This window comes from Schistocerca americana, chromosome 7 (assembly GCF_021461395.2).
Source record: "Schistocerca americana isolate TAMUIC-IGC-003095 chromosome 7, iqSchAmer2.1, whole genome shotgun sequence".
In the NCBI taxonomy this organism is placed as follows: domain Eukaryota; kingdom Metazoa; phylum Arthropoda; class Insecta; order Orthoptera; family Acrididae; genus Schistocerca; species Schistocerca americana.
In genome coordinates this window covers 48,739,702-48,883,880 of record NC_060125.1, presented here as the reverse complement: position 1 = coordinate 48,883,880, position 144,179 = coordinate 48,739,702, and the positions used below count along the sequence as shown (strand labels likewise).

Genomic DNA, 144,179 nt, shown 5'->3' with positions numbered 1-144,179 from the left:
CAAACTTTCAATATTCCGATGTGTAAGAAATAAATGTGCACCGGTGGTACTGAACTATATTTATAAAAGAAAAAAATTAATCGAATCAGACTGCATTTTCTAAGAACAGTGCTGATGGTATTTATTGTTGAACAAGACTTCATTGCTGATGTATGTGGCCAAAAGTAAACTACGCACGAATCACGGAGAAAAATATTTCTGGTAGCATACGTCAGTGTTGTGTGCAGGTGGTATTCTGTGGTTCCTTTTCATGATCAATTTGCTAAGAATAATTAAATCCATCGGAGACAAAAAAAATTATAAAGCTCTGATGTACGATCTGTAATTTTAGTGATATGAACACAGCTTACAGTCAACATTATTACACTACATCAGGTGGAATTCTTGTGCAATTTGAACAAAATAATTATCCGGGAGAAGTTGTAGTTTGAATAATGCATTATACATGTGTATAATATTGTCAGTGTCATTTACAAAATCAAATTAATGTAACTGCTAGAAAAAACAAAAAAACAGAGTGAATTCAAACCGCAGAATACCATAGAGTATCGTATCATCCATATTCATTGCACTTGTCGATGTTGATGAAACACAAAGTCTGCCACAAAGCCTGACATGCTGTGATTCATTTTCTTAATGATGAAGGCATGAATGTGGCTGAAATTCATTGTCAAATCAATGAAGTGTTTGGAGAAAACATTATGAACAATGGGATGGTATGGAAATGGGGAAGAGCTTTTAAGGATGGCAATAAGAATGTGCATGATGCGCAATGAAGTGGATGACCTTCAGTCACTACTGATGGTTTGGTGCACAAAACTGATGAAAAAGTGACAGACAAAAGGCGCTTTACGATTTCAAGGTCATGTGATGACTTTCCTGAAATGTCAAGAACTGTGCTTTATGCAACAGGTGCCAAATCAGGCAGCTGTTTTCTACGAGGATGGTATTCAGGAGCTGGTTGCACAATAGGAAAACAACGTTGCTAAGAAAAGTCTAATTATTTTATCTTTATTTCAAAACATCGCTTACTTAAGAAAAACACCTCGTATTTCATTACTATGAAAGATAATGAAAGTCACCTAGCTTTCTTATGGTTTCTTTCTCAGATACAAGAGGACATGCAGGAAACTGCTGCAGGAATTTAAAAGATAAGACCATACAGAACTCAAGCAATAAAAGTAAAGCCATTTGGAATATAGCGAAACAAAAGCCGGTTACAGAAAGCCAAAGCATATACACACAAAAGTCAGAAATAAAGACTGTTTAATAGATAAAATTATGGACCTGTCCAACTTTGTTAGCAACATAATATAGCAACCATACTGCAACAAAGTTTTCCAAAAAATAACATACAGCTACAAATAACTATGTACGTTGGACAATGCTACTGCTGCCCAACACTGGGGAGAAAATCTGTGGGATCATACATAAATTTAATAGTAAAATGTCTGCAGGTCTAGACAATTTTCCAATGTTGCTGCTAATATGCTACATTATTTGCATAAAGGTGCCCCTGATACACATTACAAGTAAATCATTCTCATTATGTTGCTTCCATAATTATGCGGCGGACTCGAGTGTTAATATTTGTAAATTATATCTCTGAACTTCATTTACATTCTTATTACCATGGAGGTAAACCTACATGCTTATCACTTAGAAACAGTTATCATCTGTGATCTTGTTCACATCTACAATGTTTTGAGTGTTTCATTAAACGCATAAATACATCATTTCTTGTCTTTTATGGTCCTTCTACCGTAAACCACATTGTTCATCCCGGCGTGATTAATAAGAAGCGGAACGCATTTGTGGTTAGTGAAGTGTAAAAATGATCGGCGACAGAAACGACGCAAATCCATCGCTCGCATCAGTGCAGAACCTAGCGGATATTGCTTGTGTTTCAGTGAAGATTCCGCCCGTCTGGAAGAATAACATTAAGGTATGATTCCTTCAAGTTGAAGCACAGTTTACCACGTTGGGTATCACTATCGAAATCACGAAATTCAATCGTGATATGTTGCGTCACTGGAAGCGGATGTTGTAGAATTAATTTCCGACATTTTTACTCGATCATTATCAAGGACGATTTTTTGGAAACCACATTTATGCAGCGGCTTCCTGTCACCGCACGTTCTATACTAGCTACAAGTAAAGATGATCTTGACACCATAGCCACTATGGCTGACAAAATTGTCGAATTTTCACAAACGGGGTCGAGTATATGTGCTCACACCTTACAGGCATCATCAACTATTGCACTCAGTAAAGTAAATGATACCAGTTACGATAGAGTCTCTGAACTAGAACAGCGGATTGCTGAATTAACGCTGACAATCAATGAATTGAAAACATTGTCACGTTCAAGAGGCAGCTCACGTTCATCTCGCTCTTCACCAAGTAGATCACGAGACACGTCACGGTCAGCCCAGCATTTTCATCCTAATAGCATTATGTCGGTATCACTTTAAATATCGCCACAGGGCAATGAAATGTCAAAGCCCATGCGCGTTTCGACCATCTTCCACTCAAAATTGCAACAAACAGTCAAACTCAAACGCTCCACACTAGCGGCGGCAGGTGATCGGAGCTATGCAACATGGCGTCCGGTACAGTTGTTTATAGTGAGAAAGTGAACAAAAGTTATAGTTGTGTGGTGAAAAACGGAACATACATAAATTATAACAGTGAAATAGTGAAGCTAAATGAACGTGTATCAAGCCTGCAATTAATTGTAGATGTACTAAGGCGGGACATTGCGCATTTAGAAAATGAAAATGCCGAACTGAAAAAGGCGCGTAATATCCCGATCGCCAAAGCAAGTAAAACACGGAACTGGGAGCACAGGACTAGCATGATCACGGAAGAAAGAAGCGAAAAGGTGATAAATACAACGAATGGAACGAACCGCGGCAATAAAAGCAGTTTCAGTGTCCTACCTACAATAAACGAGTGCTCTGAAGTGGATATAGGCCTAAAGGCAGAAACAACAAGGCAACATATGTTTACTAGGCCTAAAAGGGTTGGACGTGTGAAATTCAGTGACTGTAGAATTACTGTGGTAACAAAAAACCGTTTTCATGCACTAGATTCAGATATAAATGTGGAATCCACGGAAAACTGTGACGACAACAACACGCCGAATCTATATAGTGACAAGCACATGAGCAGAAACTTCCGCAATAAACGTGAAGACAAACTCAAAGTGAAAATATTCTCTGATAGCCATGGACGTGAGATCGCAAAAATACTACGTTACAGTCATTGTATACAAGCAACTAGTATTGTCAAACCAGGTGCACCCATCCAAGAACTCGTTAGAAACATAGAAACTGAAAATGATCGTCATAATAATGTATATAAAAACGACCTCCACAGTGCAACACGAAACCTTAAAGCAATACTAAATTCAACAGGAGAGAAATCAGTTTTTGTAGTCGGAATTCCACATAGGCATGACCTTTCGGAATGGTCATGTGTGAACGTGGAAATCATAAAAGCAAACAGGCAATACTCAAAGATTTGCAGGGCCTACCAAAATGCATATTTTATAAGTATGGACTCCTTGCAAAGAGACTGTTACACGAGACATGGCATGCACCTTAATAACAGAGGCAAGAAGATTCTGTGCCAAAACATCAGCATGATACTGAAAGCATCTGACAACCAAGAAGTAATTGCTGCTCTTCCAGTTCCTTGCTTGCCGCAAGCAGAGCCTGAAGAAATGTTTACTTCTATTGCAGCAGTAGAAGTAGAGGTGGAAGCAGCAATTGTACCTACACACATAACAAATGCTGCAGCAGCAATAACTACCACACTTCAGCAACAGGATTCAACAGCAGCAGAAGATGAAGCAACATCCAAATCTCCACTGTCACCAGTTGCCACAACAATGCCTACAGCAGCAGCAGCAGTACCTATCACACTTCACCAGCAAGATTCAACAGCAGGAGAAGAAGAAGCAACCACCTTATCTCCTCAGTCACCAGGTGCCACAACAGTGCCTCCAGACACCATAACAGCAGTTACATCAACTCCTCTAGTAGCAGCTTCATCTACAATACCATCACAAGGAGGGAAGAGTAGGTATACAACAGTAGATGTGCTACCACTCCAAGTGAACAATTTTTTAGTAAAAGGCAACAAGAGGCAGAAATCCAAAAGATAAGCCCTGAAAAACGTTTGAAAACCAATCACCATAGTGTTCAGTGTGTTAGCAATAAGAGCATGGATCTTAAAATATGTTACCTTAACGTTCAAGGACTGAAAGATAAAGAACTTATCATAAATGAGTTTGGACTTGATAACCAGTTTGATATTTTTTGTCTGAGTGAACACTGGGCTAATGAGAATGAACTTGCAGTTGCCAAATTTGACAATTTTAGTATAGTAAATAGCTACTGTAGGAAAAAGCACATTAGAGGTGGTGTGGCAATTTATTCCAACCAGTCACTCAATTGTACAATAACCAAACTAGACCTAAATTCCTTGTGTGATGAACAGCACTTTGAAGTTACGGGTATAATCATTAATAGTCATAAGCTAATAGTAGTATCCATGTACAGATCACCAAAGGGAAGCATTAACATATTTTTAGAAAAATGGACATGCTATTGAGTGAATTAAGTAATATTAAATGGCTACATTATGATATTGCAATAGGAGGTGATTTGAATGCTGATTTCGATGTTACTAAACGTAAGGGTAGTGTTGCAGATCTGGAAAACTTGCTAAGACAATACAATTTACATCATGTTAATAACAGGCCCACAAGAAACAAACCATGTTTAGATAACATCTTTGTAAACTTCAAGACCACTGAAAACACATGCGAAGTTGTAGTGTTCCCATCCTCTGACCATGACTCCGTATCTCTAAATTATGCAAGTAAAATTCCCCTCAATAGGTGCAATGCAAACAGACCTGTCCCAACAGTTGTGATTACCAGACCCATAACTGAGGATAAAATTAAAATATTTCGTAATTCCCTTGCTGACAGACTGGTTTGGCCATTGTAGTGTCGATGGACATTACACATCAAGTAATGATCTGCCAGCCAAAATAATATTTGATAGATTTTTTAATGCATTCTTGACCCTATTTAACCATAGTATTCCCATAAGGAAAATAAAAATAATGGACAGCAGCCACAAATCCAGATCTCAAAACAGACAAAATATATGGTACACTAAACAGCTGACAGATCTAAAGAAACAAGTTTTGTTACTGTACAACATATACAATAGTATGAAGTCTGACTGTGCCAAATCAGCCTATGTGGAATGCAGGAATGAATACAAAAAAGCCATCCTGCAAGCCAAAAAAACCTACAATGCCAACAGCATACATAATTCCACCAATAAATGCAAAACTGCATGGAAAGTAATTAACAGTGCTGCCAGAGATACTAAAAAAGACAAAATTAATATCCCACCACAAACACTCAATGAGTTTTTTATTAATTCAGTGAAAGAAATAGGAGACGCAATTATCAAACCAGACATTAGTCCATCAGAGTTACTCTCCCAAAATTGGGGTAGACAGTCACTAAATACAAGCATGGTAACCTTCTCCGAAGTATCGCCTAGATATGTACAAGGGGTCATAAAACAACTGAAATCATCTGATAGCTTAGATATATATGGCATATCATCCAACCTGCTAAAAAAAGTGTGTGACTGCATTCTCTACCCCTTAACCCATTGTATAAACAAGTGCTTACTTGAGGGATATTTTCCTGATGAGTTAAAACTGTCTAGGATCGTCCCAGTATACAAAAAGGGAGATAAAGACTCTCCATCTAGCTACAGGCCTATTTCAATAGTACCCACATTCTCCAAGGTAATAGAATGCATCATGTACCAACAATTATCATCTCACTTTGAGAATCTAGGAATAATTAATGCTACACAATACGGGTTTAGGAAGAATCTGTCGACCATTGATGCAATCAACACGGTAGTCAGTTACATCCTCAAAGTTTTTGAGAACAAAGGCTTTGCTCAGGTCTCATTCTGTGACCTAAGCAAGGCCTTCGACTGTGTTGAGCACATGCCACTACTAGAGAAACTAGAATACTACGGCATCAAAGAAAACAGTCTCAGACTATTAAAAGCTTATCTCAACAACCGTAAACAGGTAGTTTGTGTTGGTAAGGAAATGTCAAACATAGAAAATGTTAGAGTAGGTGTGCCTCAGGGATCTGTACTGGGGCCCTTCCTGTTTCTGATAATGATCAATGACCTCCCCTCGTTTATTAGATCCACCACTGTATTCTATGCAGATGATACGACTTTTCTCCATAGCAGTAACAGTCTTAATGATGTTAAAACCTGTGCTGAAAATACACTCACTCATGCAGCATATTGGTTCAGAGCAAATAGTTTCCTGCTAAATGAAAATAAAACTCAGCAGATAATCTTCACTCTAAGAGACAAGCCACTATCTGATGACCCTAGTTCTGTTAAATTCCTGGGAGTTTATTTAGACGAAAAGTTATCCTGGGGCCAACATGTAAACTATATTAGTAGTAAACTATCTAGAGTAATTTATTTATTAAGACAACTCAGAAATTGTGTACCTGAAACATACATCAGATCATCTTATTTTGCATTTTTCCAGAGTATAATATCCTATGGAATTATCTTGTGGGGTAACTGTAGTCATATACATGACATCCTATTATTGCAGAAGAAAGCCATTAGGATAATTACAAATTCTTCACATAAGGCTCACTGCAAACCCTTATTTACTAAACAAAAAATTATGACTGTAATAAACCTCTATATATACAATGTCTTAATCTTTACGAAGAAGAACCTACAAGATGTGAAACGTAGAGAAAATGTACATTGTTACAACACAAGAAGCATCAAACACACATACACACCTTACCACAGACTATCAAAATCAATAAATAGCTATGAAGTCACAGGGCACAAGCTATTTAATAAGCTGCCACATGCCATACAGGATCTTCCTGAACATACATTCAAAGAAAGACTGCATGAATGGTTTATTGCCCACCCATTCTATGATATCAATGAATTCTTCAACTGTAAAATGCAGTAATCTAACAGATGACCCACTGTACATTGATTGTAATATAAGCTAAAATATTTCAGTAGTCAATACCTTATCACACTGTATTATAAATTGTAACTTCATTTGACGTTGTCAATTGCTGTAATGGCCTAAAGACAATAAAATCTTTATTATTATTATTATTATCTTTCACGCTGTCTATTTCTCACAGACAGAAGTAGCGGAAGTCGTTACTTAATTGACACCGGAGCTGATATTTCTGTGATTCCGCCTTCGAATAGTGATCACCAAAAGAAAACAGATCATAAACTTTATGCTGCAAATGGCAATGGTATTAATATTTACATAGAGCATTTATTATTACTCAGTTTAGGTTTATGGCGCAACTTCACTTGGAATTTCGTAATTACAAAAAAATGTTCAAATGTGTGTGAAATCTTATGGGACTTGACTGCTAAGGTCATCAGTCCCTAAGCTTACACACTACTTAACCTAAATTATCCTAAGGACAAGCGCACACACCTGTGCCCGAGGTAGGACTCGAACCTCCGCCGGGACCAGCCGCACAGTCCGTGACTGAAGGGGCTTAGACTGCTCGGCTAATCCCGCGCGGCTCGTAATTACAGATGTGCAATCGCCGATTATCGGAGCTGACTTCATTCACCATTATAATCTTTTAGTAGACCTCAAGAACAGACGACTCATTTACCTGGTAACGTCAGCAGCACATCTGGCACACTGAATAAGTTCTCATGCATAGGAACAGTTCATGTAATGCTACCAGATCAAAAATATGCTGCCATTCTAAAGAAATTTCCCAACTTGCTCCAAGAAAACATCCATTTTGACATCCCAGATGCCACTATTTTTCATATGATTGTCACAGAAGGACATCCTGTAGCAGCAAAAGCACGATGACTACTACCAGAGAAACTTAAAGCAGCTAAAGCAGAGTTCCAAAAGATAATTAATATGAAAATCTGTCAGCCATCAAAAAGCGCCTGGGCAAGCCCCCTCCACTTAGTTCCCGAGAAAGACGGATCCCGGAGGCCTTGTGGAGACTACCGTGCACTCAACAAAATCACCAAGCCTCACAGGTATCCTATGCCTAACCTTCAAGATTTTAACAGCCAACTGCATGGAAAACAAATATTTTCAAAGATATCTGGTCAGAGCTTATCATCACGCCCAGACGATATACGTAAGACTGCAGTGATAACTCCATTTGGTTTGTTTGAGTTTTTGCGACTTCCGTTTGGACTTTGAAACGTAGCACAAACTTTTCATAGGTATATCGACAATATAGTGAGAGACCTCGATTTGGTGTGCTGTTGTATAAATGATCTAGTGGAAGAAGAGCACAAGAAGCATCTTCAATTGCTTTTCGAGTGCCTCAGTAAATTCAACATCGGAATCAATCTAAACAAATGCATTTTTGGTTCAATGGAAGCACCTTTCCTGGGATATGTGGTAACTACAGAAGGAATTAGACCACTAACAGATCGAGTACAAACCACTGTTGACTGTTCTCTACCTGAAACAATAAAAAACTGCGACGATTTCTTGGTCTCATTAATTTTTTGCCGAAGAGCCCTACCAAATTCAGCCAGTAATCAAGCAGTGCTTCTGGACCTACTCCATGGGACTAAATGATAACAGGAAAATTAATTGGACAGAAAACCTTCAACAAGCCTTTAATGACCTAAAAAATAGCTTGGCCAGTTCAGCACTTATGGCTCATCCATCCTCAAATTTACCTCCAATTTTAATGGTTGACCCCTCAGATTATGCTATTGGTGCATCTTTACAACAAATCAAAGATAATAATCTGCAACCATTAGCTTTCTTCTCCAAGAAACTGACAAATGCAGAGAAGAATTATTCAACCAATGACAGAGAACTTCTCGCTGCCTACTCAGCAGAGAAGCACTTTCAGTACATACTTGAAGGTCATGATTTTCCATTTTACACTGACCACAAGCCACTCACCTTCATGTTCAAGCAATGTTTGGACAAAGGTTCTCCACGTCAGATCTGACACATTAGTTTCATCGGACAGTTCACCACAAATATACGTTACGGTATGGGGAAGGAGAACCTCGCAGCTGACGTTTGTTCACTAATTGCTTCAGTCACTATACCTCCAACTGTTAACTGTTACCATGGAACAAATTGCGGGAAGCCAACTATGTGAGGAAGAGCTTCCACACATCAAGAATACGACGTCCCTTGCACTTCAAACAGTAATGTTGCCAAATGGTAAAGAACTTGTCTTTGACATAGCTGCAGATACGATTCGCTCATATCTATCGCAACAACTATGACAAGCAATTTTCAGCTCGCTACACAATCTAGCATACCCTGGTGTTCAAGCAACCATTAATTTGGTGTGAAAGCACTTCATTTGGCCATCACTAAGAAAAGACGTGAAGGCCTGGACTTCAGCATGTATTCCTTGCAAACAAAGTAAAGGCTGGAGACACACCAACAGCACAGTGGGACATTATCCTCAAACGACAACAAGATTCAGTCACATTAAAGTGGACATAGTTGGGCCCCTATCTCCATCACAAGGATATCGCTATTTACTTACAATTATTGATCATCTTTCCTGATGGCCAGATGCAGCTCCATTAGCTGACATCACAGCAGAAGCAGTTTCACTTGCCATAGTCTCAACATGGATATCTCGTTTTGGCATGCCTCATATCATAACTACTGATTGCGGAAGGCAGTTTGAATGTCAACTTTTCAAATGTCTCACAAGCACACTGGGCATTGTCCACATTAAAACTACAGCGTATCAACCTGCAGCAAATGGAAAAATTGAACGATGGCATCATCAGTTAAAATCTGCTTTGAAAGCACAAATGTCTGATGATTGGGTTTCAAAGCTTCCTCTGGTCCTGATAGGGCATCGCTCCTACAGAATCCGACAAGTCAATACCACGCCAGTGGAAATGACTTATGGTTCAGCAATTAGCTTACCAGGAGAATTTCTCAATGAACAGAAATTAGTAACTGACATCCCAGCCTTTGTCTTCAAATTGAAGGAACAAATGAGGAGCCTAAGATCAGTTCCAACAGAACATCACCACCACAAGATGTTTATTCACCCACAACTGATGAAAACCAAGTTCGTCTTTGTTCGACATGATGCTGTCAGAACACCACTTCAGGCAACATATAATGGGCCATATTTAGTGCTATCTTGTAATGACAAGGACTTTGAGGTGGAGATGCCAACAGGAAAACAAACTATTAGCACTGACCAATGGAAACTGGCCTTCCTTCAGACAGACTATTCACTGGACATCATTTAAGACACAGCAGGAGACACCACTTTACATATTCCATCACATTCCATTCCAAAGGCTGTCAGCCTTCAGAAGACGACAGACAGCAAACAAGTCGGTGCATCTTCACCATGGATCACCAGATCAGGTGTCAACAGGTCACCTTCCCTCCAAAAAACATGGACACTGTTTCTGCGGAGGGAGTGTGTGGTGGACTCGAGTGTTAATATTTGTAAATTATATCTCTGAACTTTGTTTACATTCTTATTGCTTAGAAACTGTTATCATCTCTGATCTTATCCACATCTACAATGTTTTGAGTGTTTAATTAAATGTATAAATACATCATTTCTTGTCTTTTATGATCCTTTTACTGTAAACCATAATTACTTAAAGCATGCAGAAATTCTTCCCATCCACTAAAAAGGTGATGTAGAAAATATAGTGAATTACAGGTCTGTTTCATTAGCAACTTCTTTTCCAAAAATAATAGAAAATATTAAGAAAAATAAACTTCTGGATTATTTAAACAAATACCAACTTCTGCGCAAAGAACAGTTTGGTTTTAGGTCAGGAAAGGAGACAGAAGCTCCTGCTGCAAAGTAGTATGCTATAGTAGCAGTTTTAGACACCCCAGTCAAATGAGACCAAGTAACAAGTTTCTCTTAGGGCTCAGTAAAGCGTTTAACACAGTTGATAAAGCAATACTTCCATGTGTTTGGGCCCTATCTAGTAGACAGAGTACAGAGAGTAGAAATATCCCAAACTTCAAGTGGCTCACAATATTCGGTGAAACATCTTTCAGATCTGGAATATTTGAACATTGGAGTCCGTCAAGGGAGTGTGTTGGGCCTAACATAGTTCCTCATTTATTTAATGATTTCCTCTGTGAGTCACACAAGGAGGAACTATTAGGACTATTTGCTGATAACAGCAAAATAATAATTACAGATAAGACAAGCAGAATGTTAGAATTAAAAGTATGAGGCATTTATGCCGGTCAACAACTGGTCAACAAATGATAAAGCTGGCGCTACTTGTAATTAAAGGCTCTGAAGAAGAGTTGCCCCAAAATAGATATTTAAAAAATTTCTCAGTAACATATTACAGAATTTAAATTATCAGAATGTACCGGTATGTCACATATTTCCCATGCAGATGTAATTAATTGTGGTCAGATTTTATGGAACTGCTGACATGTGATATCAAGCGATGTTTTTCGAACAGGTACTGACTAGTCTTAAGGATGGTTGTTTGGTTGGTTTGGATAGCTACACTCTGTTCATCATACAAATAAACCTGATGTAAACTTTACGCCATGAATACTTCCACGTTTACTTGAATCTCATAGGATTTCGTTTCACATGGAGCGGAAGCCAAGCTGTGACCAGCATACAGGGCTGGCGCAAGGCACGTGCGAAACGTGCGGTCACATGGGGCGGCACTTTCCGAGGGGCGGCTAATCTGCCGCCCCCATTTTTTTCTTTTAGGACAAACTCAACATTCATGCCCAAGAGGGGATTCGAAGCCAAACCTCCGATGGAGCAGCTTCAGGAACTGTGGCATGGCTCCTCGACTACCTGCCGGCCGTCCCTGTTGGACAAGGGGAGGGAGGAGGACTAACTTCTTCCTCGCCACTGTGGCAGCACCATCGTGTTTACGCTGGAGGAACAGAGAGGGAGAAGCAGTCTGGTGTACATGCCAGCATTCTTATGAGTGGATTGCTGCCAGCCTGTTAAGGCCGGTTCCCACTACAGCACGGCGTGCAGCAACGGCAGCGGCATGTGTTTTTCGCTTTGATGCTGCAGGTCGCGGAATTGGCATTCCCATCTGGAAGTGGCAGATGCTAGTGGTAGCCAATGACAGACAGGCACCGAGGTACAGGGCGGGACCCACTGAAATGCCCGGTGCGTTTGATTAACTATATCTTACTCCTACATGAAGGAAAGACGAAGTTAGCTGGAGACATACCAATTTTTCATTTTCTGTACAATGTACTTGCAATGGTACTTTTGCGTTCTAGTCAATACGGTACCAGAACGTTAAAGTTCTGCCACTGTAAAGAAGGAAGATCCGCGATTCGAAATGTCAGAATTGTGTAGTAAGTAGCGGCAGGAACACCACTAAAAAATTATGCAGTACTAACACTCCAAACCATCGACTCTCGGAGAGAGATTTTAACCATGTTCAACCTAATGATAAAGTATCGAACTATTTTTCTCCAAATCATACAGCTTGTGGAAAAAGCAGTGAGAATAATTACTTTTGGAAACCTTTTATCAGACAAAGCCTGTTATAACAATAAACTGTTTCGGTCAATAAAACGGCCGCCGGCCCAAATCGGGTACAGTGTCTACACAAAAAGATGAAGTCAATTTTCGACACTGAATAAATAACTACTTTCACTTACTACATAATTAAAAACACAACCACTTAATTTCCATTTACTATGGTCACTTGGCAGTAAGTACTATTAATTCCACTTTCTGTTACTTATGGAATTTATCACTACACTTCAGTAATTATTTAAAGAAGACACACATATGTTTCCACAAGGATACAAAAAAAAAAAAACTTTTAGCTATCATTCATATGACTAAATTTCATTTCTTTAGGACTGTTATTTGTTAATGTTTTACTAACACCAATATTTGTCTGGCTTTCTTTGACATGGAGAAGCAACACAAACAATTACTGTTAAGATTGTTGCAGTTAAACAATTAAGTTACTTTACTTTCAGAAATGCTATTGAAAACTTATCCTCGTGGTCACCCAAAGCGGAGGCCCTTAAACTGATACGTGCAAACTTTAGTATTTAATAATGATTTTCAGAATTTGCTATCAAAACAGTACTATTGCCAGTAATTCACTATTATACAAGCTTCAATAAATATAACGATACTAGGAATAAATTCGTTTAGGTAAGGACCCTACTGAGGTAAATGAAATAGGAAAATTATGGTTAAACACTAACACTTATATTCCACTGTTGAAGATGGACAGTTCATACTATGATACACTTCTAAATAAAGTACTTTGCATGTTACTGATGTCGAGGGTGGCGTGAGGCGTTGCTGTGTAGTAACATTGCACAGGTACAGCTCTTGATATACAAATCTCTGTCTGCCTCTTGGTGGCGACAATAAAATTTCAAAATTCTGAGCTATTAATTTATTGCCGTACTGCGCCAATCATGTAGAACACGTCCGAGTCCAAAACCCAGTCTTGCAGGTAAATTCGGGGCCTCTAGTGCTTGACCAACGTAATGCGTGTTCACCACTTGCAGGGCAGCTACCGACTGTCTGAGCCACTTGTGCGCCAATTCTCACTCGTGCGCCCCACCACCTTTTCCATTCCACGACAGAATGGAGTTCGATTCTACCTATGATCCCTACACCTTTTCGATTTACACTTCTGCTTACAAAAACCCTAAGTATGAACCATCTACAATTGCATGACAGCATATACATACAAAATTGACATAATTAATTACAGTTGTACATGAAATATTACATAATTATTTACAAAATATGTTTAATACATTTATTCCACCTACATCAAAGAGGTTACTTTAAACAGATAAACTACACTTAACAAAAGCTTACTCTCGTTATAGTATTTGCTTAATTTTTCAAAATTATTACCAAACAAAAAAAATTTAAAGTATACAGATTAATGGCACTATTATATTTTCAATAGCGTTACATAATCTTTCACATATTTCATTATTCATGTTTTCTCATTTCACCATAAACAGATTTCATGACTACCATTCATGATTGTTCACTATCTCCTAACACATTGAAACAATATACGATAAAAGAGATTATTCTGATAGTTAAGCAAGACAAAAATTTAAAATGTGATACGTTAGTAAGTACAGGAAAACAGTAAGAACACAAAGGCTTGAGGGAAGGGATGAAAGTGGAAGCCACTTGATAGAATTTTGCACAGAGCATAATGTAATCATCGCCAGCACCTTGCTTAAGATCATGAAAGAATAATACATATTTGGAACAGAGTTTTCGAAACCAGATTTTGCCGGCCGCGGTGGTCTAGCGGTTCTAGACGCGCAGTCCGGAACCGCGCGGCTTATACGGTCGCAGGTTCGAATCCTGCCTCGGGCATGGATGTGTGTGATGTCCTTAGGTTAGTTCGGTTTAAGTAGTTCTAAGTTCTAGGGGACTGATGACCACAGATGTTAAGTCCCATAGTGCTCAGAGCCATTTTGAAACCAGATTTTAAATTGTAAGACATTTCCTGGTGCAGAGCCAAACCGACAATAATCTATTGGTTACGAGCTGCAATTTACAACTAAAGAGACGGTAAACGGTAGCAAATTAAGGAGATGGAACTTGAATAAGTCAAGACCCACAGCTTTTCGATAATCTTAAAGTTACCGTAATCCAACAACTGACTGAAACAGAGGAAGGAATCCGCGAGAATACGAATGGATATCTTTGAGAGAAGAAGTGGTGAATGCAGCAGAGTATGTGAACAGGAAAAAGGTGCAGTAGAAATCGTTGGATAAAAAGTGATATATTAAATTTAATTGACAAGAAGGAAAATATAAAAATGCAGCAAATAAGGTAGGGTATGGGAAATAGAAATGTCTAAACATATCAGGGAGTCCAAAATAGCAACACGATTTTGCACTTGAAAAACATAGGAGAATGAAAATGAGAAAGAAGAAAAACACTTTGCTCAAAGTAGAAGCAACTGTCAAGAACTCATTTGGCAAGCCAGAACTAAGTAAATAAGAGAAGGCTAGAAAGTGGACGGAATATGTAGAGAGGAGAGGGGAAGGGGTTATACAAACTAACATAAGCACAATGTTAGATTCCTCTGAAATGACTGAACATGCAAGGCAATACTGATCCTGCCACTTAGCTAAGTAGACAGACTGAAGAACTGCAAAACTGTGTTTATAGCATTTGCATGTTTAGAGAAAGGTTTTGACAATCTTCATTGAAAAAACATTCTTTGAAACTCTGGAGATGTCATCAACAAAACACAGGGACACAAGATTATCTACAACTTGAACAGAAAGCAAACTGTATTTCTAAGACTTCAATGGCTTGAAAGAGAAGCAGTAATTGAGAAGGCAGAAATAGAGAGGATATAAAATGAAGACTGTCAATAGCAAGAAAAGTGTACTGAAAAAGAAAATTTGATCGCATCGAATATAAATTCTAATGGTTGGGGTATTGTTTCAAAGGTATTTGTGTGGAGTGTAGCCTTGTATGTAAGTGAAACGTGGACGATGAATAATTCTGTCGAGAAGACAATGGACGCTTTCAAAACGTGGTGAAACGTAGGAATGCTAAATGCTGATGATTAGATACGAGGATCGTGTAACTGAAGAAGAGGCACTGAATTAAATAGAGGACGAAGAGTAAATTATGGCACAACTTGACTACAAGAGGGGTTATTTGATATGACATATTATGAGGCGTCAAAGAATCGTCAGTTTGGTAATGGAGGCTAAATGGTAGAGTGAGACTAAGACTTACCAACGGTAAGCAGATTACAATGGATGTAGTATGTAGAAATGAAGAGGCCTGCCGACGATAGAGTCCTGTGGAACATGTATCAACACACAGACGAATTGTATTTCTTGTTAATGCAGCCCAACAGCAAATAACATCACTTTTTATTAGGTAGGTCAGTTGCGTATTTATTGCCAGAATATTTGTTTAATGTAGCCTCTAGCACATAACATCACTTTTCATTAGGTAGGTCAGTAGCGTATTTATTGCCAGAATATTTGTTTAATGTAGCCTGTAGCACATATATTTGTTATGTACTTGCGTATATATCTCATAATATCTGCAGACAGCCTTATGTTAGGGAAAAGTTACAACTTGAATGCAGTTTTGTCATGGTGAGCCGGCCGTTGTGGCCGAGCAGTTCTAGACGCTTCAGTCTGAAACCGCGCGACCGCTACGGTCGCAGGTTCGAATCCTGCCTTGGGCATGGATGTGTGTGATGTCCTCAGGTTACTTAGGTTTAAGTAGTTCTAAGTTCTAGGGGACTGATGACCTCAGATGTTAAGTCCCATAGTGCTCAGAGCCATTTCAACCATTTTTTTCTTATGGCGACTGTCAGAAAATTATGAAGTTTAATTACTGTTATGGCCACTCTGCCATTAGTAGCATTTTCCATATGACATGTATTCCTTCATGAAACAACAACCAATGACTGGTTACGTATTCTCTATGACTTTCGAATGCACTGGCAGATCTCAAACTGTGTAGAAGTCAACAGTGCAAATGTATCGTAATGCACTTTTACATATGCTGGCATACGTTTTTTGTGCAGTGGAGGCTTTTCTGCTGACTTCAGATATCATGTGACTATTCTCAGGCATATTAAATGACGCACGAACTTCGTATGACACTACTTTTAAGTACCGTTTTTGTCTGGGAAAGCTGGTTAAACAAAAAATAAATACGGTATTTTGGCAACCAAATATGGAATCGGCAATTGGATTATAACGCCTAAAGTGGTAACCGTGAAACTAATTATTATGACTGGTCCTTCATAACTACTTGCAAGACTGTGATCAGTGAGACTTTATGGATATCGAAAATGATTCATATAATATTATATTGTGTGCTTTATGCCAAGGTGTTTGACACAAAGATTCGATCAGGGACGTAAAATCTTTCGGTAAAAGAAATCGACTTATCAAAGACTATACATCTGACTGTTTTAGCGATGCTGGAAAGAGTAATTGGCAATCAAGTGTTATGACATGTAATTATAAAGTATTCTAAACGTTACAAATAAACAAAATATTTTAAGGCAAAACGAAATAATAAATAAGAAATTTGTTTACTTGGGCATCACCTGCAGCAAGCACAGAAATATTCGTTTTGTAAATAACTAACGCCATTTTCTTCCTGTGACGTATTTTGTTTGCTCTATACGATTTTCGCCTTTTACTTTAAGGCACTTCCAATGGAATCTTTGTGTTATTTCTAGATTATGAAACAATTCACGTCTTATTTTTTTTTACGTGAATAAGTGATTACTGACAGTTAATCGAATTTTTGGCTGGCGTATGCATTTCCAGTCATTTGGTCGCAGGCTGTAGATCGCACTATAAAATCACTTACGCGACGTACGCACAGTAATTTCACATTACAAACTTTTTCCTTAACAATTTTTATGTTCTTTGTGCTAATTGGTGTCGACCACAATTATTCTTCTGTCACTTGCTGCGAATATTTGACCAAAAACTGATTTAAAGTCGTAACTACTGTGTGTTCAATTTATGTCTCTTCTTATTTGGTTTGTTTATGTACACGTTGGCAACCTAACGAAGCATATACGGAAAACTAAAGTCTGTTCATTCTGTTTTCTTTATATCTGTTTATGTGTGCATGTAGTTAGTCAGGCTGAACTGAAGAAATTGAATATGAACGTAATATATGACAGTGTGTAGTTGAAAGTCATCGTGTTCAGCTGATTCGAGTTTTGATTTAAATATCTTGTGGAGGAGTTCATGTAAGAGTGAGGAAAAAGGAGTTGGGTGCTAGTATTCTGATAATAATCAGCTGTTGAAATGTTATTCTACTATTTTATCTGTTAATGTAAGCCAAAACTGAAATCAGCTGAACACCAAACCTTTCAACCACTGTCTGCATTCACTTTCAACTTCCTATAACTATCACTGGCTAGCCACGCACATACATATATAAGGAGAACAGAAATAAACAAACATTAGTTCTCAGCATATAATTCTTTAGGTTGGCAACATGTATATAAACAAACCAAACAGGAAGGGACATGAGGTGAACACACTGTAGTTACAACTTTAAATAAGAGTTTTCGGTAAAATGTCTGCAGCTAGTGACAGAAGAAAAAGAAAACGAAAACGAAAATGTGCTTATGTTTCATGAGCTAAGTTTTTGTTCAACCTCCAGCATGTGACAAGGGGAGGGGAAATGCAGATGTCCGCCAAAAACTCGATTAACTGTAAGTAATCAGTTATTCACGTAAAAAAAAGATGTGAACTGTTTTATAATCTGCAACTATCAAGTATCAAAACAAAACTGAATCATTCTAGATTCCACCGAAGATGCCTTGAAGTAAAAGGTGAAACGTGTCTTTTTAAACAACTGTAGTTACTTTCATATCTCGGTAGATAAATAGATTTTGGATATTTATCATGCGGCGAAATACATGACTTTTTACAAGTTATCGTTTGCAAAAAAATACGTTTCGATTTCTTGAAGCATTTGCAAAATTTGCAATTGATACAACGACATGGTTGTTTCTGTCGCATCGCGAGGGACCCGTGCGCGGTCACCACACAGCTCGTCTGCCGACATATTCAATATCTCGAGAACGGTGATAGCTAACGTTCTGCTCTCAGCTTTAAAAACAATTTCGACATGTTGACTAAATTTCGTATGCAATAATGTATTACCTAAAATAAACTGTACGCAAAGCCCACGCAATGCGTTTTTACCTCTGCACACTCATTAAAATTTCCTGTAATGGTTTACATAAATGCGATACGGCAAGTAACCATGACGAGTAACGAAAAGAAATTCGGTCCTTTATCGTGAGAAGATATCAGGCTGTAACATGCACAAGAATCAAATTTTTCTGCAAAATAGTTTCCTTGAAATCAGATGATAAGTATTTCATAGCTGCCGCCGCGTCCGTGCCAGCGGTTCGGCGAAAGTTCGTGTGGCCCGGGGTTCCGTGCCTGACGTCACGCTCAGCGCGTGCTGTGATTGGCGGCACGGACCTGGAGCGTGGCACGTGGCAGCGGTCCGACATGCGCAAACCGCGACGCAGACATCGCTGTGCCGCGCCACTGACGGCGTTTCCATGGGACCACGCGGCAGCCCTAGTGGGAACCGGCCTAAACAGGCTGGCAGTGCTCCACTCATAAGAATACTGGCGTGTACGCCAGACTGCTTCCCCCTCTCTGTTCCTCCGATGTAAACACGACGGTGATGCCTCGGTGGTGAGGAAGAAGTCAGTCCTCCTCCCTCCCCGTGTCCAACAGGGGTGGCCGGCAGGTAGTCGAGGCGCCATGCCACAGTTCCTGAAGCCGATCCCTCCGAGGTTTGGTTTCAAATCCCCTCTTGGGCATGAATCTTGAGTTTGTTCTTAAAATAAAAAATGAGGGCGGCAGATTTGCTGCCCCTCAGAAAGTGCCGCCCCTTGCGGTCGCACGTTTCACCCGTGCCTTGCGCTGTCCCTGGTTCTGGCCTGGCAAAATTTCGGCTGAGCATTGTTTTTCATAGTAATATGTGCAACAAAATTGTTAGACTTGCCAAAACCTTCAGAGAAGAGTTCAGGGAATTCTTTCTGCAAGTTAGCTGCACTGTCTTTTGCATTGAATGCAGTCACTGAGAACACATTGTGCTGAATCTGAAAGTCAAACATATCAAACGAATAAAGGTCAAATATATTCTCACAATCTTGCGATTGTAGCACAGTGGAAGAGGCAGTTCGCGTATGCGAGCGATAAATGGCAGGCAAAGTACATTGTCTGAGAACAGGAATGTCTTGTCCATTATACGTCGTAAGGTGCAAGGTAGTTTCAAACAGGTGGGGGAAGCCTAACAGTTCATGTGTGTTATGATTGAGCAATGTAACAGGGGCACCCGTGTCCAACTGAAATTTGACACGTTTTCCACTAATATGCAAATGAACAAAAAGTTTGTTGGACTGGCGTGGCACTGAAGGAACTGTTTTCTTGCTAGTTTTGCTAATGCCCGCAGTAGGCTTTGAGTACACCGCATTGATTACATGGGCCTTGTGACGAGAATTTTGTGAGCTAGCAGAATTCTTATGTTGGTTCCGTTGCAAACAAATGAATTGTACGTGACCTTCATTGCCACAAGCGTAACACTGTGCTTGTCTGGATGGGCAACCTTGGCGTTTGTGCTGTGAATGTCACCGAGGGCATGACTTAATTCTGTTCGACTGTTTGGAGAACTGTTTACACGGCTTGGCACACGCGTGGTGTTGCTGCCTACTGGGGCAGTCATAAGCAAGGGACGACGCAACCCGACAAATTGGTGGCAGCTCAAATTTATTGGCCGCTACGGCACCTCAGTCATACTGATCTAGAATTTGCACTACGTGCTGGAAAGATGGATCTGACTGTTTCAAAATCTGTTCTCTAAGGTTGACATCAGTTACATTGTACATGATTGCATCACGCAACATAGCATCTGAATGTAAAGCACCAAAAGCACATTTGAACTTGCATTTCCTCATCATAGCCTGCAAATCTGTTACCCACTTGCGATAACTTTGTTCTGGTCTTATCTTGCAATTAAAGAATTGGTACCTATTTGCTACTGCATTCACTTGTTAGTCATAGTAGTTAAAGAATCTACAATCTTACTACAGGAAAGTTCACTCGGAATGGCGTTAGGAAACAATTTCTGAATGATATGAAACACTGCACTTCCTACCATCGACAAAAAGCAATGTAGTTTCACAGTACCTGATACTCTGTGAGCGATGATGAGGGTCTCATACTGTTGCAGCCACTTCAGTCATACCTCTTCTTTTTCATTAAACTAGCGAAAAGTCAGTATGTCACTAGTAGCTACAGTTGTTGCTTGTTGCGCAGCATTTGTGCGACTCGCCAGTAGCTGCTGTACTGCATTGAGAAGGGAGGGAATCTGCTGCGTCTGAAACAAACATCTGTGTTAGCTGCGTTGTATCTATCGATTGCAGCTGTGGCGCTTGCGCAGGGGGTGGGAGAGGTGGGCTGCTCATTTTGGAGTAGGCAAATGCAATAAACAGAAAATGCAAGCAATAAAAATAAGCACACAAGAAAATTTCTGCAATGCCCATCTGAAAACTCTGAATAGAGGAAACACTATAAGAGACACTGTTAATACATGTAAACACTGAGTCGTGCGTGGCTCGTGTTCGTACCATCTTCATTTAAAATCTTGTTTTTACCGTACGGCTGCCACGTCATTTTAATTTCAATCACTGCTGTTACAAAATTGCCGTCTTGTCTGCCCGTGAGCGGCAGCAGCAGCGCATATCGATAAGTGCACTGTCATACTATCTCTGGGCGATCGATAGTATTTCCGGGTCGTCGTGTGTCTGGCAGTCAGTTGGAGATCGGACCTGGAGTCGTTGAGTTGGAAAGAGGCAGAAGTGCAGTCGGGGCGTAGGAGCAGTCGGGGAAGGAGCGCTAGGGGAGGCGCGGACAGCCAGTACTCACAGACCACTTGCGGCACAGGATGAACTGTCCGACAGACGGAGATGGCAGTGGGATCGACCATTGGTCGGTCGTTCAGTTGGTCGCCTCTTTGGGCGACCTGTGTTTGGTCTTTTGACCGTTTCTGGGCCTCTTCACTGGATCATATTGCTGGACGTGGATCAGTTCCTTCTTTTGTGGAGATGTCATGGCCAATGGGCAAGAGTTACCTCTGCATGACTGGGTCCGAGCCAGTGTGCCTGGATCGCCGTGTCTCCCAGTTCCGGACGGACATCGGGTTGAGTCGAGTTGGAGCTGCAGTGAGCTCCAGATATTCAAGACACGCCTGACCATTGCTGACACACATGGTTTGAGTGGCAACAACCTTGATTGCTTGTTGGTCGGTCGTCTGGTCAGACGAAGTGTGTTTCGTCACCGAGCGTCTTTCTGTTTTGTGTATGTGTGTCTGCCTGTGAATTGTTTTAGTTGTTCGTTAGGGATTCGTTTTACGAGTGTTCGAGTTTCTTGTGGAAGTGTTTCGTGGAACACTGTGTACCCAGTGTCAGTTCGACTGAGCAATGCTTTAAATGCTTTAATTCTGTCTGTGTACTGCAGTAGCCAGTTGGTCAGTTGCGACAGAGCAGCGAGTGAGTGTTTTCTTACCATGTTGATGCTGTCCGCCATGGCGTGTAGTTCCACAGCCGTTGCGATGTTCATGTATGTCAGTAGTTACTGTGCCTTGGCTTATTAACACACCAATATTTGAGGACAAGTGTTACTGGTATCTTCACCTCGCTGGCATTTTGGTTGTAGTGCCGTTGGTCTGGTGACCGAAATCAGGTAGTTGGTTGATTCATCAGCTGTCTGCCGCTTGGGTTGCCTTCCGATTTAGAGATTGTTGGTCAGGCTACCTGTCTCGCCTAAACGGGCGTTAGTGTTACAATTCCAGGCCGACCCTTGGAAACTTCTGAGGGCCATTCCGTGTCTGTTACATAGTGACTTCCCTGTTTGAGTTTTAGTTATTTGGTTGATGTGTGGCCTATAGTCGAGTTTTTATGTCCTGAATTAATGTTCCTGTCTTGCCCTTTAGGCATAAGATTGTTATTCCTTATATGCGGCTTTCAGTCGAATATTACATCAGATCTTTTACGGTCTTAAACCATTAAATTATCGTGTTATTATGTGGCCTTCAGATGAGTTTTAATTTCTCTTAAATTGATGTTCTCGTCTTGCGCTTTGGAATGAAATATTTTAAGATAAGGCCTTCTGCCTTTTGATTTTAACTCTTCTTATTGCTTAATATGCGGCCTCCAGCCAAGTTCCATGAAAATTAAATTGCTAAGGCCTTCAGCCTTGAAAACATAAAAGGGGGAAACCTCCAGAAGAACCTTGTATTTCAATTTCTTGCTTAGGCCTTGTGTCTTGGATTTTGAGTGTGGCCTACAGCCGAGCTAAGGTTAATCAAGGGTGGTCGACTAAGGTTTTTAAGTATTTTGCATCCTTGTTGTAACATTGTGTGTTGATAAATAAAGTTTGCATGTTGAGTGCAACAGACATAAACTCATTTTGGCCCCTTTCCACAACTTAATCCGCTCTGTCCTGCTAGCGCAGGCGTTTCAGACACACCACTGCAAAAAAAAAAAAAAAAAAAAAAAAGGTAGAAATAAGGTGTCAGCAAAGCACAAAACCTATAACAAAACAAAATTTGTGGCGGGCAGGCTCTGGGTTGTCGCTATGGTATTCGTTCAACCTCGTCGCCAAATATGTAGCGTCCAGGAAGCCTGCATACTCGGTTTGCTAGACAAACAATCAGGCAAGTCGTATTAATGAGTTTTATTACAATAAGAAGAGATACAATACTTAACTTTGACAACTACACAGATGTGTTGCAAGCAACGGGCGACATACAAAATAATCAATCTTCTTCAGTATAAACAATCTCAGGTCTGTGATTCATGGAGAGTACAAGAGAAGTGGGTAGCGTTGGCGCTGCTATAGAAGTGGCTAGTCTTGAAGCTGCTACTGAACTGGGCCGCCACCAGTCTGGCGCGTCTTCACGTCTTCTACGTCTTCACGTAGGAGCCGCTACTGGAGGGATGCCGGTCAGCGTGTGATTGGCTGACCTATTGTCATAACCGTCTCTTCTGTCGTTCCCGATTGGCGTGCCGGCGCTAACTTTACGCCGTAACACACCCTGCTAAAGAGCATAATATCTTCGATATGATTTATATTCCCAATATTCGTAACGAGATTGTCTACATTCTACAGAAATAACAACCATCTAAGTCGTTCCACTACTTCTGTCACACGCTTTCGTAATATAAGATCCATGTGCTACTCTCATATCTCAAAACGAGTCACCTTTTTCGAACCTATCTGCTAAGGATTCCATACAGCAAAACTCCAGCATGGTTTTAAACAGTCCCTCTGCTTCTTTTAACTCTCCCCCGCCCTTATGGCAGCTTTGTCCATGTGATCGGTCCCATTTAAGTAGGAACTGAGTGGAAGTTGGAGAGCGATATATCTAAGACGTTCTGTATCCCATGGAGCTATTACGACCTGTCCTCATTTCCATCGAGCGGTCAAGACACTGTCCTGTGGCATTAACTCATCTCACCCCGTTTCTCCACAGGATACAGAAGGTCTTAGATATAGCGCTCTCTGACTTCCATTCAGTTCCGACTTATAATGGACCGATCAAATGGTCAAAGCTGTAGGGTGGGTGGGGCAGAGACTGAGGAAGAGTTACGAGATGGGGAGGGACTGTCTATAGCCACGCTGGGGTTTTTCTGTATGCGATCCTTAGCATATAGAATCGAAAAAGGTGGCTAGTTTCGAGGTATGAGCGTGCAATAAATATGATTCAGCAGTGGCTGCAATCATTAAAAGATGTCTCCATAGGATCCAACGCAAGTCTGTGGTTATGTGGATAGACTTGATTCCAAATTGCAGACAGCATTTCTAAGAGAAACATAGCACTACAGACCTGAAAAGCCAGTGTATTGGTCATTAGATTTTGTACATTTCTTGCGACTACAATCTAGCCTTACATTTTTTCAGTGACTCCTCAAATAGTACACCGTCTACTGTATGTGACCATTCTCAATAAACCATCTTCTCCCTCGCCTATGACCCTGAGGATATATTGTAGAACCTCTGTTACATTGTCTACATGGTATTGAGATGGAATGCGCTAGAAATATTGCTTGTTAGCGTGGGAAATACCTGTCAGCGGGAAGAGGGAGTTGAAAATATCGGCATAATACCACGTTCCTTAAGCGAATCATTTTCTAAATTCGGTGATAAGGGTGGTATTTTAAGAGCTTACACCGCTGGCGACGCGCGTCCGCACTTTTGGTGTGTTAATACACACTCCTCGATCACAGTCTACATTCAGTGTTGCGGCATTCGTGTGGAAGACCGCTTCATTCGAAAGCAATACCATACATCGATTTATAAAGCATGTATAATTGAAATTTGGAAGCCTCTCCATCTCAAACAAGTGGTGTCAGTCAATCATCACGTGATAATCAACAGCACACCAGCGGACGATTGGGATGGAAAAGACAACTTCGATGTACTGATAGTGCGATCAATTTTAGCAGTTTTACCAGGTTTTCCGTAGTTTCAACGCCGGCCAACGGCATTGAAGCATGCTTCTTAATTTCTGCATCATCGGTAAACCACCCTTCCACTACTTTGGGTGTACCATACAATAGATTCAGAATTTTGGTAGATGACTACGCATCGAGTTTTCCATCCCATCTGTCCACTGGTTCGCTGTTAATTACCCCATAACGATTGACTGACACCACTTGAGATGGAGAGAGTCTTGTTGGGAGCAACACCTCCCGTGGATGGCCAGCACCGAAACAGTGATCACGTACATGGATGCAAGATAAGGAATGAATGCTCTTGGTCTCTGAAATGGAACAGCTCCACATCTGCTACTCCGTCACTGTGAACGGGAAGAGTAAATGTGGAGATCATCCCCTTTGGGCAGCTGATTGAAGTCGTAGGAAATGTACCAAATCCTATGACCTATACACTGGCTTTTCAGATCTGTAGTGTTACGATTTCTGGTAGAAATGCTGGAAGGTGTGAGATGCGGGCTGTTGGGTGGATGAGTAGAAACACTCGAATGAAGTTTTGTGAGCTGCTCTCGTGTGAGTAGACTTGTGTGAGGCCTTGCGTTCTCATTGTGAAAGAGACGTTAGTTTGCATTTTTGTGGCGACGAACACGCTGAAGCCGTTTCTTCAATTTCCTGAGCGTGTGGACTGCCGGCCGTGACTCAAGAATCGGACAGGTTTGCGCGAACTTGCTGCGGAGATGACAGACGCCTCGCCCATGGACTCACCATAGTTTCGATCACAGCCAAGTCTCGGTAGCCATTCTGCAAGCGCCTCTGAATATTTGGGATGCTCTGTTTTTCGCTGAAAGAAACTCAATGGCAGATCTCGGCTTTGCGCGCACCCCTCATCTTTATGAAACAGTTATGGGAATATTCCAGGATGAAATTTCAGGAAGTTTCAACCGAAACTGGCAGAGGAAAAAAAAATGTGTTGCATTACTCACTAAACGCCATCGTATCCGCACAGAAGTGCCAATAGCGAAAGCATGACCTGTGTGTCTTGCTTGGAAACAAACTTATTTCAAGGTTCTAGAATGAAATTTTCACTCTACAGCGGAGTGTGCGCTGATATGAAACTTCCTGGCAGATTAAAACTGTCTGCCGGACCGAGACTCGAACTCGGGACCTTTGCCTTTCGTGGGCAAGTGCTCTACCAACCGAGCTACCCAAGCACGACTCACGCCCCCTCCTCACAGCTTTACTTCTGCCAGTACCCCGTCTCCTACCTTCCAAACTTCACAGAAGCTCTCCTGCGAACGTTGCACTTGCCCGCGAAAGGCAAAGGTCCCGAGTTCGAGTCTCGGTCCGGCACACAATTTTAATCTGCCAGGAAGTTTCATATCAGCGCACACTCCGCTGTAGAGTGAAAATTTCATTCTAGAAACATGCCCCAGGCCGTGGCTAAGTCATGTCTCCGCAATATCCTTTCTTCCAGGAGTGCTAGTTCTGCAAGGTTCACAGGAGAGCTTCTGTGAAGTTTTGAAGGTAGGACACGAGGTACTGGCGGAATTAAAGCTGCGATGACGGGGCGTGAGTAATGCTTGGGTAGCTCAGTTGGTAGAGCACTTACCCGCGAAAGGCAAACGTCCCGTGTTCGAGTCTCGGTGCGGCACAAAGTTTTAATCCGCCAGGAAGTCTTATTTCATGGTGTCACTATTTGATACTGACAAGAGAAATTACCACTTTCCTCTTTACCTTCAAGATTTTGTCTCGGGCTTGTTTCCTAGCAATGTTAGTAACGTGTTAACAGCGATATACAGCAGTGTACAGATGAAAAGCTGGTCGATATGCACCTGAATGCAGTGAAAGACCGGCACGACGACGATATGCTGCACTGTTCCGGCGGCGACGGTAACCGCATCACTTTTGCGTCCTGCACACAGGACTGGTCGTGCGAGAACACCCAACATGGGATAGAGCTCTGTGTTAACAATCGGTTGGTGACAGTCGTACCACCAGCAACTGGCGCGATGCACTTGTGTTCAGAACGCAAGCCAAACAAATGTGTTTGAGTCTTAAGTGAATAACACTTGTAGCCACATCATCCACGGAATATGCAGCCACTGCAGGCAGCGGACTTTCCATGTGGAGTGGAGTTTGGAAGTTGGACTGTACAGCAGTAAGCAGAAAACAATAGTTTTCTTGATTTAGTGTCCTTACAAGAACGGGTACGGTTAATAGTAGGAATACACATGTATGGGACGGCGAAAACCCTCGGGCACTGGTCTTATCAAAGATTAAATGATTAGATCTTACGTTCTTCTCGATAAATTCAACGGAGTCGAGTATAAAACGTTCTTCCAGCACGTCCTTGCATAGTTCCGAGACGTACCTCTGAGAGTTCGTCAATTCATGTGACAACTCACATACGCCGTACTACACTGATGCGCCAAGGAAACTGGTATAGGGATGCGCATCCAAATACAGAGGTATGTCAACAGGCAGAATACGGCTATGCAGTCGGTAACGCCTACATAAGACGACACGTGTCTCGTGCAGTTGTTAGATCGATTACTGCTCCTACAATGGCAGGTAATCAAAATTTTGGACGTGGTTCAAAAATGGTTCAAATGGCTCTGAGCACTATGCGACTTAACTTCTGAGGTCATCAGTCGCCTAGAACTTAGAACTAATTAAACCTAACTAACCTAAGGACATCACACACATCCATGCCCGAGGCAGGATTCGAACCTGCGACCGTAGCGGTTGCTCGGCTCCAGACTGTAACGCCTAGAACCGCACGGCCACTCCGGCCGGCCTTGGACGTGGTGTTATAGTCGGCGCACGAGCGACGGGACACAACATCTCCGAGGTAGCGATGAAGTGGGGATTTTCCCGTACGACCATTTCACGAGTGTACCGTGAATGTCATCTCCGACATCGCTGCGGCCGGAAAAAGATCCTGCAAGAACGGGACCGACGACGACCGAGCAGAATCGCTCAACGTGACAGAAGTGCAGCCCTTCCAAAAACTGATGCAGATTTCAATGCTAGGCCATCAACAAGTGTCACCGTATGAATCATTCAACAAAACAACATCGATATGGGCTTTGGGAGCCGAAGGCCCACTCTTGTACCCGTGATGACTGCACAACACAAAGCTTTGCGCCTTACCTGGGCCAATCAGCACTGACAATGGACTATTGAAGACTGTAAACATGTTGCCTGATTGGACGAGTGTCGTTTCAAATTGTATAGAACACATAGATGTGTACGGGTACAGAGACATCCTCATGAATCCATGGACCCTGCATGTCAGCAGGGGACTGTTCAAGCTGGTGGTGGCTCTGTAATGTTGAGGGGCGTTTGCAGTTGGACCCCTGATAGACACGACTCTGACAGGTGACACCTACGTAAACATCCTGTCTGATCACCTGCACCCATTCATGTCCATTGTGCATTCCGACGGACTTGAGCAATTCCAGCAGGACAATGCGACATCTCATACTTCCAGAATTGCTACAGTGTGGCTCCAGGAACACTCTTCTGAGTTTAAGGACTGCCTCTGCCCACCATACACCCCAGACATGAACATTATTGAGCATATTTTGGATGCCTTGCAACGTGCTGTTCATAAGAGATCTCCACCCCATCGTACTCTTACGGATTTATGGACAGCCCTGCAGGATTCAATTTCCTCCAGCACTACTTCAGACATTAGTCGAGTACATGCCACATCTTGTTGCGGCACTTCTGGGTGCGTGCGGGTGCCGTACATGATATTTGGCAGGTCTACCAGTTTCTTTGGCTCTTCGGTGTATAAAAAATGCTGTTGTACTGGATGAGACTGGGGTTAGGAGAAGGGAGGGGTGACATGTAAATTTAAACTCCGGAACACTTGGAGAAATGTAAACCGGACTTAGAAATCTTTATGTAAGGAAAAATTCTGTTATTCAAGAGTGGCTTTACCTGTGAATTATTTATCCTTGCAGCTGGGTGATAAGCTAAAGATATTACATGTAATTTAACAATGGAAAATCCAAGATGGAATGTAACAACATTATGAGAAGGAAAGTTGCTACTCACCATACAGCGGAGATGCTGAGTTGCAGATAGGCGCAACAAAAAGAATCTCACAATTATAGCTTTTGGCCATTAAGGCCATCAACAATAGACATATGCACACGCGCACGCACGCGCGTGCACACACGCACACACACACACACACACACACACACACACACATGTGGGCATGCGTGTGCGTATGTGTGTGTGTGTGTGTGTGTGTGTGTGTGTGTGTGTGTGTGCGTGCATGTGTATGTCTGTCTATTGTTGAAGGCCTTAGCGCACACAATCACACACACAAACACACACACATACACACACATACACACACATACACACAAGCAAATACCACTTTCACACACAACTCCAGTCTCAGATAACTGAAACCACACTGCAAGCAACAGCAAAAGTGCATGATGAGAGTGGGTGGGGGTAAGGAGGAGGCTGGAGTGGAGGGGGGGGGGGGGGGCAGCGAAGTGCTGCAGCTTAGACTGAGGGCACCGACAAACTGTGGCCAAGAAACAAGTAGACCACCATGTTGCTGAACATGTTGCCAAACATGATACCCATTTCATTGACTGCTTCAAAGCCTGTGCCATATGGATTCTTCCCACCAAGACCAGCTTTTCTGGATTGCGCAGAAGGGAACTTTCCCTGTAATACGTCCTACAATTACGTAACCCTCTGCGCCTCAACATTCGTTAGTCACTGTCCTTACCATCCAGCCGATTCCCTGTTCCCAATCCAGCAATACTGAGCCGTCAATCCACCACCACACCCAGTGTTACCACTTCTCCCATTTTCCGGTACTCCCCCCCCCCCCTCTCCCCACCTCTCCCCTGGCCTCAGTCTTACATGCAGCATTTCCCCCCGCCATACTATCCCTCCCCCCCCCCCCCCACCACTCCAGCCTCCTCCTTATCCTCATCCAGTCGCCACTCCCATCATGCACTGGTGCTGCTGCTTGCAGTGTGGTTTCAGTTGGCTGATATTGCAGTCGTGTGTGTGAGTTGGGTTTGCATGAGAGTCTGTGTATGTGTGAGTATGTCTGTGTATTGTTGACAAAGGCCTTAACACCCGATAGCTATAGTTGTGAGAGTGTTTTTCGTTGTGCCTATCTGCGACTCAGCATCTCCGCTATATGGTGAATAACAACTTTTCTTCTCATAATATTGTTACATATAATTTAGTTTTGTGTTAAATTAATATCACAGTGAATGTGTAAAATATTTTGCTTTGCAATTTGTTTAATGTATTTATATTTTTTAAGCAAACAAATAAACTTAGACTAATGACAGATTTAATTCCTTTTCCTATGGAACTTTAACACCTTGTAATTAGTTATAATCAGATAAGTACAGGGCTATTACAAATGATTGAAGCGATTTCATAAATTCACTGTAGCTCCATTCATTGACATATGGTCACGACACACTACAGATACGTAGAAAAACTCATAAAGTTTTGTTTGGCTGAAGCCGCACTTCAGGTTTCTGCCACCAGAGCGCTCGAGAGCGCAGTGAGACAAAATGGCGACAGGAGCCGAGAAAGCGTATGTCGTGCTTGAAATGCACTCACATTAGTCAGTGGAACGACACTTCAGGACGAAGTTCAACAAAGATTCACCAACTGCTAACTCCATTCGGCGATGGTATGCGCAGTTTAAAGCTTCTGGATGCCTCTGTAAGGGGAAATCAACGGGTCGGCCTGCAGTGAGCGAAGAAACGGTTGAACGCGTGCGGGCAAGTTTCATGTGTAGCCCGCGGAAGTTGACGAATAAAGCAAGCAGGGAGCTAAACGTACCACAGCCGACGGTTTGGAAAATCTTACGGAAAAGGCTAAAGCAGAAGCATTTCTTAAACAGGAGATAGGAAAACCGATGGATCGGAAGTGGTGGAGATCATGATCAACAATTCATGTCATGGCCTCCACGCTCTCCCGACTTAACCCCATGCGATTTCTTTCTGTGGGGTTATGTGAAAGATTCAGTGTTTAAACCTCCTCTACCAAGAAACGTGCCAGAACTGCGAGCTCGCATCAACGATGCTTTCGAACTCATGCTGCGCCGAGTGTGGGAGGAACTTGATTATCGGCTTGATGTCTGCCGAATCACTAAAGGGGCACATATCGAACATTTGTGAATGCTAAAAAAACTTTTTGAGTTTTTGTATGTGTGTGCGAAGCATTGTGAAAATATCTCAAATAATAAAATTATTGTAGAGCTGTGAAATCGCTTCAATCATTTGTAATAACCCTGTACCTCCTCACCATGAGTGTCATTTTGTGTGAGGATGTCACTGACATGCCTATTACGACGACTTATTTTCACCGAGAGCAAAATGGACAACATGGAGCCGAAATTATCCTTGTTTTACCCATCTGCAGACTTTTTCACACATCTGCATACATTCTCCGCAAGACACCATACGTTACAAGTCGAATGGTTCCTTGTAATGCTGCGAGTCTTCCCCTTTCCAGTTCTGCTCGTGAGTGGAACGAGGGGAAAATGACTGACTGTTTTTCCCTCAAGGCAGTCTCATTTGAGTGCACGGAGCATTTCCGTAGTACTCATACACAACGTGGCGGGGAACCGAAACACTACAGCGGTGTTTAAGAATAAGACGCACAGTGTTCTGTTAGCAGTCTCCTTTATAGGTGTGTTAGAATTTCCTGGAATTCTCCCATTTCACGTTGCTTCGCAACGTTACGCCTAGATATTGTATAATCGGTCTGACTATGTAAAACAGCATACCACTAATACTGTATTCGAACATAACTCGTTTTTCTTACTCATCTACATAACTTACATTTTCCAACATTTACAGCTAGCCGTCGTTAATCACACCAAATAGAAACACTGTACAAGTCGTGCCGTATTCTCCCACAATCGATCAAAGACGACACTTTACCGTGTACAGCGCCAGCATCAGCAGACAGTCGCACACTGCCGCTCACGCCATCCGTTGGTTCGTTTATGTACACAGAAAACAAGAGCGCTGCCATCGCATTTCACTGGGGACGCTCCTGACGATAACTCTGTCTCTGATGAAGAAGCATCGTCCACAACAAAACATCACATATCTGAGAACATCTGAGCTACCGCCCTTCATCTGATGCTCCAGTTGGGATGCACGGGAGCTCACAGCATCGCAACACGTCTACCGCTATCAGAGTCTTCAAAATAACATAGAATTTCATTACTTCACGGGGTTAAGATTCTTTTAAAAAAATCTCTGTAATGCCTTGTAAATAAGAAGGTCAACATTAAGAACTGTGAAGTCAGAGTGTACGTGAGCGGGAGTAAATATATTGGAAAGAATGTGGTTGCAAGATGAAAATTTTATGGATGTGTGCTATGGATAATGAGGTAATTGTGTAACACGTGGCATGATCTGCTTTACAAACATAGGTGGCTACCTGCAGCCGTGGTCTAGGGATAGTGTATTTGATTAGTAATCAAAAAGTTCTGGGACCCAGGTTCGAACTTCGCCACTGCTTAAATGTTGAATAAAAATCACCAACAATGGCAGCCGAAAACTTCCCGTATAAGAAGTTCTGCCAACGGAAGTTTCACAGGAGGCGGAGGTATACTTGGAAAAGGCCGGGAGATACGGAAAGATTCCAGTTAGATTACTTGATGATCAGGCAGAGATTTCGAAAGCAGATATTGGATTGTAAGTTGTACCCAGGAGCACATATAGCTTCAGATCACAATTAAGTAATTATGAAGAGTAGACCGGAGTTTAAGAGAATCTTCCGGAAGAATGAATGTGGAAGGAAGTTGGACACTGAAGCACTAAGGAAGCTGAGATGCTTCTGAAGTTCACTGATGATGTGGATACTAAGATAAGGAATACAATAGTAGGCAGTTCAGTTGAAGGGGAATGCACATCTGTAAGAAGGGCAATCATGTATGTTCGGCAGACAAACACAGTTACAGGGAAGATAACTGCGAAGAAATCACAGGTAACAGCAGAAATACTTCAGTTGAAAGAGGGAAGTACCAAAATGATCAGGGAAATTCAGGGATACAGAAATACAGAGAAGAGCATATAAAAGTGGCCTTGACGAATGGATACGATTGGGTGTGAATGTATGCATATAACTACATCCCATGAAGTGCATGTGTGATCCGGCCACGTGATCCACACCGGTTCAGAGCGTTGTGTGGATTCTGCCAGTGAGTGGAGCAGTGCAAAGAGACGATGGTACTTGCTGTGGAGCAGCGGGTTTTCGTTGTGGAATATTACGCGACTATAAACTCGTGGAAACTGTGTGGGCAGATGTTTACTGAGAAGTTTAATGGTTCAAAGTGACAGCAAGGAGTGCCATGCAGCGCGTAGTCCGAAAATGGCATGAGACAGGATTCATTATGAGAAAGTAAAAAAACATTCCGAAATGTGCCCGCACACGACAAAATGTAGCTACTGTTCACTAGAAAATGCTTCAGAGTCCTACCAACTCAATCCAACGCCTGTCGCAAGAGACTAGCATATTACGTCCAGGCCGGCCGCGGTGGTCTAGCGGTTCTAGGCGCGCAGTCCGCAGGTTCGAATCCTGGCTCGGGCATGGATGTGTGTGATGTCCTTAGGTTAGTTAGGTTTAAGTAGTTCTAAGTTCTAGGGGACTGATGACCACAGATGTTAAGTCCCATAGTGCTCAGAGCCATTTTTTTATTACGTCCAGCATGCGGATGTATACTCCGCTTGTACATGCGTCCCAGCCGAGTGTCCGATGTTCATACATTAAAACCAGCAGATTTTCCTCAGCGCCTCCAGTTTTGTGAGTCGCTGTTCATTGAGGTAAGAATGAATGGCTTGGACATGGGTCTCTTCTTTATGTCTGATGAATTCTAATTTCACCTGAGTCGCTACGTCAGCTCACAGAATCAGAGGTTCTGGGCAGCGTAGAATCCGCATAACCTTCACGAAACACCATTGCATGTTCAGAAGGTTGAGGTTTGGAGTGCAGTGTGTGCACGCCACATTGTTGGTCCCAAGTTGTTTCATCAGACGCTTAATTCAGCACGTTACATTGAGAACATTTTGAAAGCATTTGTGGCAGCGTTAACGGAGGAGGAAAAGACCTACAGAAAAATCGATCTGAAGCAGTTTAATGAATATAAATTTAGGGGGAATATTCTCTTTACATCCAAAATTTTTTAATCTTATGACTCGTCAAGCTTTCCCGACGGGTATGTTCAATACTGAACCTCTTCGAGACGAAGCCTGCATCCATCAGCACTTGCTTCTCGCCAGAGGTAACCACAGACGTCAGCTGACAATGTCGGGCAATTGCCACCGGGAAATATTGTAGGATACGCGAAACCTGAGCCAGCGACAAGTCCGAGAACTATGTACTTTCAAGTCTCTATTGATCCATCATGGACAGGGGACATCAGGTGGCCAAATGATTATCAATGAAATTCGCCAACAGACGTGTGGTATCAACAGCGTCAGTAATGCAGAGATGCTGCAACGCCGGCCGGTGTGGCCGTGCGGTTCTAGGCGCTTCAGTCTGGAACCGCGTGACCGCTACGGTCGCAGGTTCGAATGCTGCCTCGGGCATGGATGTGTGTGATGTCCTTAGGTTAGTTAGGTTTAAGTAGTTCTAAGTTCTAGGGGACTGATGACCACAGATGTTAAGTCCCATAGTGCTCAGAGCCATTTGAACCATTTTTTGAGATATTTTATTTTATTTTGACTTCCAGTTTCGGCATTTCACCATGCCATCTCTAAAAAATAAACGATACTGTCATACAGTCGTGAATTCAAAACTGGAATGTCATGTGCTTTATTCGAAGACTGTCCATTTATACCGTGTGTGCCGCGTGTACGCGATACTGTCTCCATCTGTATACATGCATACCTCTATCTCATAACTCTTTTCACTTCAGTGTATATTGAGCACACAGTGGAACTTAAAAGATTTACGGAGAGCCTTGCAAGCTATGATGGTTAGCCTCGAACCTGCAGCTGCAACTACCCGACGTTCCTTGCCGGGTGTTTTGTGAGTGTGATGGAGAATATTCTGAACACAGCGCCGGAGAAGTGCTTTTCGTAGTTCATAGGGAGCACACAGGTAGCTTGTAGTGCTTACTTACCACACCATAATGAAGTACACCTGATAATAACGATATTTGCACAATTCATTTTAATAGCCAAAATTAATTAGACCTTACTCAAAATAGAATTTCTCAACACAGAAATTGCTAAAATAATGTTTTTTCTTGAAATTACGTCTCCTCATTTACTAAATGAATAGAAAAACGTTTATTCAGTCCATTTGTTAAAAAATATTTGTGAAAATAAGCAATGAAGATCTTGGAATGATGGGTTCAATTAATTAAATAACTCTTACCTCTGCACAATTAAAGTATAATGCCGATAATGCTTGAGTAAAACAGACTGGTCTCTGAAGTAATTAAGTTCAGAGGCGTCGACATGAATGTTAAACCGGGCAACATGATCATACGTTGCTTCTTTACAAGGCAATTGGAGCCTTGGAATAGCAATAACAATTTTTACATTCATCAGATCTCTAACGGGGAGAGAGAAACAAATAAACACAGCAGTTAGATACTTAAGATACCAATTTAGATAACTAATAACATTTGGTTACAAAATAGCGCGGGAGATGCCCGTTATGCAGTACTTGATTAAACAACACTAGGCTTAAAATGCCAGATATACTTTGAAAACATTTGAACGCTAAAACCATGTTCAGCTTTGGCAGTCTCTGAATTATCACAATAAATTAAGGAAAAAAAGACTGTGAGGTAATGAGTTAGAAACGTTGAACGCGGTGCTCAACCGTTAGCAACCGACCCAGAGGAAGATAAAATACCGGTAAAACGTCATCACTCAAAGCAATACTTAATATTATTGATTAAGGCACAGGTAAGATGTTAACCATGGGAAGCAGAAGAGTTAAATTACAGTAGTTGAAAAGAAAGTTAAACGTTCAGTGCCAGTGTCTGGGCGAGATCCGAAGCGACGAGAGTTACAAGTTTTCACTGAATAATTTTCCTCCGTGATCGTTCTGAAGTAACGGATTCATAGGCTTCGATGCCGTTTCCCAAACTAAATCCACTCAGGCTAACTTCCTTCTCAAGGTGCTTCACAAAGTTAACAGCGGGGTCTCGACTGCGGGCATCGCACAGGAAACAGAACTGTCTCACTCACCCACAACACAGAATAATATGGGAATGTAGCAATGTATCAGTGATAAGATTCAGTAATGACATTGCTGTCCTGTGAAAGTGAAGAAGAATTACAGGACGTGCTGAATGGAATGAACATTCAAGTGAGTATAGCATATGGGCCGAGAGTAAATCGAAGAACGACAAAAGTACTGAGAACGATCAGAAATGAGAACAGTGAGAAATTTAACATCTTAATTGGTATTCAAGAAGTAGATAAAGTTAAGGAATTCTGCTAAGTAGGCAGAAAAATAAGCCATGACGGACGGAATTAGGAGCAGACTATCTCTAGTAAAAAGCGCACTCCTGGTCAAGAGAAGTCTAATGTCAAACGTAGGTCTTAAAATGAAGAAATTTCTGATAATCTACGACTGGAGCACAGCATTGTGTGACAGTGAAACACGGACTGGGGGAAAACTGGAACAGAAGAGAATAGAAGCATTTGAGATGTGCTACAGAAGAATGTTGAAAATTAGATGGACTGATAAGGCAAAAAACACACACACATTCACAAAACAGTTGAAGGCAGAAAACTGAGAATGTTGGTAAAACTTAGAAAAACAAATGAAAGTCTGTATTAAAAAGATGGTAGTTACAGTGATGTGTAACGTAAACAGTGAACTGAAAGTGAACTGCAAGATGTCCATCTGGTTGCCAGATGAGAAAAAGCAGTTTGCTTAGCTGCAATGAATTAGAAGTTACCTGAAAGTACCTCTCCATTTCATAAGAAAACGTTAAAGAACTGTTTTTAAATTAATAACCTCGATGTGAAATCATAACCTATGTGTAAAAATGGACAAATCATGTAATATTTCGGACACTCACTGAAGATGCCTCGTAAAAAAGGCGAAAAGCGTCTGGGTGCATAAATAAAAATAAAAATTTCGATGTGCAGCACGCAAAAAAGCCATTTTCTTTGAAACAACTGCAATTTAAAAAAAATGAAGAGGTTCTCCGCAGAATCGGCGAGAGAAGGAAAGGAAATAGACAGAATAACAGGGCATTTGTTAAGACAACCGGGAATAACTTCCATGGTACTAGAGCGAACTGTAGAGAGAGAAACTGTAGAGGAAGACAGATTGGAATACATCCAGCAAATAATGGTGGACGTAGGTTGCAAGAGCTACTCTGATATGAAGAGGTTGGCACCGAACAGGAATTCGTGGCGGGCCGCATCGAACCAGTCAAAAAATTGATAAAAAAGAAGAATCACGCCTAGCCCATCTTGGGTGATAATATCACAGCTCTCTCTCTCCAGAACACGACTGACTCGGAGAGGTCGGCCTATTGGCTTAAGTCGGTGTTGCGCCAGCTGCCCTCTTGGTGCGGGAATAGTAAACACGATCTCGCCACTTTAACGATAAACTGGTAAGTACTGTTGATAATGCGGATTCGCACCGGTCAATATTTATACGTGCTTCAGTGAGATAGGGTTAGAAAGGACTCTTATCGAGGTGGATTGTGGAGGACTGCTTTTCGATGTCAGAATGGACAATCTGCAAACATCACTCCTCCGGATGGTGTAGAAAAGCCACGGAATTCCCCAAGAATTGTCGATGACAATAATTCATCAAGACAAGGTTTCAGGAGGATCGAGAGCCTCCCACGTAACCACCGGAAACGGCAGACGGCTCTCCACACCATTGCGGTCCAGGCAAACACTCAGACGTGGTACGGCCTTGATAACGCGGGCGGCGCCAGAACATCGAAGCACCGTGGGCGGCGAATGTCTGCAGACAAGGTGGCTGCCTCACGTTTCGTCAACCGTGTTGAATGAAACTCGGTCAGCTAGCTCACTTGCACTGTCTGCAGATGAGTTTAAGCCACACGATGGAGGAACATAAGCCAACAAGATTCCGTGTCATCAAAACAATTTTCGTCAGTCATAGATGTTGTTTTCAGATTCGCCAGGTGGGGAGTCTCAGAAGTAGAATGGGAGTACCTTCGTTTCGCTGATGGTACTATAGTGCTCTTCAACATTGAATTGAAGAATTTAATGGAAGGTATTTGAAATTTGGAAACAGGCCTTGTAACGAAACAGGATACCCCATTAATTTTCCTACCACTCATGATTGTGTTCGTGCAAAAATCTAACAACAATTAATTAATCTGTTAAATAAAATTGAAATCTGGTGCAAAAACAGAAGAAATCTGATTGTTCACTAATAAAACGAGTAAAAGTCCATCAAATGTAATCTAGGAATAACAAAAATGTTTGCAAGTAATACGTTTGATTGCATGGCCATCTTCCGCAGCAGCTGTTAAAATCTGTTACTATACGTTATCCGTCTTGAGCTGACTGCAATTTAACTAAAAAGAATTACACCAGACGCGTTCCACTTTTATTTATAAAGCATCTTCCGTGCTTATTCTGCAAATTGGATCCATACGCTACTTACGGCGTTTCTTTACATATTCTACTTCTTCCCTCCATGCTAAGAGCAGTTATCGTTTAAATGGCAATAACTGCCGTGTGCAAATGTGAAACGAAGCCTTTCAGCGCCAGCCGCTGCTAGCAGGGAGGGAAGGAGCAGAATATTTGAAAACACCATAATTAACTTGCAAACCAACTTTATGAACAAAACACTGTTTTTAGCCTAAAACAATAAAAAATGTACAAATGTATATATGCAATTTTCAGAATAACCACGGAATATGCTTTATAAATAAAAGCGAGACGCGTCTGGTGTAGTTCTTTTTAATTAAACTGCCGTCAGCTGAAGACGAATAACTTACAGTAAAAATAGTTTATAAAGTTTGACCGTTGCGCGGAATTTATCGAATACCACGTATAGTAGAATAGTGAATACTATTCATCAATACAACATACAAGTTCCCTAAGTGACTTTGGAATATAACAATACTGTATGATGTTTTATAAGTATATCTAGTTCAAAGCTTTCCCGCTGAGTAACCGCTCTACCAATGAAAATCAAGCTACTCTGATGTTATTGGTCGAAGGTCTCTGGCTTAATGGCGGCCACTTGCCTATATCGCTAACACTTTCAATAAAATATTGCACAAACAGCTGCAAAATCTCGCTAAAGATACCAACGAAAGACCAACAAGCTACATATAATAATGCAAAACTAAAGTACAATATTTATTATTACTGCAGGAAGCCAAGAATTTGTAATAATTGCAAGTGCTAAAAGAATTTAACGAAAACAGGTATTTTCTGTATTTAACATTTTACTGTGAAAAGCATTACACAGTGAATTCAGTTTCAGTTCAGCGCTCGGAGCTACTGAAAGGTTTATTTAAATGATTCTGTCACAAAGTTGCGTGAGACATAACAGTGAGAAAAATTGCAGATAAACTTATCCAAGCGAAGTTTTATTTAATATATTATTTAAAAAGGTATACAATCAAGACAGGGGAGTTGCCTAACCATTACCATGGTCCAAGAAAGAAACTTAGCTGTGGGAAACGCCGACTAATTGACCACGTTTGCGACACGCTAACACATTCCAGTTATTGTAATCCTTCTAAAGTAATGTCGCTCCAGCTTTCCTCTTGAAAATGATAGTGAATGCAAAGATGCAATAAAAGATGCGTATCCTGTTCTTGTTGGTAGAAGCGTTGGTGTCAACGATTCAAAACAAATGTAATCCGTAATGAGCAAAGTAATGTTGCCAACGTCGCTGCATGTAATAAGCCTATCTAACCACTGTTCGAATGTAATAGTTTCTGTATATGTACCCAATTCGGAGTATGTGTTCAATATTGAAAATAGTTCACTCGATAAACGTATTCTTTTACTATCACTGCTTTCATATTTCTACACGATATGCTACTTCACGATAAGAAGCACTTCGTTACTGGTACGCGGTTCATACTGCAGTACGATAAGGAGAACGTTGTCAGTCGTACACAGTTCGTAGTACTGCACGTGTTCTGTCGCTCAACAGTCACTACTCTCCTACCACTCCACGACACGTTAGGTTATCACAAAAGGCACACTGACACATTGGAATTTTAACTCGGCAGTCGGCGTTGTGCACCGTAAATCGTCCCGATAATAAACGTGTATCTGCACTGTTCCTGTGTGGAAGATTAATCCAAGACTTGTACATTTCAAATACACTTCGCCGGCCGCGGTGGTCTAGCGGTTCTGGCGCTGCAGTCCTGACCCGCAGGACTGCTACGGTCGCAGGTTCGAATCCTGCCTCGGGCATGGGTGTGTGTGATGTCCTTAGGTTAGTTAGGTTTAAGTAGTTCTAAGTTCTAGGGGACTTATGACCTAAGATGTTGAGTCCCATAGTGCTCAGAGCCATTTGAACCATTTGAATCAAATACACTTCGTTCTCTGTTTCTTCAGTCCACGGTGCAACGGTAAACAGGTCGTATGCTCGCGGTTATAAGCAGGCCCTAGACGGTCAATAAAATCTATAATATTTCCAGGATGCACAATATTCCTGACCGCAAAGGGGTGTGACAATATCTTTGACAGTCTCTCGCGAAAAGAGTTGTTCTTATGGGGCAGCTGCCACTGTACAAGTCCATTTTGAAAAAAATGAAGAAACCGCAGGACAGTTGCTTAATTCACTATATTTTAGTGTGTGTACGGCCGGTTTCGGAATTCTTGAAATTCCATTATGTGGCGAAAAAAATAAAATCAATCATCTGACGTCATCCTCATCCCAATGTTGTCGTGGAACCAAAGATTCAGTGTCAAAAGGGAAAAGCAACAAATTTCCGTAACAGCCGTTCCCCCGTGCTGTGCAACTGGGAAGAGAAAGAGGAAAAACTGTGCAGTCGTAAATACCAGCCGCGAGTAGTCAGATAATGGAACTGTAACTGTACACAATAAAAGATTGTGGATTAAGCAACAGTCCGGCGGTTCCTTCATTTTTCAAAATAGTCTCACGTGCTACACGGACTACGGAGGTTTTTGTTAGGTTAGGTTTCTTCTTGTTCTGTGAAAAGTAAGTTCAAAACAAGACTAAAGTGTGTATTGAAATGTATAAATCATCGCCCGTATTGTGGGATATTAAGGGAGATCAGTGCAAAAACAGAAGTGTGAAGAATGATAATAGTACGATTTGTCGTTCAGAAAATAGAGGGAATAACTACGCAGGAAGATGTTTTAAAAAATTTAAGGAATACAAAGTTAGGGTCTAGTGTAGCAGTGGATACAACCCATCGGCTTTGAACAATGACGTCACAGGTCGCCAGAGAGCATGTATTACAAAGATGAAAGAGCTGAGGAGAATGTTGAGAAACAAAGGAATGCGAGAGAATAGACTTTATTTCACATATGTAAGAGCCAGTAGAATTTTCACGTTAACGATATCGCGTGTTTGTATCTTAGTATTTCTCCGCAAAATACAATGGAAAGAAATGAATGAAGTTACTAGAAAGAATACATCACGTTACATGTACGTCAGTTGTATCTCGAAAGTCTTTCGAACTGTATTGCTTAAGTGCAGTACGGGATACAAGTTCAGCGTAGTCGATTTCTTAGTTTCAACTAGCATTGCTGTCCTGTTGTTCACTTGAACTATGTATCCCCTGCTTCACTAAATCGCAAATGAAACCCGATACAAATTAAAAGCTCATTCGAAGTGTGTTGCTTAAGCACAGTCCGGAATACGAGTTTGTCGTAAGGCGATTTCTTCGTTTTCACTAGCATTACTGTCCTGTTCTTCACTTGAACGATGTATCCTCCGCTTCAGTAAACCCTAAGTGGAACACGGGATACAAATTGTAGATGTGCTGTTTATTTCGTCTCTGCTATTACTATCATAAAGTAGTATCAGTTTATTCTATCTCGTGGGATTTATTTTTTTTAAAGCCAAAAAACACTTATCAGCTACTGAAGCATCTGTATCTTAGGATCAGTTTTTCTATCTCGTGAGATTTTTTTTTTAAAGCCAAAAAACACTTATCAGCTACGGAAGCATCTGTGTCTTCTAATGAGTGCGGGAGTTTCGACTCCTGGGGAGGTGGGTGGGTGTGAGTCGGAACTCCCGCACCCATTAGAAGATACAGATGCTTCCGTAGCTGATTAGTGTTTTTTGGCTTTAAAAAAAATCTCACGAGATAGAATAAACTGATCCTAAGATACAGATGCTTCAGTAGCTGATAAGTGTTTTTTGGCTTTAAAAAAAAAATCTCACGAGGTAGAATAAACTGATCCTACTTACGAATAGGTGGAAATACACGTACGTTACATTGGCAACCTGTTTCATTTTATATGTTTTGATTGTTTATTTAACCTTTGTGTTTCACTTGTCTTTCGCTGTTATGTTTTAGTTTAGTTTTTTTATTGATTGCTTAATAAAGTAGGATCAGTTTATTTTATCTCGTGAGATTTTTTTTAAAAAAGTCAAAAAACATTTATCAGCTACTGAAGCACCTGTATCTAATATCAAGCGATCGCTTTTAGATTCACATTCAATTATTTTAATGATAGCGCTTATTAGAACACAGAACTGCTTTATTATCTATGCCTCGAAGTGAAGACATTACTATCTATGACTAAGGAATGACGTCACTGTTCAAAGCCGACGGGTTGTATCCCCTGCTACACTAGACCCCAAAGTTATAAACAAAAATATATCTAGATATTTGTTTCAGTGTATTCATTACCCATATATAATCCTTTAGCGTACGCATTATTGCGTGGCACGTTCCCATAACTGCGTTTCAAATCCTGTGAAGTAAAACTGCACCTGTAAATTTCAAGACTTCGAAACAATTGATAGTAGCAAGGTATAGCAGCGTAAAAGATTAGCGCTGACTTGGTGGAACTGCGTCTGTTATTGTGTTATTTTGATTTTCGATGATGGGGATGGAGTCGCCAGTGTATGGGAAGAACTATTTCCACTAATGTGTTAAATGTAGGACCATTAAAAGTTATGAGGAATTTGTTTTTCGTTCAGCCTCACTTTTCTCAACAAATTTTCGTGAGTTTAACTTCAGCACTTAACATTAAAACGTCCCATCACATAGCCCAGTGTAACAGTACCAATTAAATTTCTCTTCTAAAAGTGGCCACCTGTCGGGATGTTCGAATCAATGCCTTCTCTAAGAATTCGTATAAAAAGTAGTTTCTAAATCGTACATACCTAAGTTAACGTTACTGATTTTACAGGAATTTTAAGAGTTTATTTGAAAGTGTGGTGTATTTGTAATGGATACAATTATCAGACCATTAGCTCGTATCCTGAAGTGATTCCAGAATGGAGAAATATTACAGGTAATCAGGGTTCAAACCAATAACACCAGGCCTTTTATGTGTTCAAGACTATTTATGAACGTTCGCCAGCCTAATGTAACCTAAAGTTGTCTTATTTTATTACAGATAAGTGTAATTGTGATTTGCTATTTTGTATATATCTTAGTGTACTTAGGAGAGCAGGACCAGTTTCTCATGCATAGCGCAACAGCTAGCTTTTATTCTTATATTGTCAACTCCAGAAGAATTATACTGTAGTACTCATCTACATTCTTTGTGTTGATAATATTATTCAAATAGAGGCAAAGGAAAAAAAGTGTTCTAATGGGTTCAGGTATAGTAGATGAAATTTCTAATACATTCCCTCTATGCATGTAATTGTTTACTGTAAAGCTTATGTTCACGATACATTAAACTAGGTAGATGGTGACACAAATGATATTAACAAATGAAATTAACAACATACTCGATTCACGTAATAAACAAGATAGAAATTTAATGTTTACTGTTGAAATGAGAACAATGGTAGCATCAACGCCCTAGACCTGAACATCAGGAAAGAAAACAATGAGCAGGCATTCGAAGTCCACAGCAAAACCACGACAACCGACAGCACCAGACACAGCTCACCTTGTTATCCTACAACACACAAACATGTTGCACACAGAGCGTAAGTTGACAGAGCCTGTACCGCACCATTAGATAAATGTGAATATGACCAAACAAGTAGCTGAAGCAGATGTCTACAATCATCCATTTTCAACTTCAGACAGAAAAGGAAAACACTAACAAACTAATGAAACGCAGAAAAGGAAAGAGAATCCCATTGCTTGCGTATCATTCAAAAGCAAACCCTGCCACAAAATAGCAAATATTTTAAGACCACGCAATACTGCCATCGCTTTCACAACACACAAACTACAACACACACTGAGACAAAATAAAAACACAGATAAATACACACAATAAGGCATTTTACAAACTAGTGTGCAGTACATACAAAGACGAAACTTCCAAAAAAAGAGACAAAGAATGCATAAATGCCAATCACACAAACAATTATACTAATTGAACAACAGCCACCCACATGAAGGACACTGGCCACTCATTCCACGCCATTGTGAATGATCATATATTACATAAAATGGACTAGGAACACCAAATGAAATTGTACGAAGAGCCAGAAATTTTCTTTCATGACACATTACATAGTTCCAACTTATTGAACGATAAGTTAGATAGTAACAACTTAAATTTCTTGAATGTGAAAAGCATATTTTATTAAGGCATATACAGGGTGGCGCACGAAATGTGTTACCAAATGGTTTCTTTCACAATTTACGACGCACATTAGATATCCCGCTGGGATCTCTACAGCAGTACCAGCAGAGCTTGGAAAAACAAATGAGTTACGAAATGACGTGTAATTCACGATACTGCCGCTAGGAGACTAGTAATCAGCATTGGCTAACACTGGAAGACTGACGACACAGCAACGATCAGCAGTTGTGTTACTTTTTCATGAAACGAAAAGCCTTGTTGTGATTCAGAGACGTTTTCGACAACAGTTTAACACACGTGGGTCCCTTGCAAAAAGACCATCCGCAGGTTGTACGATACATTTGTACAGGAAGGAACAGAATTGGAAGCGAAGCGACCTCGGCCTAAGCCTGTTTGTTCGCCGGAGAATATTGAAGCGATACGAGTTGCTGTACAGAGAAGTCCCGGGAAATCGTGTAGAAAGGCAGCAGTGCAACTGGGAATATCCAGACGCTCCGTTCAATGCATTCTTAAAAGTGCCCTCCATATGTACCCATACAAGATGACCTGACACACAACTTTATTTTTCCAAGAACCACTCATTTACACATTGTTTTAAAATATCACAATTGAGCAATTCAGCTGAAGGCCTAGTTAAAGAACTTGAGATGCGCTCTGGGCTGAAGGCCCAAAGCCAACCCAAAAAAAGAATGGATGAAGGCCTGGCTTAGAAATCAAAGGCAATTAAAAATAAAAGGTAAATTTTTTTTCGTTAAAAAAAAAACATGCAATTGAAAACGATTAGCGGCTGAAGGCCTACACTCCACGTCTGAAGGACAATTATAATTAAAACACATTAATAAACAATTTTTCCAACCAAGAAATTTCTTTTTAAACTTACAACAGAACGGTCAAAAGCCTAATTAAAGAAATATTAACTTATTGCACGGCCGAAGGCCACAAACAAATTTGAAACAAAGGCTGAAGGCCTGAACAAGTCATACAAACAATTTAAAATAAACCCCTTCCTTCTTATAAAAAATTATCCTTTAAGGGATACACATATCTGAAGGCCTTGTTAAAAGGGGTTCCGCAAATGGTTCAAATGGCTTTGAGCACTATGGGACTCAACTGCTGAGGTCATCAGTCCCCTAGAACTTAGAACTAGTTAAACCTAACGAACCTAAGGACATCACAAACATCCATGCCCGAGGCAGGATTCGAACCTGCGACCGTAGCGGTCACGCGGCTCCAGACTGCAGCGGGTTCACGTAAATCCTCAGCTGAAGGCAACACATAACACACCGAACAAATAACGGCTTAGGGCCTGGATTACAAACAATTTCAGATAGAACCAATTTTAAGGAAAAAAAATTTCCTTTTTTAAAATAAAATCAGTATTCAAAATTTTAATTTACACTGCTGAAGGGCTTTATGTAAACTTTAAAAGAACCGAATTAATACACGGCTGAAGGCCTTGCACAATACTTCAAACTAAAATGAAAATCACAATCTAAAACAAACAGAACAAGTGGTGCTCAGAAGTGTTTCTAAGGGTCGGCCTGAGAAGGTAGCTCAAATGTAATGGAGGTGAAAAAAAATTGTTCAAATGGCTCTGAGCACTAAGGGATTCAACTTCTGAGGTCATTACTCCCCTAGAACTTAGAACTAGTTAAACCTAACTAACCTAAGGACATCACAAACATCCATGCCCGAGGCAGGATTCGAACCTGCGACCGTAGCGGTCTTGCGGTTCCAGACTGCAGCGCTTTTAACCGCACGGCCACTTCGGCCGGCTAATGGAGGTGAGACAGGCAGCCAAAAGTTGAAGTTAAATAATCGGATGTCAACCCAAACTAGGGATGGCCCAAAGGATCGACCAACAAATTAACCAATTCCCTTCTGTCCGACCAACAGCACAATGATGGAAAATATCGGCCAAGTATGAGGATACTACCAGCACTATGTCTTCAGAAATTGGCGTCTAAAAACAGCCGAGGGAACAATAACCACTCTTAGTAAAATATGAACCAAACAACTTAAAAGGCTGTCAAACTACACCCTATATCGGACAGCATCAATCCGATGAGGAAAGGCACACTACCAGATAATTATGCTAACGACCAGGGCAGGTAACCGGGGTGTTAACGACCACAGGACAGAAAATACCGTTGGTAGACTTCACTTGCAAGTAACAGTCAATTTAATAATTAATCACAATGTAGTAAGACGGCTGCAAGATTTCGCCAACCCCAACACATCATACGTTGCTGCTAGCCGGAACAGCCGAGGAAGCAACAACTGGCAATGAAAAAAGAGATGTTACAGAAACTGAGGTTTCATAACACGTTAACTGATCACTCAGCTTCAGTGTCCAGGTTAGGTGGGAAATGAACTTTGTAGCTCTCGCAGCTAGCGCCTCACGATCCGACTGCGTGTGCACGCCGCCAGCGTTCCAAGTCTGACAACACGCTGCGGAGAGTTCCTCGCTGCTCTCTCCCAACCGACCGACTGCCACACGCACGACTACACGGAAACACATTGGTCACACCAAAGATGGTACAGCAATACTAGTATCGATAAGCGCTGCTGCTGCCACTGGCAGAGGCAAGTCAGCAACTCGTTATGGTAGTAACACAGGGAGAAATAAGACGCCACTCGATTGCGACAAAATGCCAAAGAACAAACGGCATCAACAAGAACTGGTCACGGCTCAATGTTTTCTAACGCGACAAAGTATTGCAAAGAAACTTACGATATAAGGGGAATAATTTTATAAATTATAGAACGCAGCAATCATTCGTCCTTTTCCTTTTGTTACACAAATCCAGATTTCGGCTAGTGCCTGGCCATTATCAATGCAATGAGTAGCATTCAAGGAACTGTGACGTACGCCTGAACAACAGGGAACTGACATGCATAGAGACTAGAAAATAGTGCATCGATAATGGCTAGGCACTAGCCGAAATCTTGATTTGCGTAATAAAACCTGCAAAAAAAGGACAACTGATTGCTGCGCTCTATAATTTATAAATCACTTGTCGTTCAGTCCATCCACTTACCTAATGGAAGGTAACCTGATATAGGGGCGTATTCAACTTGTCCAACAATAGATAAGGTCTCAAAAGCACACCTCCCCCCAATTCCAGCCCACAGGTTTATGCCCAAAGCGTTCCTGAAAGCCACGTTCACCGGTGACATGTGGGTTGTGTTCCGATCAATAATGGCTGATGTGGAGGTTGATAGTCAGTCCACATCGTGTTATGTATAACATTTTCGTTTGTCGAATGCGGCCTTCTGGCCGCTGGTGTTGAGTTAACGTGTAATGATATGGATGTAGTTCTTCATCGCGCAACGCTTCAACAACCAGTCTTAGACATATCTGGAGCTGCCTTGCAGTATCGTGGGTACTTTACCGAGGCGAATGGTGAATGGTTTGAAAAATTGCGTCCGCTATTTGTTGAGCACGTCTATTCCTTGGACGATCTCTGTCTATTGCCTGTGGATGAAGATTACCGGTTTCCCAAAGGCGTTGCTCCAGGCGACGAGAAACATACACATGTACAGCAGCAGTTTGGTTATCAGATGCACACGGCAAGGCGCATCGACTTATTCATCGTGTGCGTACCCTGCTCGGAAGCCGCCCTGCATGAACTTCACAGGACAAGCTATGGTCGAGCACTGCACAGCTATTAGACACATGATGCAGTTTAATTGTTCCCACTGTCATACGATAGGCTACTGTCATGTGACAAAATGATATACTACTTATAAGCGACGAGAAATAGGGAGATGACGTCTAAAAACAAGAAAAAGAGCCTGGCGAATATTCGAACCATAGCGCCAGGGAGGATGTAGGTTTGGTATCCCAGCAGTCTATGATGGTTTTTACGGTAGAACAGTGTGGTACACTTTCCTCTGTACATTCCGATGTGCTGAACGGTGTGACAGTATTGACATCTCCTCGTTTTCGTACATGTGCACGCTATCTGATTTTACTAAATAAACTTTTCTTTGAATGTATTCACAACTGCGATTAATGGCAACCATCAGCAGTAGAATGGACTGACGACAATGAAAATCTGTGCTGGACGGGAACTCGATCGCTGGTTTCCGGCTTATGGCGAGCGGTCGCCTAACCATCTGGCTATCCGTGCACGACTCACGGCCACATTCAAACTTCCATATGTCGTCAACCGAATGGTAAGGTGAGCGCTCGCTATAAGCGGGAAATGCGGGCTCTAGTTCCTGTCCGGCACAGATTTTCACTGTCGTCATTCCGTTCTACAGCTGGTAGTTGCCACTATTCCCAATTACGAATAAATTTAATGTATTTCATAACGGCTGTAGTCGCCGGAATGCCTGTTCCTTTGGACATGCATTCACGTCCAAAGGAATTCTGCATCGTAATCAGAATAACCCATGCACTGCAATATCGACTATCGTAAATAAACTTTTGTCTTGAATGTGGATGAGGAATTTTCTTCACCCTGTGTAGCCTAGTGGCGGTTCTTTTGAATTTCAATGCGAGCTATCCATAATCTGGGCCAAGAAAAATAGCAGCTACTTACATTTGTCACTGACATATAAGAACGACTGGTTTTTTTGTCAGGACATATGTACTCACCATGTAAGTCTGTACTAATGCTGTTTACGACATGAACGAATCTCATGAACCTAATACAAGGTGGCAGACTGAAGTGGTACAAACACAGTTGTTGCATGTGACCTGTTCTGTATTAGTAGGTAAGTTGTTAAGGGGAGGTTTACTATCTTTTCATTCAAAAAATGGATTTTTTTTAACTTGCATTTTTGGATCCATAAAAGTGTTCAGAATCCAGCCCTGAAACGGTTTTTCCGAATACGGAACGGAAATGTTTGATATTCGAGGTTGAACAAAAAAATATACCTGCCTGAAATCGGCCTTTTCACGCACCAGTTTTTTTTCTTTCGGAGGACGAGTCATCGTACCGGTGCTTGGGAGGAAACACGCAAAATTCAAATGAAGATTTGAACGCGTGTGTTTGGAAGTTCGCCCCGAAGCATTTGCATTCTGGTGCGAAGACTGTGAAGATTGCAATTTTCCTGGCAGTGAGCAGCTTCAGCGAAGGGTATTCAGCAATTCTGAAGAGCATGACAACGATGGACGTCACCCTGGGACTCTATTCGACGCAATTCACCAAGCATTCGGACGACCACCGGATTCAAGCTGCCGAAAACCGCTTGTCACCGGCCGTACGAGCGGCTCTGGAGCAGCGCAGGATGGCCCAGATCGAGCAGAACGCCCTCTATGAAGAAGAAGAAGGACTAGTTTATGGATCCGGAATAGCAGATTGAACGTAAGTTGCATAATATTGCATTTACATGTAGTCAAAACTTCAAAAGTTTTTCTCGAAATGACTTTTTTTTATCGCGCGGTATGGTAACTTCAAATCTGCAGAACCGATTGGCGACGAAGATAACTAAATTGTCTAGGAGCTCTACCACTTTTATTACGATCCATCAACTACAAATTTTTTTACTTGGTCGACGAAGTCGAAAAATCGATGAAAAAATCATTTTTTTTCAAATGGCCGCCATTTTGTTTCCTATGTTTCAAATAACTTAAGTGAGGTACAACTCCTAAAGACTCTGATATACTTCGCTAACGTCAACTCAATTTTGACTTCAGACTAGCCGACTGCTCTGTGACATGCCGCGCGTGGAGCTCTTCATCGAAATTTTATTTCGTTCCGATGACACTTCCATCTTTGCTCTTAGACATTTTCGGAAACGAAAAAATTCCAGTTTGTAGAGGAAACATCAACAAACATTTTCACCAAATTCGACATTGATATCTATAACACGTCCCGAGAAAAAAATTCTCAAAGAACATGCTTTTTTCGGGCGAAAGATAGTAAACTTCCAGTTAATGATTTATGTAAATGGTTTTGCAGGTATCGTATGTTGTCTTTGATATTATTCCTACAGCTTAGATAAGTTTGTTTCAACCGCATTGTTCGGTATTTTATGTAGGTTTACGATCTGTTTGGCGTGTTAAGGAAGTTTATGGCAGCTAAGTGATCTGGACATACAAACCAGAAATTTTTAACATGCAAATGCTAGTCTCTAACTAGACACCGAATAATAATTTTCAACGAAACAAGTCAATTAATGTCAATCACTGACCTACGTGTAAAGACTGAGGCGTCGTCAGCATATATGCAAAACGGCTTGCTGCAGCAACCTATTGTTGTAACGCGTTGTGCAGAATTTGAGTTGAAAGCTATGAAATGTGAACTCACTGTATGTTTTCGTTCGTTCACACACTGCATTGAATTTGAACGACAATATTAATCTGACAATGAGACATGCATTACTGGCACACCAGGTATGCGAGAATGGTGTGAAAATGTCGACTCTTTGCAACCCGGATGACATTGTTGACATAAATTAAGTTAATGATGTGACGAAAGAGAGGAGCGAAAAATGAATGTTAGCATATGAAATGCTCGAATACAAATATATGTAGCCACATATTGACTATTTTACTTTCCTTTCCGGCTAGATAAACGTGCATTGTCAATAACATACAAGAATTTTGTTTATACTTGTATAATAATGTATTTTTGTAATAAAACAGAAACAGCAGTGCATGCACTGATCATGTAAACAGACCTGTCACAGCAAAAATCCTTTCCTTTTCAGAAAGGCAAAGTAAAATGTGGAACATTGATACACGCTTGATTAAATTTTTCATGTATTCTAGAGCCACCGCAAAACGTATGATTACATGATACAAGAGGTCCCATTTGTAGACTACCACAGTCACATTACCACCTATATAAGGACGATATTCGGCATTGTAATCATTGTATCTCATCTACTCGGTCGCAGTGACCGCCCGCCATAGGTCTCAGCTCGTTTTACTGTGGCTAAAAGAAGAATCTAGCGATGAGAATGTCGTGGGGCCAAATACTAACCAGCTGATTTCCTCTTGATGACGGTCTGAGAACATTATTCCCACTCAGCTTTCTTAAGGACATGTCACCATCATCATTAGACAATACAGGCGACGCGTCGTTGTTGTAGCCATTTGGTTGTAGTTGCCGCAGTTCAGTCCACTGATAACACTTCGTAAAATGGATGTTCTCGGCCTGCTCTTGGTTTTTTTCCCAGGAATTTTTCTTCCTAGATGATTTATACAGAGCTGTGATGTTGAATTAGGAACCTAATCAATGTAGTTTTTTTATGTATCATGCTAATCTCTCCCATAAGAAGCATGGACCTTGTTGCTGTTGGATACAGGTAGCTGTACCGAGGGGCAGCAGCCTTTTCAGTAATTCCAGCGACAGCAGTCTTCATGATTTACTGATCTGGGCTTGTAGCATCAAACAAAATAGGCTTCCTGTGCTGGTGCCGCGAACATCTGAAAGCAAGGGGAAACTACAGCCTAATTTTTCCCAAGGGCATGCAGCTGTATTATATGGATAAAATATTTCAGAGGCAAAATAGTCTCCCATTTGGATCATCGGGCGACGACTACTCAGGAGGATGTCGTCGTCAGGAGAAACAAAACTGGCGTTCTATGTACCAGAGCGTCGAATGTCAGATACCTTAATCGGGCAGGTAGGATAGGAAATTTAAAAATGGAACTGGATAGATTAAAGACAGATATAGTGGGAATTAGTGAGGTTCGGTGCAGGAGGAACAGAACTCCTGGTTAGGTGAATACAGCGTTATAAATACAAAATCAAACAGAGGTAATGCAGGAGTGGGTTTAATAATGAATTAAAAAAATAGGAACGCAAATAAGGTACTATGAACAGCACAGTGAATGTGAGCCATGGTTAAAAATTGCTGTTTTGAAGAGCGCTCTGCACCGCGTAGTGTGAAGCAGTCGCCCTCCGTTTCTGGCGGTGGCGCTGCTGTGGCAATCGCAGCTTTGGTGTCTCCCTCTGGTGGGGAAGGGGAAAGGTTGCCTGTTCACGTGCTTCTAAGGGGCGCTATGACCCGCCAGTCGGTCAGTCTCGGTCAGTCTCTCGTCCCAAGCTTGCTAGTCTGTCTCTCGTCTGCATTTGTTTGGCAGTTAGTGTCTTTCTGTCGTTTGGAGTGCTAGTATATCTGTCGTTCGGATCAACCTTTAAAGCTGACAAAATGAGAGTCTTTCCACTCCTCCAGTAAGAGAACTCAGTGAGTGGTCGCCCGGTCGGGGCTTAGTTCCTGCATCTGAGTCTGCGCGTTAGGCCGCCGGCTGCACGAGTTTGCTCAGGCAATGGTCATTGGCGGTTGGATCGATCGGTTGGTCGGTCGCGCACTGAGACACAAGATGACTTGTCCGTCTTGAGCGTCGGCGCATGTGAGGTCGCCACGTGAGTCAAGTGGGCTGCGGCGTATAGCGAGGGGCAGTGACTTTGCGGTCGACACGAGAGCAACGGAAGTCAACCCACGACATCGGTCTGGCCGGTGCGAGCTGCGACGCCGTGAGACGGGAGATCGGCGTGCTTACCTGCGTCCGTTGAGGCGGCTGGCAGCGGACGGTTCGGGAGTGCGATGTGGGGGTGCTGCGCCAGGTCTTCTCGACAAATCGCAGTTTATTAGAAGTTAAGTGATGGTTGATATCTTGTTTGGTTTACTATTGTTAAATTCTACTTGTTTTCTTGGTGAGGTCACCAGCTGTTTTGCTTTGGGGTCGTCCCACCATTCTTCTCTGTTTGCCCACCCGCGGGAAGGTGGTTGTTTATAAATTGGGTGGTCCGTTTTTCCCTTGTGGAGAAGGGGCGGGTTAGAGCAACCTGCGGTTCGGGTTGTTCGGTAATCTCCCTATCCATCTACTGTACTTTAGTATCTGCCTCGGTCATGTTTGTCGGATTTGGTGTGTTAACAAATTTATTGCTTGGAGTGTAACGGCCTAGTACCTGAAATATGTTTTGATCTTTGGAAACTTTGATATTATTGCCTTTGATCTTGAGAGTTGGTATCTGTGTACTGTAGAGCATCTTAACTACTGTTTGGCCAACCTTGTAGAATTTTATATAAGATTGCATTTCATGGGCTTTTATTTAAATGATCATTTTAGTATATAAAGTTGCCACCCTGTCACTGTAAGACTTTTCTTAGAAGTTAAAATCAAGTTGTACCTTCGGTGGCAAGGTTAATTTTTTAATTGTTAGTGTTTTGTATCATTTCCATCCCTCCTATAGGGGGTGCATAGTTTGTGTGCTTGTCTAAATTCTTAAAACTCTTAGTTTAAAGCTATCTGGTGTGTTGTAGATTTGCACCAGCGTAGTCTTTCAGAGGCTGTTGTGAGTAGTCGTAACTACGGCCGTGTCAAAAGGTAGCAGTAAGGTTCTCTGCCTGAAAGCTCATACAGTCAAAACTTGTTTCTTTCTGCCTCTGAATAAATTCAAACTTTGATATTTAGAGGGTGCTTTCTTATTATAATTTTAAATCTGTTTTTTTTTAAAGAATGCTTTTAGGCATTATTAAAGTGAATAAAATTCCCATTTGTTAAAAGGAATTTGGTTATGATTTCATCAGTTACTCCCTGGCAACTACTTCCACGCTTACAGAGTGTGATTAAATGTGTTAATGTTCTTGATGAATCGCTAGTAAATAAAATAAATTCTTAAGAATATTCTTTGAAAATAAATCATGGTTCAGAATGGATTATTGTCGCCAAGATAGACACAAAGCCCACACCCACCACATAAGTACAAGTTTATATGCCAACTAGCTCCGCAGATGACGAACAGATTGAAGAAATGTATGATGAGGTAAAAGAAATTATTCAGATAGTCATGGGGAATGGAATTCGATTGTAGGGAAAGGAAAAGAAGTAAAAATAGAAGGTGGGAGTAAGCCGCCTAGTGGAATTTTGCACAGAGCATATTTTAATAATCGCTAACACTTGGTTTAAGAATCGTGGAGGAAGGTTGCATACGTGGAAGAGACCTACAGACACTGGAAGGCTTCAGACCGATTATATAATGGTAAGACAGAGATTTTGGATCTAGATTTGTAAGGTGTCAGGCAAATCCAACAACTTCCCTGAAAACCCTGACATGATAAGCAAATCCAGTAGTATGTCACATAGCTCCGAATAAATCGTGACATTAAATTAACCAAAGTAATACGAGTAACGAGTGAGCAAATGGAATACCACAGACTAACATAAGAACGCCTAAATGCATGTCATACCTTCCCACCATGAGACAGACGCAGTTCCGAGGGAAGAAACGGGAACAGAAGCTGAGAGCAGAAGCGTGTTAAGCTAGAAGGCCCTACGATAAGGGACGGACACCCACGTCGCCAGCTAACCACCAGGACCACCCCCAGCCCATGTTAAAAGCTAGAGCCCTCCAGAAGAACAGTATAGATCATATGATAACACTAAAAGGGCCACACCAGCCGCAAGTTTTAGCGTGAGACTTTTTCGCGTCTCTGTTACGTTGAAAAACTAAAAAACCTTGCCCCACCACGAAAAGTAACTGCTAGGACCACCCTCCCCCCAGCCCATGTTGAAAGCTAGAGCCCTCCAGAAGAACAGTATAGATCTTACGATAACACTAATAGGGCCACACCAACTGCAAGTTTTAGCGTGAGACTTTTTCGCGTCTCTGTTACGTTGCAAACTTTAAAAACATTGCCCCACCACGAAAAGTATAACGTTTCTCATTGGATAGACAGAATTTTTGTAGGCGGACCTGAAGGTTAACATTGAGACCCTGATTGGTCAGATGAAAACACAGCCAGACAGTTTTTTTTAAAAGCCAACTTCGGTAAATTGTAGTAAGGAGAAGTTAGGAAAGAGTTGCTTCCGAGATGGCGAGATGTGAGGAGCTGCGCCACCCTGACGCTGCCTAAACACCGACAAGGTAATGAACGCACGCGATGCCGCATTTTTGAGCGCATAAGGCTTCACTCAGAACTGCAGAAGTCTCATCTGTTATATCCCCGTTTCGCATAATACTAGTGTCGATCGTCAACTAAAGTTCATGGTATTCACATTTGCTACGTAAGTTAAAATCTGAAACGCGATAATTTTTCTCTTATATAATTATTGAGAAGCCATATCAGCCACTGTAATTTACGACAAGTTAGATAAGTAATTAAAGATAATTGAGGGTCACTGTAGACCATTTTGATAGTTTTCTTTTTTATGAAACTTAACTTAAATCTAGATTATAGATGTGATATGGCGTAGGTCATCCTTCGATCCATTGTAGAACTTGGAAACCCATTCAGGGACTATTCGTTCACATTTTTGTTGAACGCAGTTGGTTTTTATCATCCTGTATTAAAATATTTCCTTTTATCAATAGTGCAATTTATAAACAACGTTTTGTGAGTAGAATAAAATTTCCAGTGGTAAACTTAACTGCTTTTTCGACGTTATTTTACCAGCTAACTAAAAATAGGAAAGCCTTGAACCCCTTCCACTAAATTTAGTTAGTATTAAGATTCTTTTACAGGGAGTGCAGTGGAGCTGACGCTGAAATCATTAAGTATTTAATTATATCATCGCTAGTCTCACTGAACTCTTCTGGACTCTACATGTCATGTGTGGTCTGGCGTCTGCTTACCAGCAACAGGTCCCAGATTCAAAGTAGTCAATTCCCTAAAAAACACGCTCAGAGCGTCGTTGCGCGAAAGTGGTAGGGAGACACGACTTAGAACAAACAGACACCATGCAGAATGTTAGAGAATGGCGACCCTGCCAGGATGGTAAAATACCATGATTGAAGGGCGACCATATGCCTAACTAGGTCAAAAAAATATACTGTTGGAAAATTTTCGTAGTAAAAAATTGTTTTTCTCTAAAGTTATAAATAGTCGAAAACAGTAGCTGCAGCGATAGATAGTAGGAAAGTATTCAATAGAATGTGAGACATTCTAGCAGAGACAATAGGATGATTAAGTTATGAATTTTAATATTGTTAGAATTAAGTTTTCTCTCCAATGCAAGCTCACAGGTGGCGGATACATCGTTGACAAGTTGATTCTGACCCAACAAGTAAGTGAATGGATTGTCAAGTCGTGTGTGCAAAAAGTTTATGAAACGCGTGAGATCGTATGAGCGCATGTTGACACGAAGTAGGGCGCGTGAATTGCTTTTAAAACAGAAAATAAGGGATTCGGAAATATTAGCAATGGCAGATCGAGACCTTGACCGAACTGAGGTAGAGACCCAACATGAAGATGGACAGAGAATATAGGACAGTACAACAGACGATGCAGTATCGTGAGAAATAGGACAGATAACGCACCATAACGAGGATAATGTACGCCAAGTCACAGAAAACATAAGTCAGCATACGACAGAGGAGCATGAAAGTAGAGAGACAGCCGATGAGGATTCTGACTTGCGTCTTGAATACGTAGAACCCATAGTACAAGTAATCAGAGCTCCCCCACCACAGAGTACAAGGAATTCGAGCAGAAACGTGTGACCGCACAGTTCAATTCAATTGGTTGCAAACCAACACTTGGGCGAAAACACAGAGCGTAGGACGTAGGAAGAAAACGCAATAGGACCCACCAACCTGGCAGAATTATTACAATTAATGACGGAAACCATGACAAGACAAAATAAAGAAATTGCGAACCAAATTAAAATTCAGAATGCAGAAACGACGAAACAAATTGCAGAAATCACGAGACAAATGCGTGAGATTAAAGAACAAAACAAAAAAATTCAGTTACACCTAAGTCATATTGAAGACGAGGCAAAAGAATCTCGAGAAATGATAGGAAACTTAATAACAGGTCACAATCAATTGAGAACAGACATTGACAAGGTACAAGCGGACGTAGAAACATTGCGTAATGACACTCAGGACGAGATCAAAACATTACGTAACAACACCCAGGGAGAAGTCAAGAAACTAGAGAAACAGATAAACGTAATTACTAGACAAGCAGCAGGTACAGTGCGTGAAATTGTTGAAAACAGTGTGTTACGCAAACGTATCACAAAAGCAGCACTGAAAAGATATGATAACCGCATAGTCAAAATAGAAGCGCAAACGAAGCGACAATTTCAGAAATTGCGAACAGAGGTGTTGAAAACCATTGAAGAGCGTAGTGAACAGGATTGAACAAGCACTGAGTTTGCAACCACATCCGTATCTGTAACAGCACCGGAAAAACAAGCAATTAACGAAGATATCATGCATTTGCGATTCCAATCACAGGCGGAAAGTAACATACGCGAAATCAGACAGCCTGCACCGCGGGTACGCGAAAGTTACAGTGGACAATATCCAATGTATCTACCACAACCGGAAAGAACGACGGGAGAAATGATCAGAAACAAAAGTGGCGAAGAATCGCGAATTTCATATGGAACTATGACGAAGTACGACAACGATCATTTCCTCACAGTCAGAAAATTTCAACATTTTCGAGAAGGAAACTCATTACATCCACGAACTTTTATTGATCAATTCCGAGTAGGATTACCAGAACATTGGACGCTAGCACACAAATTAGACTTTATATGTGCACACATGTCAGGAACAGTCGCAGAAACCATGCAGAATGTTGCAGCGACATGCCGATCGTACTAAGATTTCAGAGAGAAGTTTGTCTGAGGATATTGGTCCAGTGAAGCACAGAACAGAGTGAAGTACGAATTATTACAGAACCCATATTTTGAAAATTCAGGAGAGAAGAGTCCCGTGAAATTTTTCGAATTAATGGCAAAGAAAAATCAATGCTTAGATGTACCATACATTGACGGAGAGTTCATTAAATAATGAAGTTGCCATTGAAATACCAGCAATCATTAGTAGGTCGCGGAGGCAATGACGTCGAAGCATTTAAAGGTATTCTAAGGGAACTAGAGTTCATATTTTCGGAAGATGACGCAAGAAAAAGACGAAGCGTACATGAAAACGAAAGCAAAAAGCAGTGGAATCCACAAGGCACAGTACGAAGAAACAATAGTTACGAACCATGTGATAACTTCGCACCAAGAAACGACAATAGATTTCAACAAAGAACCGGTTATGGATTTAGAAGAAAATATGGCAATAACTGTAATTCACCCAGGAACGGCAACAACTATTACAGAGGGAATAACGACAACCGGAACGGGTATTGGAGCGCCAATAGACCGACAAATCATCAACAAAGAAACCAATATCAACAGGCGGAGCAAGAAAAGAGAATACAGATAGAAGAGGTGGAGGCAAGACCACCAAACTCCGAAAAACGTTCGAATTGACAGCTAAGCGCCCATGCCAAAGAGAATGACGCACCGACCCAGGACAATTGCAGCACCTTGAACAGAGAAGTAAATACCTTATCACGAGAAGAGAAGAAGGAAGAAACAAATCCGCAGGGACCAGATGAAAACGATGAGAGGAAAATAACAATATCGTGTTGTGGCGAAATTAGTTGGGAGAATACTGACGAGGAAGATGAATTACCAGAGGCATGCACAACGAATGTAGGAGGAAAGGACGAAGTAATGAGTACTGCAGAGCTATTTGAGAGTGAAACCAGGGAAAGCGAATTCAATGAGGATAATGCGCAGTCGACAGAAGTTGAAAATAAGTTACTAGTGGGCACACAACCCAATGTATATTATGAAGGAAGTTATGAAGCGATAATTAGAGCATTTAGATGCGATTATGTGGAAGTAGCGACGAAGAAGGAGAAGATAGACGAGGATGAGGAAAAAGTACAGGATGCTGAAGAAAGCATAAATGAAGGAAGAAATAGAGAAGAGGAAATAAAAGAGAGAGAGGTAGCAGTCGAAGCTTATCCTACAGAAAGTTCGAATTCACAAGGGAAATTCCTGAAAATACTCATGTATGATTCAGTGGAGGATTCGTTGATGCAAGAAGAAGAAGAAGAAGAAGAACAGAACCAAACCTTTCAAATTCAACCAATTGTGAAGGCCATGGTAAAGCATATCCCAGTCAATATTGTAATTGATAGCCGAAGTGAACTGACTGCGATCTCAGAAAATTTATTCATGCAGTGTAATGCCAATGAGGAATTGCCAGTTCTGAAAACACGTAAGATTAAAGTAAGAGGTCCTATTAGAAACAATGCTGCGGAAGTTACGAGACAAACAAGGTTAACTCTTTCGTGTCAAGGTCAAAAGATCGAAGCCAAATTCGTGATTATACCTAAACTAACTGTAGATTTGATTATAGGTGCAGATTTTTTAAATGAGAGACGAGCGATAGTAGATATGGGGAAAGGTAGTGTAACGATCGGGAATGTCACACTTCTCTTTGAGCAAAAGCTAAAATTAGAAGAAATACCAGTTATAAACAAATAATTAAGAATGATGCGAGATAAAGAGGATGAAGAATTAGAATGGTATGCACAAAAGGGGGAATCGCCTCAACTCATGTTAGAAGTCCATAAAGAAATCAACGAAAAATTGCAGGTAGTTCAAAGTGTTTCAGAACACAGTAAAAGAGAATTAGAGGGTATTTTACGAGATAAAGCAGAGGTATTTTTACCCAAGACTGGCAGTATTAAACACTTTCAGTACAAGTTTGAAGATTACTTTTATTGATGGTAAATAATCAGCACAATATTTCAAGATTATGTTGCAGATAAGATCGTCAGGAGAAAGAAGAATGAAGAGAGAGGAAGGTGGGAAAAATGGTTCAAATGGCTCTGAGCACTATGGGACTCAACTGCTGTGGTCATCAGTCCCCTAGAACTTAGAACTACTTAAACCTAACTAACCTAAGGACATCACACACACCCATGCCCGAGGCAGGATTCGAACCTGCGACCATAGCAGCAGCGTGGCTCCAGACTGGAGCGCCTAGAACTGCACGGCCACTGTGGCCGGCCGGTGGGAAAAAGAAAGTAGTTTCAATAAAAACAAAAACAAAAATAACACCAATAGTAGCATAGATTAAGGTGAAGGGATAAAGTGTAGATAGTCTAACAGCATGAAATACTAACATGCTATACACCACGACACTACACAAAAATAAAAAACGAGTTTGAGGATTCTTGTAGAAGTTAAGACTCAAAATATCTTAGAATTGTAACACGGAAAGGGCGCCGAAATCTGTAAAGCTTTTCAAGAAGGCGTAAAACAATGTAGGTACTAGACGTATGTTAGATGATTATAAGTAAAACTTTTTGTAAGAGCCATTGTAAAAACTCCAGCAAAGACCAGATGCAACGACCCACAAGTTGCAACGTGAGAAGTATCAAGAAAGAAAAGGACATAATTAGCAAGACACGATTCCTACAAGGCAGAAATGTCGAGAGAAGGGAGATGACAGCGAGACCAACAGAGGGCCCTCCCTTGTAACCGAAGTGGGCAGTAAATCTGCCCGCTAAGCGGAACCCTGCTGGGACAGGACACGAGACCAACAGAGTAGTGGAACCCTGCTGGGACAGAACAAGGAGGGTCAAGAGGGTCTTGGAATGCCCCGACTCAGCAGAGTGAGCAAAAAACAGCCTGATGAGAAGACCGCTTGGGCAAGCCACCACTGGCAAAAAAAAAAAAAAGTGTAAAAGTCACACTACTGCAATTAAACAGCACGCTCATGCACGAAACTGAAGAAAACTACCACAAAGTAAAAAATGACACGCCCAAACAATTTATCAAACTGTTACTAAGAGGAGAACTTCAAAGTGACTAGTTATCAATAAATATTTCCATATCCTGCCCAGAGAAGAACCAAGAAGCAAGTAAGAAGCAGAGAAAAAGCAGGAAGAACAGAAGTTGAAGATTTGTAAGATTGAGACCATGAAAGAAGATGGGTGAAGAATAGACAACATACCTTCCCAAATCCCTATCCTATTGTAAACTAGTCGTCTGCAAAATATTACAACGAAAAACGACAGCTTTCAGCGACACATAATGATGACTTTCACGCATACAAAGCCAGTAAACCACGAGATTCTGCACTCACAGCTCCATTCCATTATGGGACCTCAACAATAGCAACACACACTTGCAAAGCCAACAAGGAACGATGAACGAAGCTGTACATCAAATACTTGCCCACATCCATCTCGCTCAAGTCCATCACCTTCAGGCAAAAACACTTGCCAGCCTCATGCTTAAACATTCATAGGATTGTGTGAATGTGTGAAACCAAATTATGTGATGTAGGAACTGCGAAAAAGAAACATGTGAAAAACTAAATAAGTTAAGCACACCAGACAGCTAATAAACTACAAAATAATGGACATTGACTATGGACTTAAGTAAAAAATAGGCTATCGATAAAAATAAGTCATCAGTTCTGAAATGGACAGTATATAAAGAACAAAAGTAAGGCATAATAAACACTAAAACTATATGCCACTTACTTTCTCCTCATAAAAATAAAAGAATAACTATATTTTACTTATTTTCTCCTTATAAAAACAAAGAATAAAAAATTATCTTGTTGGATGTTTTCCCTTTTTTTTACATTTGTACCATTTGATAGGATAATATCTCAATACTTGTGTATGTATATTTCTTTGTCAAAGCAATTGTTGGAAATAATTCTTATTTGTTAGTGCAACAATGTTGAAATGAGTGTCTAGAAACAAAAACATTTTTACTTGTACATGATATTTAGAAAATGTGTTAGGAATAGATTTTACTTAATTACCACATTTTAAAAAAATATTTCTAGGAAAATCGATGTGAAAGACTCCTCACTTTCGATAACAAACTTCTTAAAAAACAAACTTCACACTTAAATATAGAAAGAAAATAATTAAAAATAAATAATAATAATAATAATAGCATAAAAATACTCTTCTCTTGTCAATATAAACATATTTTTGAGAATAATGTGGAAGAATATGAAAATATAAATTAGTAATACAAACTAGCATAGAACCAGAATAACGTGACTGAACAGTAGGCAACAAAATTTAGATAAAGGAATAATTTTTGACTGACTTAGACAACGATTCAATCATTGCCTAACTTCAGTGCAAAAATTAAGTTGAAAGGTGGTGATATGTAAGGTATCAGGCAAATCCAACACCTTCCATGAAAACCCTGACATGATGAGCAAATCCAGTAGTATGTCACATAGCTCCGAAAAAATTGTGACATTAAATTAACCAAAGTAATACGAGTAACGAGTGAGCAAATGGAATTCCACAGACTAACACAAGAACGCCTAAACGCATGTCATACCTTCCCACCGTGAGACAGACGCAGTTCCGAGGGGAGAAACGAGAACAGAAGCCGAGAGCAGAACCGTGTTAAGCTAGAAGGTCCTACGATAAGAGACGGACACCCACGTAGCCAGCTAACTACCAGGACCACCCTCAGCCCATGTTAAAAGCTAGAGCCCTCCAGAAGAACAGTATAGATCTTACGATAACACTAAAAGGGCCACACCAACTGCAAGTTTTAGCGTGAGACTTTTTCGCGTCTCTGTTACGTTGCAAACTTTAAAAACATTGCCCCAACACGAAATGTATAACGTTTCTCATTGGATAGACAGAATTTTTGTAGGCGGACCTGAAGGTTAACATTGAGACCCTGATTGGTCAGATGAAAACACAGCCAGACACTTTTTTTTAAACCAACTTCGGTAAATTGTAGTAAGGAGAAGTTAGGAGACAGTTGCTTCCGAGATGTCGTGATGTGAGGAGCTGCGCCGCCCTGACGCTGCCTAGACACCGACAAGGTAATGAACGCACGCAATGCCGCATTTTTGAGCGCATAAGGCTTCACTCAGAACTGCAGAAGTCTCATCTGTTACATTCCCGTTTTGCGTAATACTAGTGTCGATCGTCAATTAAAGTTCATGGTATTCACATTTGCTACGTAAGTTAAAATCTGAAACGCGATGATTTTTCTGTTATATAATTATTGAGAAGCCACATCAGCCACTGTAATTTACGACAAGTTAGATAAGTAATTAAAGATAATTGAGGGTCACTATAGACCATTTTGATAGTTTTCTTTTTTATGAAACTTAACTTAAATCTAGATTATAGATGTGATGTGGCGTAGGTCATCCTTCGATCCATTGTAGAACTTGGAAACCCATTCAGGGACTATTCGTTCACATTTTTGTTGAACGCAGTTGGTTTTTATCATCCTGTATTAAAATATTTCCTTTTATCAATAGTGTAATTTATAAACAACGTTTTGTGAGTAGAATAAATTTTCCAATGGTAAACTTAACTGCTTTTTCGACGTTATTTTACCAGCTAACTAAAAATAGGAAAGCCTTGAACCCCTTCCACTAAATTTAGTTAGTATTAAGATTCTTTTACAGGGAGTGCAGTGGAGCTGACGCTGAAATCATTAAGTATTTAATTATATCATCGCTAGTCTCACTGAACTCTTCTGAACTCTACATGTCACGTGTGGTCTGGTGTCTCCTTACCAGCAACAGGTCCCAGATTCAAACTAGTCAATTCCCTAAAAAACACGCTCAGAGCGTCGTTGCGCGAAAGAGGTAGGGAGACACGACTTAGAACAAACAGACACCACGCAGAATGTTAGAATTTTAAATTGTAAGTTATTTCCATGGGCAGACGTGGAACCTGACCACAATTTATTGGTTACAAGCTATGGATTAAAAATGGTGCAAATGGCTCTGGGCACTGTGGGACTCAACTGCTGAGGTCATTAGTCCCCTAGAACTTAGAACTAGTTAAGCCTAACTAACCTAAGGACATCACAAACATCCATGCCCGAGGCAGGATTCGAACCTGCGACCGTAGCGGCCTTGCGGTTCCAGACTGCAGCGCCTTTAACCGCACGGCCACTTCGGCCGGCATGGAATAAAACTGAAGGATCTGTAAAAATGTAGGAATTTAAGCAGATGGGACCTGGATGAACTGAAAGAACCAGAGGTTTTTGATGGTTACAGAGGGAGCGTTAGGGATCGACTGGCAAGAACAGGGGAAAAAATACAATAGAGGAAGACTGGGTAGCTTTGAGAGATGGATTAGTGAAGGCAGCAGAGGATCAAGTGGGTGAAAAGACGAGGGATAGTTGAAACCCTTGGTCAATGCAAGCAATACTGAATTTAATTGATGAAAGGAGAAAATACAAAACTGCAGTAAATGAAACAGGTGAGACTGACAGGAAGCGCATAAAGGCTGAGCAGAAATGGCTAGAGGAAAAATGTAAGGATTTAGGAGCATATGACACTAGGAAAAAATATAGATATGCTTATAGGAAAATTAAAGAGACCTTTGGAGAAACGAGAATCACTGGTACGAATATCAAGAGCTCAGACGGGAAACCAGTCCTAAGCAATCAAGGGAAAGATGAAGGGTGGGAGGCGTACATAGAGCGTTATAACAAGGGAGATGAAATTAAAGGCAATATTATAGAAAGGTAAATGGACACAGGTAAGGATGAGATCGGAGATTCGATAGTGCGAGAAGAATTTGACAGAGTTATGAAAAATCTAAGTCTAAACAAGGCCACAGGGACAGACAATATTCCTTCTGAACCACTGATAGCCTTTGGAGAGCCAGGCATGACAAAACTACTCCATTTGGTGAGCAAGATGTATGAGACAGAAGAAATACCCTTAGGTTTCAAGAAGAATATAATAATTCCAACTCCAAAGAGAACGGGCTCTGACAGCTGCTATTATTATCGAGCTATTAGTTTAATAGGGTTATGGTTGCAATATATTAACACGAATTATTTACAAAAGAATTGAAAATGCAGTAGTTTCCGTCTTCGGGAAGATCAGATTGTATTCCGGAGAGATATAGGGACACCAGAGGCAATACTGATCCTATGACTTATCTTAGAAGAGAGGTTAAGGAAAGTCAAACCTACGTTTATAGCATTTGTAGACTTAAAGAAAGCGTTTGACATGGTTGGCTGGAATACTCTCGTTGAAATTTTGAGTGCAGCAAGAGTAAAATACAGGGAGCAAAAGGCTATTCACAGCTTGCACAGGAACCAGATGGCAGCTTTAAGATTCGAGAGGGATGAAAGTGAAGCAGTGACTGAGAATGGTGTGAGGCAGGATTTTAGTCTATCTTTGATCTTATACAATCTGTACATTGAGCAAGAGTAAGGGAAAGAAAACAAAAGTTTGGAGTGTTAGCAGACGAGGTTCTGGACACCTTACATGCCTCAGTTTTATGTCTAGTTTACAGTGTTGCAAGACACTGGTTTTGTGACGTGGGATGGGTTTGTCCCCCCATGAACCATGGACCTTGCCATTGGTGGGGAAGCTTGCGTGCCTCAGCAATACAAATAGCCGTACCGTAGGTGCAACCACAATGGGGGGGTATCTGTTGAGAGGCTAGGCAAACATGTGGTTCCTGAAGAGGGGCAGCAGCCTTTTCAGTAGTTGCAGGGGCAACAGTCTGGATGATTGACTGATCTGGCCCTGTAACACTAACCAAAACGGCCTTGCTGTGCTGGTACTGCGAACGGCTGAAAGCAAGGGGAAACTACAGCCGTAATTTTTCCCAAGGGCATGCAGCTTTACTGTATGGTTAAATGATGATGGCGTCCTCTTGGGTAAAATATTCCGGCGGTAAAATAGTCCCCCATTCGGATCTCCAGGCGGGGACTACTCAAGAGGACGTCTTTACCAGGAGAAACAAAACTGGCGTTCTACGGATCGGAGTGTGGAATTTCAGATCCCTTAATCGGGCAGGTAGGTTAGAAAATTTAAAAAGGGAAATGGATAGGTGATAGTTAGATATAGTGGGAATTAGTGAAGTTCGGTGACAGGAGGAACAAGACTTCTGGTCAGGTGACTACAGGGTTATAAACACAAAATCAAATAGGGGTAATGCAGGAGTAGGTTTAATAATGAATAGGAAAATAGGAATGCGAGTAAGCTACTACAAACAGCGTAGTGAACGCATTATTGTGGCCAAGATAGATACGAAGCCCACGCCTACCTTAGTAGTACAAGTTTATATGCCAACTAGCTCTGCAGATGACGAAGAGATTGAAGAAATGTATGATGAAATAAAAGAAATTATTCAGATAGTGAAGGGAGACGAAAATTTAATAGTCATGGGTGACTGGAATTCGGTAGTAGGAAAAGGGAGAGAAGGAAACGTAGTAGGTGAATATGGATTGGGGCTCAGAAATGAAAGAGGAAGCCGCCTGGTAGAATTTTGCACAGAGCACAACTTAATCATAGCTAACACTTGGTTCAAGAATCATAAAAGAAGGTTGTGTACATGGAAGAAGCCTGGAGATACTGACAGGTTTCAGATAGATTATATAATGGTAAGACAGAGATTTAGGAACCAGGTTTTACATTGTAAGACATTTCCAGGGGCAGATGTGGACTCTGACCACAATCTATGGGTTATGAACTGGATAAACTGACTAAACCAGAGGTTGTACAGAGTTTCAGGGAGAGCATAAGGGAACAAGTGAAAAGAATGGGGGCAAGCAATACAGTAGAAGAAGAATGGGTAGCTTTGAGGGATGAAGTAGTGAAGGCAGCAGAGGATCAAGTGGGTATAAAGACGAGGGCTAGTAGAAATCCTTGGGTAACAGAAGAAATATTGAATTTAATTGATGAAAGAAGAAAATATAAAAATGCAGTAAATTAAGCAGGCAAAAAGGAATACAAACGTCTCAAAAATGAGATCGACAAGCATTGCAAAATGGCTAAGCAGGGATGGCTAGAGGATAAATGTAAGGATGTAGAGGCTTATCTCACTAGGGGTAAGATAGATACTGCCTACAGAAAAATTAACGAGAAAAGAGAACCATTTGGATGAATATCAAGAGCTCAGATGGAAACCCAGTTCTAAGCAAAGAAGGCAAAGCAGAAAGGTGGAAGGAGTATATAGAGGGTCTATACAAGGGCGATGTACTTGCGGACAATATTATGGAAATGGAAGAGGATGTAGATGAAGATGAAATGGGAGATATGATACTGCGTGAAGAGTTTGACAGAGCACTGAAAGACCTGAGTCAAAACAAGGCCCCGGGGGTAGGCAACATTACATTAGAACTACTGACAGCCTTGGGAGAGCCAGTCCTGACAAAACTCCACCATCTGGTGAGCAAGATGTATGAGGCAGGCGAAATACCCTCAGACTTCAAGAAGAATGTAATAATCCAATCCCAAAGAAATCAGGTGTTGGCAGATGTGAAAATTACCGAAGTATCAGTTTAATACGCCACGGCTGCAAAATACTAACGCGAATTATTTACAGACGAATGGAAAAACTAGTAGAAGCCAACCTCGGGGAAGATCAGTTTGGATTCCGTAGAAATATCGGAACATGTGAGGCAATACTGACCCTACGACTTATCTTTGAAGCTAGATTAAGGAGAGGCAAACCTACATTTCTAGCATTTGTAGACTTAGAGAAAGCTTTTGACAATGTTGACTGGAATACTCTCTTTCAAATTCTGAAAATGGCAGGGGTCAAATACAGGGAGCGAAAAGCTATTTACAATTTGTACAGAAACCAGATGGCAGTTATAAGAGTCGAGGGTCATGAAATGGAGGCAGTGGTTGGGAAGGGAGTGAGACAGGGTTGTAGCCTCTCCCCGATGTTATTCAATCTGTATATTGAGCAAGCAGTGAAGGAAACAAAAGAAAAATGTGGAGTAGGTTTTAAAATCCATGGAGAAGACATAAAAACTTTGAGTTATGACAATGACATTGTAATTCTGTCAGAGACAGCAAAGGACTTTGGAAGTGCAGTTGATCGGACTGGATAGTATCTTGAAAGGAGGATATAAGATGAACATCAACAAAAGCAAAACGAGGATAATGGAATGTAGTCGAATTAAGTCAGGTGATGCTGAGGGAATTAGATTACGAAATGTGTCACTTAAAGTAGTAAAGGAGTTTTGCTATTTGGGGAGCAAAATAACTGATGATGGTCGAAGTAGAGAGGATATAAAATGTAGACTGGCGATCGCAAGGAAAGCGCTTCTGAAGAAGAGAAATTTGTTAACATCGAGTATAGATTTGAGTGTGAGGAAGTCGTTTCTGAAAGCATTTGTATGGAGTGTAGCCATGTATGGAAGTGAAACATGGACGATAAATGGTTTGGAGAAGAAGAGAATAGAAGCTTTTGAAATGTGGTGCTACAGAAGAATGCTGAAGATTAGATGGGTAAATCATATAACTAATGATGAAGTATTGAATAGAATTGGGGAGAAGAGGAGTATGTGGCACAACTTGACAAAAAGAAGGGACCGGTTAGTAGGACATGTTCTGAGGCATCAAGGGATCACAAATTTAGCATTAGAGGGCAGCGTGGAGGGTAAAAATCATAGAAGGAGACCAAGAGATTCAGAAGGATGTGAGTTGTAGTAAGTACTGGGAGATGAAGAAGGTAGCACAGGATAGAGTAGCATGGAGCGCTGCATCAAACCAGTCTCAGGACTGAAGACGACAACAACAACAACAATGTGGCATACCTCTCTACTTCTGACAGGTGATACCTTATGTGACAGAACCACCCTTCAGTTACACCACTATGCAACTGTCTGCAAAGAAGATCTTACTCTATCTAATTACTATTTTGGGCCTAGTATTGAGACAGAAGTGAATTTAACGTAATGTATTCTCAACAACTCTAATTACCTCCAACATAATTTAGTTCAAAAAGGTTTATAGGGTCTAATTTATATTGAATGAAAAGGTGTCCAGTGTGATTACACAGATTTATTGTCGAATAACGCAAAGGTGACATTCTCTAACAAGGAAGTTTACAAAAAGTGGTGCTGTGCAGTTGAGAAATTCAGGTATGGTCGGACTCCCTAACATAACAATATCTGACTACAGTTCGCTGGACTGACAGAGACAGTAAAATTCAAACTACGCGTTAGAGTTGTGTCTACGTGGAGCTATGATTGCTGCTGTTTGCAGAGGTGAACGGCGTACTGAGTGAGGAATTCACCTCCATGTAAGTTTAAAAAATGACTCTGAGCACTATGGGACTTAACTTCTGAGGTCATCAGTACCCTAGAACTTAGAAATACTTAAACCTTACTAACCTAAGGACATTACACACATCCACGCCCGAGGCTGGATTCGAACCTGCGTCCGTAGCGGTGACGCGGTTCCAGACTGTAGCGCCTAGAGCTGCTCGGCCTCCCCGGCCGGCTGTAAGTTTAAAGTTACATGCCGTCGACTACGAGGTTATTAGAAACGAAGCGTAAGGATACACAGTAGTAGAATTGGTTTTATACACATATTGAAATGTTCATTGTCTTCAACGTCACGAGACATCCGTAAGCTATGGTATACGAGAACAAAGAATTGCGCTCCCATTTTTGTTTACAATATATGTTCTAAATATCATTTCTAGAAAACTAGCATGTTATTTTTTGTATTAAAAACAAATAAATATACATAACTTACAACCTATTTTACACCCTTGTGCTACTACAAAGCAAGTTCGTCATTTGTTCTGTTCTGATAAATCAAACAATGAATGTGTAGTATTGATTCATCCAGTATGAAAAAGCGTTCTGATAATTGTTGTGACTGTGGTAATTAACATTAGATCGTTCTTGTTGAAGTGTAAATAATTGTTGCCAGGTCCTCCGAATTGTCCGAAGATCTGAGCTTGGTCCTCTGCATTTTCTAAACTGCCAGCAATGAAGTGGCTGATCTATACGCCGGTGGCGGTCTCCTCACCCAACAGCAGCCTTAGTTCTCCATGAGCCTTCACCGCAAAATACTCCATGCAAAATTACATTACAGCCAACACCATGCCTAACTAGTGCCAGTCCTCTATGCTGTTCATTGAACTGGTCACTATGCCTCCTCAATGCAACGTTAGTGGCCTAACTGAATACAGTCCATAATTGTTATCAGTTAAATGAAAGAGAGAGACAAGCCCAAAGGACTAGCCACCTAGCGAGATTTCTACACTCCTAAACATCCCTAGGTCCACTGTTTCCGACGTATAGTGAAGTGGAAACTTGAAGGGACACATACAGCACAAAAGCGCACAGGCCGGCCTCGTCTGACAGAGACCGCCGACAGTTGAAGACGGTCGTAATGTCTAATAGGGAGACATCTATCCAGACCATCACACAGGAATTCCAAACTGCATCAGGATCCACTGCAAATACTATGACAGTTAAGCGGTAGGTGAGAAAACTTGGATTTCCTGGTCGAGTAGCTGCTCATAAGCCACACATCACGCCGGTAAATGCCAAACGACGCCTCGCTTGGTGCAAGGAGCGTAAACACTGGACGATTGAACAGTGGAATAAAGTTGTGTGGAGTGACGAATCACGGTACACAATATGGCGATCCGATGGCAGGGTGTGGGGGTATGGCGAATGCTCGGTGAACGTCATCTGCAAGCGTGTGTAGTGACAACAGTAAAATTCGGAGGCGGTGGTGTGGTGTAGTCGTGTTTTTCATGGAGGGGGCTTGCACCCCCTGTTGTTTTTCGTGGCACTATCGCAGCACAGGCCTACATTGATGTTTTAAACACCGTCTTGCTTCCCACTGTTAAAGAACAATTTGGGGATGGTGATTGCATCTTTCAACACGATCGAGCACCTGTTCATAATGCACGGCCTGTGGCGGAATGGATACACGGCAATAACATTCCTGTAATGGAATGGTCTGCACAGAGTCCTGACCTGAATCCTATAGAACACCTTTGGGGTGTTTTGAAACGTCGACTTCGTGCCAGGTCTCACCGACCGACATTGATACCTCTCCTCAACGCAGCACTCCGTGAAGAATGGGCTGCCATTCCCCAAGAAACCTTCCAGCACCTGACTGAACGTATGCATCCGAGAGTGGAAGCTGTCATCAAGGCTAGGGGTGGGCCAACACCATATTGAATTCCAGCATTACCAATGGAGGGCGCCGCGAACTTGAAAGTCATTTTCAGCCAGGTGTTTGGATACTTTTGATCACATACTGTATGTGCAATTAAATAGAAGAACTGCCAGGAATAACAAATAAAAACAACAACGTTATCATAATGGGAACCTTTGACATTTGTGGAGCAACCACCACAATTCGAAGTCGTCTGGCGGATCTGGATCGGAAACATGAATAGTAGAGATGAAAGGCTACAAGAATTCTGTGAACACTATGAAATGGTCGTAACGAACACACGTTTCAAAGTTCCTGACAATATAATGAATACGTGGAAAGCACCAGGTTATAGTGATAAATACCAAGTAGAGCATATTCCAGTCAAACAAAAATACAGAAACCAAATAAAACGTAGTTGACGAAACACTGATACTGACATCAAAATTGAACACATATATCTATACGTGAGTGTAATATTTCATTTAGAAACAGTGCGGTATACAGAAAGAGTAAAGAACGACGATACAGCTGAAAAATTTAAAAATAAGATGGAAAAGACATATACGGAACCTGTAAACTGGAAGAAAATCACATGTGTCACTGAAGGAGCGCTGATTCTCGCGATAAGAGGAAGGGCTGTATGTTACCAGCGGTTCCTCGTGAGGCAAAAATGAGTAACCATAAATAATTATTTTTAAAATACTTGTAGAGGATGTTAATGGCTAAAAGTTTTGCAATGTATTTCTTTCATTGTATTCTTCCTGCATAAAAATTTCGGAATGGGTTTCGACATGTCGGACTGGACTGTTCTCTTGTGAGACCTGCAGCGCTTCGGTGCTGCAAACATTAAAACTAAACAAAAAGTAAAATTCCAATTCAAATGCCCTCACCATACCAGTTAGGTGTTAATATAACAAACAGCAATATAACAAACATTTGAGAGAATATTATATTACTTTTACTCAACAATATAGGCTTCCTCTTCTTTCTCCCCACCATCCTTATAAATGTCATTAGTCATCAGATGTAGAAATTCCGCGCCAATACGAAAATCGCATTCCTTTTGGAATGTAAAAGTCGGTTATCGTTCAAGCACACTGTCTGTTTCTTACTTTGGTTTTCATTCCGTTTATTGCTTAAATATTCTTCCCACATTAGGGGACGAATGGGAGAACCACAACAGCGACATCGTGACTGATAACTTGGGGAACACAGATGTCCCACCTCCCCGTTTCAGCTTACGGACAGCACCCCAGAATTCAGCCGGATCCGTTCTCTTCGATCCTACCTATGTATCGGTATCTCTCAATAGCCTCCATTCAGCGTCAATTACTTGAATGACTCTTTTTATTGGAAACTGTGATGCGAGATTGGCAACAGTCGGAATTCTCTTGTCTCTAACGCAAATTGGGTCAAGGGCCTCCAAATCTTTCAGAACATATCGCTGAAAGGCAAACGTTTGAATATCTATTGAGCACTTTCAATAAAAAATCCTAAGCACTGAAGTTTAATGTTCTTCGATTGCTCACAAGTCAGGTCTGTATTTTCATCAATGTCCAAAGAAACCTTTGCTCCTAAATACAATTCATCAAGAGACTGAAAATCGGTGGGATTTCGATACTGAATTTCTTTCAAGCAGGTTGATTCTAGATAATTTTTCTTCATGTAACATTCTAACATCATTTCCAATGTTGCCTCGACGTCACGATACATGGTGTGGACTTAAAGAGAGACTGGTTGAATATTAAGATTAAATAGCAACACAAACAACAAAAACTTAAGAAAACGTCGTCTCGTAGTATTATCATGTGATTTCTGGAGAACTGTGTCGCTTGCCAGAAGTCAGTCGTTAGCCACAGCACAGTTTGAGTGAATCATATTGCCCAAGAAGTCTGGATACAACCATATCTAAAGAGAGCCAGCAAGTGTGGCTGGGATGAAGTAATTTGTACGGGTTCGCTTTTACAAAGTTCTGAAACTCAGTTTACCAATACGTTTAGGGCTACACTGGAAATGTTTATAGCTATCCATCGCTAGGTCTTCTATGCTTCTAGGAACGGTTAAGCAAGCATAGGAGGCGCATAGCACAAATGAACGGCAAATGTATTTTATCACGAACAAATCTGGAATATCTTGCTTAAATAAAGTGGATAAGGTACGTTGGGCCCCTAAGATAGCATTCGCTCCATTCGCTGCGAAACCAGTCATATTCCCTTTGTAAGGAATACTATTGTCACAGAGGAATTTGAAAATCTGCTGATATAATTCATCACTAGTAGCAGCAGTAAGTAGAATCAGTCCTAAAACGGTATTAGTTCTTTCGTTTCCTTCACGCAGAACAGGTACTGCCCAACACAGATGTTTTATGCACTCCTTATCTGTTGATTCATCAATAATGAGGCTAAATTTATTTGTCTTAAGCGTGTCCATTAGTTTCACGAAACCTGCCATGCCTGTAACACTATTTATGATTCCAGCTACTTTTCTTCCGCCACAATGAATATGTTTTGCTACTTACGAGTCACGACACACTGCCTGTATGAGTTTCAGTAAATGTTCAATAATCCGAAGCGGTAAATCATGCTCTGCAACAAAATTAGCAAGCCGAATTTCACTGGCCTAAACTCTGTCATATGATCTTGAGTTGCCGCAACTGATGACATATCGGTAAGTTTAGTTTGTCTTTGCTGGGCACCACAGTTACTTACGTGCTTCTTATCACTGGCGTGCTTTACCACACAACTTTTCTTAGATGTAATTTTTAGATCATAATCACATGCAGACCATTAGGCATTATAGGAACCTTTCTTGCTGCTTCTGAGTCAACCTCTAAACACTGTTTCTTTTTCCCACTGGGGATTATACACTGAATCGCCAAAGAAACTGGTATAGTCATGCGTATTCAAATACAGAGATATGTAAACAAGCAGAATACGGCGCTGCGGTCGCCAACGCTTATATAAGACAACAAGTATCTGGTGTAGTTGATGGATCGGTTACTGCAGCTAGAATGGCAGGTTATCAAAATTTAAGTGAGTCTGAACGTGGTGTTGGGGCCGGCGCACGAACGATGGGACACAGCATCTCCGAGGTAGCGGTTAAGTGGGGATTTTCCCGTACGACCATTTCACGAGTGTACCGTGACCATCAGGAATCCGGAAAAACATCAAATCTCTGACATCACTGTGGATGAGAAACGATCCTCCAAGAACGCGACCAACGAACACTGAACGGAATCGTTCAACGTGACGAAGTGCAGCCATTCCTCAAACCGCTGCCGATTTCAGTGCTTGGCCATCGACAAGTGTCACACCGTGCGAACCAGCCGGCCGATGTGGCCGAGCGGTTCTAGGCGCTACAGTCTGGAACCACGCGACCGCTACGGCCCCAGGTTTGAAACCTGCCTCGGGCATGGATGTGTGTGATGTCCTTAGGTTAGTTAGGTTTAAGTAGTTCTAAGTTCTAGGGGACTGGTGACCTCAGATGTTAACGGGGTCAGGGATTTTCTCTGCCTCATGATGACTGGGTGTTGTGTGATGTCCTTAGGTTAGTTAGGTTTAAGTAGTTCTAAGTTCTAGGGCACTGATGACCATAGATGTTAAGTCCCACAGTGCTCAGAGCCACCTCAGATGTTAAGTCCCATAGTGCTCAGAGCCATTTTTTTTGAATGTGCGAACCATTCAAAAAACATAATCGATGTGGGCTTTCGGAAGTGAAGGGCCAGTCGTGTACCCTTGATGACTGCTCGACACAAGGCTTTATTCCTCGCCTGCACTCGTCGACACCGACACTGGAGTGTTTACGACCAGAAACGTGTTGCCTGGTTGGACGAGTCTCGTGTCAATTTGCATCAAGCGGATGGACGTCTATGGGTATGGAGACAACCTCATGAAGCCATGGTTCCTCCATGTCAGCAGGGGACTGTTCAAGCTGGTGGAGGCTCTGTAATGGTGTGGGGCGTATGCAGTTGGAGTGATATGGGACCCCTGATACGTCTAGATACTACTCTGACAGGTGAGATGTACGTAAGCATCCTGTATGATCACCTGCATCCATTCATGTCCATTGCTTTGGGGGATTACAGCAGGACAATCCGCACCCCACACGTACAGAATTGCTACAGAGTTCTCAGTTTAAACACTGGCCACCAAACTCCCCAGACATGAACATTACTGAGCATATCTGGGATACCTTGCAACGTGCTGTTCGGAAGAGATCTCCACCCCCTCGTACTCTTATGGATTTATGGACAGCCCTGCAGGATTCATGGTGTCAATTCCCTCCAGCGCTACTTCAGACATTAGTCGAGTCCATGCCACGTCGTGTTGTGAAACTTCTGCGTACTCGCGGGGGAACAACATGATATTAGGCAGGCGTGGCAATTTCTTTGCCTCATCAGTGTATTTCGCAGCATATTTTACCTCTTTGGGCACTTTCACAGCAGATTCTGAATCAAACTTTGAACTCATATCTAAATAAGCACAGGACTTGCTACAGAGTTCTCAGTTTAAACACTGGCCACCAAACTCCCCAGACATGAACATTACTGAGCATATCTGGGATACCTTGCAACGTGCTGTTCGGAAGAGATCTCCACCCCCTCGTACTCTTATGGATTTATGGACAGCCCTGCAGGATTCATGGTGTCAATTCCCTCCAGCGCTACTTCAGACATTAGTCGAGTCCATGCCACGTCGTGTTGTGAAACTTCTGCGTACTCGCGGGGGAACAACATGATATTAGGCAGGCGTGGCAATTTCTTTGCCTCATCAGTGGATTTCGCAGCATATTTTACCTCTTTGGGCACTTTCACAGCAGATTCTGAATCAAACTTTGAACTCATATCTAAATAAGCACAGGACTTGCTACAGAGTTCTCAGTTTAAACACTGGCCACCAAACTCCCCAGACATGAACATTACTGAGCATATCTGGGATACCTTGCAACGTGCTGTTCGGAAGAGATCTCCACCCCCTCGTACTCTTATGGATTTATGGACAGCCCTGCAGGATTCATGGTGTCAATTCCCTCCAGCGCTACTTCAGACATTAGTCGAGTCCATGCCACGTCGTGTTGTGAAACTTCTGCGTACTCGCGGGGGAACAACATGATATTAGGCAGGCGTGGCAATTTCTTTGCCTCATCAGTGGATTTCGCAGCATATTTTACCTCTTTGGGCACTTTCACAGCAGATTCTGAATCAAACTTTGAACTCATATCTAAATAAGCACAGGACTCCATGACGTCGCACAAGCTGCTAGTGTCACCTGATAACAGCCACGAATGGCCCACCCCTTGCACGCGTTTTGTTGCCCGCATGCTCTTTGTTGAATCGGCAAAACCTTATACACACCACATGGGCTGCGTTTGTTTCTCACGGCTTTGTAGGGCCTTGTGTCCAAACAGTACTGTAGTAGTACAGCGATAGTAACTGTTAACGCGATGTTTCGTTGTCACCAAAGTGATAGGTATATCTCACATAGCAGCATAATACGCTATCGACGAAGCAATAACGTATAATTTCGGGAGATTTATACAAAATTTTGTACTTCCTGGAATAATTCAAAAAATTGGATGATTTTCCGATAATTCGGAGGACCTGGAAACAATTATTTACACTTCAACAAAAACGGTATATTGTTAATCACCACAGCCGCAACAATTATCAGAACTTTTTTTCGTACTGGATGAATCAATGCTACACATTCATTGTTTGATTTATCGGAATACAATAAATGACGAACTTGCTTTGCAGTTGGACAAGAGTTTAAAATAGGTTGTAAGTTATGTATATTTATTTGTGTTTAATATAAAATATAACATACCAATTTTCTAGAAATGATATTTAGAATACATATCGTAAACAAAAATAGGAGCGTAATTCTTTGATCTCGTATACCACAGCTTACGGGTGTTCAAATGGTTCAAATGGCTCTGAGCACTATGTGACTTAACTTCTGAGGTCATCAGTCCCCTAGAACTTAGAACCACTTAAACCTAACTAACCTAAGGACAACACACACATCCATGCCCAAGGCATGATATGAACCTACGAACCTGCGACCGTAGCGGTCGCACGGTTCCAGACTGTAGCGCCTAGAACCGCTCGGCCACCCCGCCCGGCAGCTTACGGATGTCTCATGACGGTAAAGAAAATTAACATTTCAATAGGTGTATAAAACGAATGCCACTACTGTGTATCCTTGCACTTCGTTTCTATTAACTTCGTAGTCGGCGGCATGTAACTAAATTTCCTCCTTTGTACCAGCCATAGTTTCTAGCTGTAGCCGGTCTTTGAAAAGGGGTAGGCGTGTCTCTTTAATACATCCGAACAACATTACAAAGTTACTGCTATCATAGAATGTTACCAGAGTGATGTAGTTCCTGATGTTCTTCGTCAGGACTACGTCAAAAGCGGTTGTGTCGTTGAGAGAAAAGTTTAGTCACGTAGTTTCTATAGAACGACATGCAGCGCAATGTAGAGCATTTTGTATTCTTCACTCTTCTTGATTTATAAGCACATGATGGTTCGCAATAAACATCGAGTTCTAGGTCGTCTTTCCTCTCATGGTTGAAGAGATCACTTTGAAGTTGTACGAGCACGAGGGTGACTGCAACTTAAGAACCTTACTATAAGTAACACATTTTCTTTATTTCTGCGAAACTACCTCGAGTTGTTACGGCTTCAACGTGTCCACTGCACTTAAAGAACTATCAGCTTCTCGCTGTTGTTGACAGTGATAATGTACCTAACTACAGGGTGTAGTAAACAAGTGGCAGCTTTTTTTCGAACTGCTTATTGTGCTGCTATGAGCTTACTGTGGTGCCATTAGTTTTTTTCTTCTTATCGTCATGATATCACCTTATGTAGAAAAGAGTCGACTGATTCTTCCTCCAAAAAAAAAAAAAAAAAAAAAAAAAAAAAGGTTCAAATGGTTCCCCTAGAACTACTTAAACCTAACTAACCTAAGGACATCACACACATCCATGCCCGAGGCAGGATTCGAACCTGCGACCGTAGCGGTCTCGCGGTTCCAGCCTGACGCGCCTAGAACCGCTCGGCCACACTGGCCGGCCGATTCTTCCTCCTGTTGTTCCTTATGAAGATATATTTCTATGTGTACAATACGTTACTGAATATGCTAGTAGGTTTGCACAACAAGAACGCTTGTTCCTTGTCTGATAAATTTGTCATAGTACACATTAGCATTTAGATTCTTTCCTTGACAAAGATCGGATTGTTTAAGATGGAGGATGATTTTGACCGAAAGGAAAAACTTTGTTTGCAAACCAAGCAAACTGTTTTGGCGCAACTGCTGTGTATCGAAATTTCCTCTTGCCGTTTGAATTCAGTCTGCTGATAGCCGAGTGGTACTCCGATGTTCTGCATGATATTTTGCATCGATCTTCAGATTTTTTCAGATGTTGGAAAAATAACTGTGCTTTTATAACGTTTGTACGATTACAACAGTAGACTTGTGTGTAAGTTACGACAGCTATGTGTCACTGATTTGGATGTTGCTATTAATGAGTATTAGGATTACAAGGTTTTGAATTTTTCCTTAAATTTTGAACACGTGTGTCTCTTTTTGATTTTTGATGTGTATATTGACGGGGAATTATTGTGCTTTGCACACAGTCAGCTATGGTTAATGTTTTACCCATAGACTAGTGAAGTAATTTAGGATAAGTTTGTCCTTAGTGTGTCCCTTAAAAATCAATTGTCTTAATGTTTGGTTCCTGACTATAGCGTAACATCTGCTCCAAGTTATTTCTTTTCTTCTCGGGTTTGGTACCTTATCTGTAGCAACCACTCACTGGAATCTTACACTGAGGCGATAAAGTCACGGGACAACGACATGCAAATATACAGATAGCTGTAGTATCGCGTACACCAGTTATAAAAGGGCAGTGCATTGGTGGAGCTGTCATTTGTAGTCGGATGAGTCATGTGAAAAGGTTTCTGACTTGATTATGGCCGCACAATGGGATTTAAAATAGTTTGAACGCGCAATGGTAGTTAGAGCTAGACGCATGGGACATTGCATTTCGGATGTCGTCAGGAAATTCAGTATTCTGATATCCACAGTGTCAAGAGTGTGCCGAGAATACCAAATTTCAGGCATTACCTCTCACTCCGGACAAAGCAGCGGCCGACGACCTTCACATTAACGACCGAAAGCAGCAACATTTGCGTAGAGTTGTCAGTGCTAGCAGACAAGGAACCTGTGGCGGAAGTGGTTATGGGCTACGGCAGCAGACGACCGACGCGAGTGCCTTTCCTAGCAGCACGGCATCACCTGCAGCACCTCACATGGACTCTTGACCATATCGGTTGGACCCTGGAGGACTTGAAAACGGTGGGCTGATCAGATGAGTCCCGATTTCAGTTGCTAAGAGGGGTTCCAGTGTAGCGCAGACTCCACAAAGCCGTGAACCGAAATTGTCAAAACCCACTGTGCATTCTGGCGGTGGCTCTATAATGGTGTGGGCTGTATTAACATGGAATGGACTGGGTTCTCTGTTCCAGTTGAATCGATCATTAGCTGAAAATGGTTATGATTGTCTATTTGGAGGCCATTTTCAGCCGTTGGTGGACTTCATGTCCCAAACAGCAATGGAATTCTTATGGATGACAATGCGCTGTGTCATCGGGCCACAACTGTTCGTGAATGGTTGCAAGAGCATTCTGAACATTTCCAGAGAATGATTTGGTCACCCAGATCGTCCGAGGTGAATCTCTTCGAACATGTGTGGGACACAATCGAGAGGTCAGTTCGTGCACAAAATCCTGCACCGGCAACGGTTTCCGCAGTTATGGGCGGCTATAGACGCAGGATGGATCAATATTTCTGCAGGGGACTTCAGACGACTTGTTGAATCCACGGCCCGTCGAGTTGCTGCACCACGCACGGTGAGAGGAGATCCGACACCATGTTAGGAGGCATCCCACGGCTTATGTTACCTCAATGTGCTTATACAGGATAGGTTAGTGTTAAATGGTCTGATACATTTCTTCCCTCCTCATATAACCGAAAAATCCATGTTGTAGTTTTATTATTTGCTTTAGGACTTATACACTACTGGCCATTAAAATTGCTACACCACGAAGATGACGTGCTACAGACCCGAAATTTAACCGACAGGAAGAACATGCTGTGATATGCAAATTATTAGCTTTTCAGAGCGTTCACACAATGTTGGCGCCGGTGGCGACACCTACAACGTGCTGACATGAGGAAAGTTTCCAACCGATTTCTCATACACAAACAGCAGTTGACCGGCGTTGCCTGGTGAAACGTTGTTGTGATGCCTTGTGTAAGGAGGAGAAATGCGTTCGCAAGACAACAAACATCTGCACGAACAGTTCGACGACGTTTGCAGCAGCAGGGACTATCAGCTCGGAGACCATGGCTGCGGTTACCCTTGGCGCTGCATAACAGACAGGAACGCCTGCGATGGTGTACTCAACGACGAACCTGGGTGCACGAATGGCAAAACGTCATTTTTTCGGATGAATCCAGGTTCTGTTTACAGGATCGTGATGGTCGCATCCGTGTTTGGTGACATCTTGATGAACGCACATTGGAAGAGTGTATTCGTCATCGCCATACTGGCTTATCACCCGGCGAGATGGTACGGGGTGCCATTGGTTGGACATCTCCGTCACCTCTTGTTCGCATTGAGGGCACTTTGAACAGTGAAGTTACAGTTCAGATGTGTTACGACCTGTGGCTCCACCCTTCATTCGATCCCTGCAAAACCCTACATTTCAGCAGGATAATGCACGACCGCATGCGGCAGGTCCTGTACGGGCCTTTCTGGATACAAAAAATGCTCGACTGCTGCCCTGGCTAGCACATTCTCCAGATCTCTCACCAATTCAAAACGTCTGGTCAATGGTGGATGAGCAACTGGCCCGTCACAATACGCCAGTCACTACTCTTGATGAACTGTGGTATCGTGTGGAAGCTGCATGGGCAGCTGTACCTGTACATGCCATCCAAGCTCTGTTTGACTCAATGCCCAGGCGTATCAAGGCCGTTATTACGGCCAGAGGTGGTTGTTCTGGGTACTGATTTCTCAAGATCTATGCACCCAAACTGCGTGAAAATGTAATCACATGTCAGTTCTAGTATAATATATTTGTGTATTGAATACCCGTTTATCATCTGCATTTCTTCTTGGTGTAGCAGTGGTCAGTAGTGTATTTCTGCTGTCATGTCAGTTGATTGCTGTATGCGCTAAATCGTTTCTGTGTTGTAACAGTGCATTCACTTTCATCTTAGCAAAAGTTTCAGAGCAAAAATACGATTATTAGTGCACTTGCTACTGTAACTGCGTAAGTAATCATCTGCATATGCATGTAGATGGATTAAATAATGTGCACAGATTTTCAGAGATATCACATTTTATTGTATTCAACAAGTGGATGAGAAGATCATATTGTAATGGTATCCTGTCAATTTGATGCCACAGGTATCCTAGTAATTCTTCTCGTTTGCTCTCTAAGTTAACTGCTTGGTAGTGAGTTCGTAATATGAGCACGTATTAAGACCAAGGTCAGTTTATAAATTGGCAGGGAAAAGCCACCAAGAACCAGTAAGAATAATACACGTCATATCTTAAAAAAATGCACTTATGGCGTTGTGGATGTCACTGATGTTGAACGTAAGGATGTATTTCGTTAGTGTTTATTGCAGATACCGGGACACGTTCACATATCATGGAGATTACAAGCCTAATGATTTTTCCTTAAATTTCGAAAAGGAAAAAGGAGAATGCTTAGTGGGTCGTTTATGACAGCAGTTGGTATTACTGCAGTAGTGAGACCACATATCATATAAAATAATTAAGAGTTTCACAAGCTGCGACAAGATCGCGAATTGAACAGTGACACGAAAACAGAATAAATTTCCTTTACTTCACATCTATGATCACAATTTTTGTCTGATGACATAAAAATTTGTGACCATAGACGTGAAGTAAAGGAAATTTATAATTAAAAGTTCTCATTTCCGGGCACGTAATCAGCGATCGATGAATTGTTTGCCCACTATTTAAAACTCAGAGCATTGGGTATGGCTATATGCTTAGAATAACTGCTTCGAAACGATTTTGCTCGAGGGGTTTTAATTCACAGACCAGCAAAACTCTGGTCATAGGATATGATGGACAGGAAGGATGTGAGGAGTGACAAGAAAGTGGTGGACAAGGCTATTAATTTGAGTGAATGCAGTGTTTGGTGGATAAAAATTGAATGTAATTGTCAGCTGTAAGAACTGAACAGCGTTGATTCATTGCTGCATTGGGAGAAGAGCGTACAGATAGCTTCTCTCTGTACAGAATCGAGGCTCGTCGGCTGGGCGGCGACTACGCAGTGGCGACCCTGGAGAAGTAGGGCGGCAGGCCGTAGAGCGGTGCCGAGTAGCTGTAGAGCCAGCGCGGGCCGCGGTAGACGGGGTGCTCGGGGTCCACCTCGTCGCGCCACTGGCCGACGGGCAGGTAGATGTCGCGCGAGTCCACCCACTGGCGGACCACCGGCGCCACCAGCAGGTCCTCGCCCAGCAGGTACTCTGCAAACAAAGGCCCGGCGGTGTGACGGCGCCAGCTCCCGCAGGGTTGCCAACACTTACAGTAGATATTACACAAGCGCGTCTCGCAGGCTCCAGTGCGACTACTGTACTAAGACATACAGAGAGCGCCATAAACGACTTTACGACTTTGGAATGATATCACGGATAACCCAAAAGGTTATGACCACTGCCTACGTGCCCTCAGCGCTAGGATTTCACCCGGAACATGTCCCGCCCATTCACCCCCCTCCATGCCCATCCACAGTGTAAGGCCCTCCCCTAAACAGCCGCCAGTTCCGCAAAATGGAAGAAGCTACATCAAAGTTGTTATCGTCACAGTCCAACACATATTAGACTGTGATGAAATTCAGTAATGATAAGAAATATTGCTTCTGTATAGTAATATAATATGAATGTACATTATTAAAGAAATAAAAATATTTATAGAGAATTGAGGGTACCGCCAGCAATAGAAAACAAAAAATAACGTAAGTTATTTAAGGGCAATAAGGACAAATTTTCATTAACTAATTCACTTAGTACAATACGTCTATTCGAGGGAAACAGCAGAGCAAACATACAATGCGAAAACAATGGTCTTGAGTTTGTAATGTCGGTAGTAAAGCCATGGATGCAGTCGAATAACTCTGTTGTCAACCATCAACGTTATATAGAAATGGCAAACTCGTTTTGTTTATGTAGGCCCTCATAGTAGCTCACGAAAATTAAAGAATATAATAATGCCATAAAGTAGAAATGCCCTTTTAAAACAGTAAGATATTTGCTTATATGACATATTTCGTTAGTATTTGCACGGGTAATGCGTGAATTTTAACTTGTAAATTCTTCCAATGCCATACCTGCGCGTTATAGACGAGGTTATAAAGAACTGTGGCTGTTTCTGTGTGATTAGTGTCCTATATGCTGTTGCAAACGTCTCAGGAAAATAATCTGTCGTTATTCTTTGTCCTGTCTGTTTTTAACCAAAAGATTTATTAATTTCGTAAATGTCATTCAAAACATTTTTTAAAAATAGTAATGATGATGTGTATGTTTGTCACAGAGCAGTTATGGAGGAAATAAATGCTGCAGTCTCCAGAATGAGATTTTCACTCTGCAGCGGAGTGTGCGCTGATATGAAACTTCCTGGCAGATTAAAACTGTGTGCCCGACCGAGACTCGAACCGCCAGTTTTAATCCGCCAGGAAGTTTCATATCAGCGCACACTCCGCTGCAGAGTGAAAATCTCATTCTGGAAAAATCCTCCAGGCTGTGGCTAAGCCATATCTCCGCAGTATCCTTTCATTCAGGAGTGCTAGTTCTGCAAGGTTCGCAGGAGAGCTTCTGTAAAGTTTGGAAGGTGGGAGACGAGATACTGACAGAAGTGAAACTGTGAGGACCGGGCGTGAGTCGTGCTTCGGTAGCTCAGATGGTAGAGCACTTGCCCGCGAAAGGCAAAGGTCCCGAGTTCGAGTCTTGGTCGGGCACACAGTTTTAGTCTGCCAGGAAGTTTCAAATGCTGCAGTGTTTCACAGCTGTAAAACGTCCTTCATGCTGTGCTAGTTCTTCTCCACCCCTAAATCTGTACAGCAAAACTATCCAGTGAATAACACGTAAGAACAGCTTGGATCGATCTAGCAAGAACAAAGTAATTTTGTTGCCGTTTGGAAGCATAGTGAACATTGGTGCTCCTTTCACATGTACTGTCTGAGTTTTGAGCCTTAAGTGTCAAGTATACTGTGGCTCCTCTTTCTCCAAGCAAATTACTCTTTGAGGGTAGGTTTTTCCTGTTTTAGCTGTGGGTGCTTTTTCGCACATAGAAGTATGTTTCTTCATAGGATATTCATCTGAATACTGAGTTCTCGTATTTAAAGAATTCAGTGCTAAATTGTTCTCTCTTATTTTTGCCGTGGAAGTACCTGGCACAGCTGAGGCCAATTGTGCGCGTTTTTGGAACGTGTCCTTTAACTATCTGGTAGAATTTAAGACCTAGAAAGAAATTAATTTAACATTCATTCCAAGTGCAGCCGAATGCGGTAAACCACGTGGGCCAACTGAAACGATGCCCAGGCGCCGAACAAAGACCGGCAAAGCCGGGGGTGAATGGACGGGACTTGTTCCGGAGGGGTGAGTAGGCGGGACTTGTTCTGGGTGAAATCCTAGCGCTAACGATTCCTGCAAACAAAGACCATGCGGTGTCACGGCGCCAGTTCCCACAGGGTTGCCAACACTTACACAAGCTCCAGTGGTTGCATTGCGATCGCGGTACTAAGACATACAGAGAGCGTCATAAAGGACTTCACAACTTTGGAACGATATCACTGATAACCCAAAACATTATGGCCACTGCCTACCGCGACGTTGGATGCCGCCTGGTGGCGCTGTGAGCACGTGGCGCGGAGCAGACGCGGATGGCGAGTCACCCTAGCGAAGATATGCTCTTCAAATGAAAAACTCCATTGAGATCAGAAACTTTGACAAAGGACAGATTAGTGTCTCGAAAACGGAGAAGCTGGTCCATTGTTCACGTGTTACTGTCGTGAGCATCTAAAGAAAGAGGTAGAAGGAATGTGAAACTTCCACCAGGCGCTAAATTGTTCGACGTCCACGACTCTTCACGGAACGTCGGGATTGGAGACTTGTCTGCTCGGTAATGTAAGATACACTACTGACCATTAAAATTGCTACACCACGAAGATGACGTGCTACAGACGCGAAATTTAACCGACAGGAAGAAGATGCTGTGATACGCAAATGATTAGCTTTCCAGAGCATTCACACAAGGTTGGCGCCGGTGGCGACACCTACAACGTGCTGACATGAGGAAAGTTTCCAACCGATTTCTCATACACAAACAGCAGTTGACAAGCGTTGTCTGGTGAAACGTTGTTGTGATGCCTCGTGTAAGGAGGAGAAATGCGTACCATCACTTTTCCGACTTTGATAAAGGTCGGATTGTAGCCTATCGCCACTGCGGCTTATCGTATCTCGACATTGCTGCTCGCGCTGGTCGAGATCCAATGACTGTTAGCCGAATATGGAATCGGTGGGTTCAGGAGGGTAATACGGAACTCAGTGCTGGATCCCAACGACCTCATACCACTAGCAATGGAGATGACAGGCATCTTATCTGCATGGCTATAACGGATCGTGCAGCCACGTCTCGATCCCTGAGTCAAGAGATGGGGACGTTTGCAAGACAACAACCATCTGCACGAACAGTTCGACGACGTTTGCAGCAGCAGGGACTATCAGCTCGGAGACCATGGCTGCTGTTACCCTCGACGCTGCATCACAGACAGGATTGCCTGCGATGGTGTATTCAAGACAAACCTGGGTGCACGAATGGCAAAACGTCATTTTTTCGGATGAATTCAGGTTCTGTTTACAGTATCATCATGGTCGCATCCGTGTTTGGCGACATCGTGGTGAACCCACATTGGAAGCGTGTATTCGTCATCGCCATACTGGCGTATCACCCGGCGTGATAGTATGGTGTGCCATTGGTTACACGTCTCGGTCACCTCTTGTTCGCATTGACGGCACTTTGAACAGTGGACGTTACATTTCAGATGTGTTACGACCTGTGGCTCTACCCTTCATTCGATCCCTGCGGAACTCTACATTTCAGCAGGATAATGCACGACCGCATGTTGCAGGTCCAGTATGGGCCTTTCGGGATACAGAAAATGTTCCACTGCTGCCCTGGCCAGCATATTCTCCAGATCTCTCACCAATGGTGGCCGAGCAGCTGGCTCGTCACAATACACCAGTCACTACTCTCGATGAACTGTGGTATCGTGTGGAAGCTGCATGGACAGCTGTACCTGTACACGCTATTCAAGCTCTGTTTGACTCAATGCCCAGGCGTGTCAAGGCCGCTATCGCGGCCAGAGGTGGTGGTTCTGGGTACTGATTTCTCTGGATCTATGCACCCAAATTACGTGAAAATGTAATCACATGTCAGTTCTAGTATAATACCCGTTTATCATCCGCATATCTTCTTGGTGTAGCAATTTTAATGGCCAGTAGAGTAGATGGTGATCTGTGGCATCTCTGCCGAAAGAGCACAATGCTGGTGCACGCACGAGTGTTTCGGAGCACACTGGTCGTCGTACATTGGTCAAGATGGAGCTCCGCAGCAGACCATGTCTACGTGTTTACGTGCTAGCCAGCTTCGTCGTCAATTACTATTGCAGTGGCCACGGGACAATCGGGATTCGACCGTCGATCAGTGGTGAAGTGCCGGCTCTTCGGGTGAATCACATTTTTGCTACACCAAGTCGCTGTCGTCTCCACAAACGCCGGCATCGAGAGGTGAATGGCGGCTCCAAGCGTGCAGCGCGCCACGGACGCAGGCTGGTGGGGCAGTGTTGTGCTGTGGGAAACGTCCTGCTGCGCTTGCATGCGACCTGCATTCCTCCATGCCTGATGTCTTCCCTGACGGTAACGTCGTCTGTCAGCAGTATAAGTCTCTGTGTCTCGGAGCCAGAGTCGTGCTACAGGGGTTTGAGGAACATTATAGTGAATCCACGTTGAAGTGTCGGTGGCCAAATTCTCCTGATGTGAGCCCTATGGAACCGGTCTGGGTCGCTATTGGGCGCCTTCACCGCGTACTCAAATCAACAACCCGTTATATTGGCGAATTACATGACCTGTGCATAGAAATCTAATGCCACATACCTCCACAAATCCACGATCATACTGTCGTATCCCTGATACGCAGAATGAGTGATGTATTTTGTTTCAGAGACAGACAAACAATCATGCAGGTGCTCATAATCTCTTTTGGCTCATCAGTACAGAAATTTATTGAGATAATTACAGAGTAGGTAGATGTGTCATTCTGTAGCAAATAATATCGAGTTCCACATGAAAGCGTCAAGGGTCATTCTGATTCTATGTGACTACCATTTGTGATGTGGAAAACATCCCACCGGTAATAAATTTCTTCCCACTCTCGTTGCAGCGTAGTTTCGATTTTTCTGGTCGGTTAAATTGTTTTATACGGGAGGAACATACACGCGCTCTTTAATGAAACCCTAGAGAAAGAAATCCAGTGGTGTCTGGGAAACGAGGTCGCCTTCACAGTCAATCTATTGACCGGGGAAACGTTTATCGAGGAAACCGAACTTCCGTGAGGAAATGAGGTGGTGCACCATATGGCTGGTAGTAAACCATCCCATCTTGGTCATCTTTATCGATCCGTGGAATTAAAAAGTTTTCACACATACCCAGACACACAATACCGGTGACAGTTTTCTGCATGAAGAAGGAAGGACCGTAAACTTTCAATTTACTAAGGGTAGAAAATGCATTAACTTCGAGGCTGTCAGGGTTGCATTTTGATTTTCGTTGTACAGTTGTTGCAGTGTTCGTTTCACGAAACCAAAACACACAGGCCACCTCTGCCTGCATTGCTTCATCGCTAAGTGAAGTCCTTGAATGCGTATTTTAAGTTTTGGAAACGGATGAAAGTCGGTTGGGGCGAAGTCAGGATGATCGATGACAGTGGACCCAAAGCGTCGGATTGTTGCAGATGACGCGGCGCTCATGTGTGGTCTCGCATTGTCGTTCTGAAGCAGAGAGTGCTTCATGTGTGGACGAACTCTTCGAATTGGAAACTCGATTAGTGCACGCTGTTCGTCAGCGCCGACATAGTTAGTTTCACACCACCACGTTACGTCCTACAATTCGAAGCGTTCTAGCAACGGAGGGCAGCAGATATGTACATATGAAGAATAAAGGCGTAGAACGTCAATAACATTTCTTTTATTTAAAAAAAAACCAAAAGTTTTCAAATAAAAAATTCGGAGGTATTTCTTTTCAGGACTGCCTCATAGAATGGTTTGAAAAAAACTTAATGGACATGATGGTGCTACAGTGCCGACACCCCACCCCCCCCCCCTTTCCCTCCTTCTCGCTCGTAGGTAACCTGACCTGTCTTCCAGACACAGCTAAAGCGCTGGAGAGACATCCGATTATCTTACCGATCAACCGGTGATCCTGCCCACAACTCGTGCAGAATGAACTAGCCATCCCACTCGATGGCTCCTCGGATGTGATCTGTGAGACCAAGCTCAGATTACTTTGGGGAGGAGCGGCATTACACCACATTCGTGTCCGTTAAGTGTCCTTCAAACAACTCTGACACACTTCTAGTCTACGTCACGTCACGTCACGTCACTAGACACTAGGCGCTGTTAGACAAGCGCTTCTTATTCAGTTGCTGTAGCCCTTTTATAATTCCCTTACTACGGAGCTCCAAACTCCTGACAAGTAACTAGAAAGGAAAAATCATACAATAACTTCTACTGAAGTATCTGAAGTGTCGCATTTATCTACAATTTCTAGCGTTTCAACTTCTCTGTATAGAGAAGATTCACCCACGAACAGCTTTTATGGATCCGCCGACGTTATTCACCAGAAAACTTACAAATATCGCGGCAGTAATGCTTTTGTTTCACTCCCTTGAGCTAATTCAGCGCCTGAAGACTTCCGTTCGGCAACAGCGACGAGCTGTATTCCATTTCGTAGACACTTCTTAATCCAGTCACGAAAGTGGTGTAATATTTTGTACGATCTTATTTGCTTCACTGGGGAACAGCATGGAAGTATATCGAGCGCCTTCCACAAGTTAAGGGAGACGCTGTCTACCCGAACGCTGGTATCAGCTCCTTCTGGGCATGGTGGACAATCAGAGTGAGCTGCATTTCACATCATCGCTGTTTGCGGAATCCGGAATCCATGTTGATTCAAGGAGAAGAAATTTTCGGTCTCCAGAAAGCTAATAATGCACGAGCATAAAACGTGTTCCAGCCTTCTAAAACAGACAGAAGTTAGCAATACAGGCCTACAGTTGCATACAACTGTTCGACGTCCCTTGTTAAAAATGGGAATGACCTATGCATTTTTCCAATCACTAGGAACCATTTGCGCCTCCAACAGTCGATGACACACTGCTGCTAGGAAAGGGGTAAGCTCTTTCACATACTCTTTGTACAACCGTATAGGTAATGTGTCAGATACAGTTCAATTTCTGTCACAGTGTCAGTCATCGGAATGTCTGTCATTTTCGTGTTCGTGCGACGATTGTAAGAAGAGACTGTATGTAATACGATGTTCCTAGGTGAAACAATTTAGGACAATGGAATTTAATATTTAGACCTTCTCTCTTTCACTCTCCATTTCCTTGCCAGTCTTATCACTGAGTGACTGGATAGAAGGCTTTCGTCTGATTACTGACTTAACTTACGACTACAAGCTGTCAAGATTTGTAGTTACATCGGGAAACAGAATCTGATTTCCTGATTCGTTGGAAGCTTAACGCGTATCTTACCTTGCACGCTTTATTCGAGCTGCGAATGAGCACTACAATCGCGCAACAAACCGATGTATGTACCATTTGTGTGTAATTCTGGGCAAGCGTTCCTTTCTCTTTCGTCTACATATGAGCGAACTCCTCTTTTTCTCCCGCAACGTCAGCCTTTTCAATTATCGAGATGAGAACTACGATAAAAGGTCTAATTTATGTGCGAAACCTAACACTGTCATGGCCTGGATCGTTCTTCAGTCTGAGTGGTTTCAGTGGCTTTTTATGACCAGTGCTTATTTCAACATGAGTTCATGAGGCAGACAGTCTGTGATACGTATGTGTATTTCTCGTGAGGGAATATATTTGCAAACACAGAATTCCGTATTTCGGCTTTTTGCCTGTTGTTCCAAGTTTCGACTCTGGACTGGTCAACGAGAGTCATGAGGAAAAGATTCTATCCATTCATTTACTTACGTAGGACGATTACTTCCTAAAATTTTCTCGCAGATCTTTCACCAAAATCTGACTTGGAAATTTATGTAGACACCTTAGATGTATACGCGAATTGCTTTTGACTTTCCGTTTTTGTATCCGTAAACGCTTTTTCGATGTACGAATGCAACAATGTCTGTTTATGTGGTGTTCTCAGAACGGTTCAAATCTGGCTGAGTTTTGGTAAACTTTGTCAGCTCCTTATTATCTCATTGTAGATGAAGCTTGCCTGTATTACACTGAAGCGCAAAAGAAACTGATATGGGCGTGCGTATTCAAATACAGAGATATGTAAACAGGCAGAATACGGAGCTGCGGTTAGCAACGCCTATATAAGACAACAAGTGTCTGGCGCAGTTGTTAGATCGGTTACTGCAGCTACAATGTCAGGTTATCAAAATTTAAGTGAGTTTGAACGTGGTGTTATAGTCGGCGCACGAGCGACAGGACACAGCATCTAGGTAGAGATGAAGTGGGCCTTTTCCCATACGACCATTTCACGAGTGTACTGGGAATATCAGGAATCCGGTAAAACATCATATCTCCGACATCACTGCGGCCGGGAAAAGATCCTGCAAGAACAGGACTAATGACGACTGAAGAGAATCGTTCAACGTGGCAGAAGTCTAACCGTTCCGCAGATTGCTGCAGACTTCAATGCCGGGCCATCAACAAGTGTTAGCGTGCGAACCATTCAACGAAACATCAACGATACAGGCTTTCGGAACCGAAGGCCCATTCGTGCACTCTTGATGACTACACGACATAAAGCTTTACGCCTCGCCCATCAACTCCGACAATGGACTATTGATGACTGGAAACATGTTGCTTGGTCGAACGAGTCTCGTTTCAAATCGTATCGGGCGGATGGACGTGTACGGGTACTGAGACAACCTCACGAATCTATGGACCCTGCATGTCAGCAGGGAACTGTTCAATCTGGTGGAGGCTGTGTAACAATGTGGGGCATGTGCAGTTGGAATGATGCGGTACCACTGATACGTGTAGGAACAATTCTGAAAGGTGACACGCACGTAAGCGTCCTGTCTGATCACCAGCATTCATTCATGTCCATTGTCCATTCCGACGGACTTGGGCAATTCCGGCAGGACAATGAGACACCGCACACGTCCAGAGTTGGTACAGGTGGCTCCAGGAACACTCTTCTGAGTTTAAATACTTCCGCTGGCGATGGCCACCAAACTCCCCACGCATTAACATTATTCATCATATCTTTGCTGCCTTGCAACGTGCTGTTCGGAAGATATCTCGCACTCTTACGGATTTATGGACAACCCTGCAGGATTCATGGTGTCAGTTCCTTCCAGAACTACATCAAACATTAGTCTAGTTCAAGCCACGTCGCTTTGCGGCACTTTTGCGTGTTCCCCGTGACCCTACACGATATTACGCAGGTGAACTAGTTTCTTTGGCTCTTCGGTGTATATTGATCTGGCGAATTAAAAATCTAAGTGGCAGAAATGCAGTCAGTACACTTCCTGCACGTCAGACAAGCGGCCACAACTGTGGGGGCGTGTCACTTCCGGAAGCAAAAAATCCTTGGTGTGTAGTGGTGTGAAGGAATGAACTGAAAGAAACGAGCACCTCGGTACGAAAAATGATGGGGAAAGATCTGCCGAACGAGAGTAAGGAAGCTGTTGGACATACCGTCGTTGATTGTGAGCGCCGTTTGGTCGGTGGGGTCGAGCCACCAGACGGGCAGGTTGACCGGCGTGCCGTCCTCCACCGCCTTCTGCATCAGCTCCACGATGAGCGGCGCGAACTGCGCGTGCAGCTCGGTCAGGTTGCGGCAAAGGTCCAGCGTCTGTAACACCACCACAAGTTACAGGCTAGCGCATAGAGCACAAATCATTTACTGTTTGGATGTATGTTGGACATGTCCTTCATGCATAAGATGGCAATAAGTGCCACTGGAAAAGAACAAATTACAGAAGGTTATCACTTGGAAGAAAAGATTGTTACAATAACATGAGGGGAATACTTCAGACTTAACTCAGATGGCTTCTTGCGTGCGTTTTTGTAGTTGTGAATAGGAATATTATGAAGGCTGATATAATTGTTGACAAGTCTGAAGCCAAGCTCCATATGAGGCCATTGTCTCTTTTCCTAGGGATTGCTGAACTCTACCGACACATCTGGAGAGGCTGACCGGAGTTGTTTACAAGTGCCTGGGTGAGAGGAACCCTTTGGCTCCGCCATCCTTCTACGGAGAGCTTCAGTCGGTGGGCTAGGATCGATGAGGAGCGTGCTGAAACCTGCCTTCACATGAGCGGTGGCCACATGGAGAACTCGTTGTAATGTGTTCGTCCTCAGGTACATGTTTGCATCGATGGGGACTATGTTATGAGATGATCATGTGTTGTTGTTGTTGTGGTCTTCAGTCCTGAGACTGGTCTGATGCAGCTCTCCATGCTACTCTATCCTGTGCAAGCTTCTTCATCTCCCAGTACCTACTGCAACCTACATCCTTCTGAATCTGCTTGGTGTATTCATCTTTTGGTCTCCCTCTACGATTTTTACCCTCCACGATGCCCTCCAATACTAAATTGGTGATCCCTTGATGCCTCAGAACATGTCCTACCAACCGTTCCCTTCTTCTGGTCACCTTGTGCCACAAACTTCTATTCTCCCCAATCCTATTCAATACTTCCTCATTAGTTATGTGATCTACCCATCTAATCTTCAGCATTCTTCTGTAGCACCACATTTCGAAAGCTTCTATACTCTTCTTGTCCAAACTATTGATCGTCCATGTTTCACTTCCATACATGGCTACATTTCATACAAATACTTTCAGGAAGACTTCCTGACACTTAAATGTATACTCGATGTTAACAAATTTCTCTTCTTCAGAAACGCTTTCCTTGCCATTGCCAGTCTACATTTTATATCCTCTCTGCTTCGACCATCATCAGTTATTTTGCTCTCCAAATAGCAAAACTCCTTTACTACTTTAAGTGTCTCATTTCCTAATCTTATACCCCCAGCATCACCCGACTTAATTCGACTACATTCCATTATCCTCGTTTTGCTTTTGTTGATGTTCATCTTATATCCTCCTTTCAAGACCCTATCCATTCCGTTCAACTGCTCTTCCAAGTCCTTTGTTGTCTCTCACAGAATTACAATGTCATCGGCGAACCTCAAAGTTTTTATTTCTTCTCCATGGATTTTAATACCTAGTCCGAATTTTTCTTTTGTTTCCTTCACTGCTTGCTCAATATACAGATTGAATAACATCGGGGAGAGACTACAATCCTGTCTCACTCCCTTCCCAACCACTACTTCCCTTTCATGTCCCTCGACTCTTATAACTGCCATCTGGTTTCTGTAGAAATTGTAAATAGCCTTTCGATCCCTGTATTTTACCCCTGCCACCTTCAGAATTTGAAAGAGAGCATTCCAGTCAACATTGTCAAAAGCTTTCTCTAATTCTACAAATGCCAGAAACGTAGGTTTGCCCTTCCTTAATCTAGCTTCTAAGATAAGTCGTAGGGTCAGTATTGCCTCACGTGTTCCAATATTTCTACGGAATCCAAACTGATGTTCGCCGAGGTCGGCTTCTACCGGTTTTTCCAATCGTCTGTAAAGAATTCGCGTTAGTATTTTTCAGCTGTGACTTATTAAACTGATAGTTCGGTAATTTTCACATCTGTCAACACCTGCTTTCTTTGGGATTGGAATTATTATATTCTTCTTGAAGTCTGAGGGTATTTCGCCTGTTTCATACATCTTGTTCACCAGATGGTAGAGTTTTGTCAGGACTGGCTCTCCCAAGGCCGTCAGTAGTTCCAATGGAATGTTGTCTACTCCGGGGGCCTTGTTTCGACTCAGGTCTTTCAGTGCTCTGTCAAACTCTTCACGCAGTATCGTATCTCCCATTTCATCTTCATCTACGTCCTCTTCCATTTCCATAAAATTGTCCTCAGGTACATCGCCCCTGTGTAGACCCTCTATATACTCCTTCCACCTTTCTGCTTTCCCTTCTTTGCTTAGAACTGGGTTTCCATCTGAGCTCTTGATGTTCATACAAGTGGTTCTCTTATCTCCAAAGGTCTCTTTAATTTACCTGTAGGCAGTATCTATCTTACCCCTAGTGAGATAAGCCTCTACATCCTTACATTTGTCCTCTAGCTATCCCTGCTTAGCCATTTTGCACTTCCTGTCGATCTCATTTTTGAGACGTTTGTATTCCTTTTTGCCTGCTTCATTTACTACATTTTTATATTTTCTCCTTTCACCAATTAAATTCAATATTTCTTCTGTTATCCAAGGATTTCTACTGGCCCTCGTCTTTTTACCTACTTGATCCTCTTCTGCCCTCACTACTTTATCCCTCAAAGCTATCTATCCTTCTTCTACTGTTTTTTTTTCACCAATTCCTGTCAATTGTTCCCTTATGCTCTCCTGAAACTCTGTACAACATCTGGTTCTTTCAGTTTATCTAGGTCCCATCTCCTTAAATTCACACCTTTTTGTAGTTTCTTCAGTTTTAATCTACAGGTCATAACCAATAGATTGTGGTCAGAGTCCACATCTGCCCCTGGAAAGTCTTACAATTTAAAACCTGGTTCCTAAATCTCTGTCTTACCATTATATAATCTATCTGAAACCTGTCAGTATCTCTAGGCTTCTTCCATGTATACAGCCTTCTTTTATGTGATTTTATCAGATGTACCCAGTCGTAAAAAGTCATGTCGGTGAAACAGTTAGTTTCTGGACCTATGTTAATGAGAATTATTTGCTTGATTTAGTCTCGTCTACTCGCCCCATTCATTGGTGTAATAGGCAAAGAGTCTGTATTCTGGAGACGAGTGTAGCGAACTGCAACTACCGGCGCAGAAGTGCAGGTGCGTGTAATACGGAACATACTTCGTGTCTGTAACGGATACGTATCCGTTGACTCATGACACTCTCTGCTGAGAACACGCTTAAATGTCCTCATATCTCTTCGCCCTCAGACTTCAGTACTGTTCAGATCTGTCCGCACAGTGTGGTTATAATTACACTTTCACTACTCGAGAGGGCCTCTTGAAAAACGAGTAATCGTACGACAATAGAATTTGTAGAAACGTTTGTAAGGACGTGCGGAACAGAGAAACGAATAAACTATTTAAACTTCCACTCTGTTAATTGCGTATCGTATTTGCGTTCCAGTTTACAAAACTTGCTCGATGTGGCAACTATGTGCATTCACGACAGCCTGGGACCGCACTAGAGATTACTGCACTGCTTCCCGGAAGATCTCATTTGGGATGTTAGCCATTTACCCTGCTGTGCTCATCTTCAGCCTCCAATGTGTGTTAGTGTCCCGGTGACCCCACAGCCAGAAATCACACTTCTTGATGCAAGAATTTACCAACAGCCGTATGTATTGTAGAAATTTATTTTATTTTATGAACTTCTATGAACTACCAGTTTCGGCATTACATTGATGCATCAATGTAATGCCGAAACTGGTAACACATAGAAGTTCATAAAGTAAAATACATTTCTACAATACATACGCTAATGGTAAATTATTGCATCAAGTAGTTCATGCCAGCCGTCGTCTTACGATCCATAATGGATCAACGAAGATTAATAAATCACACTGGTTCAAATCTGGTGATCTTGGTTTGGAACGGTCGGCCAATGACTCGGTTTTCTCCAAAGTGTTACGGAGTAACCGAGTGGTCTCAGGAGCAACGTGGGATGGAGCTCCGTCGCGCACCTGAGTCCAAAGCACGCATCTCCAACACTGCGTGGATCAAATGTTGGTGAAACAGATCACAATTAGGTGTGCCGTTCACGCTGTACGTCCTTGGTCCTTGGGTTCCGAATTCCTCAAACAAAACTGGACAAATCATTAACTGTGTGTCGAGGCTATACGACACATTGGCGCGTTGACTATGCAGGGGAACTTCATGAACATTCTTTGGCAATGATGCTCGCTGTGAGTGATCACTGCCCCAACGAGGGTCAAGTGTGCTTCACCGATCCACAAAAATGTTCAAGGCCACATGTCGTCAACTTCAGCTTTTGCAAGAAGCGTAAGAGCAACATCTGCTCGAATGTCTGCATCATGTGGCAAAAGTTGATGAGTAATGTGAAATTTGTACCAATACCATTTCACAATTCTTCGCAGCATTTTTCGAGAGGTGGGCCATCGAATGTTCAGCTTTAGCGACATAACTCGTGCATTGTTTGAAGATCTCACATTGCGTCCAGCATTCTCAGCCACAGTAACTCATTCAAAAAATTTTGGAGCAGTTCTGGGATTGACAGAATTCATGTTAGGGTGCGCAAATAAATTAGAACTTTTCTCGTAGCTGAGTGGTAATCGAAAAGGCTTACGTTGATGGAAAAGAAAACAGTTCGCTGGACGTCATAAAATCCCCAAGGGATCGATCAGTTGCAGCGAGACTCTCCTAAATTGAATGTTATTTGTGTACTATCCCTTCTGTTTTGTGATGCAAGTGTAGGTGGTATTTCTTATTTTGATCAGCCCAACTATGGCTGTTTCCTCAACTGGAAGAAGCTGAAACACAGAATTTTATTAGGCAGCTATATGGTGCCCCGTCTTACTGGCCTAACTCAGGAAGAAACTGTTTAAGCGACGTTGTACGCGACCGCTGGATTGGCACAACGGGCAAAACGACAGATCTTGCTTCGCGTGGCCTCCACGTTCACCCGATCTGAGGCCAGGCGACTTTTACCTTGGGAGTTCGAAGAGGATCGTGTGCATGTGTCTCCACTACCAGCTAACCTACCCGATTTAAGACACAGGCAGGATTGAAGCAGCTGTTGCAACAATTACCCCAGACACACTGGTCTACATCTACATATACATGGTTACTCTGCAGTTCACACGTAAGTGCCCGGCAGAGGTTTGAGAAGAACATGCCTATGGAATTGATGTGTTAGGTGTGATGAGTGGTGCTCACATTGAACGCTTGTAAAAAAACACCGAATTGTTCTTTCATTTGATGTATTACGCTACTGGCCGTTCAATTTGCTAGACCACGAAGATGACGTGCTACAGACGCCAAATTTAACCAACAGGAAGAAGATGCTGTGATATGTAAATGATTAGCTTTTCAGAGCATCCACACAAGGTTGGAGCCGGTGGCGACACCTACAACGTGCTGACATGAGGAAAGTTTCCAACCGATTTCTCATACACAAACAGCAGTTGACCGGCGTTGCTTGGTGAAACGTTGTTGCAATACCTCGTCTAAGAAGGAGAAATGCGTACCATCACGTTTCCGACTTCGATAAAGGTCGGTTTGTAGCCTATCGCGATTGCGGTTTACCGTATCGCGACATTCCAGCTCGCGTTGGTCGAGATCCAATGACTGTTAGCAGAATATGGAATCGGTGGGTTCAGGAGGGTAATACGGAACTCAGTGCTGGATCCCAACGACCTCATACCACTAGCAGTCGACATGACAGGCATCTTATCCGCATGGCTGTAACGGATCGTGCAGCCACGTCTCGATCCCTGAGTCAAGAGATGGGGACGTTTGCAAGACAACAACCATCTGCACGAACAGTTCGACGACGTTTGCAGCAGCAGGGACTATCAGCTCGGAGACCATGGCTGCGTTTACCCTTGACGCTGCATCACAGACAGGATTGCCTGCGATGGTGTATTCAAGACAAACCTGGGTGCACGAATGGCAAAACGTCATTTTTTCGGATGAATCCAGGTTCTGTTTACAGTATCATCATGGTCGCATCCGTGTTTGGCGACATCGCGGTGAACCCACATTGGAAGAGTGTATTCGTCATCGCCATAATGGCGTATCACCCGGCGTGATGGTATGGGGTGCGATTGGTTACACGTCTCGGTTAGCTCTTGTTCGCATTGACGGCACTTTGAACAGTGGACGTTACATTTCAGATGTGTTACGACCCGTGGCTCTACCCTTCATTCGATCCCTGGGAAACCCTACATTTCAGCAGGATAATGCACGACCGCATGTTTCAGGTCCTGTACGGGCCTTTCCGGATACAGAAAATGTTCGACTACTGCCCTGGCCACCACGTTCTCCAGATCTCTCACCAATTGAAAACGTATGGTCAATGGTGGCCGAGCAACTGGCTCGTCACAATACGCCAGTCACTACTCTTTATGAACTGTGGTACCGTGTTGAAGCTGCATGGGCAGCTGTACCTGTACACGCCATCCAAGCTCTGTTTGACTCAATACCCAGGCGTATCAAGGCCGTTATTACGGCCAGAGGTGGTTGTTCTGCGTACTGATTTCTCAAGATCTATGCACCCAAATTGCGTGAAAATGTAATCACATGTCAGTTCTAGTATAATATATTTGTCCAATAAATACCCGTTTATAATCTGCATTTCTTCTTGGTGTAGCAAATTTTAGTGGCCAGTAGTGTATTTGTAAATTGAACGTAATAAAAGCTACAAATCCTTAAAACCCGGTTACAGGAACGTTCTTCTCTCAAATTAACTAATTGTGTAGTCTTCGCCTTTAATCACGATAAGGAGTAACTGTGTTTACCGAGTGGAGGTGGCCGAGTGGCTAGCATACTGGACTCGTATTCGGGAGGACGACGGTTCAATCCCGCGTCCGGCCATCCTGATTTAGGTTTTGCGTGATTTTCCTAAATCGCTCCAGGCAAATGCCGGGATGGTTCCTTTGAAAGGGCACGGCCGACTTCCTTCCCCGTCCTTCCCTAATCCGATGAGACCGACGACCTCGCTGTCTGGCCTCCTTCCCCAAACAACCCAACCCAGTAACCGCGTTTACGAAAAAAAAATGTATAGTTCATTCCTTAGCAGACTCGGGCGTAAACGAACAGAGCGGCGGATGTGTGTACTGCGAGCAGTGAACATACCTCAGTGTCAAAGTCCCATGGCGCGATGGAGTAGCCCAGAGACGGCATGAAAACGGTGGCCTGCAGCCAGCGGATGAAGAGGTCGTACGTGGGGTAAACATCGTGGTTGGTGCTGCCACCGATCTTCTCAGGCATCACGAACGGGTGGCCCACCATGCTGATCTCCAGCAGCTTGGGCAGCAGCGTCTCCAGGCCGTTGCGCGTGGTCCACATGCTGTCCACACCATCCATCGAGAAGAAGTTGGGCAGGTGCTGGCTCTCGACGCTGGCCTCCAGTTCCGTCGTGGGGCCGAACGACGAGGCGATCCTCGCGTACTCGTCCGTGAAGACCACTGGGTTTCGCTCGATGGGCTCCAGGGCCGGCAGCTGCGGCAGGTACGAGGTCTCGCCCGCGGCGAACCTGAATGCGTCGATGCCCGTCGCGTTTTGGAGTGCCTGAAAAATAAATCGAACATGAAAACTCTACCTGCGCGAGGAAGCTTGCTGCTTTGCGATTAATGTGAACAAGTCAAGCACCGCACCCACTCACCAGAAAACTCATGACACTGGACAACAATACTTTTATTCCAAAGAATGTGATTTGCGTTGTTTGCTAAGTCGTTGCAGCTGAATTTGAAAGTAAAATCAGCTTTAGGCTCTTTAGTGTAGGTTTCTTGTGACACGCTACACTCTATCTGTAGAAATCCGTGAAATGCTACATATTTATTATTCTTCTATGGCTTAATTTACACTGGTGGAAAAAAAATGTAACACCCTCAATGACTGTGTTCAGTGGCACAGGGCTATATAATATGTGCACGCTGAGGTGATGTAGTGATTCATTTGTTACGGACATCGGCAATCAGATGCTGTATAGGAGGGCTGTCTGTGCACCCTCTGCTTTGACTCGGCCGGCAGCAGCTGTGCTGAGTTTAGAGCTGAACAGTGTTTGTAACCTACGTTCTAGGGTAGAACCGGCGAGTACGTAAGAGTACCGAACGGCTTCAGCCACTTAAACGCGGACGCACCGTGGGCCTACGGGAAACTGGATGAACGCATCGGCGGATTGTTGCGCATATGTCGGTGGCGTGTCTGTGCTTTCAGAGCGGTCTGTGGAACATTCCCACATCTGTAGACCAGGCTATGGACGATCACGTAGTACAAACGCAAGTCAAGACCGGTGTACTGTGCGAGCAGTACTGGCTGACGGGACATTATGTGGGATGAGACCCTGGCACATGTTGCACCTGCTGTTTCATTACGGACATTTAGGAACAGTCTGACTGCGGAAGAATTAAGATCACGTGTTCCTCTGACCAGGCAACCACTGTCACCACGACACCTCCAACCATAGGTACTCTGGTGTCGTGATAGAGTTGATGGAGAGTGTAATGGCGCTCTGTTGTCTCAAGTGATGAGGGTTGGTTTTGCCTATACGCGAGTGACAGTCGTACAGGTGGAGAGGTGTCCATTGCAGAGTGCATTCGCCCACGACACACAGGTACCATGACAGCCTACGTGATGAATGTGGGGGAGGGGGAGCATCAGTTACGGCTTGCAGTCGAGTCTGTTGTTTCTGCAAGGTAGGCTAATCAGTGTCCACTACATTGTACAGGCCATTATCCTCGTGATGCTGGAGTTTGTTGGACAGGAAGGTGACGTGCTTTTTTTAGCAGGACAATGCACGTCTGCATACGTCTGCTGCGACACGACGAGCTTTCGTGGTGCTCAACAACTGCATTGGCCAGCGAGATCGCCATCTCTTCCATCTATTAAACGCGGATTGTACATAATGAAGTAGGAAGGCCTCGTTCTCCAGGGCCTGCAAGAACCCTTGCCAAACTGCAATAAAAGGCGCAAGATGCTAGGAACACTCTGTCGCAGGATGCCATTCGGCACTTGTATGACCGTTTGCCTGTCAGAACACAACATGCCTACATTGCCACGAGCTGGGGGAGGGGGGGGGGGGGGAGAAAACATTTGTGTTTCGTTTAGTCTGAATTTGTTATCGTATACACCCACAATGGTGTCACATCACTTGTCAATAAAATGATCTTGTCCTTGAGAATGCTGCATTTTTTCCGGTAGTCAACATATTGTGCAGATTTGATTGTTGAAAAAGTCGAAATACGTATAAGAAATTACTAGGCATGACCTACACATCAGACATCTATCTCCAGGACACGAAGGCTGCGCTGCCGATAAGCTATGCTTGAAACCGTACAACCGCGTTGTGTTCGTTCCCACTTGCATCTCGGCGCTGAGAATTCTGACAGTTGCTGGGAGTGATTGCTAGCTGTTCTAAACTCGTGATTGCCCAGAAGAAGGAATGCCTCGTAACTGTATAAAGAGCGCAAAATCTTTTTTATTATACGTGTGGAGATTTCATTCCCGAACTGTAAAAATAGTAACATAATCCTGTTGTAGCGATAAGCTGCGAACTTTGTTTCAGTCCTAAGATTGGCGACTGGGAAAAGAAGATGTCCCACTAAATATGCCGTCCGTCACGTATTACGCCCCTGACAGGCTGCTTAAAAGGAAAACATCACATGTCCTTTAGTGTTGTCTTGATTTGTAGGCGACCATCCGATCTGACTAAAATATGTGCCAGCCTCTCCAAAATAAAGAAAACTAATTATCTAAAATATTCTAAGTAGTTAGTTAAAATATAACAATAGAGTGTCAATTTAGTTAAACTGTAACATTATAGTATCAATCTAAAGTAGCTAAAAATTTATTACACGTTGAACATCGTATGATTGGAAGTAAATAATGGTCTCCTAAACCAAAAGAATAGTAAATTAACGCAACGTCCTATTTTAGTCCGATAAGGCCTGTATGTCACAATGGAGTTATTACCGATAAGAAGGCGTCCTGACAAGGCGACAGTGAGTGAAGACGAGTATGGTGCCGAACACGCAGAAGCAAATAAAGAAGACAGTTAAAATTGGAAATGTAATGATTCTAGTTGTTTCAACAAAGTTTTCTACAGACAGTTTGCTAAACTGCCATGATAAGATTTCATTATCTGCCTGTCAGACAGAAAGAAAGATTCGTTCATTGTTGCAGATTTTGAAGTATATGCTTTCTGAAAGGAGACTACCAGAAAAAAATCATCTACAGATGCTTCTAACGTGCATGAAGGTTTATTTGGCACCGAAGTGCTTGCCCAGGCATGGTATTTGCGTTCCTCAGCTTTAGGCTGGCCGCTGGCTTAGACGACGGAGCGTGAGCTCGGAGCCAGGCGGAAACTTGGCGTTTTTTACGTGTATAAATGTTATCAAGGATGAAAGAAGCGGCAGATAACAAGCCTTTGGATTGTAGTCTGACTTTTATTTAGCAGCTGACGTACACATTGCTACTAGCAGATATATGATTGTGTGTTTCGTATTTCCGTAGTCGAAATGCTCGAATTAGCTTGTAGTCCAGAGTGTGACAGGCAGCACGATTCTGGACCTAGATTGATGGAAACATATCCACACTCTTAACGCTTCACACTTGTAGTGTCTGTATTTTCTATTTCTGGCTGAGAGGTGAGATCAAGATCAAAGACACTAATGTTCCACACAATTGTTACTGATGTCTGTGTTTTCTGCAGTACTGTTGGGTCACTTTGGACCGAATGATGACCGTGTTACCGTGTGCCGAATGACGTAATTGGAGGCGAAATGGAGGAATGTGGGACGAGCACGCAACTCTCCCTGCCGCTATCGGCTTCCTTGATTTTGGAGCCGCTACATCTCGCTCGTGAGGGATCACGAGGCTGAATGCACCAGTTATTTTTCTACCACCAAGGAAAGGTCTCTGATTGTACCAGGAATCGAACCTGGCTCCTCCGCATAGCGGCCAAACACACTGACCACTGAGCTGCGGAGAAGGACTTTCTGCGAAAGTTAAGAAGAATTTAACTTATGTTTTGTTCTCTGTCAGCGGATATCATTGTATTTCATTACCCAGCGTAATGGGTAACTTAAAGTGTTGAGGAATGACTGTTTTGGTTTTGGTGTAAATATTACGGCAGACATCGAACCAGTTCCTCGTTAAATGTTTCTGACTTCGCAATCTTCGTTTTCCTATCCATAGAGCGATAAAACTGTGACTGAAACACAGTGATGCTGAAACTTCTTGATTTATGCTCAGTAATAGATAGTGAAGTTCAAATGGAAGTAAGTGAGCCGTGGCGGCTCGGTTTATTGGCCTAACTATTTCTGGCATCGATATCGATAGTCACCTCCATTGTGATTTACCTTTGGTTTATTGGTTGAGGTGAGGAGGCTCGGCACGGCAGTGAGGGGCGGATGACACGTGACGGAAGGGGGGGGGGGGCGGCTGGAGCAGCGGTGCCTGGGGGCGGGACTCGTTGGGCAGATTTGGGATGGACAACGCATGTACGCAGCCGGATCGCCGGGAGACTTGTCGAATGTTGGGCAGACGCTAAGGCAGATGGCGAAGGTCGTGCTCTGGTAACAGGGGCCTCCATCTACTATTCCAAAAGGAGTTAAGGGATAACTGACTTGGGAGGAGTGCACCGTAACATACTGCCTGTGGACATTCTGGCCATGTGATTTTATTGTTTAAAGGAAAAATGACACAATATTATTGTGTCTTGTTCAGTGAATAATACGTATTTGTTTGCTCTGCAGTGTGCCTTTCCTTGAGAGTGGCCAGTAGTTGTCAGTGTGTCTTCTTTGAAGCCACGTGACTCTGTTGATTGGTAAACCGCTCGTGTGCACCCGCTTGGGGTGCGAATTGAAGTGGTAACATCAGTGAGTGGCGCTGTATCCGATGGCAATGTCATGGTACTGCATCAGGTACTGGGTATGAATTTGAAATCTAATTGTGATTTAGTAAAGCGTATTTATTCTAACCTACGTTGATGTGTTTTAGTCATAACTGAATTACGTGGGGCTACTACTGAGCACTGAAAGACCTAAGTCGAAACAAGGCCCCGGGAGTAGACAACATTCCATTAGAACTACTGACAGCCTTGGGAGAGCCAGTCCTGACAAAACTCTACCACCTGGTGAGCAAGATGTATGAGACAGGCGAAATACCCTCAGACTTCAAGAAGAATATAATAATTCCAATCCCAAAGAAATCAGGTGTTGGCAGATGTGAAAATTACCGAACTATCAGTTTAATGAGTCACAGCTGAAAAATACTAAAGCGAATTCTTTACAGACGATTGGAAAAACCGGTAGAAGCCGACCTCGGCGAACATCAGTTTGGATTCCGTAGAAATATTGGAACACGTGAGGCAATACTGACCCTACGACTTATCTTAGAAGCTAGATTAAGAAAAGGTAAGCCTACGTTTCTAGCATTTGTAGACTTAGAGAAAGCTTTTGACAACGTTGACTGGAATACTCTCTTTCAAATTCTGAAGATGGCAGGGGTAAAATACAGGGAGCGAAAAGCTATTTACAATTTGTACAGAAACCAGATGGCAGTTATAAGAGTCGAGGGTCATGAAATGGAAGCAGTGGTTGGGAAGGGAGTGAGACAGGGTTGTAGCCTCTCCCCGATGTTATCCAATCTGTATATGGAGCAAGCAGTAAAGGAAACAAAAGAAAAATTCGGACTAGGTATTAAAATCCATGGAGAAGAAATAAAAACTTTGAGGTTCGCTGATGAGATTGTAATTCTGTGAGAGACAACAAATGACTTGGAAGAGCAGTTGAACGGAATGGATAGGGTCTTGAAAGGACGATATAAGATGAACATCAACAATAGCAAAACGAGGATAATGGAATGTAGTCGAATTAAATCAGGTGATGCTGAGGGAATTACATTAGGAAATGAGACACTTAAAGTAGTAAAGGATTTTTGCTATTTGGGGAGCAAAATAACTGATCATGGTCGAAGTAGAGAGGATATAAAATGTTGACTGGCAATGGCAAGGAAAGTGTTTCTGAAGAAGAGAAATTTATTAACATCGAGTATAGATTTAAGTGTCAGGAAGTCGTTTCTGAAAGTATTTGTATGGAGTGTAGCCATGTATGGAAGTGAAACGTGGACGATAAATAGTCTGGACAAGAAGAGAATAGAAGCTTTTGAAATGTGGTGCTACAGAAGAATGCTGAAGATTAGATGGGTAGATCACGTAACTAATGAGGAGGTATTGAATAGAATTGGGGAGAAGAGGAGTTTGTAGCACAACTTGACTAGAAGAAGGGATCGGTTGGTAGGACATGTTCTGAGGCATCAAGGGATCACCAATTTAGTATTGGAGGACAGCGTGGAGGGTGAAAATGGTAGAGGGAGACCAAGAGATGAATACACTAAGCAGATTCAGAAGGATGTAGGCTGTAGTACGTACTGGGAGATGAAGCAACTTGCGCAGGATAGAGTAGCATGAAGAGCTGCATCAAACCAGTCTCAGGACTGAAGACCACAACAACAACAACCACTGAGTGAAATTTCCTACCTTGCTGAAGGATTCTGTTCTGTTTGTACCAGCACCTTGCAAGTTACATGTACTCGCTTATCATATTACCAAGACAGAGGCGTATATATTTATTGTGTACGAAAAAATCCGTTCTAATTATCTCTGTCAATATTAGCGAGTTTCCCCTGGTCTGATTAAAAGCATATATATATAAATATAAATAAATAATTACATACATATATATATATATATATATATATATATATATATATATATATGTGTGTGTGTGTGTGTGTGTGTGTGTATGTGTGTGTGTGTGTGTGTTTATTTAAGTTTGGCTTTATCTAAGGTCAGTAGTTTTATTTTTCTTGCTAAAGCGAGTCTCACCGTTTGTGAGTGTATATTCTGTTATTGTTTGAGAGTGCTGCCTCGCGTGTGCTCGCCTGTGATTTACGTTGATCGCAAAACACGCGAGTCTACGTTCGTGTTTGCAGCCGTGACGTCTGGGCCGCTACGTATGTCGGCATCCCGCCCAACGCGCGAGGTCCAAGTTATCGCCGCGGGAGCGCTTTGCCGCGTCGTCTGTCATACCTTGCTGAAGCTGAATTGTTGTCTTGTTCCTTGGAGCTATACCTGGGTTGAGCGACTGCCGCCAGGGTTGTAGGCTGTGAAGTTTGCCACGATTAACTCATGAACTTTTGTAAATTACGATTCAAATTTCATCTTACTGTTATAAACTCAGATGCTTTGTGTTTATTGAATACTGTTTCCTTTTTCTTATATTGGTAAATTTCAGTAGATTGTCACTTTATATGTCACTATAATTCTGATGGCTTTCATGATTGTTATTAATATGGAATTTAATTGATCAGTATGTTTTTCTTAAATAAATATTAATTTGGTGGAAACGACGATCTATCTGACGGGTCTCCCTTCCACGTGTTGATGTTTGATCCTTTCCTATGCTGAGCCTGTTACCTGGGTTTCAGTAAGTTCAGTAACTCATTTAGAGTTTTTTTCATGGGCGCAGATGTGGCTGTCAAAGTACCAAAATCTTGTAGCTGATTTTCTGAAAGCAGAAGTACTTACCAAGATTCGATTCGTCCACCAAGCTACTGCATCAGGGTTGGTGATGTCGATGACGCCAGCGACTCCCCTCCACCACCGTGTGAGGGTGTCGCCCTCGGTGTTTGCTACGAAGTAGCCGTTGGCTAGCGCCTCCGAGTAGAGCGGCTCGCAGCCTCGGTTGATGAACGGGTGCACCCACAGGAATACGCGGAAGCCCATCGCGTGCAGATCGTCGACCAGCGCCTTCGGGTCGGGGAACGCGGTCGTGTCAAAGGTCAGATTGCCGTAGCAGCTCTCCCACTTGTCGCTTATCTCGATGTGGCTGTTTTGGAAACCGTTGTCGACTATCTCGCTGGCAAATTGCCTAATCGTCGTGTCGTTGATGTCCGCCCTGAACCGCCCGTACGTCGACCACTGGGGGTGGGTGGCCATGCGCTCGTCGGGAATGCCCGTCGGCTTGCCCAGGTAGTTCTGAAGCGCGTACACGTGAGCCTGCTTCGCGTCGTCGAACGAGCACAGATCCCAGTCCATTACGTTGCCTTGCCGTTCCACTGGGTACGGAGCTTTGTTCTCGGCAGTGAAACATATCTTGTCCAGTGTCTGGTTGGTATTCTGGTCGATGAAGAGAGGCACATTGGAGTGGATGTGAACGAGCCTTCCGTCAGAGAAGAGCCAATAACGCACGACGATCCCGGCGTGAGCAGTCTGCTGCGGCACGTACGCGAAGTCGCTGAGCGTGACATCCTCGATGGGCCACCGCTGGGACGAGGACTCCATGCCACCGTAGAGGTGACTGCCCAGGTGGCGCTGGCACACTGAGATTGCTGTCGCAGACGAGTTGATCCACTGGTGGGCAGTGACGCAGCGGGCCGTCCTGTCCTGGCGGAAGACGATCTCCGAGTTTCCGAAGTGGAAGGACTCTCCATCCAGTCGGACCTCGTGGCGGGGACTGCTGCGGGAGCCGCCGCTGCTGCCGACCGTCACGTAACCCACTTCCACCTCGCGGCCACCTGCGGCACACCAGCAAACAATCCATCTGGCTGTGGTCAGGAGCAGAATATCAAGATGGATAAAAATACACGAATGCTACTTCACGTTATAGATGCTTGCTCGAATATACTGGGTAATCAAAAAATCAGTATAAATTTAAAAACTGAATAAATCACGGATTAATGTAGATAGAGAGGTATAAATTGACACACATGCTTGGAATGACGTGGGGTTTTATTAGAAACCAAAAAAATACAAAAGTTCAAAAAATGTCCGACAGATGGCGCTTCTTCTGATCAGAATAGCAATAATTAGCATAACAAAGTGAGACAAAGCAAAGATGATGTTCTTTACAGGAAATGCTCAATATGCCCACCATCATTCCTCAACAATAGCTGTAGTCGAGGAATAATGTTGTGGACAGCACTGTAAAGCGTGTCCGGAGTTATGGTGAGGCATTGGCGTCCGATGTTGTCTTTCAGCATCCCTAGAGATGTCCGTCGATCACGATGCACTTGCGACTTTAGGTAACCCCAAAGCCAATAATCGCACGGACTGAGGTCTGTGGACCTGGGTGGCCAAGCATGACGAAAGTGGCGGCTGAGCACACGATCATCACCAAAGGACGCTCGCAAGAGATCTTTCACGCGTCTAGTAATATGAGGTGGAGCGCCATCCTGCATAAACATCGTACGTTCCGGCAAGTGTTTATCAGCCAGGCTGGGGATGATGCGATTCTGTAACATATCGGCGTACCTCTCACCCGTCACGGTAGCAGTTACAAAACCAAAATCACGCATTTCCTCGAAGAAAAAAGGTCTGATAACGGTAGATGTGGTAAATCCAACCCATACCGTGACTTTCTCGTCGTGGAATGGTGTTTGCACGACAGTTCCAGGATTTTCGGTAGCCCAAATTCTGCAACTGTGGGCGATGACAGACCCTGGGAGCGTGAAATGAGCTTCGTCGGTCCTCAACACGTTACTCAACCAATCGTCATCTTCCGCCATCTTTTGAAACTCCCACAACGCAAATGCCCTCCGCTTCACTAAATCGCCAGGTAATAGTTCATGATGCCGATGGATTTTGTACGGATAGCATCGGAGGGTACGTCTAAGTACCAACCAAACAGTAGTGTAAGGAATGCCGGTGCGACGTGCGACTGCACGAGCGCTGCCTTCCCCGTGGGTAGACGAACCCGCTACAGTCTCCATCACTTTCTGAACTGTCTCAGCAGCATTACGCCTTGTGCTCGGTCGGCCACTACGGGGTCTATCGTCTAAACAACACGTGGCTTCCAACTTCGAAATCATTCTCGCCACAGCTGCATTTGTCAACGGACCTTTACCCGTTCGAATCCCCTTCCTATGGCTATAGGATCGTAATGCTGAACTAGCACATTCCCCATTCTGATAATATAGCTTCACTAAAAGCGCCTTTTCAGGTAACGTCAACATGCTGTGACTGCTGGTGCATCTAATCCTCTCTTGCTGTCCAGCGCCATCTGTCGGACATTTTGTGAACTTTTTTTTGTTCTAATAAAACCCCATGTCATTCCAAGCATGTGTGTCAATTTTTACCTCTCTATCTACATTATTCCGTGGTTTATTAAGTTTTCAAATTTATACTGACTTTTTGATCACCCAGTAAATGCTAATACTAGCGCTGTTGTATTTGAGATGAACGGCACCTTTGCAATCTCCCCAGTACGTTATTTTACCTTTGAACAGTGCCCTGTGTTGTTGTGGGTGCTTTATGTCGGAGCTAAATGAGTTCGAACGAGGGCAAAATTTTGGTTTTTGTGTGGAAGGTGCTTTGGTAACTGAGGGAGCCCTAGTATTTTATGTTTCCAAAGTACTCATCCATGATTCAAACACCGGTAAAAGGAAACGTTGTGCCCAAACTGTAAAACCTGCGCTGTAGAGCAATGGAAGGAAAGCCTTTGGTTGGATGAGTCTTTCTGGTCACTGTTTCTAGTTTTCGGCCGCGTTTACGGCCCAAGAATGAAAGATCGAAGAGGTTCAGTGATGAATTGGGCTGCCATTTCGTGGTAGTTTATGGGCCCCTTGGTTACTCTGCAAGGTTGCATTACTGCTAAGAATTATGTGATCATTTTGGTTGAGGAGGTTTATTCTATGGTTTAATGTTTGTTCCTGTCTTCCAAGAGGAGAAGGCTCTGTCCACACTGCTCGTGTCGTGCAGGACTAGTATTGTGAGCAGGAGGATGAATTGCTACATGTCCCCTGCCCATCACTGTCAACATAGTGTTAGTGAGCCTTTGGTGTTTATTTGGAGAGAAGAATGCATGATCGCTATCCACCTCCATCAGTATTACCCGATCTCGGCGCTATTTTACAGGAAGAATGGCTTAAGAAACTATTGAGGACCATGCCTTGTATTTATCCCTACCGATGTCAATAGCAGAACAGAAGAAAGATGTAGCCTATTAATAACGTTCTTGGTATTCCGTACCTGAGTCGGTAAAAACGAAACCCTTATAGGATAACTTTGTACATTTATCCGTCTGTCTGTCCAACTGCTGAAAACCCTTTTCCTCATGAACGAGTGGACGTAAAAATAGAAATTTATGTTACATACCAAAGTATACAGTCTGTTATTTGTGCAAAATAAACGTAAATTTCTACGTCACTGCAACCAAAAGATGAGGCGATTTGTGTTACATCTTTTGAAACTCCCAAACTCACTCATCAAAAGCTGTAGAGTACTTACTGTTGACCTACAGTCATGAAAATTGGCAAGAAGCAATGTTTTACAGTGCAAGTATAGGAAAAAATCATAAAATTGTTAATTTTTAATTATATCACATGAAAGAAAATTCCTTCTGTCGTTTGTCACTCGAGTTTAAACTTAAGATTAAAACATTCTCGAAAGTCTTCGAATTCCAGGGACTGGTGTCTTGCCGCTACCAGTGTCGATAACATGATCGGTGACGTATCTACGTAAATAATAAACTTTATACGAAACCCACAGAGCACGAGTCCTACTTGCACCTGGCCAATTTTTTTTTTCTTTTGAAAACAAGAGTTTTCACATGAAAACTTCAGAGGCATTACTTTTCAGCACGCTCTCGTACTACCAGAAGTAACCTCTAAAAATACAGGGTGTAACGGGTATGAAAGCAGATATTTCTCTTGGTGACTGGGTATGGCGTACTGAACAACATTATGTCAGTATTCACTTGTTAGACTCATAATTATAGCTGTTAGGAGTAGCATGCATTTAGGATGGGTAGTACTTTCGAAGCGCATGTGGCAAGAGCAAGCCAGTAACGCTACTTTCCCCTGGGCGGCACGTCAAGTGTTGGAGTGTGGATGCGTAAAGGTAAAATGGTCAGTCTATACTGATGGGCATAGTCCACTTAGTGCTGCAGTTACGATGGTGCAGAAAAGATCAGGTAGTAAATTATGTGGCGTGTTTGTGGGAGGAACCATTCAGAGAAGAAACGACTAACACATCGACGTTTGTACGTGTTAAGGTACTACATATAAAAGTATCTGTGCTTATCGTTGCACGCTGTATGCGTTCCAGCCAGTGAAAGTAAAATAGCAGTTAAAGTCCAACCATTCTGCGTCCCCACCGATACCCTCCAAACCGTTCTGAAGTCTACGACAGAGTGTGCTCTCCAATGTACCAGTTGTTCGGCCTTCTTTCCGTTGCTATCACGTACGCAGCGAGGAAAGAATGAGTGCTTCAAAGCGTCTGTTCTCACGGTAATTCGTCTAATCTTCTCTTCCCAATCCCTACGGGAGGAATACGTAGAACATTCTTGAGTTAATTACGTAAAGGTGGTTCTTACGAAGTAGATTTTCAGGGAATAGTTTGCTTTCAGGGGCGTCAGTTCTATCAGCATCTTCGTAACTCTCTCCCACACGTTAGACAAACTTGTGACCACTCGTATTGCCCTACTCTGTACACGTTCGATATCCTTGTTAGAGCTATCTGGTATGTGTCCCTCACTCTGAGCATTCTTGGATGGGTCAGTGATTTGTAGACTGACTGCATTTCCCTAGCATTGTGACAATAAACAGAAGTCTGTCATCTGCCTTACCTACGACTGATCCTATTTTATCACTCCATTTCGCAGCCACAAACTGCCATAATCAAGTATTTGTGTGGGTTAACGGATTCCAATTGTGATTCATACGTAGTCATAGGATATTACGCTTTTTCGTTTAGTGAATTGCGTAATTTTACATTTCTTTTCAATTGAAGCAAGTCACCAATTTTTTCCTTACGGTTTACATTTATGTTGCTGGATGGATGTTCCCGTTATGGTCTTCAGTCCGAAGACTTGTTTGAGATAGTTTTGAATGTTACGCTATGCTGTGCCGGGCTAGTCATCTCCGAATATCTACTGCAACCTACATCCTTCTCAGTCTGCTAACTGTATTCGTCTCTCGGTTTCCCACTACGATTTTTAGCCGCCACAGGTCCTTGCAGTATTAAATTGGTGACCCCTTAATGTATCAGAATGTGCCCACCTACCGATTCCTTCTTCTAGTCAGGTTGAGCCACAAATTTCTTTTGTCCCCAGTTTTATTCAGCACCGGTACCTCCTATTTAATTACGCTATCTACCCGTCTAATCTTCAGAATTCTCCTGTAGCACCACATTTCAAAAGCTTCTATTCTCTTCTTGTCTAAACTGTTTAGCACTCGTGTTCCACTTCCTTACACGGCTACACTGCATACAAACACTTTCAGCAAAGACTTACTAACGCTTAACCTGTATTCGATGTTAACACGTTTCTCTTCTCCGTAAAGGCTTTTCCTTCCATTGTCAGTCTACATTTTATATCCTCTCTACTCTGGCAGTCATCAGCTATTTTTCTGACCGGAGGAGCAGAAGTTATGAAAACTAGTAAGCAATATTTGTGTGGACATGAGTAGTTCTCTCTCCTATCGACAGAGAGCAGCACTGGCGACGTATTTCACTTTGTCCTGGGGAAGCGCTGCTGAGCAAAGGGCAAGGTTGACAGTAGAGAGGAGTAAGCACGTGAGCGGCAGTGAAGCCGTGGACTCACCCCTGTGGGACAGCAACTGGATGCGTCCCGTGGCCTCGTCGTAGCGGGTGCCGATGCCGGCCGCGGCTGCAGTGGACGCCACCAGCAAAACACCCAGCAGCGGCAGCAGCAGCGTCGGGGTCGCCCACATCGCTGCGGCAGACAAGCTCAAAAGTTACTTCACTTCCACTACTACGTACCAAGCAATGAACCTCGTAACGAGGAAACACGGTCCGAAATATCTCAGCCAGGTTATAATGAAGTATACTATAATTTACGCTAGCGTACCACCCAATGCGTGTGGGTTTTTAAATTTTATTCACTTTCTTCGAGGAATTTTGGCATGTCATGCAGTTATGAGTAGATAATTGATACCTTTGGTCGCTACTTAAATGATTTCACTTCAAATGGTTCAAATGGCTCTGAGCACTATGGGACTCAACTGCTGAGGTCATTAGTCCCCTAGAACTTATAACTAGTTAAACCTAACTAACCTAAGGACATCACAAACATCCATGCCCGAGGCAGGATTCGAACCTGCGACCGTAGCGGTCTTGCGGCTCCAGACTGTAGCGCCTTTAACCGCACGGCCACTTCGGGCGGCGATTTCACTTCATTTTATAATTAGATTCTGTGTCTGGTGATGTTAATAATGCCAGACACACAATTAAAGAGTACTTTATTGTTCTCCTGACATAAACCAAAATATATTCTGTTAAAGTCTACATGTCGTAGAAGAGGAAACATACACTACTGGCCACTAAAATTGCTACACCACGAAGATTCCGTGCTACAGACGCGAAATTTAACTGACAGGAAGAAGATGCTGTGATATGTAAATGATTAGCTTATGGAGCGTTCACACAAGGTTGGCGCCGGTTGCGACATCTACAACGTGCTGACATGACAAAAGTTTCCACCCGACTTCTCATACACAAACAGCAGTTCACCGGCGTTGACTGGTGAAACGTTCTTGTGATGCCTCGTGTAAGGAGGAGAAATGCGTACCATCACGTTTCCGACTTTGGTAAGGATCGGATTGTAACTTATCGTCATTGCGGTTTATCGTATCGCGACATTGCTGCTCACGTTGGTCGAGATGCAATGACTGTTAGCAGAATATGGAATCGGTGGGTTCAGGAGGGTAATACGGAACGCCGTACTGGATCCCAGCGGCCTCGTATCACTAGCAGTCGAGATGACAGGCATCTTATCCGCGTGGCTGTAACGAATCGTGCAGCCACGTCTCGATCCGTGAGTCAAGAGATGGGGACGTTTGCAAGACAACAACCATCTGCACGAACAGTTCGACGACGTTTGCAGCAGCCTGGACTATCATTTCGGAGACCATGGCTGCGTTTACCCTTGACGCTGCATCACAGACAGAAGCGCCTGCGATCGTGTACTCAACGACGAACCTGGGTGCACGGATGACAAAACGTCATTTTTTCGAATGAATCCAGGTTCTGTGTACCGCATCATGATGGTCGCATCCGTGTTTGGCGACATCGCGGTGAACGCACGTTGGAAGCGTATATTCGTCATCGCCATACTGGCGTATCACCCTGCGTGATGGTATGGGGTGCGATTGATTACACGTCTCGGTCACCTCTTGTTCGCTTTGACGGAACTTTGAACAGTGGACGTTGCATTTCAGATGTGTTACGATCTGTGGCTCTACCCTTCATTCGCTCCCTGCGAAACCCTATATTTCAGCAGGATAATGCACGACCGCATGTTGCAGGTCCTGTACGGGCCTTTCTGGACACTGCACATTCTCCAGATCCCTCACCAATTGAAAACGTCTGGTCAATGGTGGCCGAGCAACTGGCTCGTCACAATACGCCAACCACTTCTCTTGATGAACTGTGGTATCGTGTTGAAGCTGCATGGGCAGCTGTACCTGTACACACCAACTAAGCTCTGTTTGACTCAATGCCCAGGCGTATCAAGGCCGTTATTACGGCCAGAGGTGATTGTTCTGGGTACTGATTTCTCAGCATCTATGCACCCAAATTGCGTGAAAATGTAACCACATGTCAGTTCTAGTATAATATATTTGTCCAATGAATACCCGTTTATCATCTGCATTTCTTCTTGGTGTAGCAATTTTAATGGCCAGCAGTGTATATTATATCTACAACATTAATATCGCAGCTTCCTCTCGCACATCGAGACTTTGTTTCGCAAAACTTGTAAAAAATTGGCGGTTCAAGCTGCTGGCCATCGCTGGCCACTACTTTCTGCCATCTTCTGGGAAGCATAGGAAACCCAGTGCGGAAGAACTGGGAGTCTTTTCAGGTGATTCACGAATCGAGCCAATTGTGCACTTGTTCACATCATTGGAACTGCTGGTCGGCTGGGCCGTGTGTCATGGATCGAGAAAGGTTGCAGCCAGAATGAGCAGTGTCTGGAGAACACGGCTGGTGGGGCAGGACTTCCCATTTCAACGTGCACATGTATGTTTTGACTCGTTTTGCGGCATGGGGTCGGGCGGTGTTACGCTGCAAAATTGCCTTTTCATGTATGTCGCTGTATTGTGGCCGTTTGTCTTTCAATGCTCGGCTCAAACACATCAATTGCTCTCGATAATGATCTCCTGTGATGATTTCCGTCGGTTTCAGTACCTTCGAAAAACTTCTCTCTTCCGTCACCACAGCGGTCTTCCACTTCAACATCACCGTTATGGAACAGCTGAGATCATTCTCTGCGCGTTTTTTCAATAATAGGCGCCTCACCGTAGGTCTCGTACAGGAGTTAATGAACCTCAGTCGCATATTTCTTCATGATAAAGCACAAAATTGAAACTTCTCGCTATTGACAAAAATTTGGCTCGTAAGTTGACGTGTTCAGTCGGACAGAGGTTTATGATACAATCACAAAGCGAGCAATACTTTGATGGTGTTTACAAGTGCCTAAGCTTATTGTGTGACACCTACGACCTATTCATCTGAACCACCACTTGTCGCTATTTTCATCTACTGCAAAATGGCGGAAGCAAAGCTACAGACCTTACATTTACACCAGTAAAAAGGAATCTCTATAAAATATTGTGGTTGGAAGAAAATACTTAACGATTTATTCCAAGAAAGCTGTTATGAAATTGTCTGTTTGTTATGAAGTTACTTGTGACGAACACTGTAAGAACAAAATTTGAAACAGGAATAGTTCAGAAAAAGTAAAAATGTCGGTGGGATGCCACAAGACTGCTTATCTAGAGGGTGGCCGGTCTTTGGCTGTTCGTTATTCACGAGTGAAATGCTAAAGATTGTGTGTATTTTCGTCTCGCGCAATAGACAGAAAACGAAGTTTTTTACGTAATGCCGACCCAAACTCGCTATGAGAAATAAGTATTGCAGTTTTATGTTTAACGTTGCCGCCTTCATGACTCTCGCCTGGCGTTAAAGGCTGTACTACGCGCCTTTGTACTACTATATTCACCTGTTAAATAACTCACGTGAATTTACTAATTCTGAAACGGATTTTGACGCGGCAGCGATGTAAAAAGGCCCACTATCCGAAATCACTCAGCAAAACAGCGCGTGTTTCCGGGGAACCAGCGCGTGTTTCCGGGGAGTCGGGGTCACATATGTGGATACCTTTGGATTCTTTTTGCGCATTATTTCATACGAATTAGGTCTTACTTATATTTTCCTCGACTTTGATAAAGACATGTAAAGACCTTCTAATTCCACCGGTTCAAACCAGTCATTTCGGCTGTCTGTTTGCTTTCTAATTTCTTCACAATGTCAAGATGAGCTACCGTCTGCTCACCGATTTTCAAAAAATGTGTAAATATGACGGTCATTGTGTATAAGGGTATGGGTATTTTGTAACCCAACGGAAGTATGTGTTATTGTCTATCATGGTTATCTATGGAGTTATGTACAATTAGAACAAGCAACAATGACATGTTGTGCCTAAAATATGAACTAAATGGACGAAACCAGACGCTATCGGTCACCAGTCTTGTTACAGACTGGATAAACCCATCAGAGCCTATTCCAGTGACTATCATGGCTATAAACTGCAAACACTAGCAAAATCTAAGTTAACGTCTTCTAAACGCGGAGGCCAAAAATATTAGCGAACTGTTTACAATATAAAAATTTTTCATAAATGCTCATCATTTAAGCTGGTGCAAGGATAAGTGCAATAAGTGCTACGAAACTGACAATAAATAACACCGATTTCAGTCATCGATTGATTCATTATGTAAACCCACGGCTTTTCCATTCGTGATTCAATCGTTGGTTAATTCTTGTATGTAAATATTCCAGAATTCGAAACAAGAACAGCTGTTAGCATAAGTGACATATATCTTAGGTGTTGCGAAACAACCCAAATCACTTAAGAAAGGCAAGTCTTCCGGTCCAGATGGTATAACAATCAGGTTCCTTTCAGAGTAGGCAGACACAATAGCGCCTTTCTTAGCGATCATATACAACCGCTCACTTGACGAAAGGTCTGTTCCTATAGACTGGAAAGTAGCACAGGTCACACCAATATTCAAGAATGGAAATAGGAGTAACCCATTGAATTACAGATCCATATCACTGACCTCAATTTGCAGTAGGATTTTGGAGCATATACTATACTCAAACATTATGAATCACCTTGAAGAAAATGACTTATTGATACATAATCAATACGGATTCAGAAAATATCGTTCTTGTGCAACAAAGCTAGCTCTTTATTCCCATGAAGTAATGAGTGCTGTCGACAAGGGATCTCAGATCGATTCCATATCCCTAGATTTCCAGAAGGCTTTGATACCGTTCCTCACAAGCGACTATTAATAAAATTGCGAGCATATGGAGTATCGTCTCAGTTGTGTGACTGGATTCGTGATTTCCTCTCAGAGAGGTCACAGTTCGTAGTGATAGACGGTAAATCACCAAGAAGAACAGAAGTGATATCTACCATTCCGCAGGGTAGTGTTATAGGCCCTCTGTTGTTCCTGATTTATATAAACGATCCAGGTGATAATCTGAGCAGCCCCCTTAGATTGTTTGCAGATGACGCTGTAATTTACCGTCTAGTAAAATCATCAGACGATCAATTCCAATTACAAAATGATCTAGAGACAATTTCTGTATGGTGAGAAAAGTGGCAATTAGCACTAAACAAATAAAAGTGCCAGGTCATCCACATGGGAACTAAAAGAAATCCGATAAATTTTGGGTATTCGATAAATCGCACAAATCTAAGGGCTGTCAATTCGACTAAATACCTAGGAATTACAATTACGAGCAACTTAAATTGGAAAGACCACATAGATAATATTGTGGGGAAGGCGAAACAAAGGCGATGCGACAAACCCACTAAAGAGAGAGCCTGCATTACGCTTGTCCGTTCTCTGCTGGAATACTGCTGTGCGGTGTGGGATCCTTACCAGGTAGGATTGACGGAGGACATCGAGAAAGTCCAAAGAAGGGCAGCTCGTTTCGTGTTATTGCGCAATAGGGGTGAGAGTGTCACTGATATGATACGCGAGTTGGGGTGGCAGTCACTGAAACAAAGGCGGTTTTCTTTGCGGCGAGATCTATTTACGAAATTTCAATCACCAACTTTCTCTTCTGAATGCGAAAATATTTTGTTGACACCCACTTACGTAGGGAGAAATGAGCATCATAATAAAATAAGAGAAATCAGAGCTCGAACGGAAAGATTTAGGTATTCCTTTTTTCCACGCGCCATTGGAGAGTGGAATGGTAGAGAAGTAGTATGAAAATGGTTCGATGAACCCTCTGCCAGGCACTTAAGTGTGAATTGCAGAGTAACTAAGCAGATATAGATAGACTGTTTTATTTAAGGTTCTTGTAAATTATACCACAGATGTTCAAGTTGGAGGGATCGGTAAATTTCCGTGAAACCTGCATAGCAAATACATTATGAAATATTAGTACAGATTGCTCCACTGTATTGTCTTTTGCGGAATACAGATATCGATATTCTTGTTTTTGCAGCAAAAAATGAAAATGTAGAGAATGCTGTATACATGGAAGAAGCCTGGAGATACTGACAGGTTTCAGATAGATTATATAATGGTAAGACAGAGATTTAGGAACCAGGTTTTAAATTGTAAGACATTTCCAGGGGCAGATGTGGACTCTGACCACAATCTATTGGTTATGACCTGTAGATTAAAACTGAAGAAACTGCAAAAAGGTGGGAATTTAAGGAGATGGGACCTGGATAAACTGAAGGAACCAGAGGTTGTACAGAGTTTCAGGGAGAGCATAAGGGAACAATTGACAGGAATGGGGGAAAGAAATACAGTAGAAGAAGAATGGGTAGCTTTGAGGGATGAAGTAGTGAAGGCAGAAGAGGATCGAGTAGGTAAAAAGACGAGGGCTAGTAGAAATCCTTGGATAACAGAAGAAATACTGAAGTTAATTGATGAAAGGAGAAAATATAAAAATGCAGTAAATGAAGCAGGCAAAAAGGAATACAAACGTCTCAAAAATGAGATCGACACGAAGTGCAAAATGGCTAAGCAGGGATAGCTAGAGGAAAAATGTAAGGATGTAGAGGCTTATCTCACTAGGGGTAAGATAGATACAGCCTACAGGAAAATTAAAGAGACCTTTGGAGGAAAGAGAGCCACTTGTATGAACATCAAGAGCTCAGATGGAAACCCAGTTCTAAGCAAAGAAGGGAAAGCAGAAAGGTGGAAGGAGTATATAGAGGGTCTACACAAGGCGATGTACTTGAGGACAATATTATGGAAATGGAAGAGGATGTAGATGAAGATAAAATGGGAGATACGATACTGCCTGAAGAGTTTGACAGAGCACTGAAAGACCTGAGTCGAAACAAGGCCCTGGAGTAGACAACACTCCATTGGAACTACTGACGGCCTTGGGAGAGCCAGTCTCGACAAAACTCTACCATCTGGTGAGCAAGATGTATGAAACAGGCGAAATACCCTCAGACTTCAAGAAGAATATAATAATCCCAATCCCAACGCAAGCAGGTGTTGACAGATGTGAAAATTACCGAACTATGAGTTTAATAAGTCACAGCTGCAAAATACTAACTCGAATTCTTTACAGACGAATGGAAAAACTGGTAGAAGCCGACCTCGGGGAAGATCTGTGTGGATTCCGTAGAAATATTGGAACATGTGAGGCAATACTGACCCTACGACTTATCTTAGAAGCTAGATTAAGGAAAGGCAAACCTACGTTTCTAGCATTTGTAGACTTAGAGAAAGCTTTTGACAATGTTGACTGGAATGCTCTCTTTCAAATTCTGAAGGTGGCAGGGGTAAAATACAGGGAGAGAAAGGCTATTTACAATTTGTACAGAAACCAGATGGCAGTTATAAGAGTCGAAGGACATGAAAGGGGAGCAGTGGTTGGGAAGGGAGTGAGACAGGGTTGTAGTCTCTCCTCCCCGGTGTTATTCAATCTGTATATTGAGCAAGCAGTGAAGGAAACAAAAGAAAAATTCGGAGTAGGTATTAAAATCCGTGGAGAAGAAATAAAAACTTTGAGGTTCGCCGATGACATCGTAATTCTGTCAGAGACAGCAAAGGACTTGGAAGAGCAGTTGAACGGAATGGATAGTGTCTTGAAGGAGGGATATGAGATGAACATCAACAAAAGCAAAACGAGGATAATGGAATGTAGTCGAATTAAGTCGAGTGATGCTGAGGGAATTAAATTAGGAAATGAGACACTTAAAGCAGTAAAGGAATTTTGCTATTTGGGGAGCAAAATAACTGATGATAGTCGAAGTAGAGAGGATATAAAATGTAGACTGGCAATCGTAAGGAAAGCGTTTCTGAAAAAGAGAAATTTGCTAACATCGAGTATAGATTTAAGTGTCAGGAAGTCATTTCTGAAAGTATTTGTATGGAGTGTAGCCATGTATGGAAGTGAAACATGGACGAAAAATAGTTTGGACAAGAAGAGAATAGAAGCTTTCGAAATGTGGTGCTACAGAAGAATGCTGAAGATTAGATGGGTAGATCACATAACTAATGAGGAAGTATTGAATAGGATTGGGGAGAATAGAAGTTTGTGGCACAAGGTGACCAGAAGAAGGGAACGGTTGGTAGGACATGTTCTGAGGCATCAAGGGATCACCAACTTAGTATTGGAGGGCAGCGTGGAGGGTAAAAATCGTAGAGGGAGACCAAAAGATGAATACATTAAGCAGATTCAGAAGGATGTAGGTTGCAGTAGGTACTGGGAGATGAAGAAGCTTGCACAGGATAGAGTAGCATGGAGAGCTGCATCAAACCAGTCTCAGGACTGAAGACCACAACAACAACAACAGTTGAAGTTAACTCGATAAATTATATCTCTTATTTTAATTAGGTAAAAACAAAAATTATATTTTACTTTGAAAGAAAACTTAGCTTGACGAAGATTCCGTCAGTTTTTTATTAATTAACGTTAATGAAAGCAAAGTATTACATCAATAATGTCGATGAATTGTAAATGTAGCAACTGTTAGACAGTGAGACAGTAGGGCAGTATCACTCGCCCATCCTACCACGTGGTAACTACGGCAAAAAGTACGAATACGGGATTGTATAGACAGGGCGTATCATAATTAATGGCGTAAACGCATACAGTTGAAAGTACGCGATACCAGAAGCAAAAAAGTCTCAGTAAACATACGGTGGGAAATGCATACCTTAAGAGCTACGAGAAATTTTTCATCTTCGGTACTGTGAAGAAAATCTCTTCTACTACAAGCTCTTCGCTTTCCACATTTTGGGAAGTAGTAGTATGGACCAAAACAAGAAAAAATGTCCAGTAAACATTTTTCTAAAATGCGTACCTTAAAAGTTATGAGCAATTGTTCATTAGAAGAGTTGTGTTTCCAAGTAGCGAAGCTGAGCACGTGCTCATAGCTCTTAAGGTATGCATTTTAGAGCACATGTTTACTGATCTTTTTTTCTTGTTTTGGTCCACATTACCATTTCCCAAAATATGGAAAGCAAGGAGCTTTCAGTAGAAGAGATTTGTTTCACAGTATCGAAGATAAAACATTGCTCAAATCTCCTAAGGTATGCGTTTTAGAGCACCTGTTTACTTGACTTTTTTGTTTCGAATGATCATTCCTGTCATATCCCTCAATATTGACCATCACTTCTGAAACACCCTATATATTACACAGTCCGATGTTGTAACGTCAGAGAAAAAATTGTTGCGTTTTCAATTTAGGACGATACACGTTAACATATATGTATACTATGCTTGTCTGCATGGCCATCTTCCGTAGCAACTGTTACATATCAATTATTATTGGCTTTTCCGTCTTCAGCTTACTGCAATAAACCATAATTTGCGGTAGACTCGATTTGCTTTTGTTTATAGAGCATCTTCTGTGGCCTTAATGTTAGTATGGTATGCAAAATATCTTTTATTTTGGCATTTATGGTTCAAAAATAGTACTTCCTTGTAAAATTATGGTCTAGTTTATTTACGCGTTTTTTGCCTTGTTAGCGAAGACTGGGGCCGAAGAGAACCTGGTTGTACATTGGCTTTTCGCGGTTTTTCTCTAATTTGAACCGGCTTTTTATTAAGCTGCATTTGCACAATTCACTCTGCTTGTATGATAAATTCATCAAAAATGGGAAACGGAATAAAATATATTTATGTACGCATCGTATACTGAGTTCCCGTTATATTACTCCTCTTAATGTTGGTAAAATTAGGTAGTTCAAGTATAATCTGATCATATTTGTCAATTAATCTTGTATGAAAGTTTTAATTTATTCTGAACCACCCAGGGAGTGTTACCGAATTGGATTCTGGTAGAGTGAATGCGGTTTTTTCACTTTTGCTAACGAGCAAGTTCTCGAAGCGATTATGTGGCTACTGCAAGCAGTACCGATCTCGCGTATCTGGTAATTTCCTTCCTACTTTAAACCTCCAGCTCCTTACTGTTATCTTTCCTCGTACAAAAGAGTTGCAGAAATACACTGGAAAGAAAACAGTCGGAACACCTATTTTGCTCAACAGGAATTCTGTGTACTCGAAACCAACTCTTGGGAACGAGAACCACGCTGAAGAAGGAAAGTCGCAACAGCGATGGCGAACTCACCTCGAGCCATTCTGGTAGTCGTTCTGAAGCACTAAACTGTTGACACAGCCCCTCTGTCAACACGGCTACCTTGGAGGGGCTATATATACGACAAAATCGTATCATCCGATTGCCTTCTTGACCCACGACTGCTATCTCTTTGTCGCGATATGATCTCAAACTACTCGACTCGATGAGTGCTCTTCCCATGTGATAAGTACTCTCGTCCAGATGCCATCTGCCGTAACGATATACTTATCTGGCTTTGTCGTAATAAAAAGAATTTGATTAACTTAACACTTAACGCTAAATAGCGAAAGTCGCAACAACGACAGTGAATTCGTTTAAGTTCTACACAAAAGATGTTCTCTATATGGCCTTTGAAGAACATTAAAGTGTTGGGAAATCCTTGTTTGTCCTTCGTTTGTATGATGCCGAGGAAAACCCATGTAAATTCACATTTTCCGGCTCTTTAGCGTAACTTTAGAGGTACTGCAACAAGTGAGGCAGCGTAGTGGCTAAAAATTCATTTTCTTATGTGGTAGGAGCATAGTCGAAATTGTCATCCTGCTGGCAGCATCATAAACTGACTCGGACGAGGAGCTAATGCTCACAGATTGCACACTATTCAGATAGCAACATGTCCCTCCTGGACAGTTTTAAAAGGTGACTGCTTCACGGAGGACAGTCTACAATGGCTGAGTTCGGTTTGCTGCACCCTCAGAAAGTTCGGCACACGAATTGTAAACTTAAAAAAAAAAAAAAAGTCACCACCCGCGACCAGGCAGTAGAGGCCAACTCGGTCGATGAACTAATCAAGTTGGCCACTGGGTGATATTGTAGACATTACGTCAAAGCACTCCGGTCAGATGGAGTTTGCGCACCGGTCATCCTTGAGGTACGTGGAAGTGCTGTCGCCCCAACACAGTGTGGCCAAGGGGAACTAACAATTTTGTCAATCGGAGCATTTCCTCACCGTGTTGTCACTGTCCAACATGTGTGTAGTTTCGACAGCTTATGCGTACTTGGTTGTGGGCGGCTATGCCTTTTACGTTTTGGCTTTGGAGTTCCTTGTGAACTAGTCGGGTGGAAAGCAATTCGTCTAGTCGGTGGGTGTGTTGACTGTCTCTTGGTTGGATTGCCGGCGGATCGGATGTAGTCGAGCCGACTACCTGTCTCCCCTAAGCGAACGTTAATATTTCAAGCGCAGACTGACCTCCGGAAACTTCTGAGCGCCGCTCGCTGTACTGCCTTTTCTTATTGATGTTTGATTGTGTATTTTAATGGCTCATAGCCAATGGTTTGAATTTGTGTGCTTTTAGTAGTGTTTTTCAATCATGGTCCTTTAGCCGTCTTAAAATTAAAATTCCTTACTTGCTAAGTCTTAGATTGTTTGGGCCTTCAGCCTCATGTAAAATATTTTTTTATGGGTAAAGCTTGGGCCTTCTGCCTTTCGAAAATTTATTGTAGTTGTATTTTTCAATCATGGGCCTTCAAATATTTTTTCTGGATAAAGCTTTGGGCCTTCTACCTCTTGGAGATTTATTGTAGTTGTGTTTTTCAATGATGGGCCTTCAGCCGTCTTAAAATTTAAATTCCTTACTTGTTAAACCTTAGACTGTTTGGGCCTTCAGCCTCATTAGAAAAATTATTTAAGGGTAAAGCCTAGGGCTTTCTGCCTTGTGAAAATTTATTGTAGCTGTGTTTTGAATCATGGGCCTTCAGTCGTTTTAAAAGTAAAATTCCTTATTGTTAAGTCCTAGATTGCTTGGGCCTTCAGCCTCCTTCTTTAAAATTATCTAACGATAAAGCTTCGTGCCTTCTCCCTTTGAAAATTTATTGTTGTTGTGTTTTTTAATTATGGGCCTTCAGCCGTTTTAAAATTAAAATTCCTTGCTTGTCAAGACTTAGATTGTTTGTCCCTTCAGCCTCATTTGATACATTATTTAAGGATAAAACCTTGCGCTTTCTGCCTTTTGAAAATTGATTGTAGTTGTGTTTTGAATCATGGGTCTTCAGCCGTTTTGAAAATTAAAGAGATTGTGCCCTTAAGCCATAAGATTGTGTGACATAATCAGTCGATAGTTAAGCTCGGAAATTTGCGCTGTCATGTTTGGGCAACTAAATAACTGTAACTGACGGCCGCTCATTTGTGGCCCCTTTCCACAGTCCCAACTACCTGTTCTGCCCTGCGGATTTAACCAGGCGTTTCAAAAATAGCACATGGTTTTTTCGCGAGATTCTCAGTACTCCGTATTTGAAACGTAGTGACCAGTGGAAGTACGACTGTTTTCAGAGAGGATTCACAAAGTCAATGCACAGACGGACGTGTCTACTCGGAACGTGGAGGCCAATAAAGTGTACTGCAGGAAGTAGAAGACAGAGCGTCGGACGTTTTCTTGTGCGGAATACTTGAGAACGTGTCGTGAAGAGTTCGCATTGAGAGTCATAGTGATATGACGGCAGCTCCTGGAACTGCAGCATAACTGAAGGAGATAGGTTTTGCCACGATGCGGAGGCTACGTGTATTCACTTCTGAGGTAAAATGTGACAAGAGTGGGCTAAAGCACAATATACAGAAACACTGTAGGCAACAAGAGTGATACTCGTGTGGAAAAGTGAGCCGCCGAGCATCAGATTGTCGGACAAAGAAGAATCGGAAGCATCGTCGGGAGAAACAGCCATTAAATTCGAACGGGAATCCTCCGACCGTCGTAAAGCAGTTCTCATAGGCAGTAACACGGCACAGGTTATTGCACAGACGGTATGCTACTTAGTGGGCTTAGTGTGTGATGAGGGGCACGGGTTCCTTATGGGCACGGGGGCGCATGTGTCCATTATCAGTCTGTACCCGGAGGGCAGGGCAAGACCTTAGCCACCACAGTATAAGCTGTGTGGGGTTGGCAATAGTAGTGTAGAGTCGTTGGGTGCGATAGTACTTGAGTTTACTATTGGAATGAGTGGAGGATATTCATTGATTATTGGGCTAGATATTCTCGACAAATATCGTGGTAAGATTGATCTTTGGGAACGCATGATTGAGATCAGTCGATTTTGTTTTAATTTGGCGATACAGTTACCAAAGAAGCAATGTTGCAGGACTCATCCCTCATGAAGGTGACGAGGGTTGATCAACAGGATAAAATACAAGCAGATACGGAAAAAGTAAAGTGGTTTTCAGTGGGCATCGATTTGTCTTGTGCGGATTTGTACACGTTGAGCCACTTCCAAGCAAAGAAGAGCCGGATGGTTCACACTATTTTGTCTGCAGAAGCATAGCCCGTGCAAGTAATGCTAATGGGGAATAAATGGCTCCAGTTAGCATAGATAACTTTGGCAGAAGTGAAGATGGTCTGAGGAAAGATATAGCTACAGCCATTCTCAAAGTATTAGAGGAAGAAGACTTCGACAGGTCGAGTCTGAATATAAGCCACAAGCAAACCATCAGTGCAGCAGCGTTACGCAATATGGTGGCCCACTTGAAGGGCAGTGTTCACACAGCTGTGGAAGAACTACTGTTGAAGTTTAGCGACTTTTTTGTACACTGGGTGTTTATCAGTTGTTCTGGTAACTCAGCACTGTATCTCAACAGTTGATAGAACACCGATTTATAGGAAACTTTATCGCATAGTGAGACATTAACAGTTATTAATAGAGGAATTCATTAAACAGCAACTATGAGATGGGATCATAGCATCTAGTGACAGTTCATGGAGCCCAAACATAGTCATTGTCCGTCAGAAATCATTGTTATAGAACGAAGAAATATAGATTTCGGTGTGATTGTAGCTTTACGAATGCACGAACTATTACAGATGTTTGTCCAATCCCTAATAATACGGAAACCTTGGATAGATGCCATTCGATATAAGAACGCACTTGCTACTTTTCAGCGGCTGTTGGGTGGAGTTCTAAGAGGGTTAAAGGCTAAACCTGTATGGTGTATTTAATGACGTAATAGTGTATTCAAAGGATACCCCAGGACATGTGAGATGGTTGGAGGATGTGTTTAATAGGTTAGGGTCAGCACTTCCGACGCAGAGTGTGGTCAAGTGCCATTTTGTGCAAACTTGAGTCATCTATCTGGGTCTTACGGAAGCAGTTCGAAACTATCCAACACCACGAACAACCAAACATATACAGTTATTCGTTGACTTCAGTAACTACTACCACAAATTCTTAAAGGATTTCGCAAAATTAGCTAAACCTTTGAACAGATTGCTCAAAACGTTTGTAAAGTTTCAGTGGACACAAGAATCTCAGCTAGAATTTGGAGGAGGTATCGGTTTCGGATCCGGTATTGGTTTCTTCTATTTTTGAAAAATAGTTCATCATTTTGTGCGGCACTTCTAATAAAGTAGCTGGGTGTATTTCGGGTCAAATCGTTAATGGACAGGAGCATCCAGTGGCGTATGCTTTGCGGCAGTTAAATAAAATGGAATGTAGCTACTGGACAACTGAGAAGGAAATGTTAGTGATCATATACAGTATTATGTATATTCGGTGTTACTTGTATGGTAGAAGATTTAAGGTTGTGACTGATCATGCATCATTGGAATGGTTGCTTGGTCTGAAAGACCTATCTAGTCGTCTAGCACTTTGGGCTCTAAAGCTTAGTGAGTTTGATTATGAGGTTTTCGGTAAGTCCGTTAGAAAACGCATGAATGGGACAGTTAAGTCGCAAAGTGACCAAGTAGGAACGACAACAAGCTCAGGCAGAGGATAAAGACTGCCAGGCTTTTAAGACACAGCTGCACGTTACCGTACATGGGGATTTGTTGTGCAGAGCCACAAAATGCAGATTATGTGTCATGGTCCTAGCAGTTTTCCGGAAGTAAGTGTTAGAACACGAGCAACAGATAGGCATGTTGCGGAATGGTTCTGGTGGAGGAATATGAAGAGCAACATGGAGCAGTATTCGGAGATTGTGTACCATTTAGGCAAAGAGCGGATATTTTGCACCAGAAAATCCCCTTAAAGAGGTTACCAGAGGAGTCAAACCCATTTCAGATGCTTGAGCTCGACATCTGCGAACTACTCAAAAAAACGTCTGCAGAGGATAAGTTTGTCCTTATGATCATCGGTCATTTTTCACGGTTTTTAACAATATTAGCAATTCCACACCAACAGGGCTGTGCTGGGACGGAGACATTAGTTAACAGTTGGATACTGAAGTGTGGAGTACCTGATACGTTAGTCGCAGATCAGGGTGCACACTTTGCTTCAGAACTTATGAAAGGTGCTGTGACGTGTGTTGCGTATTCGGAAGTTGCAAACAAGTCTGATCCCCCAGGAAACCAGTAGTAGGACTGAGCGCACCTAGGTATGACGGCACCAGGTGTGTACAAGATCGGATGCGAATGTGGGATGCAATATATAGGACAGACGCAGCGTTGCATCTCACAGCAACAAATCTGCTGTGGCGGAACATAGTATTGACGAGAAGCACACCTTCGATTTCGAGCACACAAAGAAAATATACAGTACAAACGGATTTAGGGACTCAGTAATCAAAGAGTCCATAGAAATACGATTACGTGACAACCTAATCAACTGCGTCAGTGGCTACCACCTCAGCACAGCCTGGGAGCCTGCAATCAGGGAAATGAGAGAAGAACGTTCCGTTCCACCAATGGTCACGGACGGAGCAGACAGAGACAGATGCCGGCACACGAACCCTGCACACGCGTCCTCCCTCCCCTCCCCCTCCCCCGGCCGCTCCAGGTGCCTCGAGCGATTCCGCTGGCGCGTGATTGGCTGGCGGTGGGAAGCAGAGAGCGGTCCAGCAGAGATATCAGCCCGCGACCGACGATATCACGACCTATGACGATCTTCGACGATTAAGTCGAAGAGAAAAATCCCAATACCCAATCCCTAATCCAGTTCCTTCCCATATATCACCAATCATCTCGCCTACCTCAGGCAAGTCCCAGATACACTCACAACAATTCATCACATATCACAGACACCAAAAATATATAGAAAAATCACACACACATGTACACAGGGGAGTAAAAGCCAAAAGGCTACAAACTCCCCCTCACACTTCCCCAAAGAGGGGAAAGTATTAGATGAATGCAGGCAGGGATATCACGACCAGACCATGAACCTCGTCATGGAAATGATGAAGGAATTCAGGGAAGCCCAGAAGCAGAACACACAGATCCTCGCTGCCCTTCAGGCAACAGTCCAGCAGTCGCTCCCCTCTGCGACTTCCTCAGTAGTATCAAAACCCCATCATGAATAGACGACCAAACATCCAAGGCCTGACAATGTGCGTCTTTAACGCAGACGGCATTGTTAATCAAGAGGTCGAGTTCAGAGAACTCATGAAGGAGTTCTCCATTGACATATGCATGATGGGGGAAACCGACCTAAAACCAGGAATAAAAGCGACAGTCCCCAACTATGTTAGCTATCGCAAAGACAGGCCAGCCCAAGGCGGAGGAGTGGCCATATACATAAAATGAGGGATCCCCCACCACCAGGTATTCTTACCAGCTACCAATAAAATCGAAGCAGTGGCGGTGGAAGTAACCACTGCCACCGGACCCCTAACAATTGTTGCAGTCTACCGACCCCCACATGACCAGATAGATGAGGGAGACATAGCTGCTCTAGGGCAAATTGAAGGCAATCTCGTAATAGGGGGAGACTTCAGTGCCAAACACCCTGACTGGAATTCTAGAGTAACCTCCAGAGCAGGCTCCAAACTGCAACAACTAGCTCGCACCCACCACTTCGAAACATGGGATCCAGTCGAGCCCACACATTTTCCGAGAAACGGAAGCAGGCCCGATGTGTTAGATGTAGCTCTCACTAGGAGGATCGCAGGATTTGTGGCCGCAAGGACAATCAACAGAATGTCTTCCGACCACACTCCAGTGATTCTAAAAGTCGATGTGGGAAAATGGGTAGCACTCCCACGGTAGCAGACGTCTTACAAACGCACAGACTGGGAGCGATACCAAGAAACTGTCGCCTCTGATATCGCTCGCGCTCCGCCACCTACTGCCAAAACAGTAGAACAAGCGCTACTAGACTTGGCAGGCACCATCTTGCAGGCAGCGGAAGAGGCCACCCCACCACAAAGGGATGGCCCTCCACCGCAAATACAGCTCCCGGAACACTTGCTAGCTCAAATCCGACACAAGAACAGAGTGGCAAAAGAGTGGAAGATCACCAGAAATCAGGCCACCAGGAGGGTGCTCAATCGTCTACAGAGAGAACTGAAGGTAGCGCTCAATGAGCACAGAAACCAGCAATGGCAAAACCGCCTCACAGCTCTCAAAGTAGACGATCATACACTATGGCAACAATTCACAAAAAGACGCGCTAGGATGCCGCCACTGCACGGCTAGCGGGGACTGGTCTACAGCCATGCTGGGAAGGCCAACACCCTCGCCGACTCCTTCGAGAAGCAGTTTCAAACGGCAGAACCCCAGGATGAAGAGCATGAAGAGGTAGTCAGTCGTCAACTGGCCGTCTTCCTCAATGCTGAGGAGGACCCAGAGGACGAATCCATACTTTTGCCCCCGAGGACGTGGCAAGAGTAATCAGGTCCCTCCCTACAAAAAAGGCGCCAGGGCACGATAGTGTCACAAACCAGTTAGCCAAAAAACTCCCACCCACAGCGATCACACACCTCGCGAACGTCCTCAACGAGATTACTCGTTCCCGCGAGTTCCCAGCTTGCTGGAAACATGCGGAAGTGGTTGCGATACACAAACCAGGGAAAGACCCTCTATTCCCGCAGCACTACAGGCCGATTAGCCTCTTGCCAACTATCAGCAAGATCTATGAGCGCCTCCTGCTAAGACCCATACAAGAACATATTACCAGAGAGCAAGTTCTGCCGGATTTCCAATTTGGATTCCGGCAGAACCACTCTGCCCCACAACAGGTCATGAGAATGGTTGAAGCAGCCACAGTGGGCTTCAACCACAGAGGCTACTGCGGGATAGTGCTACTAGACGTAGCCAAAGCCTTTGATTCAGTATGGCATAGAGGGCTACTCTACAAGTTGTACACACAAGGGTTTCCTGGGAGCATAGTTCAGCTGATTAAGAGCTACCTCACGAATAGGACTTTCTCCGTCAAAGTAGAAACTGCCACCTCCACCAGAAGGCGTATTCGTGCTGGGGTGCCACAGGGATCGGTCCTGGGGCCGGAATGTATAGTTTGTACACTGCGGACACTCCAACGGCCCCCCAGGTGCACACCGCACAGTACGCGAGACATGCGAACAAGGACCTGGTAATTCGTAGGCTACAAAGGGTTTTAGACGACGCAGAAACCTGGGCCCATCGCTGGCGCATCACCATCAACTCTGAGAAGACGCAGGCAATGCTGATTACCCGCAGGCTTGGAAGGCGCGAATCTCCTCAACGTCTCCCCCTCCACCTTCACCTAAATGGAACCCAACGCCCCTGGTGCAGAACCGCCAAGTACCTTGGCGTAACCTTGGACTCTCGTCTTACGTGGAAACCCCACATAGACGAGGTCCACAGGAAGGTCTGCGCCAGAATGTCCATCCTATACCCTATCCTGAACACAACCAGCTCCCTTCCCTGCCCAGTAGCAGTAAATGTATACCAGGCCCTGATCCGGCCGGTAATGGAGTATGCGTGCCCTGTGTGGGGATACGTGGCAAAGCAGCACTTGGACAAACAAGAGGCTGCAGAACCGCGCCCTCAGAAGGGCATTGCATCTACCTCTTGGATTCCCCACAGACGACCTGCACGCCACAGCCGAAATCCCACTTCTGAGAGAGCGTTTCCAGGATCTGGCAAGGGCCTTCTATGAAGGTTCTTCCAGATCCGGAAATGCACTCATCCACTCCCTAGGTCGGTATGACATGTCCTGCGATAAGCACAAGCGCCCTATGACGATCTTCGACGATTAAATCAAAGAGAAAATCCCAATACCCAATCCCTAATCCAGTTCCTTCCCATATAACACCAATCATTTCGCCTACCTCAGGCAAGTACCAGACACATTCACAACAATCATCACATATCACAGACACCAAAAAACTATAGAAAAATCGCACACACATGTACACAGGGGAGTAAAAGCCGAAAGGCTGCAAACTCCCCCTCACACTTCCCCAAAGAGGGGAAAGTAACAGATGAAAGCAGCAGATATTACGACACTTGCTGAGTAGCAGTCACGCGTGGAGTATCTGTTCCGCTAACTACCTCACGTCACCCATAGGCCCCCGCTCGCACGGGTGTACAACCAGAAGTGTTTTCTGGCTTTGTTTTTATCAAAACATTGACGGGCACTTGCACTGAGGACTCGCAGCTTAGCAAAACGGCACTTGGGAAGGATTTCATGGCGTCGCCCGACATTGTGTGTCTTCCCGTCGAGGTGGTATGTTGAGCTTGGGTGGTGCCTTGGGGTCGCGTATTCCGACAGAAGCACTCCGCCCCACAACAGATCATTAGACTAGTGGAAGCAGCCACAGAGGGCTTCAACCACAGAGGCTACTGCTACTTGATGTAGCCAAAGCCTTCGAATCAGCATGGCATAACGGGCTACTATACAAGCTATACACACAAGGGTTCCCCGGGAGCATAGTCAGGTTAATCCAAAGCTATATGAATAGAACCTTCTCTGTCAAGGTAGAAACAGCCACCTCCACGAAAACGCGTATTCGTGCTGGGGTGCCACAGGGATCGGTCCTGGGGCCCGTTTTGTATAGTCTGTGCACTCCAATAGCCCCTCTGGTGCACACCGCACAGTAAGCTGACGACACGGCCTTTTACACTTGTTATGCGAATAAGGACCTGGTCATTCTTAGGCTACAAAGGGTTTTAGACAACACAGAAACCTGGGCCCGTCGCTGGCGCATCACCATCAATCCTGAAAAGACACAGGCTATGGTGATCACCCGGAGACTCGGGAGACGTGGACCCCCTCAACGCCGCCCCCCCCCCTTTCACCTGCACCTACATGGATGCCAACTCCCCTGGCACAGATCCGCCAAGTATCTCGGCGTAACCTTGGATTCGAGACTAACGTGGAAAGCTGGAAACCACATATAGACGAGATCCACATGAAGTTCTGCGCCAGAATGTCCATCCTATACCCAGTCCTCAACACAAGCTGCTCCCTTCCCTGCTCTGTAGGACTAAACATCTATCAGGCCCTCATACGGCCAGTAATGGAGTATGCGTGCCCTGTCTGGGGATACGCGGCAAAGCAGCACCTGGAAAACCTCCAGAGGCTGCAGAACCGCGCCCTCAGGGGAGGATTGCACCTACCTATGAGATTCCCCACCGACGATCTGCACGCCGCTGCCGTAATCCCACTCCTCAAAGAAAGATTGCAGGATCTGGCAAGGGCTTTCTATGAGAGCTCCTCCAGATCTCGAAATAACCTCATCCACTCCCTAGGTGGTATGACATGTCCCGCAACAAGCGCAAACGACCCGTGACGATCTTCAACGACTAAGTCGAAGAGAAAAATCCCAAAAATCTCCAAATCCTAACACCCATCCCTAATCCTTAAAATACCCAACATCTCTCCAACCTCAGGCAAGTACTAGATACCACCAGAACACCAACACAACACACAGACAGCCAAGACAGTCAAAGACAATCACACACGCACAACACACATTGTGGAGTAAAAGCCAACAGGCTACAAACTCTATACACTTCCCCAAGGAGAGGAAAGTTAAAAGGTGAGAAAGAGAGAGAGAGAGAGAGAATATCCCGACACTTCGCCTGAAGATGATGGAGATGTATTCCATCGAAACGTTACTACGAGACGACGACTGTACTCGGCTGACAACCCGTGAGGACTTAATATATGTTTCAGTCGCTGTTTACTGCTTTCGTGCACACGAATACCACTGGAGTAGTCACACACACACACACAACAGCGCGCGCGCATGCGCGCGTAGAAGAGGTACAAATAAAAGCATAATAATATTTATGAACTATTTAAATCACAAATTACTCCTCAGTTTGAACTGAATGGTTGTGCATCGATGCAACTAGAGTGGATTTTCTTGTATAAATTACAAATGTATAAACTGATATGAATCTGTGGAGCCACTTGCATGCAATGGTGATTATCAGGCGGAAACGACAGCATGAAGCATTTGGCGTCTGTCGTACCGTTATTACTGTAGTGCAAGGAGTTATTCCTGTCAAGCTCAGCTCTATTAATAATTGAAAAAAGCAACTGCAGTTGATGTAGATCATATAATTTTATTTTACTCTTTGATAGCGAGTAATTGTGATTTCTCTGCCAACTTTAAATAGTGAGACAATACATATGATTATCAGAGAACTCTGTGTCTGAATGTGAAGAGTCGTATATTCGGATTTATTGTTAGTATTCTGATCAACTACCTCCACCCTTCTTATCTTTTACTGTTGTCTATCTCCAGTTACTGGTCATATTAAATTTTAGTTTCAAGGTAAATAGTTACCTATACGGCGAAGCTAACAGCTGCCATCAGAGAAAAGCACATGCTTGCTCACCTGAAATGTACTTTCTGCACAAGCTGATTGTCGCAGGAGCTGTAGAGTGTAGAGTGTCAGATATTCATTGGTCACGGGCAGGTGCGTCCTGCTGTGCAACCTTGCAACCTTTTACAACGTTTTGGAAAGGGAATTGTAATGGTATGCACTGGGTTGATACATGGACACACTTTTCAGAACAATTTACATCCTGTAATGACAATTTGATTAGTGTGCCATCACTTCATTGATTTTCGGTGTCAAGCTGAGTGAGTGCATTGGTTCTCACATTAACTGCCTTTTTTTAAGCACTGATACATCAGTTCCTCCACAGCTCCCTACCTTAAGACAGAAGCTGTCGATAACAGTCACTTTTATAGCAGAGGTCATGGTAGTTCACAATTTCATCCTTCTCCTTCGATGAAATAAAGCCTTTAACTGTCTTTGTTAGTGCAGCTTATACAGTAAAACTTGCTCGAATGGACACGTGTATAATTAGGAAATCTACCCAAACCTTACAAGTATTTCAGTCTTCAGTGCACTTCTATAAGCTGATATTTTGTATAAAGCGTAACGTGCCCAACGCGGAAACGGAAAGCAAATCTTAGAACATACTTAATAATTCATTGCAGGGCTTAATTTCGGCCGGAAAGCACCGGAACGCGTTCCGGCACCTCTCAGAGACCTGTTTTTTTTTCTTTAACAGTTCAGCACCGGAGATTTGAAATGGTACACGTATATCAAATCACAACGTAACTACAATTTGCCGCTGCACCAGCACAAGTGAACGTGACAATGGGTGGCCAACGTGATGTGACGGGCAGGAGGTACGGTGTGTGTGTGTGTGTTTTTGTGTGTCTGTGTAGGCACGTACAGTATACCCAAAAGATGAGTTGAGTATCATTCCAAAGTTGTGATTGGTACATATCGCCTTTTGTTTACGACTGCCAACAACCTCAGAGATGTAGTTGCAGGCGACGTTTTATGTAATGTGTGTCAATGAAAAATAAATAACGTAAGCCGTGTTTGAATATGAACGTCTGTATAATGTGCTTTCACGAAATCATTTTATTCTGTGTCGTAATTTATGTCATAGCTAGTAATCAAATGTGCGTATGGAGCACGCATGAGTAAATGTTGGCAGCCTTGTGGTGTTATCTTTTTGATTATAAGATATTATGGTTTAAAAACCTGAATTTCAGGACAGTATTTTGCACCAGAAAATCCCCTTAATGAGGTTACCAGAGGAGTCAAACCCATTTCAGATGCTTGAGCTCGACATCTGCGAACCACTCAAAAAAACGTCTGCAGAGGATAAGTTTGTCCTTATGATCATCGGTCATTTTTCACGGTTTTTAATAATATTAGCAATTCCACACCAACAGGGCTGTGCTGGGACGGAGACATTAGTTAACAGTTGGATACTGAAGTGTGGAGTACCTGATACGTTAGTCGCAGATCAGGGTGCACACTTTGCTTCAGAACTTATGAAAGGTGCTGTGACGTGTGTTGCGTATTCGGAAGTTGCAAACAAGTCTGATCCCCCAGGAAACCAGTAGTAGGACTGAGCGCACCTAGGTATGACGGCACCAGGTGTGTACAAGATCGGATGCGAATGTGGGATGCAATAAATAGGACAGACGCAGCGTTGCATCTCACAGCAACAAATCTGCTGTGGCGGAACATAGTATTGACGAGAAGCACACCTTCGATTTCGAGCACACAAAGAAAATATGCAGTACAAACGGATTTAGGGACTCAGTAATCAAAGAGTCTATAGAAATACGATTACGTGACAACCTAATCAACTGCGTCAGTGGCTACCACCTCAGCACAGCCTGGGAGCCTGCAATCAGGGAAATGAGAGAAGAACGTTCCGTTCCACCAATGGTCACGTACGGAGCAGACAGAAACAGACGCCGGCACACGAACCCTGCACACGCGTCCTCCCTCCCCCCCCCCCCCCCCCCCCCCCCCGCCGTCACCCGGCCGCTCCAGGCGCCTCGAGCGATTCCGCTGGCGCGTGATTGGCTGGCGGTGCGAAGCGGAGAGCGGTCCAGCAGAGATATCAGCCATCAGCCCGCGACCGACGATATCACGACCAGACCATGAACCTCGTCATGGAAATGATGAAGGAATTCAGGGAAGCCCAGAAGCAGAACACACAGATCCTCGCTGCCCTTCAGGCAACAGTCCAGCAGTCGCTCCCCTCTGCGACTTCCTCAGTAGTATCAAAACCCCATCATGAATAGACGACCAAACATCCAAGGCCTGACAATGTGCGTCTTTAACGCAGACGGCATTGTTAATCAAGAGGTCGAGTTCAGAGAACTCATGAAGGAGTTCTCCATTGACATATGCATGATGGGGGAAACCGACCTAAAACCAGGAATAAAAGCGACAGTCCCCAACTATGTTAGCTATCGCAAAGACAGGCCAGCCCAAGGCGGAGGAGTGGCCATATACATAAAATGAGGGATCCCCCACCACCAGGTATTCTTACCAGCTACCAATAAAATCGAAGCAGTGGCGGTGGAAGTAACCACTGCCACCGGACCCCTAACAATTGTTGCAGTCTACCGACCCCCACATGACCAGATAGATGAGGGAGACATAGCTGCTCTAGGGCAAATTGAAGGCAATCTCGTAATAGGGGGAGACTTCAGTGCCAAACACCCTGACTGGAATTCTAGAGTAACCTCCAGAGCAGGCTCCAAACTGCAACAACTAGCTCGCACCCACCACTTCGAAACATGGGATCCAGTCGAGCCCACACATTTTCCGAGAAACGGAAGCAGGCCCGATGTGTTAGACGTAGCTCTCACTAGGAGGATCGCAGGATTTGTGGCCGCAAGGACAATCAACAGAATGTCCTCCGACCACAATCCAGTGATTCTAGTGGTCGATGTGGGAAAATGGGTAGCACTCCCACGGTAGCAGACGTCTTACAAACGCACAGACTGGGAGCGATACCAAGAAACTGTCGCCTCTGATATCGCTCGCGCTCCGCCACCTACTGCCAAAACAGTAGAACAAGCGCTACTAGACTTGGCAGGCACCATCTTGCAGGCAGCGGAAGAGGCCACCCCACCACAAAGGGATGGCCCTCCACCGCAAATACAGCTCCCGGAACACTTGCTAGCTCAAATCCGACACAAGAACAGAGTGGCAAAAGAGTGGAAGATCACCAGAAATCAGGCCACCAGGAGGGTGCTCAATCGTCTACAGAGAGAACTGAAGGTAGCGCTCAATGAGCACAGAAACCAGCAATGGCAAAACCGCCTCACAGCTCTCAAAGTAGACGATCATACACTATGGCAACAATTCACAAAAAGACGCGCTAGGATGCCGCCACTGCACGGCTAGCGGGGACTGGTCTACAGCCATGCTGGGAAGGCCAACACCCTCGCCGACTCCTTCGAGAAGCAGTTTCAAACGGCAGAACCCCAGGATGAAGAGCATGAAGAGGTAGTCAGTCGTCAACTGGCCGTCTTCCTCAATGCTGAGGAGGACCCAGAGGACGAATCCATACTTTTGCCCCCGAGGACGTGGCAAGAGTAATCAGGTCCCTCCCTACAAAAAAGGCGCCAGGGCACGATAGTGTCACAAACCAGTTAGTCAAAAAACTCCCACCCACAGCGATCACACACCTCGCGAACGTCCTCAACGAGATTACTCGTTCCCGCGAGTTCCCAGCTTGCTGGAAACATGCGGAAGTGGTTGCGATACACAAACCAGGGAAAGACCCTCTATTCCCGCAGCACTACAGGCCGATTAGCCTCTTGCCAACTATCAGCAAGATCTATGAGCGCCTCCTGCTAAGACCCATACAAGAACATATTACCAGAGAGCAAGTTCTGCCGGATTTCCAATTTGGATTCCGGCAGAACCACTCTGCCCCACAACAGGTCATGAGAATGGTTGAAGCAGCCACAGTGGGCTTCAACCACAGAGGCTACTGCGGGATAGTGCTACTAGACGTAGCCAAAGCCTTTGATTCAGTATGGCATAGAGGGCTACTCTACAAGTTGTACACACAAGGGTTTCCTGGGAGCATAGTTCAGCTGATTAAGAGCTACCTCACGAATAGGACTTTCTCCGTCAAAGTAGGAACTGCCACCTCCACCAGAAGGCGTATTCGTGCTGGGGTGCCACAGGGATCGGTCCTGGGGCCGGAATGTATAGTTTGTACACTGCGGACACTCCAACGGCCCCCCAGGTGCACACCGCACAGTACGCGAGACATGCGAACAAGGACCTGGTAATTCGTAGGCTACAAAGGGTTTCAGACGACACAGAAACCTGGGCCCATCGCTGGCGCATCACCATCAACTCTGAGAAGACGCAGGCAATGCTGATTACCCGCAGGCTTGGAAGGCGCGAATCTCCTCAACGTCTCCCCCTCCACCTTCACCTAAATGGAACCCAACGCCCCTGGTGCAGAACCGCCAAGTACCTTGGCGTAACCTTGGACTCTCGTCTTACGTGGAAACCCCACATAGACGAGGTCCACAGGAAGGTCTGCGCCAGAATGTCCATCCTATACCCTATCCTGAACACAACCAGCTCCCTTCCCTGCCCAGTAGCAGTAAATGTATACCAGGCCCTGATCCAGCCAGTAATGGAGTATGCGTGCCCTGTGTGGGGATACGTGGCAAAGCAGCACTTGGACAAACAAGAGGCTGCAGAACCGCGCCCTCAGAAGGGCATTGCATCTACCTCTTGGATTCCCCACAGACGACCTGCACGCCACAGCCGAAATCCCACTTCTGAGAGAGCGTTTCCAGGATCTGGCAAGGGCCTTCTATGAAGGTTCTTCCAGATCTGGAAATGCACTCATCCACTCCCTAGGTCGGTATGACATGTCCCGCGATAAGTACAAGCGCCCTATGACGATCTTCGACGATTAAATCAAAGAGAAAATCCCAATACCCAATCCCTAATCCAGTTCCTTCCCATATAACACCAATCATTTCGCCTACCTCAGGCAAGTACCAGACACATTCACAACAATCATCATATATCACAGACACCAAAAAACTATAGAAAAATCGCACACACATGTACACAGGGGAGTAAAAGCCGAAAGGCTGCAAACTCCCCCTCACACTTCCCCAAAGAGGGGAAAGTAACAGATGAAAGCAGCAGATATTACGACACTCGCTGAGTAGCAGTCACGCGTGGAGTATCTGTTCCGCTAACTACCTCACGTCACCCATAGGCCCCCGCTCGCACGGGTGTACAACCAGAAGTGTTTTCTGGCTTTGTTGTTATCAAAACATTGACGGGCACTTGCACTGAGGACTCGCAGCTTAGCAAAACGGCACTTGGGAAGGATTTCATGGCGTCGCCCGACAGCAGAATTGTCGTGTCTTCCCGTCGAGGTGGTATGTTGAGCTTGGGTGGTGCCTTGGGGTCGCGTATTCCGACAGAAGCACTCCGCCCCACAACAGATCATTAGACTAGTGGAAGCAGCCACAGAAGGATTCAACCACAGAGGCTACTGCTACTTGATGTAGCCAAAGCCTTCGAATCAGCATGGCATAACGGGCTACTATACAAGCTATACACACAAGGGTTCCCCGGGAGCATAGTCAGGTTAATCCAAAGCTATATGAATAGAACCTTCTCTGTCAAGGTAGAAACAGCCACCTCCACGAAAACGCGTATTCGTGCTGGGGTGCCACAGGGATCGGTCCTGGGGCCCGTTTTGTATAGTCTGTGCACTCCAATAGCCCCTCTGGTGCACACCGCACAGTAAGCTGACGACACGGCCTTTTACACTTGTTATGCGAATAAGGACCTGGTCATTCTTAGGTTACAAAGGGTTTTAGATAACACAGAAACCTGGGCCCGTCGCTGGCGCATCACCATCAATCCTGAAAAGACACAGGCTATGGTGATCACCCGGAGACTCGGGAGACGCGGACCCCCTCAACGCCCCCCCCCCCCCTTTCACCTTCACCTACATGGATGCCAACTCCCCTGGCACAGATCCGCCAAGTATCTCGGCGTAACCTTGGATTCGAGACTAACGTGGAAAGCTGGAAACCACATATAGACGTGATCCACATGAAGTTCTGCGCCAGAATGTCCATCCTATACCCAGTCCTCAACACAAGCTGCTCCCTTCCCTGCTCTGTAGGACTAAACATCTATCAGGCCCTCATACGGCCAGTAATGGAGTATGCGTGCCCTGTCTGGGGATACGCGGCAAAGCAGCACCTGGAAAACCTCCAGAGGCTGCAGAACCGCGCCCTCAGGGGAGGATTGCACCTACCTATGAGATTCCCCACCGACGATCTGCACGCCGCTGCCGTAATCCCACTCCTCAAAGAAAGATTGCAGGATCTGGCAAGGGCTTTCTATGAGAGCTCCTCCAGATCTCGAAATAACCTCATCCACTCCCTAGGTGGTATGACATGTCCCGCAACAAGCGCAAACGCCCCGTGACGATCTTCAACGACTAAGTCGAAGAGAAAAATCCCAAAAATCTCCAAATCCTAACACCCGTCCCTAATCCTTAAAATACCCAACATCTCTCCAACCTCAGGCAAGTACTAGATACCACCAGAACACCAACACAACACACAGACAGCCAAGACAGTCAAAGACAATCACACACGCACAACACACATTGTGGAGTAAAAGCCAACAGGCTACAAACTCTATACACTTCCCCAAGGAGAGGAAAGTTAAAAGGTGAGAAAGAGAGAGAGAGAGAGAGAATATCCCGACACTTCGCCTGAAGATGATGGAGATGTATTCCATCGAAACGTTACTACGAGACGACGACTGTACTCGGCTGACAACCCGTGAGGACTTAATATATGTTTCAGTCGCTGTTTACTGCTTTCGTGCACACGAATACCACTGGAGTAGTCACACACACACACACAACAGCGCGCGCGCATGCGCGCGTAGAAGAGGTACAAATAAAAGCATAATAATATTTATGAACTATTTAAATCACAAATTACTCCTCAGTTTGAACTGAATGGTTGTGCATCGATGCAACTAGAGTGGATTTTCTTGTATAAATTACAAATGTATAAACTGATATGAATCTGTGGAGCCACTTGCATGCAATGGTGATTATCAGGCGGAAACGACAGCATGAAGCATTTGGCGTCTGTCGTACCGTTATTACTGTAGTGCAAGGAGTTATTCCTGTCAAGCTCAGCTCTATTAATAATTGAAAAAAGCAACTGCAGTTGATGTAGATCATATAATTTTATTTTACTCTTTGATAGCGAGTAATTGTGATTTCTCTGCCAACTTTAAATAGTGAGACAATACATATGATTATCAGAGAACTCTGTGTCTGAATGTGAAGAGTCGTATATTCGGATTTATTGTTAGTATTCTGATCAACTACCTCCACCCTTCTTATCTTTTACTGTTGTCTATCTCCAGTTACTGGTCATATTAAATTTTAGTTTCAAGGTAAATAGTTACCTATACGGCGAAGCTAACAGCTGCCATCAGAGAAAAGCACACGCTTGCTCACCTGAAATGTACTTTCTGCACAAGCTGATTGTCGCAGGAGCTGTAGAGTGTAGAGTGTCAGATATTCATTGGTCACGGGCAGGTGCGTCCTGCTGTGCAACCTTGCAACCTTTTACAACGTTTTGGAAAGGGAATTGTAATGGTATGCACTGGGTTGATACATGGACACACTTTTCAGAACAATTTACATCCTGTAATGACAATTTGATTAGTGTGCCATCACTTCATTGATTTTCGGTGTCAAGCTGAGTGAGTGCATTGGTTCTCACATTAACTGCCTTTTTTTAAGCACTGATACATCAGTTCCTCCACAGCTCCCTACCTTAAGACAGAAGCTGTCGATAACAGTCACTTTTATAGCAGAGGTCATGGTAGTTCACAATTTCATCCTTCTCCTTCGATGAAATAAAGCCTTTAACTGTCTTTGTTAGTGCAGCTTATACAGTAAAACTTGCTCGAATGGACACGTGTATAATTAGGAAATCTACCCAAACCTTACAAGTATTTCAGTCTTCAGTGCACTTCTATAAGCTGATATTTTGTATAAAGCGTAACGTGCCCAACGCGGAAACGGAAAGCAAATCTTAGAACATACTTAATAATTCATTGCAGGGCTTAATTTCGGCCGGAAAGCACCGGAACGCGTTCCGGCACCTCTCAGAGACCTGTTTTTTTTTCTTTAACAGTTCAGCACCGGATATTTGAAATGGTACACGTATATTAAATCACAGCGTGACTATAATTTGCCGCTGCACCAGCACAAGTGACCGTGACAATGGGTCGCCAACGTGATGTGACGGGCAGGAGGTACGGTGTGTGTGTGTGTGTTTTTGTGTGTCTGTGTAGGCACGTACAGTATACCCAAAAGATGAGTTGAGTATCATTCCAAAGTTGTGATTGGTACATATCGCCTTTTGTTTACGACTGCCAACAACCTCAGAGATGTAGTAGCAAGGCAACGTCTCATGTAATGTGTGTCAATGAAAAATAAATAACGTAAGCCGTGTTTGAATATGAACGTCTGTATAATGTGCTTTCACGAAATCATTTTATTCTGTGTCGTAACTTATGTCATAGCTAGTAATCAAATGTGCGTATGGAGCACGCATGACTAAAAGTTGGCAGCCTTGTGGTGTTATCTTTTTGATTATAAGATATTATGGTTTAAAAACCTGAATTTCAGAACAGTATTTCTTTAAAAATGATTTCTCATTGTAAGTCTTATCACAATGCCACAATGGCCCGCACAGGGAGGGGAGGGGGGGGGATAGGGGGGGCGGGGAGTGGTAGAAGGGGGCCCGTTCCGGCACCTAAAAGTTTAGAAATTAAGCACTGATTCATTGTATAATGCGAAAAGCACATATACAGTACTACTGTATTACAGTAATTAGTTAATCACGACTCTACAAGAACGTTGTTTTTAACACCTCTGTTACGCGACGCAAACCCAAGAAAAGAGGTCCAGCGCAGCGCGGCGCTGCTGGTGTGGACCTAAAACCGCGCCGCTCTGTGCAACAATGAAAAAGTTATGCTCAGTGTCGGTACAGTATATCAAAGGAAACGGTTCAGTAGTCAGCGCTATGTTCGTCGACTTTCTCGTCTTCCTCGTTGTTGACGCACGCCGGCACATACAGGAACATTGTTGCGCATCTACCAACACTCTGCTGTAATGTGCGCAGTGAAAGAGGTCGGTAACAATGGTTTTACCCGGCAAGGTTATTATTTTCTGCCAGTTTCACTTGACTGGTAGCACTTTAATAGATACAGTAACATGATGTCGAACAGATGGTATATATCGTTAACACTTAACGAAAACGTTAATGTAATCTAGGCGAGTGAGGAAGACAGACTCTCTGTGTGCGAAATTATGTTGCACTTTAAATGCGGTAAACCACAAATTTATGAGACTTTAAGAAACAAGG

At 43.1% G+C, this 144,179-nt stretch overlaps 1 protein-coding gene across 1 annotated transcript; it reads right to left on the bottom strand.

The window, feature by feature from the left end:
* Positions 1-82,767: 82,767 nt before the first annotated feature.
* On the bottom strand, positions 82,768-123,344 carry LOC124622335 (myogenesis-regulating glycosidase-like). Its single transcript, XM_047148012.1, has 6 exons — positions 123,293-123,344; positions 113,246-113,377; positions 107,233-108,221; positions 99,777-100,211; positions 92,578-92,734; positions 82,768-83,102 (listed from the first exon to the last, which is right to left on the bottom strand). The coding sequence occupies exons 1-6, from the start codon at positions 123,300-123,302 to the stop codon at positions 82,900-82,902; spliced, it is 1,926 nt and encodes a 641-aa protein (XP_047003968.1). The 5' UTR covers positions 123,303-123,344; the 3' UTR covers positions 82,768-82,899.
* Positions 123,345-144,179: the final 20,835 nt, after the last annotated feature.

What these genes read in the sequence shown, in the direction of transcription:
- LOC124622335 (XM_047148012.1), bottom strand. An exon ending in GGTGGACGAATCGAATCTTG is followed by an intron (nt 100,212 to 107,232) that starts GTAAGTACTTCT and finishes TTTATTTTTCAG; the next exon opens with GCACTCCAAAACGCGACGGG. An exon ending in CATGGGACTTTGACACTGAG is followed by an intron (nt 92,735 to 99,776) that starts GTATGTTCACTG and finishes GTGGTGTTACAG; the next exon opens with ACGCTGGACCTTTGCCGCAA.